This window comes from Pseudophryne corroboree, unplaced genomic scaffold (assembly GCF_028390025.1).
Source record: "Pseudophryne corroboree isolate aPseCor3 unplaced genomic scaffold, aPseCor3.hap2 scaffold_90, whole genome shotgun sequence".
Classification (NCBI taxonomy): domain Eukaryota; kingdom Metazoa; phylum Chordata; class Amphibia; order Anura; family Myobatrachidae; genus Pseudophryne; species Pseudophryne corroboree.
Window position 1 is genome coordinate 1397079 of NW_026970479.1, and position 122640 is coordinate 1519718.

The following is a 122640-nucleotide window of genomic DNA, read 5'->3' on the forward strand; positions in this document are numbered from 1 at the left end:
TGCACGCCCCTTTTCTCTTTTCATATGCAGATGAGGGTTCCAGCCAACTTTGGCCCACTGCTTGGATAACATCACTGTATGCAAATCCGTCTGCTGCAGACCTTCCCCCAGGAATGCTTGTACTTGATGTTGCATATGGTTTGATATTTGATGGTGCTTCAGTATTAGGCAGCCTTCCGCCCTCCCATGTTCATCTGAAAAGATGTGGTCTCCCTGCAGTTGTTGTCCCCAGACGAGAGTTCCCTTGTGCTTCCTCAGTTGAATCTCCTTAACTTGACGGGGGAGGGGCTGCCCGAGCAGCCACCCTCCCCAGCCCTATCCCAACTCATACTTATTTTGCATATGAGATCTCTTGATCATGAAGATTGTTCTCACATGGTGAGGTTCATCCATTATATTTTAAAATAGGAAGGTACAAATTACATATTTGAATTGCATTTATGTGCTGGATTCAAATGTCCCCCCCCCCCCCCTTCCATTCTCAGTTGTGCCCGTCAGCAGCTATTCTAAGGTTGCTGCCAATGGGTGTGACACATTAATTTCTTCTGTGGGGTACACTGGACTCCACAAGGATTCACATTGGGGTGTAGAGTAGGATCTTGATCTGAGGCACCAACCGGCTCAAAGCTTTTGACTGTTCCCAAGATGCTCAGTGCATTCTCCTCTATAACCCCGCTTCCATGAACAGGGAGCTCAGTTTGTAGTTGGTGCCTTCAGTAGCAGGCCACTTAACAGGGGCCTGCCTCAGGCAGCCTATTCTTAGCTATAAATTTTGACAAGAAAAGAAGAACTTGTTTTATGAGAATCTACAAGGGCTGCAGCAGGCTAGGTCTAATAGACATCTTTACTGCAGCTTCATCACTCCCAGCGGCGCTGTATACTCCCATGCCCTGGTTGCTGGGTCACTGCAGCGGAGGCTCCGGTTTCATCCTAAGGTCAGTCACACACACACCACCCTTCCGGATCACGAGGCCGCTGATGAAGGGGAGCGTGGCCGTAGGGGGTGGACCGTGTGCGCACTGGCGTGGACACTGATTACTGGGCAGCCGCTCCACTAGCCACCAGGTACAGTTAAGGAGCACAGGTCTGGGGGTTTTTCTCCTATATTAACCCAATTTTGTACTGCCCGCAGCGCATTGTGATAGGTAATAGGGCCTGATTCAGGTTGGATTGCAATCACAATAAGCGATCCAACTGCAAAAATTGCTAAGAGCATACGCATGTGCCTGCATTTTCTGTGGCACCCCGCAGAGAATGCGATCGCCTCTGCCTGTCAATCGGGGCGGGGGGGGGGGGATAGGTGGGTCAGCAACACTCCATTTCCAAGTCAGGGATGGAGCGGTGCGGGGGCAAGGCTTCAAAATGGGGTCTGCAACGGAGGAGACACAGGGGGCGGGGTCACAGCGGCTGTATGACATCACATTCAGCCGCTGTGATCACAAAAATGGTGGCGGCTTCCTGCGCGCACATACAGTCTGCACCAGCAGGAGGCTACATCATTTTTTAAGATCACGCTGAACTGCAGTGCGACTGCAATTACAGCATGGTCAAGAAGGGAGGCGTCATGCTGGGTGGCCATGCCCTTTCACTGTGCAGGAGCCAGCACCGCTCACACACTAGTCCCCGGGTGCAGCCCCCAACCCCCGGGACACCCGGAGCAACAAAATGTAGATTCAGGCCACCAGGCCACGCCCCTACCTATGAAACCATGCCTCCTTTTTACCATTGCGCTGCTTATCTGCGCGCACTGCATTACAATCTCCCTCGCCACCTCTCTGGGTGTCACCAGTGATAGTGACACCTCTGCCATGCTTGTAGCAGCTGGTCCTAAGATCTACGCCTCAAGCCCTGAGTGTTTGCCCTTGTGACTTGTTGATCATCATAGCGAAGCAGATGCTTACAGAAAACTGCAGGGGCTTAGATTGAAAATAAAAAAATTGATAGGTATAAGGTAGAGAGGAGCGGGTTCGGTTCTCCGAGAACCGAATTCCCCACGAACTCCACGTTGTTTACACTGGTCCGAGGCAGGCTCGGTTGTTCCCGCCTGACTCGGAAAACCTGAAAAAGGGAAAATGTCATCATCCCGCTGTCGGATTCTCGCGAGATTCGGATTCCATATAAAGAGCTGCGCGTTGCCGCCATTTTTACTCGTGCATTGAAGATAGAGCGGAATGGACGTGGCTATGTTCTCTCAGTGGAAATCTCAATATCAGTGCTCAGTATCAGTGGTTACTTATTGCTGCTCAGTAATACTAGTAGTGTGTCTCTCCTGCTCAGTGTCAGTTCTCAGTAGTATCCTCATCAGTGCTCAGTATCACTGCTCATTGTCTTGTGCTGCATTGTGGTGCTCAGCATACTACAGTACATTACTAATAGTCCAGTGCTGCATCTTGCTGCTCAGTGTCAGTTCTAGTATCCTCATCAGTGCTCACTATCACTGTTCATTGCATTTTGGTTTTCTGTATACTACAGTAACATAGTAATATAGTAACATATAGTAACATAGTTTTTGAGGTTGAATAGAGGCAAATTGCCCATCGTGTTCAACCTGTTTTAAGTTGTGATGATTCTACATACTTGCTGAATAATGTTTTATGACTAGTTAGCTACTATAACTCATGTTACCCCCGGATTAACCATGTTGATATTTTAAGTATTATAACCTTGGATAGCTTTTTCATTCAGAAATGTATCCATTCCTTTTTTAAATCCAATTACAGAGTCCACCATTACCACCTTCCCTGGCAGGGAATTCCACATCCTGATTGCCCTAACAGTGAAGATCATAGTATCTCACCTGGCAGGTAAGTAGGAGTTGGGCTAGAGCTGTGGAGGATTGCTGCTCGGGCACCCCCTGTCAAGTGAAGGAGATCCAACTGAGGCAGCACAAGGGAACTCTCGAAAGAAGAACAAGGCTAGAGGAAGATCTGAGACAAAGAAATCTGACTTTTACCAGAGCTGACCAGAGGAAAGCACAAACACAGTCCCCCACTACCACAAATAATGCAGTCGAGTTTCCCACATTTGGGGAAATCACAGGGGTCAGCATACCCAGAATGCAATGAATGAACCTCACCCTGGGAGAACAATCTTCATGACCATGGTATCTCCTATGCAAAATAAGTATGATTTGGGATAGGGCTGGGGAGGGCTGCTGCTCAGGCACATCTCTGTCAAGTAAAGGAGATTCAACTGAGGCAGCACAAGGGAACTCTCATCTGGGGACAACAACTGCAGGGAGAACACATATTTTCAGATGAAAATCTTGGTCATGCTCTGGTTTCTCTTCAGAACGAACAAATCTTTCGCCTTTTACTAAAGATTTCCGTGGAGAGGAGCAAAACTGAGTTTTACCTCAATTTTTGCATGCCCCATCTTTTTGGGGTTTCTTTTATCGGTTTAAAGATAGAATGAGTGTGCTTTAATGAAAGCTCATTTGCATAGAAATTACAGTAAATGTTTGTTTCTTTTCAAACAGAACTTTCTTGACCATGCTACTTGCTTGAAATATCTGGGAGCACATGGAATACAGTACAAACCATGCTTATAGCAAGGAGAAGCCAGGTGAGAAATCTGCTTTCTTTCAAATTGGGCGCTCACTTTGATCTGAATGAGGACTGCTGGCATGGCACTCAGGCGACAGGTGGAATCTTGGTCATGCTCTGGTTTCTCTTCAGAACTAACAAATATTTCGCCTTTTATTAAAGATTTCCGTGGAGAGGAGCAAAACTGAGTTTTATCTCAATTTTTGCATGCCCCATATTATTGGGGTTTCTTTTATCAGTTTAAAGACAGAACGAGTGTGCTTTCTTGTTAGCTTTAATGTAAGTTTATTTGTATAACAATGACAGTAAATGTCTGTTTCTTTTCAAGCAGAACTTTCTTGACCATACTAATTGCTTGAAAGATCTGGGAGCACATGGAAAAGAGTACAAACCATGCTTATAGCAAGGGGAAGCCTGGTGAGAAATCTGCTTTCTTTCTTTCAAATTGGGTGCTCACTTTGAGCTGAATGAGGACTGCTGGCATCAGGGCCGGCTCTAGGCATGTTCGAATAGAGCGGCCGCGCAGGGCGCCACCCTTAATGGGCGCCACGCGCTGGCGCCGCCATATTCGATGCTGGAGCCGGCCCTGTGTGTGTGCTGCTGCAGCATTTGGCGGTCGCGCTGTGTATGCGCGCTGCGCGGCGCCGGTATCTAACGTCAGACGCCGGCGCCGCGCATAGCCCGCCTGCACAAGTGGCCGCCCACCCGCCCGCCAGCCCGGACCCAGGCTCAGGCTCACTCGCCCGGCCTCCCGCCCGCCCGCCAGCGCTCCCACACAGGCGGACAGCAGTACTCCTCCCCAGCGCCGCAGGTATTTTTTTTTTTGGGGGGGGGGGGAGATCCGCACTGTGGGGGCATTTCTGGCACACAGGGGGCATTTTTGGTTATGTGGGGGCATTTCTGGCACTGTGGGGGCATTTCTGGCTCTGTGGGGGGCATTTCTGGCACTGTGGGGGCATTTCTGGCACTGTGGGGGCATTGCATATCTGGCTCTGTGGGGGCATATTTGGCACTGTGGGGACATATCTGGCCCTGTGGGGGCATATCAGGCACTGTGGGGACATTTCTGGCACTGTGGGGGCATTTCTGGCACTGTGTGGGCATTTCTGGCACTGTGGGGGCATTTCTGGCACTGTGGGGGCATTTATCTGGCTCTGTGGGGGCATTTATCTGGCTCTGTGGGGGCATTTATCTGGCTCTGTGGGGGCATTTATCTGGCACTGTGGGGGCATTTCTGGCACTGTGGGGGCATTTCTGGCACTGTGGGGACATATCAGGCACTGTGGGGGCATATCTGGCACTGTGGGGGCATATCTGGCACTGTGGGGGCATATCTGGCACTGTGGGGGCATTTCTGGCACTGTGGGGGCATTTCTGGCACTGTGGCGGCATTTATCTGGCTCTGTGGGGGCATTTATCTGGCACTGTGGGGGCATTTATCTGGCACTGGGGGCATTTATCTGGCACTGTGGGGGCATTTCTGGCACCGTGGGGGCATATCTGGCACTGTGGGGGCATATCTGGCACTGTGGGGACATATCTGGCATTGTGGGGGCATTTATCTGGCTCTGTGGGGGCATTTATGTATCAGGCACCGTGGGGGCATTTATGTATCAGGCACCGTGGGGGCATTTATGTATCATGCACCGTGGGGGCATTTATGTATCATGCACCGTGGGGGCATTTATGTATCAGGCACCGTGGGGACATTTATGTATCTGGCACCGTGGGGGCATTTATGTATCTGGCACCGTGGGGGCATTTATGTATCTGGCACCGTGGGGGCATTTATGTATCAGGCACCGTGGGGGCATTTATGTATCTGGCACCGTGGGGGCATTTATGTATCTGGCACCGTGGGGGCATTTATGTATCTGGCACCGTGGGGGCATTTCTTGCACTGTGGGGGCATTTCTTGCACTGTGGGGACATTTCTTGCACTGTGGGGGCATATCTTGCACTGTGAGGGCATTAATGTATGTGGCACTGTGGGGGCATATCTGCGCTGTGGGGGCATTTATCCATCTGGAACTGTGTGGCCATTTATGTAGCTGGCACTGCTGGGGGGCATGTCACGTGTAGCTGGCACTGCTGGGGGGCATGTCATGTGAAGCTGGCACTGCTGGGGGGCATATCATGTAGTGTTCCCGCTAGGCGTCTGTGGCTGGGCAGTGTGTCTCAGTGCTCTACCTGGCGCAATGTGTCTAACGTGCTCTTATAGGAGGTTCTACCTGGTGCAATGTGTATTAGCTGCACTACTGTGTGGTGTAATGTGAATTGCCACTATAATGTGGCTACGCACCTTCCCCACGAAGTAACTCCCCTAAATTTTTGCTGCGCGCCTTGGGCGCGCACTGTCCATGCTTTAGCGTGTGGAAATGGGAACAACAAGCATTACAGTATGTACATCATTTTGCCCACCTAACTTAAAAATGTGCCCTCCCTGTGATCAGCAACCTGCCCTAAAAAGTGAACACTAGCACGTGTAGCTGGCACTGCTGGAGGGCATGTCATGTGTAGCTGGCACTGCTGGGGGACGAGACCACGCCCACTTTTTCAAGAGGCCACGCCCACTTTTCCAAGGGCGCGCGCGCCTTCGGCGCGCGCATGGGGGGGGGCACTTTTACATTTTCTCGCTCAGGGTGCTAGTAGGCCTGGAGCCGGCCCTGGCTGGCATGGCACTCAGGCGACAGGTGGAATCTTGGTCATGCTCTGGTTTCTCTTCAGAACGAACAAATCTTTCGCCTTTTACTAAAGATTTCCGTGGAGAGGAGCAAAACTGAGTTTTATCTCAAATTTTGCATGCCCCATCTTATTGGGGTTTTATTTTATCGGTTTAAAGATAGAACGAGTGTGCTTTAATGTAAGCTCATTTGCATAGAAATGACAGTAAATGTTTGTTTCTTTTCAAACAGAACTTTCTTGACTATACTAATTGCTTGAAAGATCTGGGAACACATGGAAAAAAATACAAACCATGTTTATAGCTAGGGGAAGCCTGGTGAGAAATCTGCTTTCTTTCTTTCAAATTGGGTGCTCACTTTGAGCTGAATAAGAACTGCTGGCATGGCACTCAGGCGACAGGTGGAATCTTGGTCATGCTCTGGTTTCTCTTCAGAACGAACAAATCTTTCGCCTTTTACTAAAGATTTCCGTGGAGAGGAGCAAAACTGAGTTTTATCTCATTTTTTCATTGCCCCATCTTATTGGGGTTTTATTTTATCTGTTTAAAGATAGAACGAGTGTGCTTTAATGTAAGCTCATTTGCATAGAAATTACAGTAAATGTTTGTTTCTTTTCAAACAGAACTTTCTTGACCACACTAATTGCTTGAAAGATCTGGGAGCACATGGAAAAGAGTACAAACCATGTTTATAGCAAGGGTAAGCCTGGTGAGAAATCTGCTTTCTTTCATTCAAATTGGGTGCTCACTTTCAGCTGAATGAGAACTGCTGGCATGGCACTCAGGCGACAGGTGGAATCTTGGTCATGCTCTGGTTTCTCTTCAGAACTAACAAATATTTCGCCTTTTATTAAAGATTTCCGTGGAGAGGAGCAAAACTGAGTTTTATCTCAATTTTTGCATGCCCCATATCATACCTCCCAACTGTCCCGATTTTCGCGGGACAGTCCCGTTTTTTGGGGACTGTCCCGCTGTCCCACCTGCGGGCCGCAGTGTCCCGCGGTGGGGAGGACAGTTGGGAGGCTCTGTCTGTCGCTGCCCTGCTTAGCAGAGCAGCGGTGAATAGACGCTGTGCGCATGCGCACAGCGTCTATTCACTGAAGTCAGAGGGAGAGGTGGCATGCCAGCGGCTCACAGAGCGCTGGGCATGCCCCCTCAGTGCCGAAAACGGGGGCGTGACTCGCGATCGCGGGTCCTCCCGCGAAGTCACACCCCCTTTTACTTAGGCCACGCTGCAATTGTTCATGCCGTTGGCTTGTGTTCTGTTGAATGCCACGTTCTGCGGCATGCTTAAGGTGTGAGCTGGTAAGATGCTCACCTTAGTTTAACAATAAATCCTTTCCTCGAAATGTCCGTCTCCCTGGGCACAGTTCCTATAACTGGAGTCTGGAGGAGGGGCATAGAGGGAGGAGCCAGTTCACACCCTTTGATAGTCTTAAAGTGCCCATGTCTCTTGCGGATCCCGTCTATACCCCATGGTTCTTAATGTGACCCCAGCATCCTCTACGGACTAAGAGAAAAGGATGCCCTTGCGCACTATCCTGACTTCTCCTCCCGTCTGCTTACTTTGTGCCTTCCAACGCACAATGCGAACTACAGGTGGTGCTGCAGGGCCCACACCCTTTTACTTGCCTTACAGAACAGCTCTGGAGCTGTTACAGTGCCCAGCTGCTGCAAGAAATCAGCTTGAATGCTTCAGGGGATGGGGCATGGCCAACATGAGCCCCACACCAAAGGAGGGTGGGGGTGTTTAATGAGAACTAGGGGTCATCCAAGCACTGCAAAAGGCCGCCATGCCCTGCACGCCCCTTTTCTCTTTTCATATGCAGATGAGGGTTCCAGCCAACTTTGGCCCACTGCTTGGATAACATCACTGTATGCAAATCCGTCTGCTGCAGACCTTCCCCCAGGAATGCTTGTACTAGATGTTGCATATGGTTTGATATTTGATGGTGCTTCAGTATTAGGCAGCCTTCCGCCCTCCCATGTTCATCTGAAAAGATGTGGTCTCCCTGCAGTTGTTGTCCCCAGACGAGAGTTCCCTTGTGCTTCCTCAGTTGAATCTCCTTAACTTGACGGGGGAGGGGCTGCCAGAGCAGACACCCTCCCCAGCCCTATCCCAACTCATACTTATTTTGCATATGAGATTTCTTGATCATGAAGATTGTTCTCACAGGGTGAGGTTCATCCATTATATTTTAAAATAGGAAGGTACAAATTACATATTTGAATTGCATTTATGTGCTGGATTCAAATGTCCCCCCCCCCCCCTTCCATTCTCAATTGTGCCCGTCAGCAGCTATTCTAAGGTTGCTGCCAATGGGTGTGACACATTAATTTCTTCTGTGGGGTACACTGGACTCCACAAGGATTCACATTGGGGTGTAGAGTAGGATCTTGATCTGAGGCACCAACCGGCTCAAAGCTTTTGACTGTTCCCAAGATGCTCAGTGCATTCTCCTCTATAACCCCGCTTCCATGAACAGGGAGCTCAGTTTGTAGTTGGTGCCTTCAGTAGCAGGCCACTTAACAGGGGCCTGCCTCAGGCAGCCTATTCTTAGCTATAAATTTTGACAAGAAAAGAAGAACTTGTTTTATGAGAATCTACAAGGGCTGCAGCAGGCTAGGTCTAATAGACATCTTTACTGCAGCTTCATCACTCCCAGCGACGCTGTATACTCCCGTGCCCTGGTTGCTGGGTCACTGCAGCGGAGGCTCCGGTTTCATCCTAAGGTCAGTCACACACACACCACCCTTCCGGATCACGAGGCCGCTGTTGAAGGGGAGCGTGGCCGTAGGGGGTGGACCGTGTGCGCACTGGCGTGGACACTGATTACTGGGCAGCCGCTCCACTAGCCACCAGGTACAGTTAAGGAGCACAGGTCTGGGGGTTTTTCTCCTATATTAACCCAATTTTGTACTGCCCGCAGCGCATTGTGATAGGTAATAGGGCCTGATTCAGGTTGGATTGCAATCACAATAAGCGATCCAACTGCAAAAATTGCTAAGAGCATACGCATGTGCCTGCATTTTCTGCGGCACCCCGCAGAGAATGCGATCGCCTCTGCCTGTCAATCGGGGCGGGGGGGGGGGATAGGTGGGTCAGCAACACTCCATTTCCAAGTGAGGGATGGAGCGGTGCGGGTGCAAGGCTTCAAAATGGGGTCTGCAATGGAGGAGACACAGGGGGCGTGGTCACAGCGGCTGTATGAAATCACATTCAGCCGCTGTGATCACAAAAATGGTGGCGGCTTCCTGCGCGCACATACAGTCTGCACCAGCAGGAGGCTACACCATTTTTTATGATCACGCTGAACTGCAGTGCGACTGCAATTACAGCATGGTCAAGAAGGGAGGCGTCATGCTGGGTGGCCATGCCTTTTCACTGTGCAGGAGCCAGCACCGCTCACACACTAGTCCCCGGGTGCAGTCCCCAACCCCCGGGACACCCGGAGCAACAAAATGTAGATTCAGGCCACCAGGCCACGTCCCTACCTATGAAACCATGCCTCCTTTTTACCATTGCGCTGCTTATCTGCGCGCACTGCATTACAATCTCCCTCGCCACCTCTCTTGGTGTCACCAGTAATAGTGACACCTCTGCCATGCTTGTAGCAGCTGGTCCTAAGATCTACGCCTCAAGCCCTGAGTGTTTGCCCTTGTGACTTGTTGATCATCATAGCGAAGCAGATGCTTACAGAAAACTGCAGGGGCTTAGATTGAAAATAAAAAAATTGATGGGTATAAGGTAGAGAGGAGCGGGTTCGGTTCTCCGAGAACCGAATTCCCCACGAACTCCACGTGGTTTACACTGGTCCGAGGCAGGCTCGGTTGTTCCCGCCTGACTCGGAAAACCTGAACAAGGGAAAATGTCATCATCCCGCTGTCGGATTCTCGCGAGATTCGGATTCCATATAAAGAGCTGCGCGTTGCCGCCATTTTTACTCGTGCATTGAAGAGAGAGCGGAATGGACGTGGCTATGTTCTCTCAGTGGAAATCTCAATAGCAGTGCTCAGTATCAGTGGTTACTTATTGCTGCTCAGTAATACTAGTAGTGTGTCTCTCCTGCTCAGTGTCAGTTCTCAGTAGTATCCTCATCAGTGCTCAGATCACTGCTCATTGTCTTGTGCTGCATTGTGGTGCTCAGCATACTACAGTACATTACTAATAGTCCAGTGCTGCATCTTGCTGCTCAGTGTCAGTTCTAGTATCCTCATCAGTGCTCACTATCACTGTTCATTGCATTTTGGTTTTCTGTATACTACAGTAACATAGTAATATAGTAACATATAGTAACATAGTTTTTGAGGTTGAATAGAGGCAAATTGCCCATCGTGTTCAACCTGTTTTAAGTTGTGATGATTCTACATACTTGCTGAATAATGTTTTATGACTAGTTAGCTACTATAACTCATGTTACCCCCGGATTAACCATGTTGATATTTTAAGTATTATAACCTTGGATAGCTTTTTCATTCAGAAATGTATCCATTCCTTTTTTAAATCCAATTACAGAGTCCGCCATTACCACCTTCCCTGGCAGGGAATTCCACATCCTGATTGCCCTAACAGTGAAGATCATAGTATCTCACCTGGCAGGTAAGTAGGAGTTGGGCTAGAGCTGTGGAGGATTGCTGCTCGGGCACCCCCTGTCAAGTGAAGGAGATCCAACTGAGGCAGCACAAGGGAACTCTCGAAAGAAGAACAAGGCTAGAGGAAGATCTGAGACAAAGAAATCTGACTTTTACCAGAGCTGACCAGAGGAAAGCACAAACACAGTCCCCCACTACCACAAATAATGCAGTCGAGTTTCCCACATTTGGGGAAATCACAGGGGTCAGCATACCCAGAATGCAATGAATGAACCTCACCCTGGGAGAACAATCTTCATGACCATGGTATCTCCTATGCAAAATAAGTATGATTTGGGATAGGGCTGGGGAGGGCCGCTGCTCAGGCACATCTCTGTCAAGTAAAGGAGATTCAACTGAGGCAGCACAAGGGAACTCTCATCTGGGGACAACAACTGCAGGGAGAACACATATTTTCAGATGAAAATCTTGGTCATGCTCTGGTTTCTCTTCAGAACGAACAAATCTTTCGCCTTTTACTAAAGATTTCCGTGGAGAGGAGCAAAACTGAGTTTTACCTCAATTTTTGCATGCCCCATCTTTTTGGGGTTTCTTTTATCGGTTTAAAGATAGAATGAGTGTGCTTTAATGAAAGCTCATTTGCATAGAAATTACAGTAAATGTTTGTTTCTTTTCAAACAGAACTTTCTTGACCATGCTACTTGCTTGAAAGATCTGGGAGCACATGGAATACAGTACAAACCATGCTTATAGCAAGGAGAAGCCAGGTGAGAAATCTGCTTTCTTTCAAATTGGGCGCTCACTTTGATCTGAATGAGGACTGCTGGCATGGCACTCAGGCGACAGGTGGAATCTTGGTCATGCTCTGGTTTCTCTTCAGAATGAACAAATCTTTCGCCTTTTATTAAAGATTATCCGTGGAGAGGAGCAAAACTGAGTTTTATCTCAATTTTTGCATGCCCCATATTATTGGGGTTTCTTTTATCAGTTTAAAGACAGAACGAGTGAGCTTTCTTGTTGGCTTTAATGTAAGTTTATTTGTATAACAATGACAGTAAATGTCTGTTTCTTTTCAAGCAGAACTTTCTTGACCATACTAATTGCTTGAAAGATCTGGGAGCACATGGAAAAGAGTACAAACCATGCTTATAGCAAGGGGAAGCCTGGTGAGAAATCTGCTTTCTTTCTTTCATATTGGGTGCTCACTTTGAGCTGAATGAGGACTGCTGGCATGGCACTCAGGCGACAGGTGGAATCTTGGTCATGCTCTGGTTTCTCTTCAGAACGAACAAATCTTTCGCCTTTTACTAAAGATTTCCGTGGAGAGGAGCAAAACTGAGTTTTATCTAAATTTTTGCATGCCCCATATTATTGGGGTTTCTTTTATCTGTTTAAAGACAGAACGAGTGTGCTTTCTTGTTAGCTTTAATGTAAGTTGCCATAGATGCAGTGAAACACGCGTGTAGGGCACGGCGTGTCCTCGTGTATTTGACTCATGTGAAATGTTATAAAACAAAAATATATGATTATGATGTTAGCTGTTAGTCTCCACTAATAGGGAATAGAAGCTGAGCTATAAGAAAGGAATACACTAGATATGATGTCACTTAGCAATTACAATGTCTAAAGTGCATACAGATAGCTACTAATAACTCTTGATAAGAAAGTATATCAGTGTGGGTATATTTATATGATGGGATATTGGGACTAGTGAATATATATCACTCCTGCTGTCCAGATTGGCAATAACCAGACAATTATGATAAGAGTAGAGATGTCACATGGGCTGCTATAGATATTAATTTAATGCTGTATGTGTCATTTGTTACAAATGGATACATTTTCTATGAGTCAGCCTAGCAGCTGCATGTTCTAACAGAACACTATCCTCACACAGAATCTGCTAACCTTGAGATAACTAAATGACAGTGTGTAACAGTCTCTTTACTATAAGACTGTTACAAAGTAATATATATATTTGAAGTCAGTCTAGCAGCTGTGTGTTCCAGCAGTTTATAAGACAAAGAAAATCTCCTATTGTGGAATCTAGACACATGGGACTGCTGGCCTGTGTCATACTATTTCTATGTAATACCAGTAACATGTATATAACTGTTACATAATTGTTACAAATGGATAAATCTTTGAGTCAGCCTAGCAGCTGCATGTCCTAACAGGACACCATAAATCCTTTACAGTGTAACAAATTGATTGGTAACACTTAAAGGCTGGAGAGCAGTTATATGCCTTACTAGCATACTCAATATACCACATTATTACACCAGTTACCACGATTATTGACAGCGCATTTGATATATTATATTACCCTCACACTGAGTCTGTTTACCTTTAGATAACTAAGTGACCGAATATGTAACAGTTTCTCTATCATAAGACTGTTACAAAGTGAGATAGATATATTTGGAAGTCAGTCAAACAGCTGTGTGTTTCAGCGGTTTATAAGAAAATTCCTCATTGTGGAATCTGGACCACTAAGGGTTATTATATATATAGCACATGGAATTGCCACATCTCCCTATATGATAATTTCATTACACTGTAACATAATAAGAATTAACTCTTTAACAGTGTAAATAGAGAGTAATGAATCTCTGACACATGGAATATATTATTTCTTAGATGAATTGGATAAACCATTATGACAGACACTTTGCTTCCTAATAAGAATTGAGGTGGCTATACCTCTAAGGAAAGCATTATTGCCTACGCCTAGATCAGATTAAATAAGATCTGGCTGAATATATGAAGGAAGGTTGCTATTTATATGAGAATTGGAATTGCTATATTCCTTAAGGCAACCCCACCGATTGATATATGTTGTCAATTAAGTATATCTGAACGGCTATATCTGGACCAGATTTAATAAGATCTGGCTGATTATATGAAGGAGGGCTGCTATTTATATTGGAATTGCCATATTCCTTAAGGCAACCGCACCTGTTGGTATATCTCGCCAATTAACTATATCTAAACAGCTAAATTAAAGCTATTCATCATTTTTTTAGTTTGGATATTAATAAATATGATCTTTCCATGATGCATAGAGATTTCCCTATCAAGTGATTCCTTATCCGATATAGAAAGCTATCCCCCTATGGTATTGAATTTAGGAATATAGTCTTAGGGGACACAGAGAAATAAGTGATCCCCATCTACCTAAGCACCCCACAAATTGGAGGTTAGCTTACCGGTTATACTCAATCACCCCCACAAATTCGCCAATGGGGATGGCTTCCCGGGAGGTAACCCCTATTGAGTGAAGGGAGTATATAGGATACGACCCAGTGGTACCTGACGACATAGATACTAACAGCTATTTAATAACATTACGCTAGAAAGTGATTATTAGCAACATATATATCTATATAAACAACCCCGCCAGGGTTGTGCCTTCAAAAATAATCACACACGGACACGCTTTTTAAACCTTTTTTTCACATCTCTTTATTCTTCTTATGCACATGTATGTCAGTTCTGTGATTTTAACCTTTATGTTTCACTGCAGTTTGGGATAATAATATTAATATTTATCCAATTTTAATACATACTTAATAAAGGTTATATTTTATGATTCATTCATTCTGTCCAGTGCGTCAACAGTGCAGATTTCTTCTTGTTTTTTCTCCCAAATTCTATAACAATGACAGTAAATGTTGTTACTTTTCAAACAGAACTTTCTTGACCATGCTACTTGCTTGAAAGATCTGGGAGCACATGGAAAACAGTACAAACCATGCAGTATCACAAGAGCCTTTATTTGATCTTTCATGAAGATAGAGCAGAATTGAGGACACGTCAACAATTTCTGCCGAAGGTGGTTCATCTTTCCACATGGTGCCTTTGGCCACTGACACCTTCGTTGAGTCAAAGTCTCTGGCTGTGGTCAGAACTTTGAAAATTTATGTCACCAGAACGGTTCAGATTAGGAAAACAGAGGCTCTGTTTGTCCTGTATGCTCCCAACAGGATTGGGTGTCCTGCTTCCATGTAGACCATTATGCGCTGGATCTGTGGTAAGATTCAGCATGCTCATTCCACGGCAGGATTGCCGTTACTGAAATAGGTGAAGACCCATTCTACTAGAAAGGTGGGTTCATCCTGGGCAGCTGGTCGGGGAGTCTCGGCATTGCAATTTTGCCGAGCAGCTATTTAGTAAACACTTTTGCTAAGTTTTACAAGTTTGATACCTTGGCTGATGATAACCTCAAGTTGGGTCATTCGGTGCTGCAGAGTCGTACGCACTCTCCCACCCGTTCAAGAGCTTTGGTATAACCCCATGGTTCTTAATGTGACCCCAGCATCCTCTAGGTCGTATGAGAAAATAGGATTTTAATACCTACCGGTAAATCCTTTTCTCTTAGTCCGTAGAGGATGCTGGGCACCCGTCCCAGTCCATACTGTGTCTGCAGTTATTACTTGTGGTTATACACATGTTGTGTTATGGTTCTGGTCAGCTTTTTGCTGCAATTGTTCATGCCGTTGGCTTGTGTTCTGTTGAATGCCACGTTCTGCGGCATGCTTAAGGTGTGAGCTGGTAAGATGCTCACCTTAGTTTAACAATAAATCCTTTCCTCGAAATGTCCGTCTCCCTGGGCTCAGTTCCTATAACTGGAGTCTGGAGGAGGGGCATAGAGGGAGGAGCCAGTTCACACCCTTTGAAAGTCTTAAAGTGCCCATGTCTCTTGCGGATCCCGTCTATACCCCATGGTTCTTAATGTGACCCCAGCATCCTCTACGGACTAAGAGAAAAGGATGCCCTTGCGCACTATCCTGACTTCTCCTCCCGTCTGCTTACTTTGTGCCTTCCAACGCACAATGCGAGCTACAGGTGGTGCTGCAGGGCCCACACCCTTTTACTTGCCTTACAGAACAGCTCTGGAGCTGTTACAGTGCCCAGCTGCTGCAAGAAATCAGCTTGAATGCTTCAGGGGATGGGGCATGGCCAACATGAGCCCCACACCAAAGGAGGGTGGGGGTGTTTAATGCGAACTAGGGGTCATCCAAGCACCGCAAAAGGCCGCCATGCCCTGCATGCCCCTTTTCTCTTTTCATATGCAGATGAGGGTTCCAGCCAACTTTGGTCCACTGCTTGGATGACATCACCGTATGCAAATCCGTCTTCTGCAGACCTTCCCCCTGGAATGCTTGTACTAGTTGTTGCATATGGTTTGATATTTGATGGTGCTTCAATATTAGGCAGCCTTCCACCCTCCCATGTTCATCTGAACAGATGTGGTCTCCCTGCAGTTGTTGTCCCCAGACGAGAGTTCCCTTGTGCGTCCTCAGTTGAATCTCCTTAACTTGACGGGGGAGGGGCTGCCCGAGCAGCCACCCTCCCCAGCCCTATCCCAACTCATACTTATTTTGCATATGAGATCTCTTGATCATGAAGATTGTTCTCACAGGGTGAGGTTCATCCATTATATTTTAAAATAGGAAGGTACAAATTACATATTTGAATTGCATCTATGTGCTGGATTCAAATGTCCCCCCCCCCCCTTCCTTTCTCAATTGTGCCCGTCAGCAGCTATTCTAAGGTTGCTGCCAATGGGTGTGACACATTAATTTCTTCTGTGGGGTACACTGGACTCCACAAGGATTCACATTGGGGTGTAGAGTAGGATCTTGATCTGAGGCACCAACCGGCTCAAAGCTTTTGACTGTTCCCAAGATGCTCAGTGCATTCTCCTCTATAACCCCGCTTCCATGAACAGGGAGCTCAGTTTGTAGTTGGTGCCTTCAGTAGCAGGCCTCTTAACAAGGGCCTGCCTCAAGCAGCCTATTCTTAGCTATTAATTTTGACAAGAAAAGAAGAACTTGTTTTATGAGAATCTACAAGGGCTGCAGCAGGCTAGGTCTAATAGACATCTTTACTGCAGCTTCATCACTCCCAGCGGCGCTGTATACTCCCGTGCCCTGGTTGCTGGGTCACTGCAGCGGAGGCTCCAGTTTCTTCCTAAGGTCAGTCACACACACACCGCCCTTCCGGATCACGAGGCCGCTGATGAAGGGGAGCGTGGCCGTAGGGGGTGGACCGTGTGCGCACTGGCGTGGACACTGATTACTGGGCAGCCGCTCCACTAGCCACCAGGTACAGTTAAGGAGCACAGGTCTGGGAGTTTTACTCCTATATTAACCCAATTTTGTACTGCCCGCAGCGCATTGTGATAGGTAATAGGGCCTGATTCAGGTTGGATTGCAATCACAATAAGCGATCCAACTGCAAAAATTGCTAAGAGCATACGCATGTGCCTGCATTTTCTGCGGCACCCCGCAGAGAATGCGATCGCCTCTGCCTGTCAATCGGGGCGGGGGGGGGGGGGAGAGGGGGGTCAGCAACACTCCATTTCCAAGTCAGGGATGGAGCGGTGCGGGGGCAAGGCTTCAAAATGGGGTCTGCAACGGAGGAGACACAGGGGGCGTGGTCACAGCGGCTGTATGACATCACATTCAGCCGCTGTGATCACAAAAATGGTGGCGGCTTCCTGCGCGCACATACAGTCTGCACCAGCAGGAGGCTACACCATTTTATATGATCACGCTGAACTGCAGTGCGACTGCAATTACAGCATGGTCAAGAATGGAGGCGTCATGCTCGGTGGCCATGCACTGTCACTGTGCAGGAGCCAGCACCGCACACACACTAGTCCCCGGGTGCAGCCCCCAACCCCCGGGACACCCGGAGCAACAAAATGTAGATTCAGGCCACCAGGCCACGCCCCTACCTATGAAACCATGCCTCCTTTTTACCATTGCACTGCTTATCTGCGCGCACTGCATTACAATCTCCCTCGCCACCTCTCTGGGTGTCACCAGTGATAGTGACACCTCTGCCATGCTTGTAGCAGCTGGTCCTAAGATCTACGCCTCAAGCCCTGAGTGTTTGCCCTTGTGACTTGTTGATCATCATAGCGAAGCAGATGCTTACAGAAAACTGCAGGGGCTTAGATTGAAAATAAAAAAATTGATGGGTATAAGGTAGAGAGGAGCGGGTTCGGTTCTCCGAGAACCGAATTCCCGACGAACTCCACGTGGTTTACACTGGTCCGAGGCAGGCTCGGTTGTTCCCGCCTGACTCGGAAAACCTGAACAAGGGAAAATGTCATCATCCCGCTGTCGGATTCTCGCGAGATTCGGATTCCATATAAAGAGCTGCGCGTTGCCGCCATTTTTACTCGTGCATTGAAGAGAGAGCGGAGAGGACGTGGCTATGTTCTCTCAGTGGAAATCTCAATATCAGTGCTCAGTATCAGTGGTTACTTATTGCTGCTCAGTAATACTAGTAGTGTGTCTCTCCTGCTCAGTGTCAGTTCTCAGTAGTATCCTCATCAGTGCTCAGTATCACTGCTCATTGTCTTGTGCTGTATTGTGGTGCTCAGCATACTACAGTACATTACTAATAGTCCAGTGCTGCATCTTGCTGCTCAGTGTCAGTTCTAGTATCCTCATCAGTGCTCACTATCACTGCTCATTACATTGTGGTGTTCTGTATACTACAGTAACATAGTAATATAGTAACATATAGTAACATAGTTTTTGAGGTTGAATAGAGGCAAATTGCCCATCGTGTTCAACCTGTTTTAAGTTGTGATGATTCTACATACTTGCTGAATAATGTTTTATGACTAGTTAACTACTATAACTCATGTTACCCCCGGATTAACCATGTTGATATTTTAAGTATTATAACCTTGGATAGCTTTTTCATTCAGAAATGTATCCATTCCTTTTTTAAATCCAATTACAGAGTCCGCCATTACCACCTTCCCTGGCAGGGAATTCCACATCCTGATTGCCCTAACAGTGAAGATCATAGTATCTCACCTGGCAGGTAAGTAGGAGTTGGGCTAGAGCTGTGGAGGATTGCTGCTCGGGCACCCCCTGTCAAGTGAAGGAGATCCAACTGAGGCAGCACAAGGGAACTCTCGAAAGAAGAACAAGGCTAGAGGAAGATCTGAGACAAAGAAATCTGACTTTTACCAGAGCTGACCAGAGGAAAGCACAAACACAGTCCCCCACTACCACAAATAATGCAGTCGAGTTTCCCACATTTGGGGAAATCACAGGGGTCAGCATACCCAGAGTGCAATGAATGAACCTCACCCTGGGAGAACAATCTTCATGACCATGGTATCTCCTATGCAAAATAAGTATGATTTGGGATAGGGCTGGGGAGGGCCGCTGCTCAGGCACATCTCTGTCAAGTAAAGGAGATTCAACTGAGGCAACACAAGGGAACTCTCATCTGGGGACAACAACTGCAGGGAGAACACATATTTTCAGATGAACATGGGAGGGCAGAAGGCTGCCTAATACTGAAGCACCCCCAAACAACAAACCAAATGCAACTACTAGTGCAAGCATTCCTGGGGGAAGGCCTGCAGCAGATGGATTTGCATATGGTGATGTCATCCAAGCAGTGGGTCAAAGTTGGCTTCAACCCTCGTCTGCATATGAAAATAAAAATGGAGTGTGCAGGGCATGGCGGCCTTTTGCGGCGCTTGGATGACCCCTAGTTCGCATTAAACACCTCCACCTTCCTTCGGTGTGGGGCTCATGTTGGCTATGCCCCAGCCCCTGAAGCATTCAAGCTGATTTCTTGCAGCAGCTGGGCACTGTAACAGCTCCAGAGCTGCTCTTTAAAGCAAGTAAAAGGGTGTGGGCCCTGCAGCACTACCTGTAGTTTGCATTGTGCTTTGGAAGGCACAAAGTAAGCAGACGGGAGAAGTCAGGATAGTGCACAAGGGCATAGAAGGGAGCGGCTCAAGAAAAGAGAAGTGGAAACAGACAGCAAACTAGGCTGGAGAGAGACCTGAGACAAAGAGATCTGAATTATACGAGAGCCGACCAGAGGAAACACAAATTATGTAATCAAGTGTCCCACATTTGGGGAAATCGTAGGAGCAGCACACCCAGAGTGCATTGGGTGAGCCTTGCCCTGGGAGAAGCACCTTCCTGATCATAGTATCTCACCTGGCAGGTAAGTAGGAGTTGGGCTAGAGCTGGGGAGGGTCGCTGTTCGGGCACCCCCCTGTCAAGTGAAGGAGCTCCAACTGAGGCAGCACAAGGAAACTCTCGAAAAAAGAACAAGGCTAGAGGAAGATCTGAGACAAAGAAATCTGACTTTTACCAGAGCTGACCAGAGGAAAGCACAAACACAGTCCCCCACTACCACAAATAATGCAGTCGAGTTTCCCACATTTGGGGAAATCACAGGGGTCAGCATACCCAGAATGCAATGAATGAACCTCACCCTGGGAGAACAATCTTCATGACAATGGTATCTCCTATGCAAAATAAGTATGATTTGGGATAGGGCTGGGGAGGGCCGCTGCTCAGGCACATCTCTGTCAAGTAAAGGAGATTCAACTGAGGCAGCACAAGGGAACTCTCATCTGGGGACAACAACTGCAGGGAGAACACATATTTTCAGATGAACATGGGAGAGCAGAAGGCTGCCTAATACTGAAGCACCCCCAAACAACAAACCAAATGCAACAACTAGTACAAGCATTCCTGGGAAAAGGTCTGCAGAAGACGGATTTGCATACGGTGATGTCATCCAAGCAGTGGGCCAAAGTTGGCTGGAACCCTCATCTGCATATGAAAAGAGAAAAGGGGTATGCAGGGCATGGCGGCCTTTTGCGGCGCTTGGATGACCCTTAGTTCGCATTAAACACCTCCACCCTCCGTCGGTGTGGGGCTCATGTTGGCTATGCCCCAGCCCCTGAAGCATTCAAGCTGATTTCTTGCAGCAGCTGGGCACTGTAACAGCTCCAGAGCTGCTCTGAAAGGCAAGTAAAAGGGTGTGGGCCCTGCAGCACTACCTGTAGTTTGCATTGTGCGTTGGAAGGCACAAAGTAAGCAGACAGGAGAAGTCAGGAGAGTGCACAAGGGCATAGAAGGCAGCGGCTCAAGAAAAGAGAAGTGGAAACAGACAGCAAACTAGGCTGGAGAGAGACCTGAGACAAAGAGATCTGAATTATACGAGAGCCGACCAGGGGAAACACAAATTATGCAGTCAAGTTTCCCACATTTGGGGAAATCGCAGGAGCAGCACACCCAGAGTGCAATGGGTGAGCCTTGCCCTGGGAGAAGCACCTTCATGATCATAGTATCTCACCTGGCAGGTATGTAGGAGTTGGGCTAGAGCTGGGGAGGGTCGCTGCTTGGGTACCCCCCTGTCAAGTGAAGGAGATCAAACTGAGGCAGCACAATGGAACTCTCGAAAGAAGAACAAGGCTAGAGGAAGATCTGAGACAAAGAAATCTGACTTTTACCAGAGCTGACCAGAGGAAAACACAAACACAGTCCCCCACTACCACAAATAATGCAGTTGAGTTTCCCACATTTGGGGAAATCACAGGGGTCAGCATACCCAGAATGCAATGAATGAACCTCACCCTGGGAGAACAATCTTTATGACCATGGTATCTCCTATGCAAAATAAGTATGATTTGGGAAAGGGCTGGGGAGGGCCGCTGCTCAGGCACATCTCTGTCAAGTAAAGGAGATTCAACTGAGGCAGCACAAAGGAACTCTCATCTGGGGACAACAACTGCCGGGAGAACACATATTTTCAGATGAACATGGGAGGGCAGAAGGCTGCCTAATACTGAAGCACCCCCAAACAACAAACCAAATGCAACAACTAGTTCAAGCATTCCAGGGGGAAGGTCTGCAGAAGACGGATTTGCATACAGTGATGTCATCCAAGCAGTGGGCCAAAGTTGGCTGGAACCCTCATCTGCATATGAAAAGAGAAAAGGGGTATGCAGGGCATGGCGGCCTTTTGCGGCGCTTGGATGACCCTTAGTTCGCATTAAACACACCCACCCTCCTTCGGTGTGGGGCTCATGTTGGCCATGCCCCAGCCCCTGAAGCATTCAAGCTGATTTCTTTCAGCAGCTTGGCACTGTAACAGCTCCAGAGCTGCTCTGTAAGGCAAGTAAAAGGGTGTGGGCCCTGCAGCACTACCTGTAGTTTGCATTGTGCATCGGAAGGCACAAAGTAAGCAGACAGGAGGAGAAGTCAGGATAGTGCACAAGGGTGTAGAAGGGAGGGGCTCAAGAAAAAAGAAGTGGAAACAGACAGCAAACTAGGCTGGAGAGAGACCTGAGACAAAGAGATCTGAATTATATGAGAGCCGACTAGGGGAAACACAAATTATGCAGTCAAGTTTCCCACATTTGGGGAAATCGCAGGGGCAGCACACCCAGAGTGCAATGGGTGAGCCTTGCCCTGGGAGAAGCAACTTCATGATCATAGTATCTAACCTGGCAGGTAAGTAGGAGTTGGGCTAGAGCTGGGGAGGGTCGCTGCTCGGGCACCCCCCTGTCAAGTGAAGGAGATCCAACTGAGGCAGCACAAGGGAACTCTTGAAAGAAGAACAAGGCTAGAGGAAGATCTGAGACAAAGAAATCTGACTTTTACCAGAGCTGACCAGAGGAAAGCACAAACACAGTCCCCCACTACCACAAATAATGCAGTTGAGTTTCCCACATTTGGGGAAATCACAGAGGTCAGCATACCCAGAATGCAATGAATGAACCTAACCCTGGGAGAACAATCTTCATGACCATGTTATCTCCTATGCAAAATAAGTATGATTTGGGATAGGGCTGGGGAGGGCCGCTGCTCAGGCACATCTCTGTCAAGTAAAGGAGATTCAACTGAGGCAGCACAAGGGAACTCTCATCTGGGGACAACAACTGCAGGGAGAACACATATTTTCAGATGAACATGGGAGGGCAGAAGGCTGCCTAATACTGAAGCACCCCCAAACAACAAACCAAATGCAACAACTAGTGCAAGCATTCCTGGGGGAAGGCCTGCCGCAGATGGATTTGCATATGGTGATGTCATCCAAGCAGTGGGTCAAAGTTGGCTTCAACCCTCGTCTGCATATGAAAAGAGAAAAGGGGCATGCAGGGCATGGCGGCCTTTTGCGGCGCTTGGCTGACCCCTAGTTTGCATTAAACACCTCCACCCTCCGTCGGTGTGGGGCTCTTGTTGGCTATGCCCCAGCACCTGAAGCATTCAAGCTGATTTCTTGCTGCAGCTGGGCACTGTAACAGCTCCAGAGCTGCTCTGTAAGGCAAGGTAAAAGGGTGTGGGCCCTGCAGCACTACCTGTAGTTTGCATTGTGCGTTGGAAGGCACAAAGTAAGCAGACAGGAGAAGTCAGGAGAGTGCACAAGGGCATAGAAGGCAGCGGCTCAAGAAAAGAGAAGTGGAAACAGACAGCAAACTAGGCTGGAGAGAGACCTGAGACAAAGAGATCTGAATTACACCAGGTCCGTCATTATATTATATATACCTACAGTAGTTATATATATATTTTTTTATATCATTAATTATCATCTCTATACTAGCAGACGCAGTACGGTAGTCCACGGCTGTGGCTATCTCTGTGTCGTCAGTGCTCGTCCATAATTGTATACCTACCTACCTGTGGTGGAAGTTTTTTTCTATCTTCTTCATACTAGTAGTTTAGCAGTCTGCTGACAGTGTCCACCAGGTCCGTCATTATATTATATATACCTACAGTAGTTATATATATATTTTTTTTATATCATTAATTATCATCTCTATACTAGCAGACGCAGTACGGTAGTCCACGGCTGTAGCTACCTCTGTGTCGTCAGTCACTCGTCATCCATAAGTATACTAGTATCCATCCATCTCCATTGTTTACCTGAGGTGCCTTTTAGTTGTGCCTATTAAAATATGGAGAACAAAAATGTTGAGGTTCCAAAAATAGGGAAAGATCAAGATCCACTTCCACCTCGTGCTGAAGCTGCTGCCACTAGTCATGGCCGAGACGATGAAATTCCATCAACGTCGTCTGCCAAGGCCGATGCCCAATGTCATAGTACAGAGCATGTAAAATCCAAAACACAAAAGATCAGTAAAAAAAGGACTCAAAAATCTAAATAAAAATCGTCGGAGGAGAAGCGTAAACTTGCCAATATGCCATTTACCACACGGAGTGGCAAGGAACGGCTGAGGCCCTGGCCTATGTTCATGGCTAGTGGTTCAGCTTCACATGAGGATGGAAGCACTCAGCCTCTCGCTAGAAAAATGAAAAGACTTAAGCTGGCAAAAGCACAGCAAAGAACTGTGCGTTCTTCAAAATCACAAATCCACAAGGAGAGTCCAATTGTGTCGGTTGCGATGCCTGACCTTCCCAACACTGGACGTGAAGAGCATGCACCTTCCACCATTTGCACGCCCCCTGCAAGTGCTGGAAGGAGCACCCGCAGTCCAGTTCCTGATAGTCAGATTGAAGATGTCAGTGTTGAAGTACACCAGGATGAGGAGGATATGGGTGTTGCTGGCGCTGGGGAGGAAATTGACAAGGAGGATTCTGATGGTGAGGTGGTTTGTTTAAGTCAGGCACCCGGCGAGACACCTGTTGTCCGTGGGAGGAATATGGCCATTGACATGCCTGGTGAAAATACCAAAAAAATCAGCTCTTCGGTGTGGAAGTATTTCAACAGAAATGCGGACAACAGGTGTCAAGCCGTGTGTTGCCTTTGTCAAGCTGTAATAAGTAGGGGTACGGACGTTAACCACCTCGGAACATCCTCCCTTATACGTCACCTGCAGCGCATTCATCATAAGTCAGTGACAAGTTCAAAAACTTTGGGCGACAGCGGAAGCAGTCCACTGACCAGTAAATCCCTTCCTCTTGTAACCAAGCTCACGCAAACCACCCCACCAACTCCCTCAGTGTCAATTTCCTCCTTCCCCAGGAATGCCAATAGTCCTGCAGGCCATGTCACTGACAATTCTGACGAGTTCTCTCCTGCCTGGGATTCCTCCGATGCATCCTTGAGTGTAACGCCTACTGCTGCTGGCGCTGCTGTTGTTGCTGCTGGGAGTCGATGGTCATCCCATAGGGGAAGTCGTAAGACCACTTTTACTACTTCCACCAAGCAATTGACTGTCCAACAGTCTTTTGCAAGGAAGATGAAATATCACAGCAGTCATCCTGCTGCAAAGCGGATAACTGAGGCCTTGGCATCCTGGGCAGTGAGAAACGTGGTTCCGGTATCCATCATTACTTCAGAGCCAACTATAGACTTGATTGAGGTACTGTGTCCCCGGTACCAAATACCATCTAGGTTCCATTTCTCTAGGCAGGCGATACCGAAAATGTACACAGACCTCAGAAAAAGACTCACCAGTGTCCTAAAAAATGCAGTTGTACCCAATGTCCACTTAACCACGGACATGTGGACAAGTGGAGCAGGGCAGACTCAGGACTATATGACTGTGACAGCCCACTGGGTAGATGTATTGACTCCCGCCGCAAGAACAGCAGCGGCGGCACCAGTAGCAGCATCTCGCAAACGCCAACTCTTTCCTAGGCAGGCTACGCTTTGTATCACCGCTTTCCAGAATACGCACACAGCTGAAAACCTCTTACGGCAACTAAGGAAGATCATCACAGAATGGCTTACCCCAATTGGACTCTCCTGTGGATTTGTGGCATCGGACAACGCCAGCAATATTGTGCGTGCATTATATCTGGGCAAATTCCAGCACGTCCCATGTTTTGCACATACCTTGAATTTGGTGGTGCAGAATTATTTAAAAAACGACAGGGGCGTGCAAGAGATGCTGTCGGTGGCAACAAGAATTGCGGGACACTTTCGGCGTACAGGCACCACGTACAGAAGACTGGAGCAACACCAAAAACGCCTGAACCTGCCCTGCCATCATCTGAAGCAAGAAGTGGTAACGAGGTGGAATTCAACCCTCTATATGCTTCAGAGGATGGAGGAGCAGCAAAAGGCCATTCAAGCCTATACATCTGACCACGATATAGGAGGTGGAATGCACCTGTCTCAAGCGCAGTGGAGAATGATTTCAACGTTGTGCAAGGTTCTGCAACCTTTTGAACTTGCCACACGTGAAGTCAGTTCAGACACTGCCAGCCTGAGTCAGGTCATTCCCGTCATCAGGCTTTTGCAGAAGAAGCTGGAGACATTGAAGGAGGAGCTAAGACAGAGCGATTCCGCTAGGCATGTGGGACTTGTGGATGGAGCCCTTCATTCGCTTAACCAGGATTCACGGGTGGTCAATCTGTTGAAATCAGAGCACTACATTTTGGCCACCGTGCTCGATCCTAGATTTAAAACCTACGTTGTATCTCTCTTTCCGGCAGACACAAGTCTGCAGGGGTTCAAAGACCTGCTGGTGAGAAAATTATCAAGTCAAGCGGAACTTGATCGGTCAACAGCTCCTCCTTCACATTCTCCCGCAATTGGGGGTGCGAGGAAAGGCTCAGAATTCCGAGCCCACCCGCTGGCGGTGATGCAGGGCAGTCTGGAGCGACTGCTGATGCTGACATCTGGTCCGGACTGAAGGACCTGCCAACGATTACGGACATGTCGTCTACTGTCACTGCATATGATTCTCTCACCATTGAAAGAATGGTGGAGGATTATATGAGTGACCGCATCCAAGTAGGCACGTCAGACAGTCCGTACGTATACTGGCAGGAAAAAGAGGCAATTTGGAGGCCCTTGCACAAACTGGCTTTATTCTACCTAAGTTGCCCTCCCACAAGTGTGTACTCCGAAAGAGTGTTTAGTGCCGCCGCTCACCTTGTCAGCAATCGGCGTACGAGGTTACTTCCAGAAAATGTGGAGAAGATGATGTTCATTAAAATGAATTATAATCAATTTCTCCGTGGAGACATTGACCAGCAGCAATTGCCTCCACAAAGTATACAGGGAGCTGAGATGGTGGATTCCAGTGGGGACGAATTGATAATCTGTGAGGAGGGGGATGTACACGGTGATGAATCGGAGGATGATGAGGTGGACATCTTGCCTCTATAGAGCCAGTTTGTGCAAGGAGAGATTAATTGCTTCTTTTTTGGTGGGGGTCCAAACCAACCCGTCATTTCAGTCACAGTCGTGTGGCAGACCCTGTCACTGAAATGATGGGTTGGTTAAAGTGTGCATGTCCTGTTTATACAACATAAGGGTGGGTGGGAGGGCCCAAGGCAATTCCACCTTGCACCTCTTTTTTCTTTTATTTTTCTTTGCGTCATGTGCTGTTTGGGGAGTGTTTTTTGGAAGGGCCATCCTGCGTGACACTGCAGTGCCACTCCTAGATGGGCCAGGTGTTTGTGTCGGCCACTTGGGTCGCTGAGCTTAGTCACACAGCTACCTCATTGCGCCTCTTTTTTTCTTTGCGTCATGTGCTGTTTGGGGAGTGTTTTTTGGAAGGGCCATCCTGCGTGACACTGCAGTGACACTCCTAGATGGGCCAGGTGTTTGTGTCGTCCACTTGGGTCGCTGAGCTTAGTCACACAGCTACCTCATTGCGCCTCTTTTTTTCTTTGCGTCATGTGCTGTTTGGGGAGTGTTTTTTGGAAGGGCCATCCTGCGTGACACTGCAGTGCCACTCCTAGATGGGCCAGGTGTTTGTGTCGGCCACTTGGGTCGCTGAGCTTAGTCACACAGCTACCTCATTGCGCCTCTTTTTTTCTTTGCGTCATGTGCTGTTTGGGGAGTGTTTTTTGGAAGGGCCATCATGCGTGACACTGCAGTGCCACTCCTAGATGGGCCAGGTGTTTGTGTCGGCCACTTGGGTCACTGAGCTTAGTCATCCAGCGACCTCGGTGCAAATTTTAGGACTAAAAATAATATTGTGAGGTGTGAGGTGTTAAGAATAGACTGAAAATGAGTGGAAATTATGGTTATTGAGGTTAATAATACTTTGGGATCAAAATGACTCCCAAATTCTATGATTTAAGCTGTTTTTTAGGGTTTTTTGAAAAAAACACCCGAATCCAAAACACACCCGAATCCGACAAAAAAAATTCGGTGAGGTTTAGCCAAAACGCGTTCGAACCCAAAACACGGCCGCGGAACCGAACCCAAAACCAAAACACAAAACCCGAAAAATTTCCGGTGCACATCTCTAGTGGCCATGCCATGTCACTGTGCAGGAGCCAGCACCGCTCACACACTAGTCCCCGGTGCAGCCCCCAACCCCCGGGACACCCGGAGCAACAAAATGTAGATTCAGGCCACCAGGCCACGCCCCTACCTATGAAACCATGCCTCCTTTTTACCATTGCGCTGCTTATCTGCGCGCACTGCATTACAATCTCCCTCGCCACCTCTCTGGGTGTCACCAGTGATAGTGACACCTCTGCCATGCTTGTAGCAGCTGGTCCTAAGATCTACGCCTCAAGCCCTGAGTGTTTGCCCTTGTGACTTGTTGATCATCATAGCAAAGCAGATGCTTACAGAAAACTGCAGGGGCTTAGATTGAAAATAAAAAAAATTGATGGGTATAAGGTAGAGAGGAGCGGGTTCGGTTCTCCGAGAACCGAATTCCCCACGAACTCCACGTGGTTTACACTGGTACGAGGCAGGCTCGGTTGTTCCCGCCTGACTCGGAAAACCTGAACAAGGGAAAATGTCATCATCCCGCTGTCGGATTCTCGCGAGATTCGGATTCCATATAAAGAGCTGCGCGTTGCCGCCATTTTTACTCGTGCATTGAAGAGAGAGCGGAGAGGACGTGGCTATGTTCTCTCAGTGGAAATCTCAATATCAGTGCTCAGTATCAGTGGATACTTATTGCTGCTCAGTAATACTAGTAGTGTGTCTCTCCTGCTCAGTGTCAGTTCTCAGTAGTATCCTCATCAGTGCTCAGTATCACTGCTCATTGTCTTGTGCTGCATTGTTGTGCTCAGCATACTACAGTACATTACTAATAGTCCAGTGCTGCATCTTGCTGCTCAGTGTCAGTTCTAGTATCCTCATCAGTGCTCACTATCACTGCTCATTGCATTGTGGTGTTCTGTATACTACAGTAACATAGTAATATAGTAACATATAGTAACATAGTTTTTGAGGTTGAATAGAGGCAAATTGCCCATCGTGTTCAACCTGTTTTAAGTTGTGATGATTCTACATACTTGCTGAATAATGTTTTATGACTAGTTAGCTACTACAACTCATGTTACCCCCGGATTAACCATGTTGATATTTTAAGTATTATAACCTTGGATAGCTTTTTCATTCAGAAATGTATCCATTCCTTTTTTAAATCCAATTACAGAGTCCGCCATTACCACCTTCCCTGGCAGGGAATTCCACATCCTGATTGCCCTAACAGTGAAGATCATAGTATCTCTCCTGGCAGGTAAGTAGGAGTTGGGCCAGAGCTGTGGAGGATTGCTGCTCGGGCACCCCCTGTCAAGTGAAGGAGATCCAACTGATGCAGCACAAGGGAACTCTCGAAAGAAGAACAAGGCTAGAGGAAGATCTGAGACAAAGAAATCTGACTTTTACCAGAGCTGACCAGAGGAAAGCACAAACACAGTCCCCCACTACCACAAATAATGCAGTCGAGTTTCCCACATTTGGGGAAATCACAGGGGTCAGCATACCCAGAATGCAATGAATGAACCTCACCCTGGGAGAACAATCTTCATGACCATGGTATCGCCTATGCAAAATAAGTATGATTTGGGATAGGGCTGGGGAGGGCCGCTGCTCAGGCACATCTCTGTCAAGTAAAGGAGATTCAACTGAGGCAGCACAAGGGAACTCTCATCTGGAGACAACAACTGCAGGGAGAACACATATTTTCAGATGAACATGGGAGGGCAGAAGGCTGCCTAATACTGAAGCACCCCCAAACAACAAACCAAATGCAACAACTAGTACAAGCATTCCTGGGGGAAGTTCTGCAGAAGATGGATTTGCATACGGTGATGTCATCCAAGCAGTGGGCCAAAGTTGGCTGGAACCCTCATCTGCATATGAAAAGAGAAAAGGGGTATGCAGGGCATGGCGGACTTTTGCGGCGCTTGGATGACCCTTAGTTCGCATTAAACACCCCCACCCTCCTTCGGTGTGGGGCTCATGTTGACAATGCCCCAGCCCCTGAAGCATTCAAGCTGATTTCTTACAGCAGCTTGGCACTGTAACAGCTCCAGAGCTGCTCTGTAAGGCAAGTAAAAGGGTGTGTAGTTTGCATTGTGCATTGGAAGGCACAAAGTAAGCAGACAGGAGGAGAAGTCAGGATAGTGCACAAGGGTATAAAAGGGAGGGGCTCAAGAAAAAAGAAGTGGAAACAGACAGCAAACTAGGCTGGAGAGAGACCTGAGACAAAGAGATCTGAATTATACGAGAGCCGACCAGGGGAAACACAAATTATGCAGTCAAGTTTCCCACATTTGGGGAAATCGCAGGGGCAGCACACACAGAGTGCAATGGGTGAGCCTTGCTCTGGGAGAAACACCTTCATGATCATAGTATCTCACCTGGCAGGTAAGTAGGAGTTGGGCTTGAGCTGGGGAGGGTCGCTGCTCGGGCACCCCCCTGTCAAGTGAAGGAGATCCAACTGAGGCAGCACAAGGGAACTCTCGAAAGAAGAACAAGGCTAGAGGAAGATCTGAAACAAAGAAATCTGACTTTTACCAGAGCTGACCAGAGGAAAACACAAACACAGTCCCCCACTACCACAAATAATGCAGTCGAGTTACCAACATTTGGGGAAATCACAGGGGTCAGCATACCCAGAATGCAATGAATGAACCTCACCCTGGGAGAATAATCTTCATGACCATGGTATCTCCTATGCAAAATAAGTATGATTTGGGATAGGGCTGGGGAGGGCCGCTGCTCAGGCACATCTCTGTCAAGTAAAGGAGATTCAACTGAGGCAGCACAAGGGAACTCCAGCATCCTCTACAGACTAAGAGAAAAGGATTTACCGGTAGGTATTAAAATCCTATTTTCTCATACGACCTAGAGGATGCTGGGGTCACATTAAGAACCATGGGGTTATACCAAAGCTCTTGAACGGGTGGAAGAGTGCGTACGACTCTGCAGCACCGAATGACCCAACTTGAGGTTATCATCGGCAAGGATGCAGTGGCGTTAATGTTTCCTGGTGTCAACCTGTATTATTTCAGTAGATATTGAAATGAGGATGCATCTTGCTGCCTTTCCAATGAAGCAAGTTTAATTTAGTAATAGGTGAAAAACCATCCCTACAAAGATGTTAATCAGATACTTGGCTTTGTGGACACTTTTCAGAGAACAAATTTGTTAGCATAAAAATAAAGCCAGAAAATGAAGAGCTGTTTAATCACTCAATTGGATTTTTTTGCCAGCATATTTCTTTTTCTCTGCAAACCACTGCTAAATTGTGCTTCCTAGCTGTTTTTATAAAATCACTGAATCAAATCTAACTCTGATTACATCAGAGAAGGCCAGGTACCCTACACCATAACAGGGGTTTTTGAAATTTTGACTTGTCTACTTAAAGATCACCAAAATCTGATAACAAGGTCAATTACATCCCTGGGTGGGATTGAACCACCAACCCTTTGGTTAATAACCAATCACACTAACCAATTGCGCCACAGAGACACTTTGCAAAAGTCCATACTGACAAAGGCTAATAAGCATTCATCTAGAACGTTTCCTAGAAAAACTTTAAAAAGTCAATAATCTGGAGAGTTTTTGTAAGATGTTTCTTCCATCAACCAACGAAGAAACACATTGTTACTTTCCCATGATGAGTGAGTGCTTCAAGATCTCTTGCACTTACATGTGCAGCAGAGTACTGTAATGAAAGCATGCTGGGTTCATAACCCAGAGGTAGGCAGATTGAAACTATCCTCTGCTATATGCATTTTTTTTTTGTTAATTAAAGTAATCCAAAACTGGGATTGATATTTTTTCTCTTTTATTTTTACTTAAAGTACAATAACTTTTACCATTTTAATATGTTTTAATAGTATATTGACAGTATTGTTTTCTTTCAAAAATCCACTTAATTTTCTTTACCCGATTATTAAAATGGTAATTGACAAAAACAAACTACATTGTCACCAGAAGAGCAATACAAAATGTACAAGTGATATATTAAAATCATCTTTCCAGCTTGAATTTCAATGATGCATTGGGGCAACGATTTTGTGAGAAACATCTTCACCCTTAAATAAAGATTTTCTTAATTCCTTACCTGTGTGCTAATTAGATATCACCTTGTTTTCACATTAAACAGACTTCCACATGAGAAAGCAGCAAGGATGCAGTGGCGTTAATGTTTCCTGGTGTCAACCTGTATTATTTCAGTAGATATTGAAATGAGGATGCATCTTGCTGCCTTTCCAATGAAGCAAGTTTAATTTAGTAATAGGTGAAAAACCATCCCTACAAAGATGTTAATCCGATACTTGGCTTTGTGGACACTTTTCAGAGAACAAATTTGTTAGCATAAAAATAAAGCCAGAAAATGAAGAGCTGTTTAATCACTCAATTGGATTTTTCTGCCAGCATATTTCATTTTCTCTGCAACCCACTGCTAAATTGTGCTTCCTAGCTGTTTTTTGATAAAATCACTTAATCAAATCTAACTCTGATTACATCAGAGTAGGCCAGGTACCCTACACCATAAGAGGGGGTTTGAAATTTTGACTTGTCTACTTAAAGATCACCAAAATCTGATGACAAGGTCAATAACATCCCTGGGTGGGATTGAACCACCAACCCTTTGGTTAATAACCAAACACACTAACCGATTGCACCACAGAGACACTTTGCAAAAGTACATACTGACAAAGGCTAATAAGCATTCATCTAGAACGTTTCCTAGAAAACTTTAAAAAGTCAATAATCTGGAGAGATTTTGTAAGATGTTTCTTCCATCAACCAATGAAGAAACGCATTGGTACTTTCCCATGATGAGTGAGTGCTTCAGGATCTCTTGCACTTACATGTGCAGCAGAGTACTGCAATGGAAGCATGCTGGGCCCATAACCCAGAGGTAGGCAGATTGAAACTATCCTCTGCTATATGCATTTTTTTTTGTTAATTAAAGTAATCCAAAACTGGGATTGATATTTTTGCTCTTTTATTTTTACTTAAAGTACAATAACTTTTACCATTTTAATTTGTTTTAATAGTATATTGACAGTATTGTTTTCTTTCAAAAATCCACTTAATTTTCTTTACCCTATTATTAAAATGGTAATTGACAAAAACAAACTACATTGTCACCAGAAGAGCAATACAAAATGTACAAGTGATATATTAAAATCATCTTTCCAGCTTGAATTTCAATGATGCATTGGGGCAACGATTTTGTGAGAAACATCTTCACCCTTAAATAAAGATTTTCTTAATTCCTTACCTGTGTGCTAATTAGATATCACCTTGTTTTCACATTAAACAGACTTCCACATGAGAAAGCAGCAAGGATGCAGTGGCGTTAATGTTTCCTGGTGTCAACCTGTATTATTTCAGTAGATATTGAAATGAGGATGCATCTTGCTGCCTTTCCAATGAAGCAAGTTTAATTTAGTAATAGGTGAAAAACCATCCCTACAAAGATGTTAATCAGATACTTGGCTTTGTGGACACTTTTCAGAGAACAAATTTGTTAGCATAAAAATAAAGCCAGAAAATGAAGAGCTGTTTAATCACTCAATTGGATTTTTTTGCCAGCATATTTCTTTTTCTCTGCAAATTACTGCTAAATTGTGCTTCCTAGCTGTTTTTATAAAATCACTGAATCAAATCTAACTCTGATTACATCAGAGAAGGCCAGGTACCCTACACCATAACAGGGGTTTTTGAAATTTTGACTTGTCTACTTAAAGATCACCAAAATCTGATAACAAGGTCAATTACGTCCCTGGATGGGATTGAACCACCAACCTTTTGGTTAATAGCCGTACACACTAACTGATTGCGCCACAGCGACACTTTGCAAAAGTACATACTGACAAAGGCTAATAAGCATTCATCTAGAACGTTTCCTATAAAAACTTTAAATAGTCAATAATCTGGAGAGTTTTTGTAAGATGTTTCTTCCATCAACCAATGAAGAAACACATTGGTACTTTCCCATGATGAGTGAGTGCTTCAGGATCTCTTGCACTTACATGTGCAGCAGAGTACTGTTATGAAAGCATGCTGGGTCCATAACCCAGAGGTAGGCAGATTGAAACTATCCTCTGCTATATGCATTTTTTTTTTGTTAATTAAAGTAATCCAAAACTGGGATTGATATTTTTGCTCTTTTATTTTTACTTAAAGTACAATAACTTTTACCATTTTAATTTGTTTTAATAGTATATTGACAGTATTGTTTTCTTTCAAAAATCCAATTAATTTTCTTTACCCGATTATTAAAATGGTAATTGACAAAAACAAACTACATTGTCACCAGAAGAGCAATACAAAATGTACAAGTGATATATTAAAATCATCTTTCCAGCTTGAATTTCAATGATGCATTGGGGCAACGATTTTGTGAGAAACATCTTCACCCTTAAATAAAGATTTTCTTAATTCCTTACCTGTGTGCTAATTAGATATCACTTTGTTTTCACATTAAACAGACTTCCACATGAGAAAACAGCAAAGATGCAGTGGCGTTAATGTTTCCTGGTGTCAACCTGTATTATTTCCGTAGATATTGAAATGAGGATGCATCTTGCTGCCTTTCCAATGAAGCAAGTTTAATTTAGTAATAGGTGAAAAACCATCCCTACAAAGATGTTAATCAGATACTTGGCTTTGTGGACACTTTTCAGAGAACAAATTTGTTATCATAAAAATAAAGCCAGAAAATGAAGAGCTGTTTAATCACTCAATTGGATTTTTCTGCCAGCATTTTTCTTTTTCTCTGCAACCCACTGCTAAATTGTGCTTCCTAGCTGTTTTTTTATAAAATCACTTAATCAAATCTAACTCTGATTACATCAGAGAAGGCCAGGTACCCTACACCATAAGAGGGGGTTTGCAATTTTGACTCGTCTACTTAAATATCACCAAAATCTGATCACAAGGTCAATTACGTCCCTGGGTGGGATTGAACCACCAACCTTTTGATTAATAGCTGAACACACTAACCGATTGCGCCACAGAGACACTTTGCAAAAAGAATATACTGACAAAGACTAATAAGCATTCATCTAGAACGTTTCCTAGAAAAACTTTAAAAAGTCAATAATCTGGAGAGTTTTTGTAAGATGTTTCTTCCAGCAACCAATGAAGAAACACATTGGTACTTTCGCATGATGAGTGAGTGCTTCAGGATCTCTTGCACTTACATGTGCAGCAGAGTACTGCAATGGAAGCATGCTGGGCCCATAACCCAGAGGTAGGCAGATTGAAACTATCCTTTGCTATATGCATTTTTTTTTTTGTTCATTAAAGTAATCCAAAACTGGGATTGATATTTTAGCTTTTATTTTTACTTAAAGTACAATAACTTTTACCATTTTAATTTGTTTTAATAGTATATTGACAGTATTGTTTTCTTTCAAAAATCCACTTAATTTTCTTTACCCTATTATTAAAATGGTAATTGACAAAAACAAACTACATTGTCACCAGAAGAGCAATACAAAATGTACAAGTGATATATTAAAATCATCTTTACAGCTTGAATTTCAATGATGCATTGGGGCAATGATTTTGTGAGAAACATCTTTACCCTTAAATAAAGATTTTCTTAATTCCTTACCTGTGTGCTAATTAGATATCACCTTGTTTTCACATTAAACAGACTTCCACATGAGAAAGCAGCAAGGATGCAGTGGCGTTAATGTTTCCTGGTGTCAACCTGTATTATTTCAGTAGATATTGAAATGAGGATGCATCTTGCTGCCTTTCCAATGAAGCAAGTTTAATTTAGTAATAGGTGAAAAACCATCCCTACAAAGATGTTAATCAGATACTTGGCTTTGTGGACACTTTTCAGAGAACAAATTTGTTAGCATAAAAATAAAGCCAGAAAATGAAGAGCTGTTTAATCACTCAATTGGATTTTTTTGCCAGCATATTTCTTTTTCTCTGCAAATTACTGCTAAATTGTGCTTCCTAGCTGTTTTTATAAAATCACTGAATCAAATCTAACTCTGATTACATCAGAGAAGGCCAGGTACCCTACACCATAACAGGGGTTTTTGAAATTTTGACTTGTCTACTTAAAGATCACCAAAATCTGATAACAAGGTCAATTACGTCCCTGGATGGGATTGAACCACCAACCTTTTGGTTAATAGCCGTACACACTAACTGATTGCGCCACAGCGACACTTTGCAAAAGTACATACTGACAAAGGCTAATAAGCATTCATCTAGAACGTTTCCTAGAATAACTTTAAATAGTCAATAATCTGGAGAGTTTTTGTAAGATGTTTCTTCCATCAACCAATGAAGAAACACATTGGTACTTTCCCATGATGAGTGAGTGCTTCAGGATCTCTTGCAATTACATGTGCAGCAGAGTACTGTAATGGAAGCTCGCTGGGTCCATAACCCAGAGGTAGGCAGATTGAAACTATCCTCTGCTATATGCATTTTTTTTTGTTAATTAAAGTAAACCAAAACTGGGATTGATATTTTTGCTCTTTTATTTTTACTTAAAGTACAATAACTTTTACCATTTTAATTTGTTTTAATAGTATATTGACAGTATTGTTTTCTTTCAAAAATCCACTTAATTTTCTTTACCCGATTATTAAAATGGTAATTGACAAAAACAAACTACATTGTCACCAGAAGAGCAATACAAAATGTACAAGTGATATATTAAAATCATCTTTCCAGCTTGGATTTCAATGATGCATTGGGGCAACGATTTTGTGAGAAACATCTTCACCCTTAAATAAAGATTTTCTTAATTCCTTACCTGTGTGCTAATTAGATATCACCTTGTTTTCACATTAAACAGACTTCCACATGAGAAAACAGCAAAGATGCAGTGGCGTTAATGTTTCATGGTGTCAACCTGTATTATTTCCGTAGATATTGAAATGAGGATGCATCTTGCTGCCTTTCCAATGAAGCAAGTTTAATTTAGTAATAGGTGAAAAACCATCCCTACAAAGATGTTAATCAGATACTTGGCTTTGTGGACACTTTTCAGAGAACAAATTTGTTATCATAAAAATAAAGCCAGAAAATGAAGAGCTGTTTAATCACTCAATTGTATTTTTCTGCCAGCATTTTTCTTTTTCTCTGCAACCCACTGCTAAATTGTGCTTCCTAGCTGTTTTTTTATAAAATCACTTAATCAAATCTAACTCTGATTACATCAGAGAAGGCCAGGTACCCTACACCATAAGAGGGGGTTTGCAATTTTGACTTGTCTACTTAAATATCACCAAAATCTGAACACAAGGTCAATTACGTCCCTGGGTGGGATTGAACCACCAACCTTTTGATTAACAGCTGAACACACTAACCGATTGCGCCACAGAGACACTTTGCAAAAAGAATATACTGACAAAGACTAATAAGCATTCATCTAGAACGTTTCCTAGAAAAACTTTAAAAAGTCAATAATCTGGAGAGTTTTTGTAAGATGTTTCTTCCAGCAACCAATGAAGAAACACATTGGTACTTTCGCATGATGAGTGAGTGCTTCAGGATCTCTTGCACTTACATGTGCAGCAGAGTACTGCAATGGAAGCATGCTGGGCCCATAACCCAGAGGTAGGCAGATTGAAACTATCCTTTGCTATATGCATTTTTTTTTGTTCATTAAAGTAATCCAAAACTGGGATTGATATTTTAGCTTTTATTTTTACTTAAAGTACAATAACTTTTACCATTTTAATTTGTTTTAATAGTATATTGACAGTATTGTTTTCTTTCAAAAATCCACTTAATTTTCTTTACCCTATTATTAAAATGGTAATTGACAAAAACAAACTACATTGTCACCAGAAGAGCAATACAAAATGTACAAGTGATATATTAAAATCATCTTTCCAGCTTGAATTTCAATGATGCATTGGGGCAATGATTTTGTGAGAAACATCTTTACCCTTAAATAAAGATTTTCTTAATTCCTTACCTGTGTGCTAATTAGATATCACCTTGTTTTCACATTAAACAGACTTCCACATGAGAAAGCAGCAAGGATGCAGTGGCGTTAATGTTTCCTGGTGTCAACCTGTATTATTTCAGTAGATATTGAAATGAGGATGCATCTTGCTGCCTTTCCAATGAAGCAAGTTTAATTTAGTAATAGGTGAAAAACCATCCCTACAAATATGTTAATCAGATACTTGGCTTTGTGGACACTTTTCAGAGAACAAATTTGTTATCATAAAAATAAAGCCAGAAAATGAAGAGCTGTTTAATCACTCAATTGTATTTTTCTGCCAGCATTTTTCTTTTTCTCTGCAACCCACTGCTAAATTGTGCTTCCTAGCTGTTTTTTTATAAAATCACTTAATCAAATCTAACTCTGATTACATCAGAGAAGGCCAGGTACCCTACACCATAAGAGGGGGTTTGCAATTTTGACTCGTCTACTTTAATATCACCAAAATCTGATCACAAGGTCAATTACGTCCCTGGGTGGGATTGAACCACCAACCTTTTGATTAATAGCTGAACACACTAACCGATTGCGCCACAGAGACACTTTGCAAAAAGAATATACTGACAAAGACTAATAAGCATTCATCTAGAACGTTTCCTAGAAAAACTTTAAAAAGTCAATAATCTGGAGAGTTTTTGTAAGATGTTTCTTCCAGCAACCAATGAAGAAACACATTGGTACTTTCGCATGATGAGTGAGTGCTTCAGGATCTCTTGCACTTACATGTGCAGCAGAGTACTGCAATGGAAGCATGCTGGGCCCATAACCCAGAGGTAGGCAGATTGAAACTATCCTTTGCTATATGCATTTTTTTTTTGTTCATTAAAGTAATCCAAAACTGGGATTGATATTTTAGCTTTTATTTTTACTTAAAGTACAATAACTTTTACCATTTTAATTTGTTTTAATAGTATATTGACAGTATTGTTTTCTTTCAAAAATCCACTTAATTTTCTTTACCCTATTATTAAAATGGTAATTGACAAAAACAAACTACATTGTCACCAGAAGAGCAATACAAAATGTACAAGTGATATATTAAAATCATCTTTACAGCTTGAATTTCAATGATGCATTGGGGCAATGATTTTGTGAGAAACATCTTTACCCTTAAATAAAGATTTTCTTAATTCCTTACCTGTGTGCTAATTAGATATCACCTTGTTTTCACATTAAACAGACTTCCACATGAGAAAGCAGCAAGGATGCAGTGGCGTTAATGTTTCCTGGTGTCAACCTGTATTATTTCAGTAGATATTGAAATGAGGATGCATCTTGCTGCCTTTCCAATGAAGCAAGTTTAATTTAGTAATAGGTGAAAAACCATCCCTACAAATATGTTAATCAGATACTTGGCTTTGTGGACACATTTCAGAGAACAAATTAGTTAGCATAAAAATAAAGCAAGAAAATGAAGAGCTGTTTAATCACTCAATTGGATTTTTCTGCCAGCATATTTCTTTTTCTCTGCAACCCACTGCTAAATTGTGCTTCCTAGCTGTTTTTATAAAATCACTGAATCAAATCTAACTCTGATTACATCAGAGAAGGCCAGGTACCCTACACCATAACAGGGGGTTTGAAATTTTGACTTGTCTGCTTAAAGATCACCAAAATCTGATAACAAGGTCAATTAAGTCTCTGGGTGGGATTGAACCACCAACCTTTTGGTTAATAGCCTTACACACTAACTGATTGCGCCACAGCGACACTTTGCAAAAGTACTTACTGACAAAGGCTAATAAGCATTCATCTAGAACGATTCCTAGAAACATTTTAAAAAGTCAATAATGTGGAGAGTTTTTGTAAGATGTTTCTTCCATCAACCAATGAAGAAACACATTGGTACTTTCCCATGATGAGTGAGTGCTTCAGGATCTCTTGCACTTACATGTGCAGCAGAGTACTGTAATGGAAGCATGCTGGGTCCATAACCCAGAGGTAGGCAGATTGAAACTATCCTCTGCTATATGCATTTTTTTTTGTTCATTAAAGTAATCCAAAACTGGGATTGATATTTTAGCTTTTATTTTTACTTAAAGTACAATAACTTTTACCATTTTAATTTGTTTTAATAGTATATTGACAGTATTGTTTTCTTTCAAAAATCCAATTAATTTTCTTTACCCGATTATTAAAATGGTAACTGACAAAAACAAACTACATTGTCACCAGAAGAGCAATACAAAATGTACAAGTGATATATTAAAATCATCTTTCCAGCTTGAATTTCAATGATGCATTGGGGCAACGATTTTGTGAGAAACATCTTCACCCTTAAATAAAGATTTTCTTAATTCCTTACCTGTGTGCTAATTAGATATCACCTTGTTTTCACATTAAACAGACTTCCACATGAGAAAGCAGCAAGGATGCAGTGGCGTTAATGTTTCCTGGTGTCAACCTGTATTATTTCAGTAGATATTGAAATGAGGATGCATCTTGCTGCCTTTCCAATGAAGCAAGTTTAATTTAGTAATAGGTGAAAAACCATCCCTACAAAGGTGTTAATCAGAGACTTGGCTTTGTGGACACTTTTCAGAGAACAAATTTGTTAGCATAAAAATAAAGCCAGAAAATGAAGAGCTGTTTAATCACTCAATTGGATTTTTTTGATAGCATATTTCTTTTTCTCTGCAACCCACTGCTAAATTGTGCTTCCTAGCTGTTTTTATAAAATCACTGAATCAAATCTAACTCTGATTACATCAGAGAAGGCCAGGTACCCTACACCATAACAGGGGTTTTCGAAATTTTGACTTGTCTACTTAAAGATCAACAAAATCTGATAACAAGGTCAATTATGTCCCTGGGTGGGATTGAACCACCAACCTTTTGGTTAATAGCTGTACACACTAACTGATTGCGCCACAGCGACACTTTGCAAAAGTACATACTGACAAAGGCTAATAAGCATTCATCTAGAACGTTTCCTATAAAAACTTTAAATAGTCAATAATCTGGAGAGTTTTTGTAAGATGTTTCTTCCATCAACCAATGAAGAAACACATTGGTACTTTCCCATGATGAGTGAGTGCTTCAGGATCTCTTGCACTTACATGTGCAGCAGAGTACTGTTATGAAAGCATGCTGGGTCCATAACCCAGAGGTAGGCAGATTGAAACTATCCTCTGCTATATGCATTTTTTTTTTGTTAATTAAAGTAATCCAAAACTGGGATTGATATTTTTGCTCTTTTATTTTTACTTAAAGTACAATAACTTTTACCATTTTAATTTGTTTTAATAGTATATTGACAGTATTGTTTTCTTTCAAAAATCCAATTAATTTTCTTTACCCGATTATTAAAATGGTAATTGACAAAAACAAACTACATTGTCACCAGAAGAGCAATACAAAATGTACAAGTGATATATTAAAATCATCTTTCCAGCTTGAATTTCAATGATGCATTGGGGCAACGATTTTGTGAGAAACATCTTCACCCTTAAATAAAGATTTTCTTAATTCCTTACCTGTGTGCTAATTAGATATCACTTTGTTTTCACATTAAACAGACTTCCACATGAGAAAACAGCAAAGATGCAGTGGCGTTAATGTTTCCTGGTGTCAACCTGTATTATTTCCGTAGATATTGAAATGAGGATGCATCTTGCTGCCTTTCCAATGAAGCAAGTTTAATTTAGTAATAGGTGAAAAACCATCCCTACAAAGATGTTAATCAGATACTTGGCTTTGTGGACACTTTTCAGAGAACAAATTTGTTATCATAAAAATAAAGCCAGAAAATGAAGAGCTGTTTAATCACTCAATTGGATTTTTCTGCCAGCATTTTTCTTTTTCTCTGCAACCCACTGCTAAATTGTGCTTCCTAGCTGTTTTTTTATAAAATCACTTAATCAAATCTAACTCTGATTACATCAGAGAAGGCCAGGTACCCTACACCATAAGAGGGGGTTTGCAATTTTGACTCGTCTACTTAAATATCACCAAAATCTGATCACAAGGTCAATTACGTCCCTGGGTGGGATTGAACCACCAACCTTTTGATTAATAGCTGAACACACTAACCGATTGCGCCACAGAGACACTTTGCAAAAAGAATATACTGACAAAGACTAATAAGCATTCATCTAGAACGTTTCCTAGAAAAACTTTAAAAAGTCAATAATCTGGAGAGTTTTTGTAAGATGTTTCTTCCAGCAACCAATGAAGAAACACATTGGTACTTTCGCATGATGAGTGAGTGCTTCAGGATCTCTTGCACTTACATGTGCAGCAGAGTACTGCAATGGAAGCATGCTGGGCCCATAACCCAGAGGTAGGCAGATTGAAACTATCCTTTGCTATATGCATTTTTTTTTTTGTTCATTAAAGTAATCCAAAACTGGGATTGATATTTTAGCTTTTATTTTTACTTAAAGTACAATAACTTTTACCATTTTAATTTGTTTTAATAGTATATTGACAGTATTGTTTTCTTTCAAAAACCCACTTAATTTTCTTTACCCTATTATTAAAATGGTAATTGACAAAAACAAACTACATTGTCACCAGAAGAGCAATACAAAATGTACAAGTGATATATTAAAATCATCTTTACAGCTTGAATTTCAATGATGCATTGGGGCAATGATTTTGTGAGAAACATCTTTACCCTTAAATAAAGATTTTCTTAATTCCTTACCTGTGTGCTAATTAGATATCACCTTGTTTTCACATTAAACAGACTTCCACATGAGAAAGCAGCAAGGATGCAGTGGCGTTAATGTTTCCTGGTGTCAACCTGTATTATTTCAGTAGATATTGAAATGAGGATGCATCTTGCTGCCTTTCCAATGAAGCAAGTTTAATTTAGTAATAGGTGAAAAACCATCCCTACAAATATGTTAATCAGATACTTGGCTTTGTGGACACTTTTCAGAGAACAAATTAGTTAGCATAAAAATAAAGCAAGAAAATGAAGAGCTGTTTAATCACTCAATTGGATTTTTCTGCCAGCATATTTCTTTTTCTCTGCAACCCACTGCTAAATTGTGCTTCCTAGCTGTTTTTATAAAATCACTGAATCAAATCTAACTCTGATTACATCAGAGAAGGCCAGGTACCCTACACCATAACAGGGGGTTTGAAATTTTGACTTGTCTGCTTAAAGATCACCAAAATCTGATAACAAGGTCAATTAAGTCCCTGGGTGGGATTGAACCACCAACCTTTTGGTTAATAGCCTTACACACTAACTGATTGCGCCACAGCGACACTTTGCAAAAGTACTTACTGACAAAGGCTAATAAGCATTCATCTAGAACGATTCCTAGAAACATTTTAAAAAGTCAATAATGTGGAGAGTTTTTGTAAGATGTTTCTTCCATCAACCAATGAAGAAACACATTGGTACTTTCCCATGATGAGTGAGTGCTTCAGGATCTCTTGCACTTACATGTGCAGCAGAGTACTGTAATGGAAGCATGCTGGGTCCATAACCCAGAGGTAGGCAGATTGAAACTATCCTCTGCTATATGCATTTTTTTTTGTTCATTAAAGTAATCCAAAACTGGGATTGATATTTTAGCTTTTATTTTTACTTAAAGTACAATAACTTTTACCATTTTAATTTGTTTTAATATTATATTGACAGTATTGTTTTCTTTCAAAAATCCAATTAATTTTCTTTACCCGATTATTAAAATGGTAACTGACAAAAACAAACTACATTGTCACCAGAAGAGCAATACAAAATGTACAAGTGATATATTAAAATCATCTTTCCAGCTTGAATTTCAATGATGCATTGGGGCAACGATTTTGTGAGAAACATCTTCACCCTTAAATAAAGATTTTCTTAATTCCTTACCTGTGTGCTAATTAGATATCACCTTGTTTTCACATTAAACAGACTTCCACATGAGAAAGCAGCAAGGATGCAGTGGCGTTAATGTTTCCTGGTGTCAACCTGTATTATTTCAGTAGATATTGAAATGAGGATGCATCTTGCTGCCTTTCCAATGAAGCAAGTTTAATTTAGTAATAGGTGAAAAACCATCCCTACAAAGGTGTTAATCAGAGACTTGGCTTTGTGGACACTTTTCAGAGAACAAATTTGTTAGCATAAAAATAAAGCCAGAAAATGAAGAGCTGTTTAATCACTCAATTGGATTTTTTTGATAGCATATTTCTTTTTCTCTGCAACCCACTGCTAAATTGTGCTTCCTAGCTGTTTTTATAAAATCACTGAATCAAATCTAACTCTGATTACATCAGAGAAGGCCAGGTACCCTACACCATAACAGGGGTTTTCGAAATTTTGACTTGTCTACTTAAAGATCAACAAAATCTGATAACAAGGTCAATTATGTCCCTGGGTGGGATTGAACCACCAACCTTTTGGTTAATAGCTGTACACACTAACTGATTGCGCCACAGCGACACTTTGCAAAAGTACATACTGACAAAGGCTAATAAGCATTCATCTAGAACGTTTCCTATAAAAACTTTAAATAGTCAATAATCTGGAGAGTTTTTGTAAGATGTTTCTTCCATCAACCAATGAAGAAACACATTGGTACTTTCCCATGATGAGTGAGTGCTTCAGGATCTCTTGCACTTACATGTGCAGCAGAGTACTGTTATGAAAGCATGCTGGGTCCATAACCCAGAGGTAGGCAGATTGAAACTATCCTCTGCTATATGCATTTTTTTTTTGTTAATTAAAGTAATCCAAAACTGGGATTGATATTTTTGCTCTTTTATTTTTACTTAAAGTACAATAACTTTTACCATTTTAATTTGTTTTAATAGTATATTGACAGTATTGTTTTCTTTCAAAAATCCAATTAATTTTCTTTACCCGATTATTAAAATGGTAATTGACAAAAACAAACTACATTGTCACCAGAAGAGCAATACAAAATGTACAAGTGATATATTAAAATCATCTTTCCAGCTTGAATTTCAATGATGCATTGGGGCAACGATTTTGTGAGAAACATCTTCACCCTTAAATAAAGATTTTCTTAATTCCTTACCTGTGTGCTAATTAGATATCACTTTGTTTTCACATTAAACAGACTTCCACATGAGAAAACAGCAAAGATGCAGTGGCGTTAATGTTTCCTGGTGTCAACCTGTATTATTTCCGTAGATATTGAAATGAGGATGCATCTTGCTGCCTTTCCAATGAAGCAAGTTTAATTTAGTAATAGGTGAAAAACCATCCCTACAAAGATGTTAATCAGATACTTGGCTTTGTGGACACTTTTCAGAGAACAAATTTGTTATCATAAAAATAAAGCCAGAAAATGAAGAGCTGTTTAATCACTCAATTGGATTTTTCTGCCAGCATTTTTCTTTTTCTCTGCAACCCACTGCTAAATTGTGCTTCCTAGCTGTTTTTTTATAAAATCACTTAATCAAATCTAACTCTGATTACATCAGAGAAGGCCAGGTACCCTACACCATAAGAGGGGGTTTGCAATTTTGACTCGTCTACTTAAATATCACCAAAATCTGATCACAAGGTCAATTACGTCCCTGGGTGGGATTGAACCACCAACCTTTTGATTAATAGCTGAACACACTAACCGATTGCGCCACAGAGACACTTTGCAAAAAGAATATACTGACAAAGACTAATAAGCATTCATCTAGAACGTTTCCTAGAAAAACTTTAAAAAGTCAATAATCTGGAGAGTTTTTGTAAGATGTTTCTTCCAGCAACCAATGAAGAAACACATTGGTACTTTCGCATGATGAGTGAGTGCTTCAGGATCTCTTGCACTTACATGTGCAGCAGAGTACTGCAATGGAAGCATGCTGGGCCCATAACCCAGAGGTAGGCAGATTGAAACTATCCTTTGCTATATGCATTTTTTTTTTTGTTCATTAAAGTAATCCAAAACTGGGATTGATATTTTAGCTTTTATTTTTACTTAAAGTACAATAACTTTTACCATTTTAATTTGTTTTAATAGTATATTGACAGTATTGTTTTCTTTCAAAAATCCACTTAATTTTCTTTACCCTATTATTAAAATGGTAATTGACAAAAACAAACTACATTGTCACCAGAAGAGCAATACAAAATGTACAAGTGATATATTAAAATCATCTTTACAGCTTGAATTTCAATGATGCATTGGGGCAATGATTTTGTGAGAAACATCTTTACCCTTAAATAAAGATTTTCTTAATTCCTTACCTGTGTGCTAATTAGATATCACCTTGTTTTCACATTAAACAGACTTCCACATGAGAAAGCAGCAAGGATGCAGTGGCGTTAATGTTTCCTGGTGTCAACCTGTATTATTTCAGTAGATATTGAAATGAGGATGCATCTTGCTGCCTTTCCAATGAAGCAAGTTTAATTTAGTAATAGGTGAAAAACCATCCCTACAAATATGTTAATCAGATACTTGGCTTTGTGGACACTTTTCAGAGAACAAATTAGTTAGCATAAAAATAAAGCAAGAAAATGAAGAGCTGTTTAATCACTCAATTGGATTTTTCTGCCAGCATATTTCTTTTTCTCTGCAACCCACTGCTAAATTGTGCTTCCTAGCTGTTTTTATAAAATCACTGAATCAAATCTAACTCTGATTACATCAGAGAAGGCCAGGTACCCTACACCATAACAGGGGGTTTGAAATTTTGACTTGTCTGCTTAAAGATCACCAAAATCTGATAACAAGGTCAATTAAGTCCCTGGGTGGGATTGAACCACCAACCTTTTGGTTAATAGCCTTACACACTAACTGATTGCGCCACAGCGACACTTTGCAAAAGTACTTACTGACAAAGGCTAATAAGCATTCATCTAGAACGATTCCTAGAAACATTTTAAAAAGTCAATAATGTGGAGAGTTTTTGTAAGATGTTTCTTCCATCAACCAATGAAGAAACACATTGGTACTTTCCCATGATGAGTGAGTGCTTCAGGATCTCTTGCACTTACATGTGCAGCAGAGTACTGTAATGGAAGCATGCTGGGTCCATAACCCAGAGGTAGGCAGATTGAAACTATCCTCTGCTATATGCATTTTTTTTTGTTCATTAAAGTAATCCAAAACTGGGATTGATATTTTAGCTTTTATTTTTACTTAAAGTACAATAACTTTTACCATTTTAATTTGTTTTAATATTATATTGACAGTATTGTTTTCTTTCAAAAATCCAATTAATTTTCTTTACCCGATTATTAAAATGGTAACTGACAAAAACAAACTACATTGTCACCAGAAGAGCAATACAAAATGTACAAGTGATATATTAAAATCATCTTTCCAGCTTGAATTTCAATGATGCATTGGGGCAACGATTTTGTGAGAAACATCTTCACCCTTAAATAAAGATTTTCTTAATTCCTTACCTGTGTGCTAATTAGATATCACCTTGTTTTCACATTAAACAGACTTCCACATGAGAAAGCAGCAAGGATGCAGTGGCGTTAATGTTTCCTGGTGTCAACCTGTATTATTTCAGTAGATATTGAAATGAGGATGCATCTTGCTGCCTTTCCAATGAAGCAAGTTTAATTTAGTAATAGGTGAAAAACCATCCCTACAAAGGTGTTAATCAGAGACTTGGCTTTGTGGACACTTTTCAGAGAACAAATTTGTTAGCATAAAAATAAAGCCAGAAAATGAAGAGCTGTTTAATCACTCAATTGGATTTTTTTGATAGCATATTTCTTTTTCTCTGCAACCCACTGCTAAATTGTGCTTCCTAGCTGTTTTTATAAAATCACTGAATCAAATCTAACTCTGATTACATCAGAGAAGGCCAGGTACCCTACACCATAACAGGGGTTTTCGAAATTTTGACTTGTCTACTTAAAGATCAACAAAATCTGATAACAAGGTCAATTATGTCCCTGGGTGGGATTGAACCACCAACCTTTTGGTTAATAGCTGTACACACTAACTGATTGCGCCACAGCGACACTTTGCAAAAGTACATACTGACAAAGGCTAATAAGCATTCATCTAGAACGTTTCCTATAAAAACTTTAAATAGTCAATAATCTGGAGAGTTTTTGTAAGATGTTTCTTCCATCAACCAATGAAGAAACACATTGGTACTTTCCCATGATGAGTGAGTGCTTCAGGATCTCTTGCACTTACATGTGCAGCAGAGTACTGTTATGAAAGCATGCTGGGTCCATAACCCAGAGGTAGGCAGATTGAAACTATCCTCTGCTATATGCATTTTTTTTTTGTTAATTAAAGTAATCCAAAACTGGGATTGATATTTTTGCTCTTTTATTTTTACTTAAAGTACAATAACTTTTACCATTTTAATTTGTTTTAATAGTATATTGACAGTATTGTTTTCTTTCAAAAATCCAATTAATTTTCTTTACCCGATTATTAAAATGGTAATTGACAAAAACAAACTACATTGTCACCAGAAGAGCAATACAAAATGTACAAGTGATATATTAAAATCATCTTTCCAGCTTGAATTTCAATGATGCATTGGGGCAACGATTTTGTGAGAAACATCTTCACCCTTAAATAAAGATTTTCTTAATTCCTTACCTGTGTGCTAATTAGATATCACTTTGTTTTCACATTAAACAGACTTCCACATGAGAAAACAGCAAAGATGCAGTGGCGTTAATGTTTCCTGGTGTCAACCTGTATTATTTCCGTAGATATTGAAATGAGGATGCATCTTGCTGCCTTTCCAATGAAGCAAGTTTAATTTAGTAATAGGTGAAAAACCATCCCTACAAAGATGTTAATCAGATACTTGGCTTTGTGGACACTTTTCAGAGAACAAATTTGTTATCATAAAAATAAAGCCAGAAAATGAAGAGCTGTTTAATCACTCAATTGGATTTTTCTGCCAGCATTTTTCTTTTTCTCTGCAACCCACTGCTAAATTGTGCTTCCTAGCTGTTTTTTTTATAAAATCACTTAATCAAATCTAACTCTGATTACATCAGAGAAGGCCAGGTACCCTACACCATAAGAGGGGTTTTGCAATTTTGACTTGTCTACTTAAATATTACCAAAATCTGATCACAATGTCAATTACGTCCCTGGGTGGGATTGAACCACCAACCTTCTGATTAATAGCTGAACACACTAACCGATTGCGCCACAGAGACACTTTGCAAAAAGTACATACTGACAAAGACTAATAAGCATTCATCTAGAACGTTTCCTAGAAAAACTTTAAAAAGTCAATAATCTGGAGAGTTTTTGTAAGATGTTTCTTCCAGCAACCAATGAAGAAACACATTGGTACTTTCGCATGATGAGTGAGTGCTTCAGGATCTCTTGCACTTACATGTGCAGCAGAGTACTGCACTGGAAGCATGCTGGGCCCATAACCCAGAGGTAGGCAGATTGAAACTATCCTTTGCTATATGCATTTTTTTTTTGTTCATTAAAGTAATCCAAAACTGGGATTGATATTTTAGCTTTTATTTTTACTTAAAGTACAATAACTTTTACCATTTTAATTTGTTTTAATAGTTTATTGACAGTATTGTTTTCTTTCAAAAATCCAATTAATTTTCTTTACCCGATTTTTAAAATGGTAATTGACAAAAACAAACTACATTGTCACCAGAAGAGCAATACAAAATGTACAAGTGATATATTAAAATCATCTTTCCAGCTTGAATTTCAATGATGCATTGGGGCAACGATTTTGTGAGAAACATCTTCACCCTTAAATAAAGATTTTCTTAATTCCTTACCTGTGTGCTAATTAGATATCACCTTGTTTTCACATTAAACAGACTTCCACATGAGAAAACAGCAAAGATGCAGTGGCGTTAATGTTTCCTGGTGTCAACCTGTATTATTTCCGTAGATATTGAAATGAGGATGCATCTTGCTGCCTTTCCAATGAAGCAAGTTTAATTTAGTAATAGGTGAAAAACCATCCCTACAAAAATGTTAATCAGATACTTGGCTTTGTGGACACTTTTCAGAGAACAAATTTGTTATCATAAAAATAAAGCCAGAAAATGAAGAGCTGTTTAATCACTCAATTGGATTTTTCTGCCAGCATTTTTCTTTTTCTCTGCAACCCACTGCTAAATTGTGCTTCCTAGCTGTTTTTTTATAAAATCACTTAATCAAATCTAACTCTGATTACATCAGAGAAGGCCAGGTACCCTACACCATAAGAGGGGGTTTGCAATTTTGACTTGTCTACTTAAATATCACCAAAATCTGATCACAAGGTCAATTATGTCCCTGGGTGGGATTGAACCACCAACTTTTTGATTAATAGCTGAACACACTAACCAATTGCGCCACAGAGACACTTTGCAAAAAGTACATACTGACAAAGACTAATAAGCATTCATCTAGAACGTTTCCTAAAAAAACTTTAAAAAGTCAATAATCTGGAGAGTTTTTGTAAGATGTTTCTTCCAGCAACCAACGAAGAAACACATTGGTACTTTCGCATGATGAGTGAGTGCTTCAGGATCTCTTGCACTTACATGTGCAGCAGAGTACTGCAATGGAAGCATGCTGGGCCCATAACCCAGAGGTAGGCAGATTGAAACTATCCTTTGCTATATGCATTTTTTTTTGTTCATTAAAGTAATCCAAAACTGGGATTGATATTTTAGCTTTTATTTTTACTTAAAGTACAATAACTTTTACCATTTTAATTTGTTTTAATAGTATATTGACAGTATTGTTTTCTTTCAAAAATCCAATTAATTTTCTTTACCCGATTATTAAAATGGTAATTGACAAAAACAAACTACATTGTCACCAGAAGAGCAATACAAAATGTACAAGTGATATATTAAAATCATCTTTCCAGCTTGAATTTCAATGATGCATTGGGGCAACGATTTTGTGAGAAACATCTTCACCCTTAAATAAAGATTTTCTTAATTCTTTACCTGTGTGCTAATTAGATATCACCTTGTTTTCACATTAAACAGACTTCCACATGAGAAAACAGCAAAGATGCAGTGGTGTTAATGTTTCCTGGTGTCAACCTGTATTATTTCTGTAGATATTGAAATGAGGATGCATCTTGCTGCCTTTTTAATGAAGCAAGTTTAATTTAGTAATAGGTGAAAAACCATCCCTACAAAGATGTTAATCAGATACTTGGCTTTGTGGACACTTTTCAGAGAACAAATTTGTTATCATAAAAATAAAGCCAGAAAATGAAGAGCTGTTTAATCACTCAATTGGATTTTTCTGCCAGCATTTTTCTTTTTCTCTGCAACCCACTGCTAAATTGTGCTTCCTAGCTGTTTTTTTTATAAAATCACTTAATCAAATCTAACTCTGATTACATCAGAGAAGGCCAGGTACCCTACACCATAAGAGAGGGTTTGCAATTTTGACTTGTCTACTTAAATATCACCAAAATCTGATCACAAGGTCAATTACGTCCCTGGGTGGGATTGAACCACCAACCTTTTGATTAATAGCTGAACACACTAACAGATTGCGCCACAGAGACACTTTGCAAAAAGTCCATACTGACAAAGACTAATAAGCATTCATCTAGAACGTTTCCTAGAAAAACTTTAAAAAGTCAATAATCTGGAGAGTTTTTGTAAGATGTTTCTTCCAGCAACCAATGAAGAAACACATTGGTACTTTCGCATGATGAGTGAGTGCTTCAGGATCTCTTGCACTTAAATGTGCAGCAGAGTACTGCAATGGAAGCATGCTGGGCCCATAACCCAGAGGTAGGCAGATTGAAACTATCCTTTGCTATATGCATTTTTTTTTGTTCATTAAAGTAATCCAAAACTGGGATTGATATTTTAGCTTTTATTTTTACTTAAAGTACAATAACTTTTACCATTTTAATTTGTTTTAATAGTATATTGACAGTATTGTTTTCTTTCAAAAATCCACTTAATTTTCTTTACCCTATTATTAAAATGGTAATTGACAAAAACAAACTACATTGTCACCAGAAGAGCAATACAAAATGTACAAGTGATACATTAAAATCATCTTTCCAGCTTGAATTTCAATGATGCATTGGGGCAACGATTATGTGAGAAACATCTTCACCCTTAAATAAAGATTTTCTTAATTCCTTACCTGTGTGCTAATTAGATATCACCTTGTTTTCACATTAAACAGACTTCCACATGAGAAAGCAGCAAGGATGCAGTGGCGTTAATGTTTCCTGGTGTCAACCTGTATTATTTCAGTAGATATTGAAATGAGGATGCATCTTGCTGCCTTTCCAATGAAGCAAGTTTAATTTAGTAATAGATGAAAAACCATCCCTACAAATATGTTAATCAGATACTTGGCTTTGTGGACACTTTTCAGAGAACAAATTAGTTAGCATAAAAATAAAGCCAGAAAATGAAGAGCTGTTTAATCACTCAATTGGATTTTTCTGCCAGCATATTTCTTTTTCTCTGCAACCCACTGCTAAATTGTGCTTCCTAGCTGTTTTTATAAAATCACTGAATCAAATCTAACTACATCAGAGAAGGCCAGGTACCCTACACCATAACAGGGGGTTTGAAATTTTGACTTGTCTACTTAAAGATCACCAAAATCTGATAACAAGGTCAATTAAGTCCCTGGGTGGGATTGAACCACCAACCTTTTGGTTAATAGCCTTACACACTAACTGATTGCGCCACAGCGACACTTTGCAAAAGTACATACTGACAAAGGCTAATAAGCATTCATCTAGAACGATTCCTAGAAACATTTTAAAAAGTCAATAATGTGGAGAGTTTTTGTAAGATGTTTCTTCCATCAACCAATGAAGAAACACATTGGTACTTTCCCATGATGAGTGAGTGCTTCAGGATCTTTTGCACTTACATGTGCAGCAGAGTACTGTAATGGAAGCATGCTGGGTCCATAACCCAGAGGTAGGCAGATTGAAACTATCCTCTGCTATATGCATTTTTTTTTTGTTAATTAACGTAATCCAAAACTGGGATTGATATTTTTGCTCTTTTATTTTTACTTAAAGTACAATAACTTTTACCATTTTAATTTGTTTTAATAGTATATTGACAGTATTGTTTTCTTTCAAAAATCCACTTAATTTTCTTTACCCGATTATTAAAATGGTAATTGACAAAAACAAACTACATTGTCACCAGAAGAGCAATACAAAATGTACAAGTGATATATTAAAATCATCTTTCCAGCTTGAATTTCAATGATGCATTGGGGCAACGATTTTGTGAGAAACATCTTCACCCTTAAATAAAGATTTTCTTAATTCCTTACCTGTGTGCTAATTAGATATCACCTTGTTTTCACATTAAACAGACTTCCACATGAGAAAACAGTAAAGATGCAGTGGCGTTAATGTTTCCTGGTGTCAACCTGTATTATTTCCGTAGATATTGAAATGAGGATGCATCTTGCTGCCTTTCCAATGAAGCAAGTTTAATTTAGTAATAGGTGAAAAACCATCCCTACAAAGATGTTAATCAGAGACTTGGCTTTGTGGACACTTTTCAGAGAACAAATTTGTTAGCATAAAAATAAAGCCAGAAAATGAAGAGCTGTTTAATCACTAAATTGGATTTTTTTGCCAGCATATTTCTTTTTCTCTGCAACTCACTGCTAAATTGTGCTTCCTAGCTGTTTTTATAAAATCACTAAATCAAATCTAACTCTGATTACATCAGAGAAGGCCAGGTACCCTACACCATAACAGGGGGTTTGAAATTTTGACTTGTCTACTTAAAGATCACCAAAATCTGATAACAAGGTCAATTAAGTCCCTGGGTGGGATTGAACCACCAACCTTTTGGTTAATAGCCTCACACACTAACTGATTGCGCCACAGCGACACTTTGCAAAAGTACTTACTGACAAAGACTAATAAGCATTCATCTAGAACGATTCCTAGAAACATTTTAAAAAGTCAATAATGTGGAGAGTTTTTGTAAGATGTTTCTTCCATCAACCAATGAAGAAACACATTGGTACTTTCCCATGATGAGTGAGTGCTTCAGGATCTCTTGCACTTACATGTGCAGCAGAGTACTGTAATGGAAGCATGCTGGGTCCATAACCCAGAGGTAGGCAGATTGAAACTATCCTCTGCTATATGCATTTTTTTTGTTAATTAAAGTAATCCAAAACTGGGATTGATATTTTTGCTCTTTTATTTTTACTTAAAGTACAATAACTTTTACCATTTTAATTTGTTTTAATAGTATATTGACAGTATTGTTTTCTTTCAAAAATCCAATTAATTTTCTTTACCCGATTATTAAAATGGTAATTGACAAAAGCAAACTACATTGTCACCAGAAGAGCAATACAAAATGTACAAGTGATATATTAAAATCATCTTTCCAGCTTGAATTTCAATGATGCATTGGGGCAACGATTTTGTGAGAAACATCTTCACCCTTAAATAAAGATTTTCTTAATTCCTTACCTGTGTGCTAATTAGATATCACCTTGTTTTCACATTAAACAGACTTCCACATGCGAAAGCAGCAAGGATGCAGTGGCGTTAATGTTTCCTGGTGTCAACCTGTATTATTTCAGTAGACATTGAAATGAGGATGCATCTTGCTGCCTTTCCAATGAAGCAAGTTTAATTTAGTAATAGGTGAAAAACCATCCCTACAAAGGTGTTAATCAGAGACTTGGCTTTGTGGACACTTTTCAGAGAACAAATTTGTTAGCATAAAAATAAAGCCAGAAAATGAAGAGCTGTTTAATCACTCAATTGGATTTTTTTGCCAGCATATTTCTTTTTCTCTGCAACTCACTGCTAAATTGTGCTTCCTAGCTGTTTTTATAAAATCACTGAATCAAATCTAACTCTGATTACATCAGAGAAGGCCAGGTACCCTACACCATAACAGGGGGTTTGAAATTTTGACTTGTCTACTTAAAGATCACCAAAATCTGATAACAAGGTCAATTACGTCCCTGGGTGGGATTGAACCACCAACCTTTTAGTTAATAACCATACACACAGACTGATTGCGCCACAGCGACACTTTGCAAAAGTACATACTGACAAATGCTAATAAGCATTCATCTAGAACGTTTCCTAGAAACATTTTAAAAAGTCAATAATGTGGAGAGTTTTTGTAAGATGTTTCTTCCATCAACCAATAAAGAAACACATTGGAACTTTCCCATGATAAGTGAGTGCTTCAGGACCTCTTGCACTTACATGTGCAGCAGAGTACTGTAATGGAAGCATGCTGGGACCATAACCCAGAGGTAGGCAGATTGAAACTATCCTCTGCTATATGCATTTTTTTTTGTTAATTAAAGTAATCCAAAACTGGGATTGATATTTTTGCTCTTTTATTTTTACTTAAAGTACAATAACTTTTACCATTTTAATTTGTTTTAATAGTATATTGACAGTATTGTTTTCTTTCAAAAATCCAATTAATTTTCTTTACCCAATTATTAAAATGGTAATTGACAAAAACAAACTACATTGTCACCAGAAGAGCAATACAAAATGTACAAGTGATATATTAAAATCATCTTTCCAGCTTGAATTTCAATGATGCATTGGGGCAACGATTTTGTGAGAAACATCTTCACCCTTTAATAAAGATTTTCTTAATTCCTTACCTGTGTGCTAATTAGATATCACCTTGTTTTCACATTAAACAGACTTCCACATGAGAAAGCAGCAAGGATGCAGTGGCGTTAATGTTTCCTGGTGTCAACCTGTATTATTTCAGTAGATATTGAAATGAGGATGCATCTTGCTGCCTTTCCAATGAAGCAAGTTTAATTTAGTAATAGGTGAAAAACCATCCAAGAGCTGTTTAATCACTCAATTGGATTTTTTTGCCAGCATATTTCTTTTTCTCTGCAACCCACTGCTAAATTGTGCTTCCTAGCTGTTTTTATAAAATCACTGAATCAAATCTAACTCTGATTACATCAGAGAAGTCTAAATACCTAACACCATAACAGGGGGTTTGAAATTTTGACTTGTCTACTTAAAGATCACCAAAATCTGATAACAAAGTCAATTACATCCCTGGGTGGGATTGAACCACCAACCTTTTGGTTAATAGCCATACACACTAACTGATTGCGCCACAGCGACACTTTGCAAAATTACATACTGACAAAGGCTAATAAACAATCATCTAGAACGTTTCCTAGAAAAACTTTAAAAAGTCAATAATCTGGAGTGTTTTTGTAAGATGTTTCTGCCATCAACCAATGAAGAAACACATTGGTACTTTCCCATGATGAGTGAGTGCTTCAGGATCTCTTGCACTTACATGTGCAGCAGAGTACTGCAATGGAAGCATGCTGGGCCCATAACCCAGAGGTAGAAAGATTGAAACTATCCTCTGCTATATGCATTTTTTTTGTTAATTAAAGTAATCCAAAACTGGGATTGATATTTTTGCTCTTTTATTTTTACTTAAAGTACAATAACTTTTACCATTTTAATTTGTTTTAATAGTATATTGACAGTATTGTTTTCTTTCAAAAATTCACTTAATTTTCTTTTCTGTGTGCTAATTAGATATCACCTTGTTTTCACATTAAATAGACTTCCACATGAGAAAGCAGCAAGGATGCAGTGGCGTTAATGTTTCCTGGTGGTAGTGGGGTACTGTGTTTGTGCTTTCCTCTGGTCAGCTCTGGTAAAAGTCAGATTTCTTTGTCTCAGATCTTCCTCTAGCCTTGTTCTTCTTTCGAGAGTTCCCTTGTGCTGCCTCAGTTGGATCTCCTTCACTTGACAGGGGGGTACCCGAGCAGCGACCCTCCCCAGCACTAGCCCAACTCCTACTTACCTGCCAGGTGAGATACTATGATCAGGAAGGTGCTTCTCCCAGGGAAAGGCTCACCCATTGCACTCTGGGTGTGCTGCTCCTGCGATTTCCCCAAATGTGGGAAACTTGACTGCATAATTTGTGTTTCCCCTGGTCGGCTCTCGTATAATTCAGATCTCTTTGTCTCAGGTCTCTCTCCAGCCTAGTTTGCTGTCTGTTTCCACTTCTCTTTTCTTAAACCGCTCCCTTCTATGCCCTTGTGCACCTTAATTAAATCTAACTCTGATTACGTCAGAGAAGGCCAGGTACCCTACACCATAAGAGGGGGTTTGAAATTTTGACTTGTCTACTTAAAGATCACCAAAATCTGATCACAAGGTCAATTACATCACTGGGTGGGAACCTTTTGGTTAATAGCCCATGTAAGTGCAAGAGATCCTGAAGCACTCACTCATCATGGGAATGTACCAATGTGTTTCTTACAAAAATTCTCCAGATTATTGACTTTTTAAAGTTTTTCTAGGAAACGTTCTAGATGAATGCTTATTAGCCTTTGTCAGTATGTACTTTTGCAAAGTGTCGCTGTGGCGCAATCAGTTAGTGTGTATGGCTATTAACCTAAAGGTTGGTGATTCAATCCCACCCAGGGACGTAATAGACCTTGTTATCAGATTTTGGTGATCTTTAAGTAGACAAGTCAAAATTTCAAACCCCCTCTTATGGTGTAGGGTACCCGGCCTTCTCTGATGTAATCAGAATTAGATTTGATTAAGTGATTTTATAAAAAACAGCTAGGAAGCACAATTTAGCAGTGGGTTGCAGAGAAAAAAAATTATGCTGGCAGAAAAGTCCAATTGAGTGATTAAACAGCTCTTCATTTTCTGATTTTATGTTTATGCTAACAAATTTGCTCTCTGAAAAGTGTCCACAAAGCCAAGTCTCTGATTAACACCTTTGTAGGAATGGTTTTTCACCTATTACTGAATTAAACTTGCTTCATTGGAAAGGCAGCAAGATGCATCCTCATTTCAATGTCTACTGAAATAATACAGGTTGACACCAGGAAACATAAACGTCACTGCATCCTTGCTGCTTCCTCATGGGGAAGTCTGTTTAATGTGAAAACAAGGTGATATCTAATCAGCACACAGGTAAGGAATTAAGAAAATCTTTCTTTATGGGTGAAGATGTTTCTCACAAAATTGTTGCACCAAGGCATCATTGAAATTCAAGCTGGAAAGATGATTTTAATATATCACTTGTACATTTTGTACTGCTCTTCTGGTGACAATGTAGATTGTTTTTGTCAATTACCATTTTAATAATCGGGTAAAGAAAATTAATTGGATTTTTGAAAGAAAACAATACTGTCAATATACTATTAAAACAAATTAAAATGGTAAAAGTTATTGTACTTTAAGTAAAAATAAAAGAGCAAAAATATCAATCCCAGTTTTGGATTACTTTAATTAATAAAAACAATGCATATAGCAGAGGATAGTTTCAATCTGCCTACCTCTGGGTTATGGACCCAGCATGCTTCCATTACAGTACTCTGCTGCACATGTAAGTGCAAGAGATCCTGAAGCACTCACTCATCATAGGAAAGTACCAATGTGTTTCTTCATTGGTTGATGGAAGAAACATCTTACAAAAACTCTCCACATTATTGACTTTTTAAAATGTTTCTAGGAAACGTTCTAGATGAATGCTTATTAGCCTTTGTCAGTATGTACTTTTGAAAAGTGTCGCTGTGGCGCAATCAGTTAGTGTATAAGGCTATTAACCAAAAGGTTGGTGGTTCATTCCCACCCAGGGACCTAATTGACCTTGTTATCAGATTTCGGTGATCTTTAAGTAGACAAGTCAAAATTTCAAACCCCCTCTTATGGTGTAGGGTACCTGGCCTTCTCTGATGTAATCAGAGTTAGATTTGATTAAGTGATTTTATAAAAAAAACAGCTAGGAAGCACAATTTAGCAGTGGGTTGCAGAGAAAAAGAAAAATGCTGGCAGAAAAATCCAATTGAGTGATTAAACAGCTCTTCATTTTCTGGCTTTATTTTTATGCTAACAAATTTGTTCTCTGAAAAGTGTCCACAAAGCCAAGTCTCTGATTAACACCTTTGTAGGGATGGTTTTTAACCTATTACTAAATTAAACTTGCTTCATTGGAAAGGCAGCAAGATGCATCCTCATTTCAATGTCTACTGAAATAATACAGGTTGACACCAGGAAACATTAACGCCACTGCATCCTTGCTGCTTTCTCATGTGAAAGTCTGTTTAATGTGAAAACAAGGTGATATCTAATTAGCACACAGGTAGGGAATTAAGAAAATCTTTATTTAAGGGTGAAGATGTTTCTCACAAAATCGTTACCTCAATGCATCATTGAAATTCAAGCTGAAAAGATGATTTTAATATATCACTTGTACATTTTGTATTGCTCTTCTGGTGAAAATGTAGTTTGTTTTTGTCAATTACCATTTTGATAATAGGGTAAAGAAAATTAAGTGGATTTTTGAAAGAAAACAATACTGTCAATATACTATTAAAACAAATTAAAACAGTAAAAGTTATTGTACTTTAAGTAAAAATAAAAGAGCCAAAATATCAATCCCTGTTTTGGATTACTTTAATTAACAAAAAAAATGCATATAGCAGAGGACAGTTGCAATCTGCCTACCTCTGGGTTATAGGCCCAGCATGCTTCCATTGTAGTCCTTTGCTGCACATGTAAGTGCAAGAGATCCTGAAGCACTCACTCATCATGGGAAAGTACCAATGTGTTTCTTCATTGGTTGATGGAAGGAACATCTTACAAAAACTCTCCAGATTATTGACTTTTTAAAGTTTTTCTAGGAAACGTTCTAGATGAATGCTTATTAACCTTTGTCAGTATGTACTTTTGCAAAGTGTCTCTGAGGCGCAAACAGTTAGCGTGTTCAGTTGTTAACCAAAAGGTTGGTGGTTCAATCCCACCTAGGGACGTAATTGACCTCGTTATCAGATTTTGGTGATCTTTAAGTAGACAAGTAAAAATTTCAAACCACCTCTTATGGTGTAGGGTACCTGGCCTTCTCTGATGTAATCAGAGTTAGATTTGATTAAGTGATTTTATAAAAAAAACAGCCACGAAGCACAATTTAGCAGTGGGTTGCAGAGAAAAAGAAATATGCTGGCAGAAAAATCCAATTGAGTGATTAAACAGCTCTTCATTTTCTGGCTTTATTTTTATGCTAACAAATTTGTGCTCTGAAAAGTGTCCACAAAGCCAAGTATCTGATTAACACCTTTGTAGGGATGGTTTTTCACCTATTATTAAATTAAACTTGCTTCATTGGAAAGGCAGCAAGTGATGTCATCCAAGCAGTGGGTCAAAGTTGGCTTCAAACCTCGTCTGCTTATGAAAAGAGAAAAGGGGTATGCAGGGCATGGCGGCCTTTTGCGGTGCTTGGATGACCCCTAGTTCGCATTAAATAATGCAGTCGAGTTTCCCACATTTGGGGAAATCACAGGGGTCAGCATACCCAGAATGCAATGAATGAACCGCACCCTGGGAGAACAGTCTTCATGACCATGGTATCTCCTATGCAAAATAAGTATGATTTGGGATAGGGCTGGGGAGGGCCGCTGCTCAGGCACATCTCTGTCAAGTAAAGGAGATTCAACTGAGGCAGCACAAGGGAACTCTCATCTGGGGACAACAACTGCAGGGAGAACACATATTTTCAGATGAACATGGGAGGGCAGAAGGCTGCCTAATACTGAAGCACCCCCAAACAACAAACCAAATGCAACAACTAGTGCAAGCATTCCTGGGGGAAGGCCTGCAGCAGATGGATTTGCATATGGCGATGTCATCCAAGCAGTGGGTCAAAGTTGGCTTCAACCCTCGTCTGCATATGAAAAGAGAAAAGGGGCGTGCAGGGCATGGCGGCCTTTTGCGGCACTTGGATGACCCCTAGTTTGCATTAAACACCTCCACCCTCCGTCGGTGTGGGGCTCATGTTGGCTATGCCCCAGCCCCTGAAGCATTCAAGCTGATTTCTTGCAGCAGCTGGGCACTGTAACAGCTCCAGAGCTGCTCTGTAAGGCAAGTAAAAGGGTGTGGGCCCTGCAGCACTACCTGTAGTTCGCATTGTGCGAGACCCCTAGTTCGCATTAAACACCCCCACCCTCCTTCGGTGTGGGGCTCATGTTGGCCATGCCCCAGCCCCTGAAGCATTCACGCTGATTTCTTGCAGCAGCTGGGCACTGTAACAGCTCAAGAGCTGCTCTGTAAGGCAAGTAAAAGGGTGTGGGCCCTGCAGCACTACCTGTAGTTTGCATTGTGCATTGGAAGGCACAAAGTAAGCAGACGGGAGGAGAAGTCAGGATAGTGCACAAGGGTATAGACGGGAGGGGCTCAAGAAAAAAGAAGTGGAAACAGACAGCAAACTAGGCTTCCAATGCACAATGCAAACTACAGGTAGTGCTGCAGGGCCCACACCCTTTTACTTGCCTTACAGAGCAGCTCTGGAGCTGTTTAATCACTCAATTGGATTTTTCTGCCAGCATAATTTTTCTCTTACGTCCTAGAGGATGCTGGGGACTCCGTAAGGACCATGGGGGATAGACGGGCTCCGCAGGAGACATGGGCACTTAAAGAAAGACTTTAGATCTGGGTGTGCACTGGCTCCTCCCTCTATGCCCCTCCTCCAGACCTCAGTTTACTACTGTGCCCAGAGGAGACTGGGTGCTTTTCAGGGAGCTCTCCTGAGTTTCCTGACAGAAAGTATATTTGTTAGATTTTTTTATTTTCAGGGAGCCTGCTGGCAACAGACTCCCTGCATCGAGGGGCGGAGGGGAGAGATGCACACCTACTTCTGTGAGTTGATAGGCTCTGCTTCTTAGGCTACTGTACAGCATTAGCTCCAGAGGGATCGGTACGCAGGTCTCACCCTCGCCGTCCGTCCCAGAGCCGCGCCGCCGTCCCCCTCGCAGAGCCGGAAGATAGAAGCCGGGTGAGTATGAGAAGAAAAGAAGACTTCAGAGGCGGCGGAAGACTTCATGATCTTCACTGAGGTAACGCACAGCAGTAAAGCTGTGCTCCATTGCTCCCATACACCTCACACACGGCAGTCAGTGTAAGGGTGAAGGGCTCAGGGGGGACGCCCTGGGCAGCAATATAGACCTCTCTTTGGCAAAATAAATATATATGCAGCTAGGCACTGTATATATATATATAAGAGCCCCCGCCATTTTTTTACTATATTTGAGCGGGACAGAAGCCCGTCGCTGAGGGGGTGGGGCTTCTCCCTCAGCACTCACCAGCACCATTTTCTCCACAGCACCGCTGAGGGGAAGCTCCACGGACTCTCCCCTGCTTATACCACGGTAGAAAGAGGGTCTTAAAGAAGAGGGGGGCACATAATTAGGCGCATATATATATGGAAATACAGCGCTACTGGGTAAACATAAAATTATTGTGTTTTTTTCCTGGGTCATATAGCGCTGGGGTGTGTGCTGGCATACTCTCTCTCTCTGTCTCTCCAAAGGGCCTTGTTGGGGAACTGTCCTCAGATAAGAGGATTCCCTGAGTGTATGGTGTGTCGGTACACGTGTGTCGACATGTCTGAGGTAGAAGGCTCTCCTAGAGAGGAGCAGGAGCAAATTAATGTGGTGTCTCCATCGACAACGCCGACACCTGACTGAATGGATATGTGAAATGTTTTAAGTGCTAATGTAAACTTATTACACAAGAGATTAGACAAAGCTGAAGCTAGGGAACAGTCAGGGAGTCAACCCATGCCTGTCCCTATGTCGCAGGGACCTTCGGGGTCTCAAAAGCGCCCACTATCCCAAATAGTTGACACAGATACCGACACGGATTCTGACTCCAGTGTCGACTACGATGATGCAAAGTTACAGCCAAAATTGGCTAAATGTATTCGATATATGATTATTGCAATAAAAGATGTTTTGCACATCACAGAGTCCCCTGTCCCTGACACGAGGGTACACATCTATAAGGGAAAGAAACCTGAGATAACCTTTCCCCCCTCACATGAGTTGAACGAATTATGTGAAAAAGCTTGGGAATCTCCAGACAAAAAGCTGCAGATTCCCAAAAGGATTCTTATGGCGTATCCTTTCCCGCCAATGGACAGGATATGGTGGGAATCCTCCCCTAGGGTGGATAAAGCATTGACACGCTTATCCAAAAAGGTAGCGCTGCCATCCCAGGATACGGCTACCATCAGGGACCATGCTGACCGCAAGCAGGAGGTTACCCTAAAGTCCATTTACACACATTCTGGTACCTTACTCAGACCGGCAATTGCGTCGGCCGGGGTTGTAGCGCGGTGGCAGCATGGACAGATACCTTATCAGCAGAGATTGAGACCCTAGATAAGGATGCTATGTTATTGACCATAGGGCATATAAAAGATGCTGTCCTATATATAAGAGATGCTCAAAGTGACATTAGTCTACTGGGTTCTAGAATAAACGCTATGTCAATTTCTGCTAGACGAGTCCTATGGACCCGGCAATGGACAGGTGATGCCGACTCAAAAAGGTATATGGAGGTTTTACCTTACAGGGGTGAGGAATTGTTTGGGGAAGGTCTCTCGGACCTAGTCTCCACAGCTACAGCTGGTAAATCAAATTTTTTGCCTTATATTCCCTCACAGCCTAAGAAAGCACCACATTATCAAATGCAGTCCTTTCGATCACAGAGAAACAAGAAAGTACGAGGTGTGTCCTTTCTTGCCAGAGGTAAGGGCAGAGGGAAGAAGCTGCACAACACAGCTAGTTCCCAGGAACAGAAGTCCTCCCCGGCCTCTACAAAATCCACTGCATGACGCTGGGGCTCCGCTAAAGGAGTCCGCCCAGTTGGGGGCACGTCTTCGAGTTTTCAGCCACATCTGGGTTCATTCGCAGGTGGATCCCTAGGCAATAGAAATTGTTTCTCAGGGTTACAAGCTGAAATTCGAAGAGGTGCCTCCTCGCCGGTTTTTCAAATCGGCCCTACCATCTTCTCCCCAGGAAAGGGAGATAGTGTTAAATGCAATTCACAAATTGTATCTTCAACAGGTGGTGGTCAAGGTTCCCCTGCTTCAACAAGGAAATGGAAATTATTCGACCCTGTTTGTAGTCCCAAAACCGGACGGTTTGGTCAGACCCATATTAAATTTAAAATCCCTGAACCTATACTTGAAAAGGTTCAAGTTCAAGATGGAATCGCTAAGAGCGGTCATCGCCAGCCTAGAAGGGGGGGATTTTATGATATCTCTGGACATAAAGGATGCATACCTTCATGTACTCATTTATCCACCTCATCAGGCGTACCTAAGATTTGCGGTACAGTATTGTCATTACCAATTTCAGACGTTGCCGTTTGGTCTCTCCAGAATTTTCTCCGAGAATTTTCACCAAGGTAATGACGGAAATTATGGTGCTCCTGCGAAAGCAAGGTGTCACAATTATCCCGTACTTGAACGATCTCCTCATAAAAGCGAGATCAAGAGAGCAGTTGCTGAACAGCGTATAACTTTAACTGAAGGTGTTACAGCAACACGGCTGGATTCTCAATATCCCGAAGTCGCAGTTGGTTCCTACGACTCGTCTGACTTTGCTTGGGCATTATTCTGGATACGGACCAGAAAAGGGTTTATCTTCCGATAGAAAAGGCCCAGGAACTCATGACTCTGGTCAGGAACCTATTGAAACCAAAACAGGTGTCAGTGCATCACTGCACTCGAGTCCTGGGAATGATGGTGGCATCATACGAGGCCATTCCCTTCGGCAGGTTCCATGCGAGGATCTTGCAATGGGACCTACTGGACAAGTGGTCCGGGTCACATCTACAGATTCATCAGTTGATCACCCTGTCCCCCAGGGCCAGGGTATCTCTCCTGTGGTGGCTGCAGAGTGCTCACCTTCTAGAGGGCCGCAGGTTCGGCATTCAGGACTGGATCCTGGTGACCACGAACGCGAGCCTCCGAGGTTGGGGAGCAGCCACACAGGGAAGAAATTTCCAAGGTCTTTGGTCAAGTCAGGAGACTTGTCTTCACATCAACATCCTGGAGCTAAGGGCCATATACAACGCCCTATGTCAAGCGGAGACCTTACTTCGCGACCAACCAGTTCTGATCCAGTCAGACAACGTCACCGCACTAGTTCATGTAAACCGCCAAGGCGGCACAAGGAGCAGAGTGGCGATGGCGGAAGCCACCAGAATTCTTCGCTGGGCGGAGAATCATGTAAGCTGTCAAAGTCAGAAAAATATCACGATGCACACTGCCATATTTGCACCTCATATGTGTCCCTGCTGCGCATGCGTGCGCTCTCCCGTGCGTGCGCATACTCGCTGTTGCGGGCACCCGCAGGCGCACGGTATGCGCATTTACGGTAGAGATTGTGTGCGTCTAGCAGGCGACTCTTTCGTTACATATTTTCACCATATAATGCATTTTGTAAATTATGGTCCCTTTGATAGATTCTGAAAGTTTAGTTAATGTAGTATGTTCCTGGACAGAGAGATCCCTCATTGTTTGATATGAAGGGTCAGACAGGAGTAATACAGTGGTGTTTAGTATCCATCGGAAGAGTATTTAATTAGCAATATTCCGGTGTTGGTTTGAAGCGGATCAATCGCTCGTGCGAATAGTTATGGACATAAGAAGTTTATGAACATTTACTGTATTTGCACTTACTTATCCATGCGGCGGGAAACCCAGTTTCCCTCCCACCTGAGCTGTTGGAAATAGTCACAGCCCACCTGTATGAATCAACCTATGACCTTTTGTTATAATGCGAAGACGAATTCCTGTGTCCAATGAACAATGAGATTGTAGGGACCATTGAATTGTATTGTGTGTGGGGCATAAATAGACAGGCCGATCACATCCAGCACTCACTCTTCATCGGTTATCATTGCTGAAAATCGGGAGCTGGATGTCCAGAGGCGCATGCGATCGTTTCCTTTGTGCGTAAGTTTTCTCCGTAATCATATTGTCTTTTCTTGTTATTATGGGCCATATCTTTCTCTCTCTCTCTTCTCTTTCTCTCATTTTCTCTTAAACGTACTTGTATTGTATTTACTGTGTAGTTACCTGGTTAGTTAGTCTATGTTATATTGTAGTGTATGACTTGTATTGTATTAATTCTTTTGCAAGTATAACATTCATAATATATATATTAGGCGTTGGACCCTAAGCACGGTATTTGTGTATTTCTTATAGTGTTAAGTATTCTCAGAGCGTCGGTGACGCTCGAACAGCTTTTGAGTTAATAAGGTTATACAGTGTTGCATTTACACCCTATCTCTACACTAAGGTTTTACAGCAAATTACATTGTTTGTGGTTTAGACATAAAGGTTTAACATTGTGAGCGTCGGCGCCGCTCGTGATCTCCTCGTGGTCTCGAGCGTCCGCTACGCTGATAGCGTAGCATTACGGTAGTCACTCACCTATAAGTGTGCCCGATACCAACAGCGTATTCTCGTGAGCGTCTGTATCGCTTGAGCAGCCCGCTCCCGATACAGCGTCCGTTACGCTATAGCGAACCATTACGTTAGTCAGCAGCCAATAGCGTGCCTGCCTGTGATCTCTTGGCCGTGAGCGAACGTGACGCTTGAGCGTCTCGACCACGGCTAAGCGATTGTTACGCAACGAGCGTACCCTTACGGTACTCCATACGCAAATAGCGTACAGTGTTCTTAGACCTCACAAAGGGTTTTAAATAAGATAAATATTTAGCTTTATCAATTGGCGGCTCGTCCTGTCCTTCACATATCTCTGCTAGGTAATTTCAGCAGACATTATCCATCAGCAAAGGGCGGGAGATCATATTCTTCGCAGTGCTGACGGGATAAGCGTCTGTTTCGCTTAGTAAAGGGTGCTGAAGGAATCCGGGAACCGGAGGTAAGAACAACACACTAGTGTCTTTTAAAACTGTTTATTTCTATCTTGCGTACGCACACACGCATATCTGCATTTCTTTTTCATTCGTGTATTTTCATATATCACTCTCCTGTTTGCCATTTTATAATTGATAAAACGTGCTAAGAGAGATTTGTCGCTATTTCATAGTTAAAGTGTAAAAGTAATGCGTTAAGGGATAAAGTGTAAAGCACACACGCAGCTCTACCTAAAGGTAAAAGGAGAGATTGGTGTGTTGCACGGTAGACGACTGAGGATCATCTACATTGATAAAACGTGTTAGTTGTGTTACGGTGGACATTGGTTTTGTATACACGTGTCTCTAACAAAAGGCTGAGACTCGCGTACGCAAAGGCCGACGCACGCAGCGTAAATTATGCAACGGAGCGTCTGGGTACGCCCACGTAACTCAAATCACACGATAGTGTTGATTTTTAAATAGCACAATAAGCGATAAATAGCGCAATAAGCGATAAATATCGCAACAGGCGATAAATAGCGCAACAAGCGATAAATAGCGCAACAGGCGATAAATAGCGCAAATCTATTTTAAATCCGAAATTTAAATTAACAGATCCTTCTCCAAATTTACAACACATCTGGTCTAAAGAAAAATTTCTGCGCAGAAATAGAAATAGAAACAAAAGTGTGTATGTGGTGAGTGAGTGTTTGTTTTTACAATTTTGGGGATTGAACCACAGAAATCATCGAGTTCTCGTGAAGTACATACGTGTAAGTGACATACGTGGTGGCTAGGGAGGCATCTCTGGTTAAACATAAAATTTGAGCATTAGAGTGTAGCAGACCAGGAGGTCATACTGTAACAGACCAGGAGGTCAGACCAGGAGGTCGCATAACAGACCAGGAGGTCCAAGTACAGCAGACAAGGAAGTCCGCTATAGAGACAAGGCACAACACCAAGAAGGGTTGGTGCGACACCCATATAGGCCATAAAAAGCTCAGGCTGAAGGAATTCGCAGCTGCTGAATGTCGATTCCACTGGTCGCTCCGTACATAAGATTAGTTGCTTATGTGCTGAACGATTGTACCGCACGTAATTGTGTGCATTAAGTTAGTCTGACCAGTACCATTTGTGTACAAACCCGGTCATAAAACTATTTGTACATTCTGACGTTATTTGTGTAATTTTTTATTTTCTGAAGGGAAGTTCGCTGGTCACTCAGGAATTGTCCAACAACCAATAGTTACTGGAAAGAGTAAGTGTTCTTCGGATATCTCTCGCATGTTCCAGTAAATAGAGGTTCATAGGGGCCCTGGGTCGAGTACGCCAGCGCTATATCAGTGTGTGGGCGTATTGGTCGGCGTGGGCGAGTGAGTGAGGTGCTCGGTAAACTTCACCGTCAACCTATCTTTTAATATTTTGGTTTTTTGTAAGGGTTCGCTGAAGACCCTGAGATAAAGGTCAGAGGTAGAGCAAGCAACACCTGCAAATTATGGGGGCCAGTTGTTCAGGAAGGGGGCGATCAACCTCGGTTCGGGTTGATTCAGTAAACCGACCAGTCGGGTCGGCAAGGTATGTAATGTGTGAAAAATATGGTTTACATACAGAAATTTTATGTGATGAATGGGAGAGAATGACAGTACATGACGGGGAGAAATTCCCAAGAGTAGGTAGCTTCAGCCCAGAAGTGTTAATGAATTTAAGGAGGAGGATATGTCTCATTAAATCAACAAAGAGACGAATCCAACATTATGATTATTTGCAGCTATGGCAACAGGAGGGTGAAATACAGAGAGGATTGGCTCTGGCGGCGGGATCTGGCCCTATCAGGAAACTGATAGCCACGGCCCCGCCGCCACCATACATATCAGGAGAGAAATTGGTTGCGGAGAATGACGCATTAGGGGGTAACAAACAGGCACTTAGCAACTGTATAAATGTTAAGGATAATGTTAATAAGTTAACCAATGCAAGCATTAACCCGTGCAAGTTGTACCCTGTTTTGAACTTTCCCCAGGAGTGTGATCAAGAGGACGAATCGGCAACAATATCGGCGCTCTCTCTAGCAGCCACTATATCAGAAACGACAGTAGGCACGGCCCAACCCATAAGATTAGTAACAAAGCCCCCTAGCGGAGGGACAGGTGAGGTCGTATCAACGGGTAAGTACGGCACCTTACACTATGCTGAAACCATTTCACCACAGGCTGTAGAATCTACACAGAATGATGTTAGTAGACTTAATCCTGTTAGGGTAATAGCTGTTCCAAATGGGAAAACTGACACATCAGGAGTCACTCCTATCAGGAACATTGCCATGTATATCCCATTTTCCAGAATGGAATTAAGGACCATAGTGTCTGAATTCCCTGACCCCAGAAAATACTTAGTTGCTAGCCAAAAATACATCAGAGACCTAGGAAACACTTTAGAGCCCAATAACAAAGACTGGCAGATATTGCTGAGGGCATGTTTACCCTCCAATGTCGACTCAGCTCAATTTTTAGCTGACTGTGGATTGGATCTGGATGTACCTCTTACAGATGTGTACAACAAAGATAACGTAAAAAGAATAAATTTACAGTTAAAGGAGTATTTCCCAGCTGTAGCCAAATGGAATAGAATTTTTTCCATTAAACAAAAAGAGACAGAAACAGCTGCTGATTATTTTCACCGGGCATTATTAGAAATGGCAAAGTACACTGGCATAGAGGACATTAGGACCAATGCAAACCATCAAGAAGTAGCAGTATCTGTGCTAATGGATGGTTTAAAAGAAGCATTAAAGACAAGGGTACAGACCACGCAACCATGTTGGCGAGGTCTGTCAGTGGCTACTTTGAGAGAGGCTGCTATTGATCACGACCGGAATATCACCAGACACAGGGAGTCGCAAGGTGATAAGTTAATGTCAGTAAGTATACAGGCCCTGACCACAAAACAGCCTGTGTTTATATCACCAAACCCTGTGGGTAAGTCAAATGTGGTAACATGTTATTTTTGTCATAAACAGGGACACATAGCACGAGACTGTAGAGCGAAAAATTCGCAAAGATCTTACCAACCCCCTAGACAACGACACGACACACGACATTGGGAGCAAGGTCCGCAGAGACGGAGTTATGAGCCACATGCAGGAGAAACAAAAAGATACCCCCCGAACAGAGACTGGCAAACTCCTGGCAGTTCCCATTTAACCCCTTCACAAGTAGTTGCTGCCAGCGGGATTCAGGGAGGTCACCATACCCAATAGGGGTGTAGCCATACCTGTAATCTGCAGCCAGTAAAATTGATTGCAAGCCTTGGGAGTGAACCTGAAATTGCAATCAATGTAGCTGGTAAATCATTAAACTTTCTTGTAGACACAGGGGCGGCCAAATCAGTGATAAATTCGACAGTGGGCATGAGAACCACTGGTAAGACAATTCCAGCCATAGGGGTAACGGGAGTAGTCCAGCACTACCCTGTTAGCAAACCAGCCGAGATTACAGTAGGGCCTTTACATACCAAGCATTCCTTTTTGCTGGCTGCATCGGCACCGACTAATCTCCTGGGAAGAGACTTATTGTGTAAAATGGGGTGCGTCATTTATTGTACTCCTGAAGGTGTATTCTTGGACATACCTGAGAATCACGCTCAGGAAGTGCGAGACATGTTAGACTCCCCATCAAAATTAATGTCACATACCATTATGACAAATAGGACTCCATCCAAAGTAGAAGAAATGACATCCCAGATACCAGAGTCACTTTGGACTAAAGATGGACAGGACACTGGATTAATGGCAAACGTAGCTCCAGTAGTTGTACAAGTAAAAGATGGTAGGATAGCTCCAAAAATCCCACAGTACCCTCTGAAGCCAGAGGTGGAGTTAGGAGTGTATCCCGTAATAGAGCGCTTGCTACAACAGGGTATTCTGGTAAGAACGTCCAGCACTGCCAATAGTCCCATCTTCCCTGTGAAAAAGAGTGGGGGGAGGGGTTACCGGCTAGTGCAGGATCTAAGGGGGATCAACAAAATAGTTGAGAGTCAGTTCCCCGTAGTGCCAAATCCAGCTGTCATCCTTATGCAAATCCCTCCCACTGCGAAATTTTTCACTGTTATTGACCTCTGCTCCGCTTTCTTTTCGGTACCTCTGCACCCTGACAGCCAATATTTGTTTGCATTCACATACAGAGGAGTCCAATACACATGGACTCGATTACCACAAGGTTTCATAGACAGTCCAAGTATATTTTCCCAGGCTTTGCATGATTGTTTACAGTCTTTCCAACCAGAGAGTGGATCAGTATTAATACAGTACGTGGATGATCTACTACTGTGTTCTGATTCATTGGAAGCATCCCTGAAGGATACGAAACAGCTCCTGTTTCATCTTTCAGACACAGGACACAAGGTTTCCAAAGACAAGTTGCAATTATGCCAAACTAAGGTAAAATATTTGGGACACTGTCTAACACAAGGACTGAGACACCTGACCACTGATAGAATTCAAGCAATTAGAGACATGACTCTGCCAAAAACCCAGCAACAGATCAGAACATTTTTAGGAATGTGTGGGTATTGCCGTAACTGGATCCCAGGGTTTTCCATTCTAGCGTTACCTCTGCAGGAGATGGTCTCCTCAAACAAACCTGATCGGATTTCGCATACAGACGAGTCCGAGATGGCATTTGAGAGACTTAAACAGTGCCTAACGCAGGCACCAGCATTAGGTATGCCAGACTATGGGAAACCCTTTGAGCTGTACGGAACAGAAAGTGCTGGTTGCGCGGCAGGCGTCTTAACCCAAAAGCACGGTGATGCCAGCAGGCCAGTAGCATACTACAGCGCTCAGCTAGACACGGTAGCGCGATCCCTCCCCACATGCTTGCGAAGCGTCGCTGCGATAGCATTGCTAGTAACGAAAAGCGAAGATGTAGTGCTAGGTCACAACCTCACAATTCATACACCACATGCAATGTCAGCCTTGCTAAATTCTGCCCAAACCAGGCACGTCTCATCAGCGCGGTTTACAAGATGGGAATTGGCACTAATGGCCCCCGTAAACATCACCATAAGGAGATGCAGTGCATTAAATCCTGCAACATATCTCCCAGGTGTGCCTGGACAGGCACAAAGGGTGGAGGATGAGAGTGGTGGGGAAGGAGAATTTAACACACAGGAGGACACACATGATTGTATGGAATATTTGACCCAAAATTTTACCGCAAGGCCTGACATCAGTGACAACCCGCTGGAAAATGTAGATCTAACTTTCTACACGGACGGTAGTTGTCACAGACAGTCAGACTCGGGAGACTTGTGTACTGGATACGCAGTCGTAGATGACCAAGGCACCATAGAAGCGGAACCGCTAGGCCCACCTCACTCAGCCCAGGTTGCTGAACTGGTCGCCCTAACCAGAGCATGTGAATTGGCTAAGGGCAAATCAGCCAATATCTACACCGACTCTAGATACGCATTCGGGGTAGTCCATGATTTCGGAGCCCTATGGCGCCTCAGAAATTTCATGACGGCAGCTGGTACACCGGTAGCGCATGCAGCTCACATCAAAAGGCTTCTAACAGCGATACAGGAACCCGACAGAGTGGCTGTTATCAAGTGTAAAGCACACACATATAGCCAGGACCCAGTATCACTTGGTAACAGCCGAGCAGATGAAGCAGCTAAGTTAGCAGCTGGTACCCCCAGACAGACAGACACCACACAACTGATGGTATTTAATACCATCAACACACAGAAGTTGTGTGAAATGCAAAATTTGTGTTCCACACAGGAAAAGGCAGTCTGGAAGGCGAAGGGATATGGCCAGGAGTCCTCAGGACTCTGGACGGATGGACAAGGTAAACCGGTGGCCCCCAGAGCATATCTTCCATGTTTAGCTGAGGCAGCTCACGGGCTGACTCATCTGGGCAAGGAAGGAATGTGCAAGTTGGTAAGAGCATATTGGTGCGCCCCAGGATTTTCATCTCATGCAAGTAAGAGAGCAATGTCATGCCTTACCTGTTTGAGAAAGAATATCGGAAAGGCAATACCAACAGAACCATCTCATATCCCACCTGCAGGCGGACCTTTCCAGGCAATACAGATTGACTTCATTCAATTACCCCCTTGTCGAAATTTGAAATATGTACTTGTTTGTATAGATGTGTTCTCAAATTGGGTTGAAGCATTCCCGGCGGCCACAAATACCGCTATGTTTACTGCTAAGAAAATTGTGCAGGAATTTGTATGTAGATATGGTATCCCTAGAATTATCGAAAGTGATAGGGGTACCCATTTTACAGGTGATGTCTTTCAAGGAATGTGTAAGTTGATGGGAATTGATAGCAAGCTGCACACTCCATACCGTCCACAGGCGAGTGCGAAGGTGGAAAGAGTGAATAGCACTATTAAAAATAATTTGAGCAAAGTTATGGCAGAAACAGGATTGACATGGCCAGAAGCTTTACCCATTGTACTGTACAGCATCAGAACCACTCCCAGGTCCCCTCTTAATCTGTCCCCTTTTGAAATCTTGTTTGGTCGACAACCGCATGTTATGATTAACCCTCAGGATGATTTGAAGTGTAACAATGAAGTGACTGTAAAGTACCTGGTTAATATGAGTAAACAGCTAAGGAATCAAAATAATAATTTGAAGTTGGTGATTCCTGATTTACCAGATAGTAATTGTCATGACATTGAACCTGGGGAGTATGTAATGATACGAAATTTTCTACGCTCAGGTTGCCTTATTGACAGATGGGAAGGACCATACCAAGTCTTATTGACTAGCACTACAGCATTGAAAGTTGCCGAGAGAGAGACTTGGGTTCATTCGTCCCATTGTAAGAAGGTTGCTGATCCAGAGAGGTCCCGTGATAAGGAACAGACGGTAGAGGACGTTGTATCACTGGAGTGTCTGTTCCAGGAGGACTGAGGCGGCACCTGAGCATTGAAAATCACAAGATCAAAAGCAGTTGTCGATTCCCTGTTCCCTTTTATTGTTTTTCTCCAACTTCCCATCCCCTCTCCCTCAAATTATTTTCCCCCCCTTCTCATTCTTCTTCGTTTCCTCCTATAAGATGGACTTGCCCCAAGAGACTGTGATCCGGATTTTCCTGTTGACCATGATGTTGACCAGAGCAGTCTGTTCCGGCGAGAGTACCATGGAGGTCGAGAGAGGTTCTGGAATGGGTTCTGATGACAGAGATGGAGGCGTAGTTTTCCGAGAACAACATAATCAACAAGCAAAGGCGAGTATCAGAAAACGATCCGATAGCATTGACAATAGAAGGAATTGTGAAGGATTGTTAGCTGAAGAAAACTGTATCTGTAGGCTCTGTGACAACGTAGTCGAGGATGGGTGCATTAAGAAATGCCAATCCAGTTTTAATATCCACATGGACCGGCATCCCTTGAGTGACTATCACTCCTTAGTGGGTAGCGTGTTAAATCAAACAGATTGTTGGGTATGCTCTCAAGTACCTCAAGGTCATAGCAAATCAGGACTAGTACCATTTCCTTTAACGATAGGGGAGGTACTTGAGCTAAGTGGTGGGAGACCGGTGGACAGGAGGTTTAATATCTCCAGTCCTCCTAGTTTGAAGCTCCACCAATATCATGTGGATAGATCCCTCATATGTTTTAACATTTCCAATCCCCGAAAGCCGGGAAATTGGGAAGTGTCATGGAGTAACCAAACCATGACCTTTTCATATAGAGCAGATAGAATGCCGACAGATACAGAGCTTATACGCCACATAGCCAGTAGAGGAAAATCTTTCCGGTATAGGTATACCCTAGGAAGTAGGATTACGAGAGTTGGAGAGGTATCACCAGGATACTGTGCACATATCGTACAAGCTGATACGTGTACTAGACAGATGGGAGAATTAGGGTTAGGAGATTTCACATGGAAAATGTGTAATATGGTTATGTCCTACTCCGTCCCATATGTTCTCCCCGATGATGCATATTTCATATGCGGGAGGAAGGCGTATAAGTGGCTTGCCCCAAACTCTGAAGGATTGTGTTATATTGGAAAAGTATTGCCTGAGGTAATGACTGTATCACATGCCAAAATGAAAGACATACACCGTGTTGCCCAAACTCCTTATACTCACACCCATTACGAGCACGTAGTTAAACGGCACCTGATAGAAAGAACAGAGCACCCGGCCTCTGACATGATCCATGAATCCACCGGGATTCAGTTTCTACTTGCGTTAGACCTCACTCGCACCGCCAGAGGAGTGTTGAATTATAAATACATATCTGCGCTCGCAAATTTGTTAGACAATATCACAGAAATGTATGATGACACGTTTAGGTATACTGGAAGAGAACTTCAAGCTTATAAAACAGAACTAGTTCAGCATAGAATGATTCTCAATTATCTCACAGCAGTAACAGGTGGATATTGTGTCACACTGGCAACGCAGTACGGCGTGAAATGCTGCACATATATAACGAATAGTACCGAGGACCCGGTCGAGGTCATAGACCAAAAGATGGACGATATTCTCCAATTGAAGTGGGAATTTCGCAGGAGACACAATCTCACCCTTGCTGCTGTGAGTAATGAGCTGACTAGTTGGGTGTCATGGTTGAACCCGCGAAATTGGTTCTCCGGTTTAGGAGAATGGGCTCAAGGAGTTATAATGGATGTAGGGAAGTTTCTCCTATGTATCTTAGGTGTTATCATAACGATTGGCTTGATATTTAGATGCGGTCAGGCTTTAACGAAGTGCAAACGAAGTACCAGGGTGATGAGTTTAAGGAGTGAGGAAATTGTAATGCGATTTCTACGGTCCGTTTCTTTCACCTGTTTTTCCGTTTTCCTCTGAGGTAAAAAGACCCACTTGGACGAGGAATTTGATGAGCCGATATACAGACAACAGATGGATTAAAGAAGAAGTTTTGACAACCTTATACACAGATTTTTGATGAACTATGCCATAGATCCCCAGTTTCCCTAGAAATTTTAAAATTACTCTAGCCCAACACTTTTGTAAATCTATGGACATTGACAAAGCTTTTTGCTCGCACCTTATGGGCAAAAGCACAAAGAAGACTGCATTCAACAGACACCAAACAAGACCTCAATCGACGAATGTTCATTAACCTGACATAGAATACCACTGCATTTACCGTAACTATGTATTTTCTTCATCTCTACAACCTTCAGGTAATTACACACATAGTATAGGGAATACAGGCACAGATATCAGCAATCACATATTCCCCCATTCATGTATCATCAACTAAAATGTGCTCCCCATTTTTGTTACAACCAAAATCCGAAAAAAGCTCGGTAAAGTTTGACAGCCCATCCACAGACCCGTACCACGGGATAAGAAGGAATTCAAATGTATACTTCGCAATACCTCAAAGCTTGATTTAAAACACGTACGGCACGATGATACATGACCCCCCAAACATGGATTCATACACACATGCTTCTGCTATCTCACTAGGTCATACCCTTTTCCTACCTTCTCCTCTCCTCCCCTACCCAACCATGTAAATGTATTAACCCCTGACATATATTTTTCTCTTTTTGAAATGTTTTAGGAAGTGGCAGTTATTGTTGACTGCCAAAGGGTGGACTGTCAAAGTCAGAAAAATATCACGATGCACACTGCCATATTTGCACCTCATATGTGTCCCTGCTGCGCATGCGTGCGCTCTACCGTGCGTGCGCATACTCGCTGTTGCGGGCACCCGCAGGCGCACGGTATGCACATTTACGGTAGAGATTGTGTGCGTCTAGCGGGCGACTCTTTCGTTACATATTTTCACCATATAATGCATTTTGTAGATTATGGTCCCTTTGATAGATTCTGAAAGTTTAGTTAATGTAGTATGTTCCTGGACAGAGAGATCCCTCATTGTTTGATACGAAGGGTCAGACAGGAGTAATACAGTGGTGTTTAGTATCCATCGGAAGAGTATTTAATTAGCAATATTCCGGTGTTGGTTTGAAGCGGATCAATCGCTCGTGCGAATAGTTATGGACATAAGAAGTTTATGAACATTTACTGTATTTGCACTTACTTATCCATGCGGCGGGAAACCCAGTTTCCCTCCCACCTGAGCTGTTGGAAATAGTCACAGCCCACCTGTATGAATCAACCTATGACCTTTTGTTATAATGCGAAGACGAATTCCTGTGTCCAATGAACAATGAGATTGTAGGGACCATTGAATTGTATTGTGTGTGGGGCATAAATAGACAGGCCGATCACATCCAGCACTCACTCTTCATCGGTTATCATTGCTGAAAATCGGGAGCTGGATGTCCAGAGGCGCATGCGATCGTTTCCTTTGTGCGTAAGTTTTCTCCGTAATCATATTGTCTTTTCTTGTTATTATGGGCCATATCTTTCTCTCTCTCTCTTCTCTTTCTCTCATTTTCTCTTAAACGTACTTGTATTGTATTTACTGTGTAGTTACCTGGTTAGTTAGTCTATGTTATATTGTAGTGTATGACTTGTATTGTATTAATTCTTTTGCAAGTATAACATTCATAATATATATATTAGGCGTTGGACCCTAAGCACGGTATTTGTGTATTTCTTATAGTGTTAAGTATTCTCAGAGCGTCGGTGACGCTCGAACAGCTTTTGAGTTAATAAGGTTATACAGTGTTGCATTTACACCCTATCTCTACACTAAGGTTTTACAGCAAATTACATTGTTTGTGGTTTAGACATAAAGGTTTAACATTGTGAGCGTCGGCGCCGCTCGTGATCTCCTCGTGGTCTCGAGCGTCCGCTACGCTGATAGCGTAGCATTACGGTAGTCGCTCACCTATAAGTGTGCCCGATACCAACAGCGTATTCTCGTGAGCGTCTGTATCGCTCGAGCAGCCCGCTCCCGATACAGCGTCCGTTACGCTATAGCGAACCATTACGTTAGTCAGCAGCCAATAGCGTGCCTGCCTGTGATCTCTTGGCCGTGAGCGAACGTGACGCTTGAGCGTCTCGACCACGGCTAAGCGATTGTTACGCAACGAGCGTACCCTTACGGTACTCCATACGCAAATAGCGTACAGTGTTCTTAGACCTCACAAAGGGTTTTAAATAAGATAAATATTTAGCTTTATCAAAGCGCACTGTCAGCAGTGTTCATTCCGGGAGTGGACAACTGGGATGCAGACTTCCTCAGCAGACACGACCTACATCCAGGAGAGTGGGGACTCCATCAGGAAGTCTTCGCACAGATTGCAAGTCGGTGGGGACTGTTCCAGATAGACATGATGGCGTCCCGCCTCAACAAAAAGCTACAGAGGTATTGCAACAGGTCAAGAGACCCTCGGGCAGTAGCTGTAGACGCCCTAGTGACACCGTGGGTGTTCCGGTCGGTCTATGTATTTCCTCCTCTACCTCTCATACCCAAGGTGTTGATAATAGTAAGAAAAAGAGGAGTAAGAACAATTCTCATTGTTCCAGATTGGCCGCGAAGGACCTGGTATCCAGATCTGCAGGAAATGCTCACAGAAGATCCGTGGCCACTTCCTCTAAGACAGGACCTGTTGCAACAGGGGCCCTGTCTGTTCCAAGACTTACCGCGGCTGCGTTTGACGGCATGGCGGTTGAACGCCGGATCCTAGCGGAAAAGGGTATTCCAGATGAGGTCATTCCTACGCTAATAAAGGCTAGGAAGGACGTGACATCTAAACATTATCACTGTATATGGCGAAAATATGTTTCTTTGTGTGAGGCCAGGAATGCTCATACGTAAGAATTCCACCTGGGCCACTTCCTTCACTTCCTACAAACTGGAGTGAATTTGGGCCTAAAATTAGGCTCTATTAAGGTTCAGATTTTGGCCTTATCCATTTTCTTTCAAAAGGAATTGGCCTCTCTTCCTGAAGTAAGTACAAACTTTTGTGAAGGGAGTACTGCATATTCAGCCTCCTTTTGTACCTCCGGTGGTCCCTTGGGACCTTAACGTGGTGTTAAGGTTATGGTTTGAACCACTTAAAATGGTGGAGTTTAAATATCTCACTTGGAAGGTGGTCATGTTATTAGCCTTGGCTTCCGCTAAGCGAGTGTCGGAATTAGCAGCTTTATCACATAAAATCCCCTATCTGGTTTTCCATATGGATAGAGCGGAATTGCAGACCCGTCCTCAATTCCTGCTAAAAGTAGACTCATCCTTTCATATGAACCAACCTATTGTGGTGCCTGTGGCTACGCGTGACTTGGAGGATTCCGAGTCCCTTGATGTGGTCAGGGCTTTGAAAATTTACGTGGCCAGAACGGCTATAGTCAGAAAAACAGAAGCACTGTTTGTCCTGTATGCAGCCAACAAGATTGGCACCCCTGCTTCAAATCAGACTATTGCTCTCTGGATCTGTAACACGATTCAGCAGGCGCATTCTATGGCGGGATTGCCGTTGCCTAATTCAGTCAAGGCCCATTCCACTAGGAAGGTGGGCTCTTCTTGGGCAGCTGCCCGGGGGTCTCGGCACTACAGCTGTGCCGAGCTGCTACTTGGTCGGGTTCAAACACCTTTGCAAAGTTCTATAAGTTTGATACCCTGGCTGAGGAGGACCTCCTGTTTGCTCAATCGGTGCTGCAGAGTCATCCGCAGGAGCCCGTTTGGGAGCTTTGGTATAATCCCCATGGTCCTTACGGAGTCCCCAGCATCTTTTAGGACGTAAGAGAAAATAAGATTTTAAACCTACCGGTAAATCTTTTTCTCGTAGTCCGTAGAGGATGCTGGGTGCCCGTCCCAAGTGCGGACTACTTCTGCAAGACTTGTATATAGTTATTGCTTACATAAGGGTTATATGTTAGTTTTCATCGGTCTTGGACTGATGCTATGTTGTTTTCATACTGTTAACTGGGTAGTATATCACAAGTTATACGGTGTGATTGGTGTGGCTGGTATGAATCTTGACCTTGGATTAACAAAAATCCTTTCCTCGTACTGTCCGTCTCCTCTGGGCACAGTTTCTCTAACTGAGGTATGGAGGAGGGGCATAGAGGGAGGAGCCAGTGCACACCCAGATCTAAAGTCTTTCTTAAAGTGCCCATGTCTGCTGCGGAGCCCGTCTATCCCCCATGGTCCTTACGGAGTCCCCATCATCCTCTACGGACTACGAGAAAAAAATTTTACCGGTAGGTTTAAAATGTTATTTTTTTCTCTGCAACCCACTGCTAAATTGTGCTTCCTAGCTGTTTTTTATAAAATCACTTAATTAAATCTGGGAGAACAATCTTCATGACAATAGTATCTCCTATGCAAAATAAGTATGATTTGGGATAGGGCTGGGGAGGGCCGTTGCTCAGGCACATCTCTGTCAAGTAAAGGAGATTCAACTGAGGCAGCACAAGGGAACTCTCATCTGGGGACAACAACTGCAGGGAGAACACATATTTTCAGATGAACATGGGGTGGCAGAAGGCTGCCTAATACTGAAGCACCCCCAAACAACAAACCAAATGCAACAACTAGTGCAAGCATTCCTGGGGGATGGCCTGCAGCAGATGGATTTGAATATGGTGATGTCATCCAAGCAGTGGGTCAAAGTTGGCTTCAACCCTCGACTGCATATGAAAAGAGAAAAGGAGCGTGCAGGGCATGGAGGCCTTTTGTGGTGCTTGGATGACCCCTAGTTCGCATTAAGCACCCCCACCCTCCTTCGGTGTGGGGCTCATGTTGGCCATTCCCCAGCCCCTGAAGCATTCAAGCTGATTTCTTGCAGCAGCTGGGCACTGTAACAGCTCCAGAGCTGCTCTGTAAAGCAAGTAAAAGGGTGTGGGCCCTGCAGCACTACCTGTAGTTTGCATTGTGCATTGGGAGGCACAAAGTAAGCAGACGGGAGGAGAAGTCAGGATAGTGCACAAGGGTATAGAAGGGAGGGGCTCAAGAAAAAAGAAGTGGAACCAGACAGCAAACTAGGCTGGAGAGAGACCTGAGACAAAGAGATCTGAATTACATGAGAGCCGACCAGGGAAAACTCAAATTATGCAGTCAAGTTTCCCACATTTGGGGAAATCGCAGGGGCAGCACACCCAGAGTGCAATGGGTGAGCCTTGCCCTGGGAGAAGCAACTTCATGATCATAGTATCTCACCTGGCAGGTAAGTAGGAGTTGGGCTAGAGCTGGGGAGGGTCGCTGCTCGGGCACCCCCCTGTCAAGTGAAGGAGATCCAACTGAGGCAGCACAAGGGAACTCTCGAAAGAAGAACAAGGCTAGAGGAAGATCTGAGACAAAGAAATCTGACTTTTACCAGAGCTGACCAGAGGAAAGCACAAACACAGTCCCCCACTACCACAAATAATGCAGTCGAGTTTCCCACATTTGGGGAAATCACAGGGGTCAGCATACCCAGAATGCAATGAATGAACCTAACCCTGGGAGAACAATCTTCATGACCATGGTATCTCCTATGCAAAATAAGTATGATTTGGGATAGGGCTGGGGAGGGCCGTTGCTCAGGCACATCTCTGTCAAGTAAGTTGCATTTGATTTGTTGTTTGGGGGTGCTTCAGTATTAGGCAGCCTTCTGCCCTACCATGTTCATCTGAAAATATGTGTTCTCCCTGCAGTTGTTGTCCCCAGATGAGAGTTCCCTTGTGCTGCCTCAGTTGAATCTCCTTTTGGAGAAGACCTTAATAAGATTGTAGCTGATCTGGCTACTGCTAAAACAGCTTGCCTACCTAGTATGACTCCTACCACGCAGAAGGCTAAAAGTACTTTTCTTGGCCCTTTCATCCTCCAGGTAAAGCGTACCCAAGGTCAGGCATACCCAAAGCAAGCTCATGTTTCCAGACCTGCCAAGCCCAGACTGAAGCAATCCTGGGCTGCCCATCAGCCTGCTTCCAAAACGGACAAGCCTGCCGCATGACGGTGCAGGCCTCCCTCTGGGGGATCCCAGGGTGGGGGGCCCGACTTCTAGGTTTGGCAAAGAAAGGTATAATTCTAAGCTAGAGAATTCTGTTTGGAGCTCACCTTGTACTTTGTGAAGAAATAATCAGCATTGTGGCTGAGCAGATACATGTAGTGTGTGGCTGCAAACTGCATGGATCTGCTGCGTTGTAATGCTGATTCTTTTTTTTTGCAAAGTACCAATAGCTTCATATAATGTTCACAATTTTTATGCAGGATCAAATAGCTCAATAGGTAGGGTGTTTGATTAGAATTCAACAGGTTATAGGTTTGAATCCTGGGTATGGTAGTTTGAGATGTGTTATTTAATAAAGTATGTTGTTCTGACTGCCGGCATCCTATCACCTGGGATATCATACTAAATAAATGGAGTTGATAAAATTTTTTTTTTTTTTTTTAACTAGGGACAATTTCCAGATACTTCTCTTTATAACTGAGATTGCCCCCTGGAACTTCACATCAGTTGACAACTATGCATGAGTGGGCAGTGCTTGCCCTGGATCTGTCCACCCATTTATGTGCCGCCATAAAATAAAGCATGACTAACAGTTATCCTGGGCGTACACTACACAATTATCTGTCAGGCTATCTATCCAGTCTGGATGGATGGAATGAAAATCTGGTAATGTATAGGAGCAAATGTCAATTAACCATTTGCTCCCAAACACTAGAAAAGTGGTCAAAAATGGTCATTACACAAATTGGTTAAACCCAAAATTTAACCAATTTGTTTAGGGGACCATTTTTGTCCATTTTTTAGTGTTTGAGAGTAAATCGTTGATGGTCATTTGCTCACATAGATAACCGGATTTCTATTCCAACCAGCCAGTGTTGGAGAGATGGTCTGCCAGATTACATAATGCATACCAGAGCCATAACTAGACTTTTTGGTGCCCTGTGACAGAGAATTATATGCCCTCCCCCCCATTTTTGCAATATGGACAAAAGGCGCATGCCTTGTGGGGAAGGGGCATAACAAGATTGGTCTCAGAGAAAGCACATGAGATATGAAGATATATCTAGTATACTTGACACTCAATGGTTTGTGGTATTGCAGGGGTGCCCTCCTTAAATGCATATACAGTCACACATGGCATGTTTGTGTAAATGGCATATCAGCAGTCAGCACTAACTGGTGACATGCCATTTGTACAAGTAAGCCATGTGTGACTAATATATAAACATACTTTATTAAATAACACCTCAAACTATCATACCCAGGATTCAAACCTATAACCTGTTAAATTCTAATCAAACACCCTACCCATTGAGCTACTTGATCCTGCATCTATTCTAACCTCCAAAAACAGATTCAGTTGCATTTTCCAGCGTGTTTTGTTTGCGCCTTTGCAAATGTCTTACATCGACAAACTTATTTAGTACTATTTTGCAAATAGGGTTACATTGTCGCAACATTGTGTTCCCTAATTGCTTGATTTTTTAAATGCAAAAATTGATAAAGACACCTGATAATTGCTCTGTGGAGTCTTCTTTTGTGTCTACTTCTTATCTACATTTAATTCCCTACCTATAATCAAGGCATTTTTAAATGCTGGGTGCTGCCAGGACGTGAGGCCTACCTAGTCTTTAGATCTGAATTTGAATGTACTTGTGAACTAACTTAATTTCCTACTTCTAAACTCATTCCTAAATTCACTACTTACATTAATCCTGTAGTTGGGCATTTTGAGCCTTCAATTGTGGGCATTGTTTTGTGTCCAGACCAGCAGCTGGTGGTGTGCATTTGCTGGAAAGGCATCGAAGACCTCCGATATGCTGCATCTCCTGATGTGTGTCTGCCTCAAGTGGCTGTCAGCAAATGCATGCTAGACACCCCATTCCAAGCTGATTGTGACATCACGGAACATGCATCATAGAACAGGCATGCTAGAACATGGGTCTTCAACCTGCGACCCTCCAGCTGCTGTGGAACTACATATCCCAGCATGCCCTGCCTCAGTTTTAGCATACCTTAATAGCAAAACTGTGGCAGGGCATGCTGGGATGTGTAGTTTCACAGCAGCTGGAGGGCCACAGGATGAAGACCCATGTGCTAGAACCAAACCGCAGGTACATTGAATGCTAGCAAGCTGAATGTTTAAATCCTTTTTGTTCCGCAGCATTCCAATGCGGAAGATTCCATGGAACCAGAGATTATTCCATTGAGAAGGACATGCTGCCTGGATGACTGCACTGTGCAAATTAAATCACGGAGCCAGTTGGCTTGTGGGTGGCTCTGGTGACTGGGTGGTTGGGTGGGCGGTGTGTCGGAGGTGGAGCACATGCAAATGAATGTGTATCATCCAGCTAGTGAGAGAGAAAACTCATGCAGGAGTGTGCCTGCTTGTCAGTGAGTTATGCACCTTGCCAGACGTCAAATCTACATGGAGCAACTGGAGGGGACAAGAGCAGGTTTGGAAAATATACACAGAAGAGCATATATGCTGGCGCATTCTCCATGATTGTGTCAGCTTATGTTTTGGTGCACTGCACTTTCCTCCACTAAGTTTTAGCCATTTTGTTTAAACGCAAGTGTAGTTGCTTCTCGCTCTTTTGGCTGTGATATTGTATTGTGGTTGAAGAGTCTGCTGGAGGGATTGTTTTCTTCATTGGCGAGAGACTGAAGATATTCCAGGATGGAAGGCTTGGGAACACTATCCGTTTTTCAGTTGTGGAAGAGTTGAAAGACCGGATTGGACTACATTCTATAGTAAAGGGTATCTTTGTATTTATTAATCCTCCCTTTATATGTGTCTGTCTTTCAATAAAGCTTTGGGCTTGTGATTCCGTCACCCTCTTACACTCCACACCCATAGCCTTATTAACTATTGTATTGTTTAAATGTATAGTGCAGTTCATGATTTATAGTGTAGGCTGACCTGTACTGTAGTTCTTGAACTGTACTATACCGACAGCATTTGTATTGTGTTTTGGCTGTGCTGCAACACAGTACTTATGTGTGTAATGTTTATGTATGTTTTTTTGCTTCTTTATGTCAATAAAGACTGCTTTTTCAATCCAATATCTGAAAACAATCAATGTTTATCTTTGATGGCAATAGAAGTGGTATGATATTTGCTGCTTTTGAAAGGCAATATCTGATATGTCCCCTATCTGGGAACCATATATTAAATGGCTTTTCAGAAAAGGGAGATGGGAGAAGAGCTTTCAGTACTTGTAGGACCGATGCACATTTCCTATTCTAGCCTCCAAAAACAGATTCAGTTGCATTTTCCAGCGTGTTTTGGATGCGCCTTTGCAAATGTCTTACATCGACAAACTTATTTAGTACTATTTTGCAAATAGGGTTACATTGTTGCAACATTGTGTTCCCTAATTGCTTGATTTTTTAAATGCAACAATTGATAAAAACACCTGATAACTGCTCTGCGGAGTCTTATTTTGTGTCTACTTCTTATCTACATTTAATTCCGTACCTCTAATCAAGGCATTTTTAAATGCTGGCGGCTGCCAGGACGTGAGGCCTACCTAGACTTTAGATCTGAATTTGAATGTACTTGTGAACTAACTTAATTTCCTACTTCTAAATTCATTCCTAAATTCACTACTTACATGAATCCTGTAGTTGGGCATTTTGGGACTTCGATTGTGGGCATTGTTTTGTGTCCAGACCAGCAGCAGGTGGTGTGCATTTGCTGGAAAGGCATCGAAGACCTCCGATATGCTGCATCTCCTGATGTGTGTCTCCCTCAAGTGGCTGTCAGCAAATGCCTGCTAGACACCCCATTCCAAGCTGATTGTGACATCACGGAACATGCATCATAGAACAGGCATGCTAAAACATGGGTCTTCAACCTGCGACCCTCCAGCTGCTGTGGAACTACACATCCCAGCATGCCCTGCCTCAGTTTTAGCATACCTTATAGCAAAACTGTGGCAGGGCGTGCTGGGATGTGTAGTTTCACAGCAGCTGGAGGGCCACAGGATGAAGACCCATGTGCTAGAGCCAAGCCGCAGGTACATTGAATGCTAGCAAGCTGAATATTTAAATCCTTTTTGTTCCGCAGCATTCCAATGCGGAAGATTCCATGGAACCAGAGATCCTTCCATTGAGAAGGACATGCTGCCTGGATGACTACACTGTGCAAATTAAATCACGGAGCCAGTTGGTTTGTGGGTGGCTCTGGTGACTGGGTGGTTGGGTGGGTGGTGTGTCGGAGGTGGAGCACATGCAAATGATTGTGTATCATCCAGCTAGTGAGAGTGAAAACTCATGCAGGAGTGTGCCTGCTTGTCAGTGGGTTATGCACCTTGCCAGACGTTAAATCTACATAGAGCAGCTGGAGGGGACAAGAGCATGTTTGCAAAATATAGATAGAAGAGCATATATGCTGGCGCATTCTCCATGATTGTGTCAGCTTATGTTTTGGTGCACTGCACTTTCCTCCACTAAGTTTTAGCCATTTTTGTTAAGCTCAAGTGTAGTTGCTTCTCGGCCTTTTGGCTGTGATCTTGTATTGTGGTTGAAGGGTCTGCTGGAGGGAGGGATTGCTTTGTTCATTGGCGAAAGACCAAAGATATTCCAGGATGGAAGGCTTGGGAACACTATCTGTTTTTCAGTTGTGGAAGAGCACAGAGGTCGGATTGGACTACATTCTATAGTAAAGGATGTCTTTCTATTTATTAAACCTCCCCTTATATGTGTCAGTCTTTCAATAAAGCTTCGGGCTTGTGATTCCCTCACCCTCTTACACTCCACACCCATAGCCTTATTAACTGTTGTATTATTGTACAGTTTAAATGTATAGTGCAGTTCATGATTTATAGTGTAGGCTGGCCTGTGCTGTAGTTCTTGAACTGTACTATACCATCAGCATTTCTATTGTGTTTTGGCTGTGCCGCAACGCGGGTACTTATGTGTGTAATGTTTATGTATGTTTTTTTGCTTCTTTATGTGCATCGGTCCTACAAGTAATGAAAGCTCTTCTCCCATCTCCCTTTTCTGAAAAGCCATTTAATATATGGTTCCCAGATAGGGGACATATCAGATATTGGATTTCAAAAGCATCAAATATCATACCACTTTTATTGCCATCAAAGATAAACATTGATTGTTTTCAGATATTGGCTTGAAAAAGCAGTCTTTATTGACATAAAAAAAAAACATACATAAACATTGCACACATAAATACAGTGTTGCAGCACAGCCAAAACACAATACAAATGCTGACGGTATAGTACAGTTCAAGAACTACAGCACAGGCCAGTCTACACTATAAATCATGAACTGCACTATACATTTAAAGTATACAATAATACAACAGTTAATAAGGCTATGGGTGTGGAGTGTAAGAGGGTGAGGGATTCACAAAACCGAAGCTTTATTGTAACACAGACACATATAAGGGGAGGGTCAATAAATAGAAAGATATCCTTTACTATAGAATGTAGTCCAATCCGACCTCTGTGCTCTTCCACAACTGAAAAACAGATAGTGTTCCCAAGCCTTCCATCCTGGAATATCTTTGGTCTTTCGCCAATGAAGAAAACAATCCCTCCCTCCAGCAGACCCTTCAACCACGATACAAGATCACAGCCAAAAGGCCGAGAAGCAACTACACTTGAGCTTAACAAAAATGGCTAAAACTTAGTGGAGGAAAGTGCAGTGCACCAAAACATAAGCTGACACAATCATGGAGAATGCGCCAGCATATATGCTCTTCTATCTATATTTTGCAAACCTGCTCTTGTCCCCTCCAGCTGCTCTATGTAGATTTAACGTCTGGCAAGGTGCATAACCCACTGACAAGCAGGAACACTCCTGCATGAGTTTTCTCTCTCACTAGCTGGATGATACACAATCATTTGCATGCGCTCCACTTCCGACACACCACCCACCCAACCACCCAGTCACCAGAGCCACCCACAAGCCAACTGGCTCCGTGATTTAATTTGCACAGTGTAGTCATCCAGGCAGCATGTCCTTCTCAATGGAAGGATCTCTGGTTCCATGGAATCTTCCGCATTGGAATGCTGCGGAACAAAAAGGATTTAAATATTCAGCTTGCTAGCATTCAATGTACCTGCGGCTTGGCTCTAGCACATGGGTCTTCATCCTGTGGCCCTCCAGCTGCTGTGAAACTACACATCCCAGCATGCCCTGCCACAGTTTTGCTATTAAGGTATGCTAAAACTGAGGCAGGGCATGCTGGGATGTGTAGTTCCACAGCAGCTGGAGGGTCGCAGGTTGAAGACCCATGTTTTAGCATGCCTGTTCTATGATGCATGTTCCATGATGTCACAATCAGCTTGGAATGGGGTGTCTAGCAGGCATTTGCTGACAGCCACTTGAGGGAGACACACATCAGGAGATGCAGCATATCGGAGGTCTTCGATGCCTTTCCAGCAAATGCACACCACCTGCTGCTGGTCTGGACACAAAACAATGCCCACAATCGAAGTCCCAAAATGCCCAACTACAGGATTCATGTAAGTAGTGAATTTAGGAATGAATTTAGAAGTAGGAAATTAAGTTAGTTCACAAGTACATTCAAATTCAGATCTAAAGACTAAACACAAAACACAAAATAAGACTCCACAGAGCAATTATCAGGTGTCTTTATCAATTGTTGCATTTAAAAAATCAAGCAATTAGGGAACACAATGTTGCGACAATGTAACCCTATTTGCAAAATAGTACTAAATAAGTTTGTCGATGTAAGACATTTGCAAAGGCGCAAACAAAACACGCTGGAAAATGCAACTGAATCTGTTTTTGGAGGTTAGAAAAGATGCAGGATCAAGTAGCTCCATGGGTAGGGTGTTTGATTAGAATTCAACAGGTTATAGGTTTGAATCCTGGGTATGATAGTTTGAGGTGTTATTTAATAAAGCATGTTTATATATTAGTCACACATGGCTTACTTGTACAAATGGCATGTCACCAGTTAGTGCTGACTGCTGATATGCCATTTGCACTAAAACAAATTAAAATGGTAAAAGTTATTGTACTTTAAGTAAAAATAAAAGCTAAAATATCAATCCCAGTTTTGGATTACTTTAATGAACAAAAAAAAAATGCATATAGCAAAGGATAGTTTCAATCTGCCTACCTCTGGGTTATGGACCCAGCATGCTTCCATTACAGTACTCTGCTGCACATGTAAGTGCAAGAGATCCTGAAGCACTCACTCATCATGGGAAAGTACCAATGTGTTTCTTCATTGGTTGATGGAAGAAACATCTTACAAAAACTCTCCACATTATTGACTTTTTAAAATGTTTCTAGGAATCGTTCTAGATGAATGCTTATTAGCCTTTGTCAGTATGGACTTTTACAAAGTGTTGCTGTGGCGCAATCAGTTACTGTGTAAGGCTATTAACCAAAAGGTTGGTGGTTCAATCCCACCCAGGGACGTAATTGACCTTGTTATCAGATTTTGGTGATCTTTATGTAGACAAGTGAAAATTTCAAACCCCCTCTTATGGTGTAGGGTACCTGGCCTTCTCTGATGTAATCAGAGTTAGATTTGATTCAGTGATTTTATAAAAACAGCTAGGAAGCACAATTTAGCAGTGGGTTGCAGAGAAAAAGAAATATGCTGGCAAAAAAATCCAATTGAGTGATTAAACAGCTTTTCATTTTCTGGCTTTATTTTTATGCTAACAAATTTGTTCTCTGAAAAGTGTCCACAAAGCCAAGTTTCTGATTAACACATTTGTAGGGATGGTTTTTAACCTATTACTAAATTAAACTTGCTTCATTGGAAAGGCAGCAAGATGCATCCTCATTTCAATATCTACTGAAATAATACAGGTTGACACCAGGAAACATTAACGCCACTGCATCCTTTGTGCTTTCTCATGTGGAAGTCTGTTTAATGTGAAAACAAGGTGATATCTAATTAGCACACAGGTAAGGAATTAAGAAAATCTTTATTTAAGGGTGAAGATGTTTCTCACAAAATCGTTGCCCCAATGCATCATTGAAATTCAAGCTGGAAAGATGATTTTAATATATCACTTGTACATTTTGTATTGCTCTTCTGGTGACAATGTAGTTTGTTTTTGTCAATTACCATTTTAATAATCGGGTAAAGAAAATTAAGTGGATTTTTGAAAGAAAACAATACTGTCAATATACTATTAAAACAAATGAAAATGGTAAAAGTTATTGTACTTTAAGTAAAAATAAAAGAGCAAAAATATCAATCCCAGTTTTGGATTACTTTAATTAACAAAAAAAAAAACGCATATAGCAGAGGATAGTTTCAATCTGCCTACCTCTGGGCTATGGACCCAGCATGCTTCCATTACAGTACTCTGCTGCACATGTAATTGCAAGAGATCCTGAAGCACTCACTCATCATGGGAAAGTACCAATGTGTTTCTTCATTGGTTGATGGAAGAAACATCTTACAAAAACTCTCCAGATTATTGACTATTTAAAGTTTTTCTAGGAAACGTTCTAGATGAATGCTTATTAGCCTTTGTCAGTATGTACTTTTGCAAAGTGTCGCTGTGGCGCAATCAGTTAGTGTGTACAGCTATTAACCAAAAGGTTGGTGGTTCAATCCCACCCAGGGATGTAATTGACCTTGTTATCAGATTTTGGTGATCTTTAAGTAGACAAGTCAAAATTTCAAAAACCCCTGTTATGGTGTAGGGTACCTGGCCTTCTCTGATGTAATCAGAGTTAGATTTGATTCAGTGATTTTATAAAAACAGCTAGGAAGCACAATTTAGCAGTGGTTTGCAGAGAAAAAGAAATATGCTGGCAAAAAAATCAAATTGAGTGATTAAACAGCTCTTCATTTTCTGGCTTTATTTTTATGCTAACAAATTTGTTCTCTGAAAAGTGTCCACAAAGCCAAGTATCTGATTAACATCTTTGTAGGGATGGTTTTTCACCTATTACTAAATTAAACTTGCTTCATTGGAAAGGCAGCAAGATGCATCCTCATTTCAATATCTACTGAAATAATACAGGTTGACACCAGGAAACATTAACGCCACTGCATCCTTGCTGCTTTCTCATGTGGAAGTCTGTTTAATGTGAAAACAAGGTGATATCTAATTAGCACACAGGTAAGGAATTAAGAAAATCTTTATTTAAGGGTGAAGATGTTTCTCACAAAATCGTTGCCCCAATGCATCATTGAAATTCAAGCTGGAAAGATGATTTTAATATATCACTTGTACATTTTGTATTGCTCTTCTGGTGACAATGTAGTTTGTTTTTGTCAATTACCATTTTAATAATAGGGTAAAGAAAATTAAGTGGATTTTTGAAAGAAAACAATACTGTCAATATACTATTAAAACAAATTAAAATGGTAAAAGTTATTGTACTTTAAGTAAAAATAAAAGAGCAAAAATATCAATCCCAGTTTTGGATTACTTTAATTAACAAAAAAAAAAAAATGCATATAGCAGAGGATAGTTTCAATCTGCCTACCTCTGGGTTAAGGGGCCCAGCATGCTTCCATTGCAGTACTCTGCTGCACATGTAAGTGCAAGAGATCCTGAAGCACTCACTCATCATGGGAAAGTACCAATGCGTTTCTTCATTGGTTGATGGAAGAAACATCTTACAAAAACTCTCCAGATTATTGACTTTTTAAAGTTTTCTAGGAAACGTTCTAGATGAATGCTTATTAACCTTTGTCAGTATGTACTTTTGCAAAGTGTCTCGGTGGTGCAATCGGTTAGTGTGTTTGGTTATTAACCAAAGGGTTGGTGGTTCAATCCCACCCAGGGATGTTATTGACCTTGTCATCAGATTTTGGTGATCTTTAAGTAGACAAGTCAAAATTTCAAACCCCCTCTTATGGTGTAGGGTACCTGGCCTTCTCTGATGTAATCAGAGTTAGATTTGATTAAGTGATTTTATAAAAGAACAGCTAGGAAGCACAACTTAGCAGTGGGTTGCAGAGAAAAAGAAATACGCTTGCAGAAAAATTCAATTGAGTGATTAAACAGCTCTTCATTTTCTGGCTTTATTTTTATGCTAACTAATTTGTTCTCTGAAAAGTGTCCACAAAGCCAAGTATCTGATTAACACCTTTGTAGGGATGGTTTTTCACCTATTACTAAATTAAACTTGCTTCATTGGAAAGGCAGCAAGTGATGTCATCCAAGCAGTGGGTCAAAGTTGGCTTCAACCCTCGTCTGCTTATGAAAAGAGAAAAGGGATATGCAGGGCATGGCGGCCTTTTGCGACGCTTGGATGACCCCTAGTTCGCATTAAACACCCCCACCCTCCTTCGGTGTGGGGCTCATGTTGGCCATGCCCCAGCCCCTGAAGCATTCAAGCTGATTTCTTGCAGCAGCTGGGTACTGTAACAGCTCCAGAGCTGCTCTGTAAGGCAAGTAAAAGGGTGTGGGCCCTGCAGCACTACCTGTAGTTTGCATTGTGCATTGGAAGGCACAAAGTAAGCAGACGGGAGGAGAAGTCAGGATAGTGCACAAGGTTATAGAAGGGAGGGGCTCAAGAAAAGAGAAGTGGAAACAGACAGCATACTAGGCTGGAGAGAGACCTGAGACAAAGAGATCTGAATTATACAAGAGCCGTCCAGGGGAAACACAAATTATGCAGTCAAGTTTCCCACATTTGGGGAAATCGCAGGGGCAGCACACCCAGAGTGCAATGGGTGAGCCTTGCCCTGGGAGAAGCACCTTCATGATCATAGTATCTCACCTGGCAGGTTAGTAGGAGTTGGGCTAGAGCTGGGGAGGGTCGCTGCTCGGGCACTACCTTTCAAGTGAAGGAGATCCAACTGAGGCAGCACAAGGGAACTCTCAAAAGAAGAACAAGGCTAGAGGAAGATCTGAGACAAAGAAATCTGACTTTACCAGAGCTGACCAGAGGAAAGCACAAACACAGTCCACCACTACCACAAATAATGCAGTCGAGTTTCCCACATTTGGGGAAATCACAGGGGTCAGCATACCCAGAATGCAATGAATGAACCTCACCCTGGGAAAACAATCTTCATGACAATAGTATCTCCTATGCAAAATAAGTATGATTTGGGATAGAGCTGGGGAGGGCCGCTGCTCAGGCACATCTCTGTCAAGTAAAGGAGATTCAACTGAGGCAGCACAAGGGAACTCTCATCTGGGGACAACAACTGCAGGGAGAACACATATTTTCAGATGAACATGGGGTGGCAGAAGGCTGCCTAATACTGAAGCACCCCCAAACAACAAACCAAATGCAACAACTAGTGCAAGCATTCCTGGGGGATGGCCTGCAGCAGATGGATTTGAATATGGTGATGTCATCCAAGCAGTGGGTCAAAGGTGGCTTCAACCCTTGTCTGCATATGAAAAGAGAAAAGGAGCGTGCAGGGCATGGAGGCCTTTTGTGGTGCTTGGATGACCCCTAGTTGGCATTAAGCACCCCCACCCTCCTTCGGTGTGGGGCTCATGTTGGCCATTCCCCAGCCCCTGAAGCATTCAAGCTGATTTCTTGCAGCAGCTGGGCACTGTAACAGCTCCAGAGCTGCTCTGTAAAGCAAGTAAAAGGGTGTGGGCCCTGCAGCACTACCCGTAGTTTGCATTGTGCATTGGGAGGCACAAAGTAAGCAGACGGGAGGAGAAGTCAGGATAGTGCACAAGGGTATAGAAGGGAGGGGCTCAAGAAAAAAGAAGTGGAACCAGACAGCAAACTAGGCTGGAGAGAGACCTGAGACAAAGAGATCTGAATTACATGAGAGCCGACCAGGGAAAACTCAAATTATGCAGTCAAGTTTCCCACATTTGGGGAAATCGCAGGGGCAGCACACCCAGAGTGCAATGGGTGAGCCTTGCCCTGGGAGAAGCAACTTCATGATCATAGTATCTCACCTGGCAGGTAAGTAGGAGTTGGGCTAGAGCTGGGGAGGGTCGCTGCTCGGGCACCCCCCTGTCAAGTGAAGGAGATCCAACTGAGGCAGCACAAGGGAACTCTCGAAAGAAGAACAAGGCTAGAGGAAGATCTGAGACAAAGAAATCTGAATTTTACCAGAGCTGACCAGAGGAAAGCACAAATACAGTCCCCCACTACCACAAATAATGCAGTCGAGTTTCCCACATTTGGGGAAATCACAGGGGTCAGCATACCCAGAATGCAATGAATGAACCTAACCCTGGGAGAACAATCTTCATGACCATGGTATCTCCTATGCAAAATAAGTATGATTTGGGATAGGGCTGGGGAGGGCCGTTGCTCAGGCACATCTCTGTCAAGTAAGTTGCATTTGATTTGTTGTTTGGGGGTGCTTCAGTATTAGGCAGCCTTCTGCCCTACCATGTTCATCTGAAAATATGTGTTCTCCCTGCAGTTGTTGTCCCCAGATGAGAGTTCCCTTGTGCTGCCTCAGTTGAATCTCCTTTTGGAGAAGACCTCAATAAGATTGTAGCTGATCTGGCTACTGCTAAAACAGCTTGCCTACCTAGTATGACTCCTACCACGCAGAAGGCTAAAAGTACTTTTCTTGGCCCTTTCATCCTCCAGGTAAAGCGTACCCAAGGTCAGGCATACCCAAAGCAAGCTCATGTTTCCAGACCTGCCAAGCCCAGACTGAAGCAATCCTGGGCTGCCCATCAGCCTGCTTCCAAAACGGACAAGCCTGCCGCATGACGGTGCAGGCCTCCCTCTGGGGGATCCCAGGGTGGGGGGCCCGACTTCTAGGTTTGGCAAAGAAAGGTATAATTCTAAGCTAGAGAATTCTGTTTGGAGCTCACCTTGTACTTTGTGAAGAAATAATCAGCATTGTGGCTGAGCAGATACATGTAGTGTGTGGCTGCAAACTGCATGGATCTGCTGCGTTGTAATGCTGATTCTTTTTTTTTGCAAAGTACCAATAGCTTCATATAATGTTCACAATTTTTATGCAGGATCAAATAGCTCAATAGGTAGGGTGTTTGATTAGAATTCAACAGGTTATAGGTTTGAATCCTGGGTATGGTAGTTTGAGATGTGTTATTTAATAAAGTATGTTGTTCTGACTGCCGGCATCCTATCACCTGGGATATCATACTAAATAAATGGAGTTGATCAAATTTTTTTTTTTTTTTTAACTAGGGACAATTTCCAGATACTTCCCTTTATAACTGAGATTGCCCCCTGGAACTTCACATCAGCTGACAACTATGCATGAGTGGGCAGTGCTTGCCCTGGATCTGTCCACCCATTTATGTGCCGCCATAAAATAAAGCATGACTAACAGTTATCCTGGGCGTACACTACACAATTATCTGTCAGGCTATCTATCCAGTCTGGATGGTTGGAATGAAAATCTGGTAATGTATAGGAGCAAATGTCAATTAACCATTTGCTCCCAAACACTAGAAAAGTGGTCAAAAATGGTCATTACACAAATTGGTTAAACCCAAAATTTAACCAATTTGTTTAGGGGACCATTTTTGTCCATTTTTTAGTGTTTGAGAGTAAATCGTTGATGGTCATTTGCTCACATAGATAACCGGATTTCTATTCCAACCAGCCAGTGTTGGAGAGATGGTCTGCCAGATTACATAATGCATACCAGAGCCATAACTAGACTTTTTGGTGCCCTGTGACAGAGAATTATATGCCCTCCCCCCCATTTTAGCAATATGGACAAAAGGCGCATGCCTTGTGGGGAAGGGGCATAACAAGATTGGTCTCAGAGAAAGCACATGAGATATGAAGATATATCTAGTATACTTGACACTCAATGGTTTGTGGTATTGCAGGGGTGCCCTCCTTAAATGCATATACAGTCACACATGGCATGTTTGTGTAAATGGCATATCAGCAGTCAGCACTAACTGGTGACATGCCATTTGTACAAGTAAGCCATGTGTGACTAATATATAAACATACTTTATTAAATAACACCTCAAACTATCATACCCAGGATTCAAACCTAAAACCTGTTAAATTCTAATCAAACACCCTACCCATTGAGCTACTTGATCCTGCATCTATTCTAACCTCCAAAAACAGATTCAGTTGCATTTTCCAGCGTGTTTTGTTTGCGCCTTTGCAAATGTCTTACATCGACAAACTTATTTAGTACTATTTTGCAAATAGGGTTACATTGTCGCAACATTGTGTTCCCTAATTGCTTGATTTTTTAAATGCAAAAATTGATAAAGACACCTGATAATTGCTCTGTGGAGTCTTCTTTTGTGTCTACTTCTTATCTACATTTAATTCCCTACCTATAATCAAGGCATTTTTAAATGCTGGGTGCTGCCAGGACGTGAGGCCTACCTAGTCTTTAGATCTGAATTTGAATGTACTTGTGAACTAACTTAATTTCCTACTTCTAAATTCATTCCTAAATTCACTACTTACATTAATCCTGTAGTTGGGCATTTTGAGCCTTCAATTGTGGGCATTGTTTTGTGTCCAGACCAGCAGCTGGTGGTGTGCATTTGCTGGAAAGGCATCGAAGACCTCCGATATGCTGCATCTCCTGATGTGTGTCTGCCTCAAGTGGCTGTCAGCAAATGCATGCTAGACACCCCATTCCAAGCTGATTGTGACATCACGGAACATGCATCATAGAACAGGCATGCTAGAACATGGGTCTTCAACCTGCGACCCTCCAGCTGCTGTGGAACTACATATCCCAGCATGCCCTGCCTCAGTTTTAGCATACCTTAAAAGCAAAACTGTGGCAGGACATGCTGGGATGTGTAGTTTCACAGCAGCTGGAGGGCCACAGGATGAAGACCCATGTGCTAGAACCAAACCGCAGGTACATTGAATGCTAGCAAGCTGAATGTTTAAATCCTTTTTGTTCCGCAGCATTCCAATGCGGAAGATTCCATGGAACCAGAGATTATTCCATTGAGAAGGACATGCTGCCTGGATGACTGCACTGTGCAAATTAAATCACGGAGCCAGTTGGCTTGTGGGTGGCTCTGGTGACTGGGTGGTTGGGTGGGCGGTGTGTCGGAGGTGGAGCACATGCAAATGAATGTGTATCATCCAGCTAGTGAGAGAGAAAACTCATGTAGGAGTGTGCCTGCTTGTCAGTGAGTTATGCACCTTGCCAGACGTCAAATCTACATGGAGCAACTGGAGGGGACAAGAGCAGGTTTGGAAAATATAGACAGAAGAGCATATATGCTGGCGCATTCTCCATGATTGTGTCAGCTTATGTTTTGGTGCACTGCACTTTCCTCCACTAAGTTTTAGCCATTTTGTTTAAACGCAAGTGTAGTTGCTTCTCGCTCTTTTGGCTGTGATATTGTATTGTGGTTGAAGAGTCTGCTGGAGGGATTGTTTTCTTCATTGGCGAGAGACTGAAGATATTCCAGGATGGAAGGCTTGGGAACACTATCCGTTTTTCAGTTGTGGAAGAGTTGAAAGACCGGATTGGACTACATTCTATAGTAAAGGGTATCTTTGTATTTATTAATCCTCCCTTTATATGTGTCTGTCTTTCAATAAAGCTTTGGGCTTGTGATTCCGTCACCCTCTTACACTCCACACCCATAGCCTTATTAACTATTGTATTGTTTAAATGTATAGTGCAGTTCATGATTTATAGTGTAGGCTGACCTGTGCTGTAGTTCTTGAACTGTACTATACCGACAGCATTTGTATTGTGTTTTGGCTGTGCTGCAACACAGTACTTATGTGTGTAATGTTTATGTATGTTTTTTTGCTTCTTTATGTCAATAAAGACTGCTTTTTCAATCCAATATCTGAAAACAATCAATGTTTATCTTTGATGGCAATAGAAGTGGTATGATATTTGCTGCTTTTGAAAGGCAATATCTGATATGTCCCCTATCTGGGAACCATATATTAAATGGCTTTTCAGAAAAGGGAGATGGGAGAAGAGCTTTCAGTACTTGTAGGACCGATGCACATTTCCTATTCTAGCCTCCAAAAACAGATTCAGTTGCATTTTCCAGCGTGTTTTGGATGCGCCTTTGCAAATGTCTTACATCGACAAACTTATTTAGTACTATTTTGCAAATAGGGTTACATTGTTGCAACATTGTGTTCCCTAATTGCTTGATTTTTTAAATGCAACAATTGATAAAAACACCTGATAACTGCTCTGCGGAGTCTTATTTTGTGTCTACTTCTTATCTACATTTAATTCCGTACCTCTAATCAAGGCATTTTTAAATGCTGGCGGCTGCCAGGACGTGAGGCCTACCTAGACTTTAGATCTGAATTTGAATGTACTTGTGAACTAACTTAATTTCCTACTTCTAAATTCATTCCTAAATTCACTACTTACATGAATCCTGTAGTTGGGCATTTTGGGACTTCGATTGTGGGCATTGTTTTGTGTCCAGACCAGCAGCAGGTGGTGTGCATTTGCTGGAAAGGCATCGAAGACCTCCGATATGCTGCATCTCCTGATGTGTGTCTCCCTCAAGTGGCTGTCAGCAAATGCCTGCTAGACACCCCATTCCAAGCTGATTGTGACATCACGGAACATGCATCATAGAACAGGCATGCTAAAACATGGGTCTTCAACCTGCGACCCTCCAGCTGCTGTGGAACTACACATCCCAGCATGCCCTGCCTCAGTTTTAGCATACCTTATAGCAAAACTGTGGCAGGGCATGCTGGGATGTGTAGTTTCACAGCAGCTGGAGGGCCACAGGATGAAGACCCATGTGCTAGAGCCAAGCCGCAGGTACATTGAATGCTAGCAAGCTGAATATTTAAATCCTTTTTGTTCCGCAGCATTCCAATGCGGAAGATTCCATGGAACCAGAGATCCTTCCATTGAGAAGGACATGCTGCCTGGATGACTACACTGTGCAAATTAAATCACGGAGCCAGTTGGTTTGTGGGTGGCTCTGGTGACTGGGTGGTTGGGTGGGTGGTGTGTCGGAGGTGGAGCACATGCAAATGATTGTGTATCATCCAGCTAGTGAGAGTGAAAACTCATGCAGGAGTGTGCCTGCTTGTCAGTGGGTTATGCACCTTGCCAGACGTTAAATCTACATAGAGCAGCTGGAGGGGACAAGAGCAGGTTTGCAAAATATAGATAGAAGAGCATATATGCTGGCGCATTCTCCATGATTGTGTCAGCTTATGTTTTGGTGCACTGCACTTTCCTCCACTAAGTTTTAGCCATTTTTGTTAAGCTCAAGTGTAGTTGCTTCTCGGCCTTTTGGCTGTGATCTTGTATTGTGGTTGAAGGGTCTGCTGGAGGGAGGGATTGCTTTCTTCATTGGCGAAAGACCAAAGATATTCCAGGATGGAAGGCTTGGGAACACTATCCGTTTTTCAATTGTGGAAGAGTTGAAAGACCGGATTGGACTACATTCTATAGTAAAGGATGTCTTTCTATTTATTAATCCTCCCCTTATATGTGTCAGTCTTTCAATAAAGCTTCGGGCTTGTGATTCCCTCACCCTCTTACACTCCACACCCATAGCCTTATTAACTGTTGTATTATTGTACAGTTTAAATGTATAGTGCAGTTCATGATTTATAGTGTAGGCTGGCCTGTGCTGTAGTTCTTGAACTGTACTATACCGTCAGCATTTCTATTGTGTTTTGGCATTGCCGCAACGCGGTACTTATGTGTGTAATGTTTATGTATGTTTTTTTGCTTCTTTATGTGCATCGGTCCTACAAGTACTGAAAGCTCTTCTCCCATCTCCCTTTTCTGAAAAGCCATTTAATATATGGTTCCCAGATAGGGGACATATCAGATATTGCCTTTCAAAAGCATCAAATATCATACCACTTTTATTGCCATCAAAGATAAACATTGATTGTTTTCAGATATTGGCTTGAAAAAGCAGTTTTTATTGACATTAAAAAAACATACATAAACATTACACACATAAGTACAGTGTTGCAGCACAGCCAAAACACAATACAAATGCTGACGGTATAGTACAGTTCCAGAACTACAGCACAGGCCAGCCTACACTATAAATCATGAACTGCACTATACATTTAAACTATACAATAATACAACAGTTAATAAGGCTATGGGTGTGGAGTGTAAGAGGGTGAGGGATTCACAAAACCGAAGCTTTATTGTAACACAGACACATATAAGGGGAGGGTCAATAAATAGAAAGATATCCTTTACTATAGAATGTAGTCCAATCCGACCTCTGTGCTCTTCCACAACTGAAAAACAGATAGTGTTCCCAAGCCTTCCATCCTGGAATATCTTTGGTCTTTCGCCAATGAAGAAAACAATCCCTCCCTCCAGCAGACCCTTCAACCACGATACAAGATCACAGCCAAAAGGCCGAGAAGCAACTACACTTGAGCTTAACAAAAATGGCTAAAACTTAGTGGAGGAAAGTGCAGTGCACCAAAACATAAGCTGACACAATCATGGAGAATGCGCCAGCATATATGCTCTTCTATCTATATTTTGCAAACCTGCTCTTGTCCCCTCCAGCTGCTCTATGTAGATTTAACGTCTGGCAAGGTGCATAACCCACTGACAAGCAGGCACACTCCTGCATGAGTTTTCTCTCTCACTAGCTGGATGATACACAATCATTTGCATGCGCTCCACTTCCGACACACCACCCACCCAACCACCCAGTCACCAGAGCCACCCACAAGCCAACTGGCTCTGTGATTTAATTTGCACAGTGTAGTCATCCAGGCAGCATGTCCTTCTCAATGGAAGGATCTCTGGTTCCATGGAATCTTCCGCATTGGAATGCTGCGGAACAAAAAGGATTTAAATATTCAGCTTGCTAGCATTCAATGTACCTGCGGCTTGGCTCTAGCACATGGGTCTTCATCCTGTGGCCCTCCAGCTGCTGTGAAACTACACATCCCAGCATGCCCTGCCACAGTTTTGCTATTAAGGTATGCTAAAACTGAGGCAGGGCATGCTGGGATGTGTAGTTCCACAGCAGCTGGAGGGTCGCAGGTTGAAGACCCATGTTTTAGCATGCCTGTTCTATGATGCATGTTCCATGATGTCACAATCAGCTTGGAATGGGGTGTCTAGCAGGCATTTGCTGACAGCCACTTGAGGGAGACACACATCAGGAGATGCAGCATATCGGAGGTCTTCGATGCCTTTCCAGCAAATGCACACCACCTGCTGCTGGTCTGGACACAAAACAATGCCCACAATCGAAGTCCCAAAATGCCCAACTACAGGATTCATGTAAGTAGTGAATTTAGGAATGAATTTAGAAGTAGGAAATTAAGTTAGTTCACAAGTACATTCAAATTCAGATCTAAAGACTAAACACAAAACACAAAATAAGACTCCACAGAGCAATTATCAGGTGTCTTTATCAATTGTTGCATTTAAAAAATCAAGCAATTAGGGAACACAATGTTGCGACAATGTAACCCTATTTGCAAAATAGTACTAAATAAGTTTGTCGATGTAAGACATTTGCAAAGGCGCAAACAAAACACGCTGGAAAATGCAACTGAATCTGTTTTTGGAGGTTAGAAAAGATGCAGGATCAAGTAGCTCCATGGTTAGGGTGTTTGATTAGAATTCAACAGGTTATAGGTTTGAATCCAGGGTATGATAGTTTGAGGTGTTATTTAATAAAGTATGTTTATATATTAGTCACACATGGCTTACTTGTACAAATGGCATGTCACCAGTTAGTGCTGACTGCTGATATGCCTTTTGCACTAAAACAAATTAAAATGGTAAAAGTTATTGTACTTTAAGTAAAAATAAAAGCTAAAATATCAATCCCAGTTTTGGATTACTTTAATGAACAAAAAAAAAATGCATATAGCAAAGGATAGTTTCAATCTGCCTACCTCTGGGTTATGGGCCCAGCATGCTTCCATTGCAGTACTCTGCTGCACATGTAAGTGCAAGAGATCCTGAAGCACTCACTCATCATGCGAAAGTACCAATGTGTTTCTTCATTGGTTGCTGGAAGAAACATCTTACAAAAACTCTCCAGATTATTGACTTTTTAAAGTTTTTCTAGGAAACGTTCTAGATGAATGCTTATTAATCTTTGTCAGTATGTACTTTTTGCAAAGTGTCTCTGTGGCGCAATCGGTTAGTGTGTTCAGCTATTAATCAAAAGGTTGGTGGTTCAATCCCACCCAGGGACGTAATTGACCTTGTAATCAGATTTTGGTGATATTTAAGTAGACAAGTCAAAATTGCAAACCCCCTCTTATGGTGTAGGGTACCTGGCCTTCTCTGATGTAATCAGAGTTAGATTTGATTAAGTGATTTTATAAAAAAAACAGCTAGGAAGCACAATTTAGCAGTGGGTTGCAGAGAAAAAGAAAAATGCTGGCAGAAAAATCCAATTGAGTGATTAAACAGCTCTTCATTTTCTGGGTTTATTTTTATGATAACAAATTTGTTCTCTGAAAAGTGTCCACAAAGCCAAGTATCTGATTAACATCTTTGTAGGGATGTTTTTTCACCTATTACTAAATTAAACTTGCTTCATTGGAAAGGCAGCAAGATGCATCCTCATTTCAATATCTACGGAAATAATACAGGTTGACACCAGGAAACATTAACGCCACTGCATCTTTGCTGTTTTCTCATGTGGAAGTCTGTTTAATGTGAAAACAAGGTGATATCTAATTAGCACACAGGTAAGGAATTAAGAAAATCTTTATTTAAGGGTGAAGATGTTTCTCACAAAATCGTTGCCCCAATGCATCATTGAAATTCAAGCTGGAAAGATGATTTTAATATATCACTTGTACATTTTGTATTGCTCTTCTGGTGACAATGTAGTTTGTTTTTGTCAATTACCATTTTAATAATCGGGTAAAGAAAATTAATTGGATTTTTGAAAGAAAACAATACTGTCAATATACTATTAAAACAAATTAAAATGGTAAAAGTTATTGTACTTTAAGTAAAAATAAAAGAGCAAAAATATCAATCCCAGTTTTGGATTAATTTAATTAACAAAAAAAAATGCATATAGCAGAGGATAGTTTCAATCTGCCTACCTCTGGGTTATGGACCCAGCATGCTTCCATTACAGTACTCTGCTGCACATGTAAGTGCAAGAGATCCTGAAGCACTCACTCATCATGGGAAAGTACCAATGTGTTTCTTCATTGGTTGATGGAAGAAACATCTTACAAAAACTCTCCACATTATTGACTTTTTAAAATGTTTCTAGGAATCGTTCTAGATGAATGCTTATTAGCCTTTGTCAGTATGTACTTTTGCAAAGTGTCGCTGTGGCGCAATCAGTTAGTGTGTAAGGCTATTAACCAAAAGGTTGGTGGTTCAATCCCACCCAGGGACTTAATTGACCTTGTTATCAGATTTTGGTGATCTTTAAGTAGACAAGTCAAAATTTCAAACCCCCTGTTATGGTGTAGGGTACCTGGCCTTCTCTGATGTAATCAGAGTTAGATTTGATTCATTGATTTTATAAAAACAGCTAGGAAGCACAATTTAGCAGTGGGTTGCAGAGAAAAAGAAATATGCTGGCAGAAAAATCCAATTGAGTGATTAAACAGCTCTTCATTTTCTGGCTTTATTTTTATGCTAACTAATTTGTTCTCTGAAAAGTGTCCACAAAGCCAAGTATCTGATTAACATATTTGTAGGGATGGTTTTTCACCTATTACTAAATTAAACTTGCTTCATTGGAAAGGCAGCAAGATGCATCCTCATTTCAATATCTACTGAAATAATACAGGTTGACACCAGGAAACATTAACGCCACTGCATCCTTGCTGCTTTCTCATGTGGAAGTCTGTTTAATGTGAAAACAAGGTGATATCTAATTAGCACACAGGTAAGGAATTAAGAAAATCTTTATTTAAGGGTGAAGATGTTTCTCACAAAATCGTTGCCCCAATGCATCATTGAAATTCAAGCTGGAAAGATGATTTTAATATATCACTTGTACATTTTGTATTGCTCTTCTGGTGACAATGTAGTTTGTTTTTGTCAATTACCATTTTAATAATAGGGTAAAGAAAATTAAGTGGATTTTTGAAAGAAAACAATACTGTCAATATACTATTAAAACAAATTAAAATGGTAAAAGTTATTGTACTTTAAGTAAAAATAAAAGCTAAAATATCAATCCCAGTTTTGGATTACTTTAATGAACAAAAAAAAAATGCATATAGCAAAGGATAGTTTCAATCTGCCTACCTCTGGGTTATGGGCCCAGCATGCTTCCATTGCAGTACTCTGCTGCACATGTAAGTGCAAGAGATCCTGAAGCACTCACTCATCATGCGAAAGTACCAATGTGTTTCTTCATTGGTTGCTGGAAGAAACATCTTACAAAAACTCTCCAGATTATTGACTTTTTAAAGTTTTTCTAGGAAACGTTCTAGATGAATGCTTATTAGTCTTTGTCAGTATGGACTTTTTGCAAAGTGTCTCTGTGGCGCAATCGGTTAGTGTGTTCAGCTATTAGTCAAAAGGTTGGTGGTTCAATCCCACCCAGGGACGTAATTGACCTTGTGATCAGATTTTGGTGATATTTAAGTAGACAAGTCAAAATTGCAAACCCCCTCTTATGGTGTAGGGTACCTGGCCTTCTCTGATGTAATCAGAGTTAGATTTGATTAAGTGATTATATAAAAAATCAGCTAGGAAGCACAATTTAGCAGTGGGTTGCAGAGAAAAAGAAAAATGCTGGCAGAAAAATCCAATTGAGTGATTAAACAGCTCTTCATTTTCTGGCTTTATTTTTATGATAACAAATTTGTTCTCTGAAAAGTGTCCACAAAGCCAAGTATCTGATTAACATCTTTGTAGGGATGGTTTTTCACCTATTACTAAATTAAACTTGCTTCATTGGAAAGGCAGCAAGATGCATCCTCATTTCAATATCTATGGAAATAATACAGGTTGACACCAGGAAACATTAACGCCACTGCATCTTTGCTGTTTTCTCATGTGGAAGTCTGTTTAATGTGAAAACAAGGTGATATCTAATTAGCACACAGGTAAGGAATTAAGAAAATCTTTATTTAAGGGTGAAGATGTTTCTCACAAAATCGTTGCCCCAATGCATCATTGAAATTCAAGCTGGAAAGATGATTTTAATATATCACTTGTACATTTTGTATTGCTCTTCTGGTGACAATGTAGTTTGTTTTTGTCAATTACCATTTTAATAATCGGGTAAAGAAAATTAATTGGATTTTTGAAAGAAAACAATACTGTCAATATACTATTAAAACAAATTAAAATGGTAAAAGTTATTGTACTTTAAGTAAAAATAAAAGAGCAAAAATATCAATCCCAGTTTTGGATTACTTTAATTAACAAAAAAAATGCATATAGCAGAGGATAGTTTCAATCTGCCTACCTCTGGGTTATGGACCCAGCATGCTTCCATTACAGTACTCTGCTGCACATGTAAGTGCAAGAGATCCTGAAGCACTCACTCATCATGGGAAAGTACCAATGTGTTTCTTCATTGGTTGATGGAAGAAACATCTTACAAAAACTCTCCACATTATTGACTTTTTAAAATGTTTCTAGGAATCGTTCTAGATGAATGCTTATTAGCCTTTGTCAGTATATAGTTTTGCAAAGTGTCGCTGTGGCGCAATCAGTTAGTGTGTAAGGCTATTAACCAAAAGGTTGGTGGTTCAATCCCACCCAGGGACTTAATTGACCTTGTGATCAGATTTTGGTGATCTTTAAGTAGACAAGTCAAAATTTCAAACCCCCTGTTATGGTGTAGGGTACCTGGCCTTCTCTGATGTAATCAGAGTTAGATTTGATTCAGTGATTTTATAAAAACAGCTAGGAAGCACAATTTAGCAGTGGGTTGCAGAGAAAAAGAAATATGCTGGCAGAAAAATCCAATTGAGTGATTAAACAGCTCTTCATTTTCTGGCTTTATTTTTATGCTAACTAATTTGTTCTCTGAAAAGTGTCCACAAAGCCAAGTATCTGATTAACATATTTGTAGTGATGGTTTTTCACCTATTACTAAATTAAACTTGCTTCATTGGAAAGGCAGCAAGATGCATCCTCATTTCAATATCTACTGAAATAATACAGGTTGACACCAGGAAACATTAACGCCACTGCATCCTTGCTGCTTTCTCATGTGGAAGTCTGTTTAATGTGAAAACAAGGTGATATCTAATTAGCACACAGGTAAGGAATTAAGAAAATCTTTATTTAAGGGTGAAGATGTTTCTCACAAAATCGTTGCCCCAATGCATCATTGAAATTCAAGCTGGAAAGATGATTTTAATATATCACTTGTACATTTTGTATTGCTCTTCTGGTGACAATGTAGTTTGTTTTTGTCAATTACCATTTTAATAATCGGGTAAAGAAAATTAATTGGATTTTTGAAAGAAAACAATACTGTCAATATACTATTAAAACAAATTAAAATGGTAAAAGTTATTGTACTTTAAGTAAAAATAAAAGCTAAAATATCAATCCCAGTTTTGGATTACTTTAATGAACAAAAAAAAAATGCATATAGCAAAGGATAGTTTCAATCTGCCTACCTCTGGGTTATGGGCCCAGCATGCTTCCAGTGCAGTACTCTGCTGCACATGTAAGTGCAAGAGATCCTGAAGCACTCACTCATCATGCGAAAGTACCAATGTGTTTCTTCATTGGTTGCTGGAAGAAACATCTTACAAAAACTCTCCAGATTATTGACTTTTTAAAGTTTTTCTAGGAAACGTTCTAGATGAATGCTTATTAGTCTTTGTCAGTATGTACTTTTTGCAAAGTGTCTCTGTGGCGCAATCGGTTAGTGTGTTCAGCTATTAATCAAAAGGTTGGTGGTTCAATCCCACCCAGGGACGTAATTGACCTTGTGATCAGATTTTGGTGATATTTAAGTAGACAAGTCAAAATTTCGAAAACCCCTGTTATGGTGTAGGGTACCTGGCCTTCTCTGATGTAATCAGAGTTAGATTTGATTCAGTGATTTTATAAAAACAGCTAGGAAGCACAATTTAGCAGTGGGTTGCAGAGAAAAAGAAATATGCTGGCAAAAAAATCCAATTGACTGATTAAACAGCTCTTCATTTTCTGGCTTTATTTTTATGCTAACAAATTTGTTCTCTGAAAAGTGTCCACAAAGCCAAGTATCTGATTAACATCTTTGTAGGGATGGTTTTTCACCTATTACTAAATTAAACTTGCTTCATTGGAAAGGCAGCAAGATGCATCCTCATTTCAATATCTACTGAAATAATACAGGTTGACACCAGGAAACATTAACGCCACTGCATCCTTGCTGCTTTCTCATGTGGAAGTCTGTTTAATGTGAAAACAAGGTGATATCTAATTAGCACACAGGTAAGGAATTAAGAAAATCTTTATTTAAGGGTGAAGATGTTTCTCACAAAATCGTTGCCCCAATGCATCATTGAAATTCAAGCTGGAAAGATGATTTTAATATATCACTTGTACATTTTGTATTGCTCTTCTGGTGACAATGTAGTTTGCTTTTGTCAATTACCATTTTAATAATCGGGTAAAGAAAATTAATTGGATTTTTGAAAGAAAACAATACTGTCAATATACTATTAAAACAAATTAAAATGGTAAAAGTTATTGTACTTTAAGTAAAAATAAAAGAGCAAAAATATCAATCCCAGTTTTGGATTACTTTAATTAACAAAAAAAAATGCATATAGCAGAGGATAGTTTCAATCTGCCTACCTCTGGGTTATGGACCCAGCATGCTTCCATTACAGTACTCTGCTGCACATGTAAGTGCAAGAGGTCCTGAAGCACTCACTCATCATGCGAAAGTACCAATGTGTTTCTTCATTGGTTGCTGGAAGAAACATCTTACAAAAACTCTCCAGATTATTGACTTTTTAAAGTTTTTCTAGGAAACGTTCTAGATGAATGCTTATTAGTCTTTGTCAGTATGTACTTTTTGCAAAGTGTCTCTGTGGCGCAATCGGTTAGTGTGTTCAGCTATTAATCAAAAGGTTGGTGGTTCAATCCCACCCAGGGACGTAATTGACGTTGTGATCAGATTTTGGTGATATTTAAGTAGACAAGTCAAAATTTCGAAAACCCCTGTTATGGTGTAGGGTACCTGGCCTTCTCTGATGTAATCAGAGTTATATTTGATTCAGTGATTTTATAAAAACAGCTAGGAAGCACAATTTAGCAGTGGGTTGCAGAGAAAAAGAAATATGCTGGCAAAAAAATCCAATTGACTGATTAAACAGCTCTTCATTTTCTGGCTTTATTTTTATGCTAACAAATTTGTTCTCTGAAAAGTGTCCACAAAGCCAAGTATCTGATTAACATCTTTGTAGGGATGGTTTTTCACCTATTACTAAATTAAACTTGCTTCATTGGAAAGGCAGCAAGATGCATCCTCATTTCAATATCTACTGAAATAATACAGGTTGACACCAGGAAACATTAACGCCACTGCATCCTTGCTGCTTTCTCATGTGGAAGTCTGTTTAATGTGAAAACAAGGTGATATCTAATTAGCACACAGGTAAGGAATTAAGAAAATCTTTATTTAAGGGTGAAGATGTTTCTCACAAAATCGTTGCCCCAATGCATCATTGAAATTCAAGCTGGAAAGATGATTTTAATATATCACTTGTACATTTTGTATTGCTCTTCTGGTGACAATGTAGTTTGCTTTTGTCAATTACCATTTTAATAATCGGGTAAAGAAAATTAATTGGATTTTTGAAAGAAAACAATACTGTCAATATACTATTAAAACAAATTAAAATGGTAAAAGTTATTGTACTTTAAGTAAAAATAAAAGAGCAAAAATATCAATCCCAGTTTTGGATTACTTTAATTAACAAAAAAAAAATGCATATAGCAGAGGATAGTTTCAATCTGCCTACCTCTGGGTTATGGACCCAGCATGCTTCCATTACAGTACTCTGCTGCACATGTAAGTGCAAGAGATCCTGAAGCACTCACTCATCATGGGAAAGTACCAATGTGTTTCTTCATTGGTTGCTGGAAGAAACATCTTACAAAAACTCTCCAGATTATTGACTTTTTAAAGTTTTTCTAGGAAACGTTCTAGATGAATGCTTATTAGTCTTTGTCAGTATGGACTTTTTGCAAAGTGTCTCTGTGGCGCAATCGGTTAGTGTGTTCAGCTATTAGTCAAAAGGTTGGTGGTTCAATCCCACCCAGGGACGTAATTGACCTTGTGATCAGATTTTGGTGATATTTAAGTAGACAAGTCAAAATTGCAAACCCCCTCTTATGGTGTAGGGTACCTGGCCTTCTCTGATGTAATCAGAGTTAGATTTGATTAAGTGATTTTATAAAAAATCAGCTAGGAAGCACAATTTAGCAGTGGGTTGCAGAGAAAAAGAAAAATGCTGGCAGAAAAATCCAATTGAGTGATTAAACAGCTCTTCATTTTCTGGCTTTATTTTTATGATAACAAATTTGTTCTCTGAAAAGTGTCCACAAAGCCAAGTATCTGATTAACATCTTTGTAGGGATGGTTTTTCACCTATTACTAAATTAAACTTGATTCATTGGAAAGGCAGCAAGATGCATCCTCATTTCAATATCTACGGAAATAATACAGGTTGACACCAGGAAACATTAACGCCACTGCATCTTTGCTGTTTTCTCATGTGGAAGTCTGTTTAATGTGAAAACAAGGTGATATCTAATTAGCACACAGGTAAGGAATTAAGAAAATCTTTATTTAAGGGTGAAGATGTTTCTCACAAAATCGTTGCCCCAATGCATCATTGAAATTCAAGCTGGAAAGATGATTTTAATATATCACTTGTACATTTTGTATTGCTCTTCTGGTGACAATGTAGTTTGTTTTTGTCAATTACCATTTTAATAATCGGGTAAAGAAAATTAATTGGATTTTTGAAAGAAAACAATACTGTCAATATACTATTAAAACAAATTAAAATGGTAAAAGTTATTGTACTTTAAGTAACAATAAAAGAGCAAAAATATCAATCCCAGTTTTGGATTACTTTAATTAACAAAAAAAATGCATATAGCAGAGGATAGTTTCAATCTGCCTACCTCTGGGTTATGGACCCAGCATGCTTCCATTACAGTACTCTGCTGCACATGTAAGTGCAAGAGATCCTGAAGCACTCACTCATCATGGGAAAGTACCAATGTGTTTCTTCATTGGTTGATGGAAGAAACATCTTACAAAAACTCTCCACATTATTGACTTTTTAAAATGTTTCTAGGAATCGTTCTAGATGAATGCTTATTAGCCTTTGTCAGTATATAGTTTTGCAAAGTGTCGCTGTGGCGCAATCAGTTAGTGTGTAAGGCTATTAACCAAAAGGTTGGTGGTTCAATCCCACCCAGGGACTTAATTGACCTTGTTATCAGATTTTGGTGATCTTTAAGTAGACAAGTCAAAATTTCAAACCCCCTGTTATGGTGTAGGGTACCTGGCCTTCTCTGATGTAATCAGAGTTAGATTTGATTCAGTGATTTTATAAAAACAGCTAGGAAGCACAATTTAGCAGTGGGTTGCAGAGAAAAAGAAATATGCTGGCAGAAAAATCCAATTGAGTGATTAAACAGCTCTTCATTTTCTGGCTTTATTTTTATGCTAACTAATTTGTTCTCTGAAAAGTGTCCACAAAGCCAAGTATCTGATTAACATATTTGTAGTGATGGTTTTTCACCTATTACTAAATTAAACTTGCTTCATTGGAAAGGCAGCAAGATGCATCCTCATTTCAATATCTACTGAAATAATACAGGTTGACACCAGGAAACATTAACGCCACTGCATCCTTGCTGCTTTCTCATGTGGAAGTCTGTTTAATGTGAAAACAAGGTGATATCTAATTAGCACACAGGTAAGGAATTAAGAAAATCTTTATTTAAGGGTGAAGATGTTTCTCACAAAATCGTTGCCCCAATGCATCATTGAAATTCAAGCTGGAAAGATGATTTTAATATATCACTTGTACATTTTGTATTGCTCTTCTGGTGACAATGTAGTTTGTTTTTGTCAATTACCATTTTAATAATCGGGTAAAGAAAATTAATTGGATTTTTGAAAGAAAACAATACTGTCAATATACTATTAAAAAAAATTAAAATGGTAAAAGTTATTGTACTTTAAGTAAAAATAAAAGCTAAAATATCAATCCCAGTTTTGGATTACTTTAATGAACAAAAAAAAAATGCATATAGCAAAGGATAGTTTCAATCTGCCTACCTCTGGGTTATGGGCCCAGCATGCTTCCAGTGCAGTACTCTGCTGCACATGTAAGTGCAAGAGATCCTGAAGCACTCACTCATCATGCGAAAGTACCAATGTGTTTCTTCATTGGTTGCTGGAAGAAACATCTTACAAAAACTCTCCAGATTATTGACTTTTTAAAGTTTTTCTAGGAAACGTTCTAGATGAATGCTTATTAGTCTTTGTGAGTATGTACTTTTTGCAAAGTGTCTCTGTGGCGCAATCGGTTAGTGTGTTCAGCTATTAATCAAAAGGTTGGTGGTTCAATCCCACCCAGGGACGTAATTGACCTTGTGATCAGATTTTGGTGATATTTAAGTAGACAAGTCAAAATTTCGAAAACCCCTGTTATGGTGTAGGGTACCTGGCCTTCTCTGATGTAATCAGAGTTAGATTTGATTCAGTGATTTTATAAAAACAGCTAGGAAGCACAATTTAGCAGTGGGTTGCAGAGAAAAAGAAATATGCTGGCAAAAAAATCCAATTGACTGATTAAACAGCTCTTCATTTTCTGGCTTTATTTTTATGCTAACAAATTTGTTCTCTGAAAAGTGTCCACAAAGCCAAGTATCTGATTAACATCTTTGTAGGGATGGTTTTTCACCTATTACTAAATTAAACTTGCTTCATTGGAAAGGCAGCAAGATGCATCCTCATTTCAATATCTACTGAAATAATACAGGTTGACACCAGGAAACATTAACGCCACTGCATCCTTGCTGCTTTCTCATGTGGAAGTCTGTTTAATGTGAAAACAAGGTGATATCTAATTAGCACACAGGTAAGGAATTAAGAAAATCTTTATTTAAGGGTGAAGATGTTTCTCACAAAATCGTTGCCCCAATGCATCATTGAAATTCAAGCTGGAAAGATGATTTTAATATATCACTTGTACATTTTGTATTGCTCTTCTGGTGACAATGTAGTTTGTTTTTGTCAATTACCATTTTAATACTCGGGTAAAGAAAATTAATTGGATTTTTGAAAGAAAACAATACTGTCAATATACTATTAAAACAAATTAAAATGGTAAAAGTTATTGTTCTTTAAGTAAAAATAAAAGCTAAAATATCAATCCCAGTTTTGGATTACTTTAATGAACAAAAAAAAAATGCATATAGCAAAGGATAGTTTCAATCTGCCTACCTCTGGGTTATGGGCCCAGCATGCTTCCAGTGCAGTACTCTGCTGCACATGTAAGTGCAAGAGATCCTGAAGCACTCACTCATCATGCGAAAGTACCAATGTGTTTCTTCATTGGTTGCTGGAAGAAACATCTTACAAAAACTCTCCAGATTATTGACTTTTTAAAGTTTTTCTAGGAAACGTTCTAGATGAATGCTTATTAGTCTTTGTCAGTATGTACTTTTTGCAAAGTGTCTCTGTGGCGCAATCGGTTAGTGCGTTCAGCTATTAATCAAAAGGTTGGTGGTTCAATCCCACCCAGGGACGTAATTGACCTTGTAATCAGATTTTGGTGATATTTAAGTAGACAAGTCAAAATTTCGAAAACCCCTGTTATGGTGTAGGGTACCTGGCCTTCTCTGATGTAATCAGAGTTAGATTTGATTCAGTGATTTTATAAAAACAGCTAGGAAGCACAATTTAGCAGTGGGTTGCAGAGAAAAAGAAATATGCTGGCAAAAAAATCCAATTGACTGATTAAACAGCTCTTCATTTTCTGGCTTTATTTTTATGCTAACAAATTTGTTCTCTGAAAAGTGTCCACAAAGCCAAGTATCTGATTAACATCTTTGTAGGGATGGTTTTTCACCTATTACTAAATTAAACTTGCTTCATTGGAAAGGCAGCAAGATGCATCCTCATTTCAATATCTACTGAAATAATACAGGTTGACACCAGGAAACATTAACGCCACTGCATCCTTGCTGCTTTCTCATGTGGAAGTCTGTTTAATGTGAAAACAAGGTGATATCTAATTAGCACACAGGTAAGGAATTAAGAAAATCTTTATTTAAGGGTGAAGATGTTTCTCACAAAATCGTTGCCCCAATGCATCATTGAAATTCAAGCTGGAAAGATGATTTTAATATATCACTTGTACATTTTGTATTGCTCTTCTGGTGACAATGTAGTTTGTTTTTGTCAATTACCATTTTAATAATCGGGTAAAGAAAATTAATTGGATTTTTGAAAGAAAACAATACTGTCAATATACTATTAAAACAAATTAAAATGGTAAAAGTTATTGTACTTTAAGTAAAAATAAAAGAGCAAAAATATCAATCCCAGTTTTGGATTACTTTAATTAACAAAAAAAATGCATATAGCAGAGGATAGTTTCAATCTGCCTACCTCTGGGTTATGGACCCAGCATGCTTCCATTACAGTACTCTGCTGCACATGTAAGTGCAAGAGATCCTGAAGCACTCACTCATCATGGGAAAGTACCAATGTGTTTCTTCATTGGTTGATGGAAGAAACATCTTACAAAAACTCTCCACATTATTGACTTTTTAAAATGTTTCTAGGAATCGTTCTAGATGAATGCTTATTAGCCTTTGTCAGTATATAGTTTTGCAAAGTGTCGCTGTGGCGCAATCAGTTAGTGTGTAAGGCTATTAACCAAAAGGTTGGTGGTTCAATCCCACCCAGGGACTTAATTGACCTTGTTACCAGATTTTGGTGATCTTTAAGTAGACAAGTCAAAATTTCAAACCCCCTGTTATGGTGTAGGGTACCTGGCCTTCTCTGATGTAATCAGAGTTAGATTTGATTCAGTGATTTTATAAAAACAGCTAGGAAGCACAATTTAGCAGTGGGTTGCAGAGAAAAAGAAATATGCTGGCAGAAAAATCCAATTGAGTGATTAAACAGCTCTTCATTTTCTGGCTTTATTTTTATGCTAACTAATTTGTTCTCTGAAAAGTGTCCACAAAGCCAAGTATCTGATTAACATATTTGTAGTGATGGTTTTTCACCTATTACTAAATTAAACTTGCTTCATTGGAAAGGCAGCAAGATGCATCCTCATTTCAATATCTACTGAAATAATACAGGTTGACACCAGGAAACATTAACGCCACTGCATCCTTGCTGCTTTCTCATGTGGAAGTCTGTTTAATGTGAAAACAAGGTGATATCTAATTAGCACACAGGTAAGGAATTAAGAAAATCTTTATTTAAGGGTGAAGATGTTTCTCACAAAATCGTTGCCCCAATGCATCATTGAAATTCAAGCTGGAAAGATGATTTTAATATATCACTTGTACATTTTGTATTGCTCTTCTGGTGACAATGTAGTTTGTTTTTGTCAATTACCATTTTAATAATCGGGTAAAGAAAATTAATTGGATTTTTGAAAGAAAACAATACTGTCAATATACTATTAAAACAAATTAAAATGGTAAAAGTTATTGTACTTTAAGTAAAAATAAAAGCTAAAATATCAATCCCAGTTTTGGATTACTTTAATGAACAAAAAAAAAATGCATATAGCAAAGGATAGTTTCAATCTGCCTACCTCTGGGTTATGGACCCAGCATGCTTCCATTACAGTACTCTGCTGCACATGTAAGTGCAAGAGATCCTGAAGCACTCACTCATCATGGGAAAGTACCAATGTGTTTCTTCATTGGTTGATGGAAGAAACATCATACAAAAACTCTCCACATTATTGACTTTTTAAAATGTTTCTAGGAATCGTTCTAGATGAATGCTTATTAGCCTTTGTCAGTATGTACTTTTGCAAAGTGTCGCGGTGGCGCAATCAGTTAGTGTGTAAGGCTATTAACCAAAAGGTTGGTGGTTCAATCCCACCCAGGGACTTAATTGACCTTGTTATCAGATTTTGGTGATCTTTAAGTAGACAAGTCAAAATTTCAAACCCCCTGTTATGGTGTAGGGTACCTGGCCTTCTCTGATGTAATCAGAGTTAGATTTGATTCAGTGATTTTATAAAAACAGCTAGGAAGCACAATTTAGCAGTGGGTTGCAGAGAAAAAGAAAAATGCTGGCAGAAAAATCCAATTGAGTGATTAAACAGCTCTTCATTTTCTGGCTTTATTTTTATGCTAACTAATTTGTTCTCTGAAAAGTGTCCACAAAGCCAAGTATCTGATTAACATATTTGTAGGGATGGTTTTTCACCTATTACTAAATTAAACTTGCTTCATTGGAAAGGCAGCAAGATGCATCCTCATTTCAATATCTACTGAAATAATACAGGTTGACACCAGGAAACATTAACGCCACTGCATCCTTGCTGCTTTCTCATGTGGAAGTCTGTTTAATGTGAAAACAAGGTGATATCTAATTAGCACACAGGTAAGGAATTAAGAAAATCTTTATTTAAGGGTGAAGATGTTTCTCACAAAATCGTTGCCCCAATGCATCATTGAAATTCAAGCTGGAAAGATGATTTTAATATATCACTTGTACATTTTGTATTGCTCTTCTGGTGACAATGTAGTTTGTTTTTGTCAATTACCATTTTAATAATCGGGTAAAGAAAATTAATTGGATTTTTGAAAGAAAACAATACTGTCAATATACTATTAAAAAAAATTAAAATGGTAAAAGTTATTGTACTTTAAGTAAAAATAAAAGCTAAAATATCAATCCCAGTTTTGGATTACTTTAATGAACAACAAAAAAATGCATATAGCAAAGGATAGTTTCAATCTGCCTACCTCTGGGTTATGGGCCCAGCATGCTTCCAGTGCAGTACTCTGCTGCACATGTAAGTGCAAGAGATCCTGAAGCACTCACTCATCATGCGAAAGTACCAATGTGTTTCTTCATTGGTTGCTGGAAGAAACATCTTACAAAAACTCTCCAGATTATTGACTTTTTAAAGTTTTTCTAGGAAACGTTCTAGATGAATGCTTATTAGTCTTTGTCAGTATGTACTTTTTGCAAAGTGTCTCTGTGGCGCTATCGGTTAGTGTGTTCAGCTATTAATCAAAAGGTTGGTGGTTCAATCCCACCCAGGGACGTAATTGACCTTGTGATCAGATTTTGGTGATATTTAAGTAGACAAGTCAAAATTGCAAACCCCCTCTTATGGTGTAGGGTACCTGGCCTTCTCTGATGTAATCAGAGTTAGATTTGATTAAGTGATTTTATCAAAAAACAGCTAGGAAGCACAATTTAGCAGTGGGTTGCAGAGAAAAAGAAATATGCTGGCAAAAAAATCCAATTGACTGATTAAACAGCTCTTCATTTTCTGGCTTTATTTTTATGCTAACAAATTTGTTCTCTGAAAAGTGTCCACAAAGCCAAGTATCTGATTAACATCTTTGTAGGGATGGTTTTTCACCTATTACTAAATTAAACTTGCTTCATTGGAAAGGCAGCAAGATGCATCCTCATTTCAATATCTACTGAAATAATACAGGTTGACACCAGGAAACATTAACGCCACTGCATCTTTGCTGTTTTCTCATGTGGAAGTCTGTTTAATGTGAAAACAAGGTGATATCTAATTAGCACACAGGTAAGGAATTAAGAAAATCTTTATTTAAGGGTGAAGATGTTTCTCACAAAATCGTTGCCCCAATGCATCATTGAAATTCAAGCTGGAAAGATGATTTTAATATATCACTTGTACATTTTGTATTGCTCTTCTGGTGACAATGTAGTTTGTTTTTGTCAATTACCATTTTAATAATCGGGTAAAGAAAATTAAGTGGATTTTTGAAAGAAAACAATACTGTCAATTATAAGGGCACGGTCGTGCCCTTATATTAAGGCTGAATCGAACAAACGGAATTCTCCCATAGGGAACTTCTGAGATGGGGGCATGGTGTTTGAGGGGCTACACCTCAAAACTGATTGGACGTACTGAGCTGAAATTTGGCATGGACGCGTAGAATCGTCACCCGCTGCTGCAGGACAAATTTCAGGGCAAAATAATAAAAAATGAGGAATTGGGAGTAAGCTAAAGTTCCAACTGTCAGTTTTTTTCTGCCACTCCCTCTGTGGCTTTTTGACAACGTTTTCCCATAGAGTGAATGAAGATTTTTTTGGGAAGGCATAACTCAGGATAGAGGACGAATTAAGACTTGGGGTTTGTTTTTCTAGATAGAGTATACCCCAGTGTAGTGCCTTTTGGGGTTGTGGTTTTTCAGAAAGTTATAGGGTTTTTTTAATTAAGAGAAATATGCCCCATTATAGAGATAGGGCATTTCAATTTGTTGCGCCTGCGCAGTGACCGCCAGCAGGGGGTGTACAGAGAGTAGCTCTGGCAGTTGGGCACGAGGAGACAGAGCGGGAAGGAGTCACGTGGAGCTGCAGGAGGACAGCCAGCGGTTCCCGGCGTGTGAGTTCATTGAGGTCCATGAAGCGGGAGGAGATCGTAGCACTGGGTGAGTTCTGTCAGGCAGCCCACCGCTGTGTACCCAGCTTCCACTTCTCCCCCGCGTGTCCGGCCACCCTCCCCTCCCGCCCGCCCGGCCACCCTCCCCTCCCGCCCGCCCGCCCGCTCGCTCGCCCGCCCGCTCGCCCGCTGTGTGCCCGGCCGCCCGCCGGACCTTCCCTGGTGGCTGCCTGCGTCTCCTCCCCGCGTCTGTGGTGCGGCTGGCAGTAGGAGGCGCCTCGGGCAGCTGTGTCCGGCCACTCCTCCCTCCTCCTCCTCCCGCTGTGTCCGGCCCTCCCTCCCTGCAGTATGCGGTATTTATCAAGGTCTCTATGGTCACCAGTCACCCCCCCCTCCCCCTCTTGCCCTCCCTGCTGTGTGTCCGTCTCCCTCCCCCCCCTGCTGTGTGTCCGTCGCCCCCCCCCCTTGCCCTCCCTGCTGTGTGTCCCCCCCCTCCTCCCTGCAGTGTGTTCCCCCCCGCGCCCTCCCTGCTGTGTGTCCGGCCACCCTCCCCTCCTCCCGCTGTGTCCGGCCACCCTCCCCTCCTCCCGCTGTGTCCGGCCACCCTCCCCTCCTCCCGCTGTGTCCGCCCCCCCCCTCCCGCTGTGTCCGGCCACCCCCCCTCTCGCTGTGTCCGTCCACCCCCCCTCCCGCTGTGTCCGGCCACCCCCCCCTCCCGCTGTGTCCGGCCACCCCCCCTCCTCCCGCTGTGTCCGGCCACCCCCCCTCCTCCCGCTGTGTCCGGCCACCCCCTCCTCCCACTGTGTCCGGCCACCCCCCCTCCTCCCGCTGTGTCCGGCCACCCCCCCTCCTCCTCTCTGCTGTGTGTCCGTTCTCCCCCCGCCCTCCCTGCTGTGTGTCCGTCCCCCCCCCGCCCTCCCTGCTGTCCGTCCCCCCCGCCCTCCCTGCAGCGCCTGACACACGCACACGCAGCGCCTGACACACACGCACACACGCAGCACCTGACACACACACACAGACGCAGCACCTGACACTCACACGGACCTGACACACACGCACACACTCACACGCAGCGCCTTACACACACAGACACGCAGCGCCTGACACACACAGACACGCAACGCCTGACACACACACACTCACGCACCTGACACACACACTCACGCACCTGACACACACACACTCACGCACCTGACACACACACACTCACGCACCTGACACACGCACACTCACGCACCTGACACACGCACACGGCACGCAGCACCTGACACACACACACAGCACCTGACACACACACACGCAGCACCTGACACACAGACATGCAGCGCCTGACACACACACGCAGACACGCAGCACCTGACACACACACACGCAGCACCTGACACACACACGCAGACACGCAGCACCTGACACACACACGCAGACACGCAGCACCTGACACACACACGCAGACACGCAGCACCTGACACACACACGCAGACACGCAGCACCTGACACAGACACGCAGCACCTGACACACACACACATACGCAGCACCTGACACACACACACACACAGCACCTGACACACACACACACACGCAGCACCTGACACAGACATGCAGCGCCTGACACACACGCAGACATGCAGCACCTGACACACACATGCAGCACCTGACAGACACACACACACACATGCAGCACCTGACACACCCACACACACAGACATGCAGCACCTGACACACCCACACACACACGCAGCACCTGACACACATACATACATACATGTGGCATTTAACGCACACACGCACAGCACCTGACACACAATCATATACACTCAGAGCACCTAACACACACATACACTCGCAGCACCTCACACACACTCGTATACACACGCAGCACCTGCCACTCACACATATATACACATGTAGCACCTGCCACTCCCACATACATGAACAGCACCTAACACACACATATATACATGCAGCACCTGACACACACATACACGTGCAGCACCTGACAGTCACACACATACAGATGCGACACAAACACATACACGCTCAACACCTGACACCCACGTGGCAGCTGACGCATACAAATGCAGCACCTGAGATACACACATATACACGTGCAGCACCTGAGACACACACATACACGTACAGCACCTGACACACACACACATGTATGTACACGCGCGGCTCCAGGCACACACATACGTACGTACACACGCGGAATTTAACACACACACACACACATACACGTGCGGCACCTGACACACATGTACGAACACGCGCGGCTCCTGACACACACACACACACACACGCGTGGCTCCTGACACACACACACACATGTACGAACACGCGCGGCTCCTGACACACACACGTATGTACGTATACGCACGGCACCTGACACCTACACGTATGTACGTATACGCACGGCTCCTGACACCCACACGCATGTACACGCGCGGCTCCTGGCACACACACACACGTACGTACACGCGCGGCACCTGACACACGCCTGTACGTACACACATGCACAGCACCTGACATACACACATGTAGGTACGCGCCACCTGACACACACACACATGTACACGCACGACACTTGACACACACGTACGTACACGCACGGCACTGACACGTATGTACGGGCACGGCACCAGACACTCACGTACATACTAGTGATGAGTGGGTTCGGTTCGTCGGAATCCGAACCCCCCGAACTTCACCCATTTTACACGGGTCCGAGGCAGGTTCGAACCTTCCCGCCTTGCTCGGCTAGCCCGAGCGCGCACGAACGTCATCATCCCGCTGTCGGATTCTCGCGAGATTCGGATGTCTGCATTCGTGGAAAGGGATCCCATGTGTAAACATGGGACCCCTTTCAGTCCGTCTGGTCCGGGTGTTCGGTTTGTTGTTTTGCCAAGTATGTGGATTTAATCTGGAACCTGGATCAGGTGAGTATAATTATCTTTTATTTTCAGGTACCCGTGGATTCTACTTGGAGAAGAGGACCGACTGCTTCATGTCAACATAGGTAAGTATGGGTGTGTCGGCAGGTGGGAAATAAAGTTATATTTTTACGGTGTCTGTGTCCTGTTTTTATTTGGGTATTTTTTCCCCAGTAGAACTACAGGTACCAGCGGGCCCGTTTTTCTCCTGCATGCTGGTACTTGTGGTTCTCCAAGTACCAGCTTGCGGGGGAGGCTTGCTGGGACTTGTAGTACTACTAGAAAAAACAATATTATTTAAATTTTCTCAAGGCTATCAGCCTCCCATCCGCAGCCCTTGGATGGGGGGGACAGCCTCGGGCTTCACCCCTGGCCCTTGGGTGGCTGGGGGTCCCCACTCCCCAAGGGTACCCCGGCCAGGGGTGACTAGTTGGATATTTAATGCCACGGCCGCAGGGCACTGTATAAAAGTGACCCCCGGCTGTGGCATTATCTGTCCAGCTAGTGGAGCCCGATGCTGGTGTAAAAAATACGGGGGACCCCTACTCTTTTTGTTCCCCGTATTTTTTGCACCAGCACCAGGCACAGAGCCCGGTGCTGGTTTTAAAAATACGGGGGATCCCCTGTCCGTTTTCCCCCCAGATTTTTAGAACCAGGACCGGCTCGAAGAGCCCGAGGCTGGTTATGCTTTGGAGGGGGGACCCACGCAATTTTTTTTCCGGGTTTTTCACATTCCATTTAAAAAATAAATAATATTTTAAAAAATATATAAATAATACTTGTGCCTCCAAAAAAGACAAACCAAGTACCTAATCCCTTCTAATATAAATAGATATGCTATTACCAAAAAAAAAAAAAACTGCAAAAAAAAAACATGTTTTTAAATTTTTTTTATTAGATTCCGCCAGCAAAGTGTGGCGGATTGAAAATGACGAATTTACTGTTTAAAAGCACTGTTGTCGAATTTACAAACTTCAATTGAATATACTTTTGTCGAATTGCCGCATTTGTACCATTGCAGAAAAGTCGAATTTGTCAAATGTCGAATTTTAAAGTCGAATTTTGAAAGCCTGTAAGAATAGGCTCCGTCCCCTTCTACCCCTGTACCTTGCTCTCTCCTGTCTGTGCTCTCTCCCGTCTGTAGGACTAGGCCCCGCCCCCTTCTTACCCTCCTGTGACTGCTCTCTCCTGACAAGTGGACCAGGCCTGCCCCCTACACGCTGCTGGTGTCTTCATTGTTACTTGGTCTGGAGCTCCGTTGGGGAGAGAACTCACGTGAGCTCATTAAGAATGAGGAACTGGGATGTTTTAATTTTATTGTGAGTAGTGTAGTGTGGTGATGTAGTATGTTGTATGGGGGGTATAGTGTAATTATGAAGTGCAGCATATGGGAGGGCTGTAGCATAGTGATGTAGTGTGGCATATGGGTGGTGGTAGCGCATAGGCGTGCGTACAGGGGGTGCCTGGTGCGCACAGGCACTCCCTAATGTCCAGCACCGCTGCACGCCACGCTTGCTGTAGCACAGTGATCGCTGAGTGTGTGATCGGTGGAGCCTAGCCTGCAGCTCATTTCCGTACCTCCCACCACCGCTGCACCCGACCCCCCTCTGCCTGCTGCTAATACTATGCTGAGTGCATTCGTCGGCGGCCTCACTGGGGGGACTGGCGTCACCTTGCAATGTGACATGGTGATGTCCGCCCATGCTCTCCTCCCGCCCACCTGTGCTTTCCTCCTGCTGCGGTCTCTCAGTCCTAGTGTGCCGCGGCCGCCACACCACTGGCAGTGTTCCTCTAGGAGGGACTGGGAGCTGCTGGCAGACACATTCTGCTGAGACTTACTTGTCAGTGCGGGTTCCGGACGGCAGGCGGCGGGTGGGAGGGCAGACGGGGAGCAGGTGTCACAAGGAGTGTGTGGGTAACTAATTCACAATACTTCCGCTCAACGTGGCACTGCTGGTCCTTCATCTCCCATGTCTCTTCACCAGGTGGCGGGCGGCCCGGAAATTAAGTGATGTGTTGTGCAGCAGTCAGTGTGAAGTGACTGTGAGTAACACTGGTGGTGCTGATGATGCTGCTGCAGAATCTGGAAGCAATTAATTCATAAATATAATGTACTCTATCAGTGTTTCTCTGACGTCCTAGTGGATGCTGGGAACTCCATAAGGACCATGGGGATTAGCGGCTCCGCTGGAGACTGGGCACAAAAGTAAAGCTTTAGGACTACCTGGTGTGCACTGGCTCCTCCCCCTATGACAATCCTCCAAGCCTCAGTTAGATTTTTGTGCCCGGCCGAGAAGGGTGCACACTAGGGGCTCTCCTGAGCTTCTTAGTGAAAGTTTAGTTTTAGGTTTTTTATTTTCAGTGAGACCTGCTGGCAACAGGCTCACTGCATCGAGGGACTAAGGGGAGAAGAAGCGAACTCACCTGCGTGCAGAGTGGATTGGGCTTCTTAGGCTACTGGACACCATTAGCTCCAGAGGGACCGAACACAGGCCCAGCCTCGGAGCTCGGTCCCAGAGCCGCGCCGCCGGCCCCCTTACAGAGCCAGAAGCAAGAAGAGGTCCGGAAAATCGGCGGCAGAAGACATCCTGTCTTCACCAAGGTAGCGCACAGCACTGCAGCTGTGCGCCATTGCTCCTCAGCACACTTCACACTTCGGTCACTGAGGGTGCAGGGCGCTAGGGGGGGGGCGCCCTGAGCAGCAATAGAAACACCTTGGCTGGCGAAAATACATCACATATAGCCCCCAGGGCTATATGGATGAATTTTAACCCCTGCCAGATTCCACAGAAAAACGGGAGAAAAGGCCGCCGAGAAGGGGGCGGAGCCTATCTCCTCAGCACACTGGCGCCATTTTCTCTCACAGCTCCGTTGGAGGGAAGCTCCCTGGCTCTCCCCTGCAGTTAGTACACTACAGAAAGGGGTTAAAAAAGAGAGGGGGGCACTAATTAGGCGTAGTATAACAATACAGCAGCTATAAGGGGAAAAACACTTATATAAGGTTATCCCTGTATATATATTATTAGCGCTCTGGTGTGTGCTGGCATACTCTCCCTCTGTCTCCCCAAAGGGCTAGTGGGGTCCTGTCCTCTATCAGAGCATTCCCTGTGTGTGTGCTGTGTGTCGGTACGATTGTGTC

The 122640-nt window shown here is 42.1% G+C and overlaps 26 non-coding genes and 2 pseudogenes across 26 annotated transcripts; 9 read left to right on the forward strand and 19 right to left on the reverse strand.

Moving 5' to 3' along the window:
• Positions 1 to 2963: 2963 nt before the first annotated feature.
• On the reverse strand, positions 2964 to 3127 carry LOC135045157 (U1 spliceosomal RNA). Its single transcript, XR_010237686.1, has one exon. It is a non-coding gene; the product is annotated as a U1 spliceosomal RNA (small nuclear RNA).
• Positions 3128 to 3271: 144 nt separating this feature from the next.
• On the forward strand, positions 3272 to 3387 carry LOC135044611 (U5 spliceosomal RNA). The gene has a single exon (XR_010237153.1). It is a non-coding gene; the product is annotated as a U5 spliceosomal RNA (small nuclear RNA).
• A 270-nt stretch (positions 3388 to 3657) lies between these two features.
• LOC135044786 (U5 spliceosomal RNA) lies at positions 3658 to 3773 on the forward strand. Its single transcript, XR_010237325.1, has one exon. It is a non-coding gene; the product is annotated as a U5 spliceosomal RNA (small nuclear RNA).
• Positions 3774 to 6252: 2479 nt separating this feature from the next.
• On the forward strand, positions 6253 to 6368 carry LOC135044663 (U5 spliceosomal RNA). Its single transcript, XR_010237204.1, has one exon. It is a non-coding gene; the product is annotated as a U5 spliceosomal RNA (small nuclear RNA).
• A 275-nt stretch (positions 6369 to 6643) lies between these two features.
• On the forward strand, positions 6644 to 6759 carry LOC135044726 (U5 spliceosomal RNA). The gene has a single exon (XR_010237267.1). It is a non-coding gene; the product is annotated as a U5 spliceosomal RNA (small nuclear RNA).
• A 275-nt stretch (positions 6760 to 7034) lies between these two features.
• On the forward strand, positions 7035 to 7147 carry LOC135044822 (U5 spliceosomal RNA). Its single transcript, XR_010237361.1, has one exon. It is a non-coding gene; the product is annotated as a U5 spliceosomal RNA (small nuclear RNA).
• A 3840-nt stretch (positions 7148 to 10987) lies between these two features.
• LOC135045169 (U1 spliceosomal RNA) lies at positions 10988 to 11151 on the reverse strand. Its single transcript, XR_010237697.1, has one exon. It is a non-coding gene; the product is annotated as a U1 spliceosomal RNA (small nuclear RNA).
• Positions 11152 to 11295: 144 nt separating this feature from the next.
• LOC135044612 (U5 spliceosomal RNA) lies at positions 11296 to 11411 on the forward strand. Its single transcript, XR_010237154.1, has one exon. It is a non-coding gene; the product is annotated as a U5 spliceosomal RNA (small nuclear RNA).
• A 270-nt stretch (positions 11412 to 11681) lies between these two features.
• LOC135044812 (U5 spliceosomal RNA) lies at positions 11682 to 11798 on the forward strand. Its single transcript, XR_010237351.1, has one exon. It is a non-coding gene; the product is annotated as a U5 spliceosomal RNA (small nuclear RNA).
• A 286-nt stretch (positions 11799 to 12084) lies between these two features.
• On the forward strand, positions 12085 to 12200 carry LOC135044624 (U5 spliceosomal RNA). The gene has a single exon (XR_010237165.1). It is a non-coding gene; the product is annotated as a U5 spliceosomal RNA (small nuclear RNA).
• Positions 12201 to 18831: 6631 nt separating this feature from the next.
• LOC135044829 (U1 spliceosomal RNA) lies at positions 18832 to 18995 on the reverse strand. Its single transcript, XR_010237367.1, has one exon. It is a non-coding gene; the product is annotated as a U1 spliceosomal RNA (small nuclear RNA).
• A 671-nt stretch (positions 18996 to 19666) lies between these two features.
• LOC135044566 (U1 spliceosomal RNA) lies at positions 19667 to 19829 on the reverse strand. Its single transcript, XR_010237129.1, has one exon. It is a non-coding gene; the product is annotated as a U1 spliceosomal RNA (small nuclear RNA).
• Positions 19830 to 19981: 152 nt separating this feature from the next.
• Positions 19982 to 20145, reverse strand: LOC135044879 (U1 spliceosomal RNA). Its single transcript, XR_010237415.1, has one exon. It is a non-coding gene; the product is annotated as a U1 spliceosomal RNA (small nuclear RNA).
• A 671-nt stretch (positions 20146 to 20816) lies between these two features.
• On the reverse strand, positions 20817 to 20979 carry LOC135044382 (U1 spliceosomal RNA). The gene has a single exon (XR_010236987.1). It is a non-coding gene; the product is annotated as a U1 spliceosomal RNA (small nuclear RNA).
• Positions 20980 to 21131: 152 nt separating this feature from the next.
• Positions 21132 to 21295, reverse strand: LOC135044853 (U1 spliceosomal RNA). Its single transcript, XR_010237390.1, has one exon. It is a non-coding gene; the product is annotated as a U1 spliceosomal RNA (small nuclear RNA).
• Positions 21296 to 21997: 702 nt separating this feature from the next.
• LOC135044550 (U1 spliceosomal RNA) lies at positions 21998 to 22132 on the reverse strand (annotated as a pseudogene).
• A 152-nt stretch (positions 22133 to 22284) lies between these two features.
• Positions 22285 to 22448, reverse strand: LOC135044984 (U1 spliceosomal RNA). The gene has a single exon (XR_010237520.1). It is a non-coding gene; the product is annotated as a U1 spliceosomal RNA (small nuclear RNA).
• Positions 22449 to 29179: 6731 nt separating this feature from the next.
• LOC135044917 (U1 spliceosomal RNA) lies at positions 29180 to 29343 on the reverse strand. Its single transcript, XR_010237453.1, has one exon. It is a non-coding gene; the product is annotated as a U1 spliceosomal RNA (small nuclear RNA).
• Positions 29344 to 29998: 655 nt separating this feature from the next.
• LOC135044512 (U1 spliceosomal RNA) lies at positions 29999 to 30161 on the reverse strand. Its single transcript, XR_010237095.1, has one exon. It is a non-coding gene; the product is annotated as a U1 spliceosomal RNA (small nuclear RNA).
• A 152-nt stretch (positions 30162 to 30313) lies between these two features.
• Positions 30314 to 30477, reverse strand: LOC135045092 (U1 spliceosomal RNA). Its single transcript, XR_010237625.1, has one exon. It is a non-coding gene; the product is annotated as a U1 spliceosomal RNA (small nuclear RNA).
• A 25959-nt stretch (positions 30478 to 56436) lies between these two features.
• On the forward strand, positions 56437 to 56599 carry LOC135045248 (U1 spliceosomal RNA). Its single transcript, XR_010237775.1, has one exon. It is a non-coding gene; the product is annotated as a U1 spliceosomal RNA (small nuclear RNA).
• Positions 56600 to 59851: 3252 nt separating this feature from the next.
• LOC135044575 (U1 spliceosomal RNA) lies at positions 59852 to 60030 on the reverse strand (annotated as a pseudogene).
• A 20214-nt stretch (positions 60031 to 80244) lies between these two features.
• Positions 80245 to 80407, reverse strand: LOC135044411 (U1 spliceosomal RNA). Its single transcript, XR_010237015.1, has one exon. It is a non-coding gene; the product is annotated as a U1 spliceosomal RNA (small nuclear RNA).
• A 152-nt stretch (positions 80408 to 80559) lies between these two features.
• On the reverse strand, positions 80560 to 80723 carry LOC135044874 (U1 spliceosomal RNA). The gene has a single exon (XR_010237410.1). It is a non-coding gene; the product is annotated as a U1 spliceosomal RNA (small nuclear RNA).
• Positions 80724 to 91720: 10997 nt separating this feature from the next.
• Positions 91721 to 91883, reverse strand: LOC135045252 (U1 spliceosomal RNA). Its single transcript, XR_010237779.1, has one exon. It is a non-coding gene; the product is annotated as a U1 spliceosomal RNA (small nuclear RNA).
• A 150-nt stretch (positions 91884 to 92033) lies between these two features.
• LOC135044981 (U1 spliceosomal RNA) lies at positions 92034 to 92197 on the reverse strand. Its single transcript, XR_010237517.1, has one exon. It is a non-coding gene; the product is annotated as a U1 spliceosomal RNA (small nuclear RNA).
• Positions 92198 to 92871: 674 nt separating this feature from the next.
• On the reverse strand, positions 92872 to 93034 carry LOC135044412 (U1 spliceosomal RNA). Its single transcript, XR_010237016.1, has one exon. It is a non-coding gene; the product is annotated as a U1 spliceosomal RNA (small nuclear RNA).
• A 152-nt stretch (positions 93035 to 93186) lies between these two features.
• On the reverse strand, positions 93187 to 93350 carry LOC135044734 (U1 spliceosomal RNA). Its single transcript, XR_010237275.1, has one exon. It is a non-coding gene; the product is annotated as a U1 spliceosomal RNA (small nuclear RNA).
• Between the last annotated feature and the right edge of the window lie 29290 nt (positions 93351 to 122640).